The sequence below is a fragment of the Equus caballus genome, chromosome X (genome assembly GCF_041296265.1).
Source record: "Equus caballus isolate H_3958 breed thoroughbred chromosome X, TB-T2T, whole genome shotgun sequence".
Classification (NCBI taxonomy): Eukaryota; Metazoa; Chordata; class Mammalia; order Perissodactyla; family Equidae; genus Equus; species Equus caballus.
This window is the reverse complement of record NC_091715.1, coordinates 129,816,198-129,960,376: the sequence shown is the minus strand read 5'-3', so window position 1 is coordinate 129,960,376 and position 144,179 is coordinate 129,816,198. Positions and strand designations below refer to the sequence as shown.

The 144,179-nt window shown below is 42.3% G+C and overlaps 3 protein-coding genes across 4 annotated transcripts; all 3 read right to left on the bottom strand.

Annotated features, from left to right (window-relative positions):
• Positions 1-64,957: 64,957 nt before the first annotated feature.
• Positions 64,958-90,351, bottom strand: VGLL1 (vestigial like family member 1). The gene is made up of 5 exons (XM_001490312.5): positions 90,221-90,351; positions 85,378-85,596; positions 73,592-74,011; positions 71,743-71,802; positions 64,958-66,236 (listed from the first exon to the last, which is right to left on the bottom strand). The coding sequence occupies exons 2-5, from the start codon at positions 85,577-85,579 to the stop codon at positions 66,193-66,195; spliced, it is 726 nt and encodes a 241-aa protein (XP_001490362.3). The 5' UTR covers positions 85,580-85,596; positions 90,221-90,351; the 3' UTR covers positions 64,958-66,192.
• Positions 90,352-102,527: 12,176 nt separating this feature from the next.
• On the bottom strand, positions 102,528-120,087 carry HTATSF1 (HIV-1 Tat specific factor 1). Of its 2 annotated transcripts, none has more exons than XM_023634479.2 (10): positions 119,658-120,087; positions 119,300-119,540; positions 117,380-117,560; positions 116,386-116,433; positions 115,339-115,493; positions 113,209-113,372; positions 111,993-112,092; positions 106,743-106,832; positions 105,561-105,698; positions 102,528-104,807 (listed from the first exon to the last, which is right to left on the bottom strand). In XM_023634479.2, the coding sequence occupies exons 2-10, from the start codon at positions 119,483-119,485 to the stop codon at positions 103,548-103,550; spliced, it is 2,322 nt and encodes a 773-aa protein (XP_023490247.2). In that variant the 5' UTR covers positions 119,486-119,540; positions 119,658-120,087; the 3' UTR covers positions 102,528-103,547. The 2 variants fall into 2 exon arrangements, with proteins under 2 accessions (XP_023490247.2, XP_023490248.2); XM_023634480.2 differs by having other exon boundaries at positions 119,662-120,082.
• A 3,466-nt stretch (positions 120,088-123,553) lies between these two features.
• BRS3 (bombesin receptor subtype 3) lies at positions 123,554-129,734 on the bottom strand. The gene is made up of 3 exons (XM_001490134.2): positions 128,760-129,734; positions 126,828-127,179; positions 123,554-125,405 (listed from the first exon to the last, which is right to left on the bottom strand). The coding sequence occupies exons 1-3, from the start codon at positions 129,191-129,193 to the stop codon at positions 124,992-124,994; spliced, it is 1,200 nt and encodes a 399-aa protein (XP_001490184.1). The 5' UTR covers positions 129,194-129,734; the 3' UTR covers positions 123,554-124,991.
• Between the last annotated feature and the right edge of the window lie 14,445 nt (positions 129,735-144,179).

Sequence of the window (144,179 nt, the reverse complement as noted above, 5' to 3'; positions counted from 1 at the left end):
TGTATTGATGACTTGGTTGGCTTAGTGGTGCCTGATTAGCTGTGTATTTATAATGATAGAGTCATGAGTTTGCTGCTGGGATCAAGGCTATGATGGTTGGATATGGTTTGTGTCTTGCCCCTAGGGACACATGCTGAGGGGGAGAATCTGAAATCTTCAAACCAAAGATCCATGCACATTCCCAAAGGAACAGGTCCAAGTGAAAATAAAAACTAGAGAGGCACATCCTAACTGGCACTTGTAGCATAAGGGGATGAAACAGTCTCAGGGAGCTAGGTGCCAATCTTGTGCTTGTTTACCATGATCCACAGGTCAATTTCAAGATGTCTCCTATAAAAGAAAATGCAACAACTGTGCACCGTTGCATTCTATTTCCCTTCCTCCACGGAGATCTCCTACCACTCAGCTCATCTGACACAGTTTTCTCTCCCTTGGTGATCACATTTTCCTTCTCAAAATCCTTCTTAAAATTCACTGATTCCATGCTAATAACCCATAAAAAAGGTTTTTACCTAGGGGAGCATTAAAAGCTTGCTTTCTTTTCCACAGAAAGAGCAAGAGGAAATAAGCTTACATTTAAGAAAAGGGGATTTGTCTGATTACCATAGGCTTACTCCCAACATCCCCTCCGCTCTTTAATTTGATGTCACTTTTGCACTGAATAGTTAATTTCCAGTTTATTACTTGGCATGTGGCCAACCGTTGCTTCAAGATGGCAGCATCCGTTTTTTGTTTGCTTGAGTGTTTCTTTTTCCTAACAAAGTCCTTTGGGGCTTCTCACAAACCCAAGCCAGGCTTGAAACATGCAAAAAAGTTGGACAACATAAAACAAAAACCTAGAGGAGTTGTTTTTGAGTTTAAGTTAGCAAATGTGACACGTTCTCATCTGGGATGAGGTTGTGCCTGCTTTTGGTAGCACCGGTTCTCTAGGCACACAGCAGCCTTTCAGCGAGCCCTTTACACTGCTGTGTGTTCCAAAGCACTGAGAAGAGTCTAGAAGCCTTGAGCTGACTGAAGGGTGGCACTATCTAAAGATGCTAGTCTTCAACGCTGAAGAACTGCTCCCTTCACTGAACACTGAGGGATAGGCCCCTCATCTGAGGACGCCAAGAAGTCAAATCAAGGATGAAAACGGTCCCCGTTTATTGAGCATTTGCTGTATTCAAGGAACTTCACAAGGATTATCTCTTTTTATCATCACACCGCTCTGCGAGGTAGAAAATGTTATGATCATCTTCCTTTTGTAGGAAACGGAGACTCAGAGGGATTTAAAAACTCTCCCAAGCTCACCAAGCCTGCAAGTGACATAGCTGGGACTCAAACGCAGGTAGTGAGAGGCCACTGCCTATGCATTTTGCCACTGTGCTCTACCGTCCCTCAGAGGTCCCCAATGCATGAAGGTGCAACTGGAATTGGACTGTAGGTGCCATTTAACCACTACTTGGATTTCCTAGATTTTAAGATACCATTGGACATCTTAAGAGGCACCATTGGTTTAGAAATAGCTTTGGGGATGGAGCCAGCCCGGTGGTGCAGTAGTTAAGTTCACATGTTCTGCTTTGGTGGGCAGGGGTTCGCCGGTTTGAATCCTGAGTGTGGACCTATGCACTGCTTGTCAAGCCATGTTGTGGCAGATGTCCTACATATAAAGTAGAGGAAGATGGGCACGGATCTTAGCTCAGGGCCAGTCTTCCTCAGCAAAAAGAGGAGGATTGGCAGCAGGTGTTTGTGCAGGGCTAAACTTCCTCAAAAAAAAAATTGCTTTGGGGAAGAAATATAAATCCTACAATCTTGGTAATCTGTATGAAAGTGTCATGGTTAAGGTCCTGACTCTGTCCACCTCTGCCACCTATTAAGTGTGCTTGGAGAACTTACTTAACCTTTTTGTGCCTCAGTTTCCTCAACTGTCAAAGAGGGGATAATAACTACCTAATTCGTAGAGTTATAGACGAATTCATGCAGATTAAACACTTAGAATAGCACCTGACGCACATCGAGTTGTATACAAGTGTTAGGCATTTCTGTTATTATTATCATCAGCACCATCATCACAATCATACATTTTGCTTTCAGAAATAATGAAAGGTGTAAATTGTGCTTTTTAAAAGTGGAGAAATAAAGAGATTGATTCAATGACTGATGGTCTGGATTGTGCAGGTTGTCTTATAACTTCATCGTCTATATGACCTAAGCATTAGCAGCTTCTGTCACGTTGGAGGTCATTTTTTCCCTAAAATCCTGGGGAAAGAGATTTTGACCCCTCACATTTACCTCTCAGTCAGATGTTCAGTGGGCAGCCCCTTCTATGGGTTTGGATCTCTCCTGGCCCCTCTCAGTGATCCTTCCAAGTAGGCCATTGCTTACTGCCTAGCTTGTCACCTAGCTCGTCAATGGCCCCTCCCACCGTACTGCAGCTTCTCTGCCTGGGCCTCAGCTCCAAGCTGAATGTGGAGCAAGTCCTCCCTCCTTGTGGTCCTCACAAACTCCATCATGCAGAGCTCTGTAGGAGTATCGGACTTTATCAGAGGGTTAGGGGTAAGGGTAACTAGAAAGAAGTACAATGAGGGAGAGAGCATGCAAAACGGTGCACTAAAAATGGCTTTGCCCTTGAGTTACGCAACAGAAAAGCACGAAAGAATTAACCCCTACACAAGGGTCCTTTGTGGACACGTCCTGGTTCCTAGCCTTGCTCTCCCCTATAAAAGGCTGTGGTCTTCCCGTCTAAGTAAGGCCTCCATTTCCTAGGTGGGAATTACTGACGTCCGTTAGGGAGATCCCACCCCACGATAGCAAACTTTGAGCACTTACTATATGCCAGGCACTGCTCTAGGTACCTTATCAGTATTAACTACTGTATTCCACAGATTAGAAAATTTCACATTTCACATTTTAACATTTCTGAAACCAGGATGTTTCAAAATCAATGATGTATGGAGTTCAAGGGGTAATTTGCTTTTTCTTTTTTAGTGGTGCCTAATGGTCTATCCTACAACTGAGGGTGTCTTAGACTCAATGAGATATGGCAATTTAATCCTCATAACAACTCCATCATGTAGGGACTATTTTTACTAACATTTTATGGATGACCTATTTGGGGCTCAGAGGGGTTACACAGCTGGTCATCTCAAGGTTGCCCAAAGTCATACAGCTAGTAGGTGGTAAATGTGAACCTAGGCAGGCTGACTCAAGAGCCTATCCCCTTAGGAGATGATCTGACCCTCCAGGACCCACATATCACTCATGCGTCCCCATTGATTATCAAGGACAGTCCAGTCTAAGGCAAACTGAGGAAGAGAAACGTTTTCCAAAAGTTCACAAAATCTGCCCAGCTGGCCCTGCCAAGTTATATTGTTACACAAAGCAAGTGCCAGTGTTTTGTTTCTCCTTCTGCTTTCAGACAGTGTCCTGGGTGGGTGGGCGGGGGGGTGATGTGCCAGAGGCATAAAAAGTAAACCTATCACAGAGCCACCTACCCTAAGAGCTGGCAGAAGCTTTGAAATGGAAACTTTTCTCCTTTATTTTGGAGGCTGGGTCAAATTCCAGAGCAGAGATGCCTCCTCCAATCTCTGGAAAGGGTGAGGCTGGGTGAGGAGTCACTGATTCTTCTGTGCTAACAGCATCTCTGGGGTGGAGAGGTGAGGGAATGGGCAGTGGTTGTCCTTCTGGTTTCATATATTCGTGATATTATTATTCGTTGCGTCTTGTCTATTAAATGTGTATATTTCATCCACTCATTTCCTATGAGCTTCTTACAGAAAGAAGGAAGTTTGACAACAGAAGCAGAGATTTATGTCTTCAAACTGTTTCTGCGTCAAGCAAGGAGGCAAGAAGCCAGAATACTTCAAAGTGAGGATGACCCATCCCAGCCCCATTTCTAAAAATTGGAGGGAAACAGCTATAGAATATCAAATAATTCATGGGTTTTGGAGTGTCAACTCTAAGAGTTTCCCAAGGCTGCCTGATGCGCAGTTTGTGTTCTTCCTTTTGCTACACAGACCTTCGTAAAAGAGGATTTTCATATCACCAGGCAAGAAAAAGCAAGCTAAGGAATAAACTTCATACTAGACCTGCCATGGGGATCATGAAATTTCATTCCTGATATAAAGTGGGCATCGTGGGGAATTTTTTAAAAACAATCTCTCAACAGCCACTCTGAAAAACTATAGGGAGATTTCTCAAAAAATTAAAAATAGAACTATCATTTGATCCAGCTATTCCGCTACTGGGTATTTATCCAAAGAACTTGAAATCAACATTTCAAAGAGATATATGCACCCCTATGTTCATTGCAGCATTGTTCACAATAGCAAAGACGTGGAAGCAACCCAAGTGCCCATCAGCAGATGAATAGATAAAGATGATGTGGTATATATATGCAATTGAATGCTACTCAGCCAGAAAAAAGACAAAATTGTGCCATTTGCAGCAACATGGATGGACCTTGAGGGTATTACGCTAAGTGAAATAAGCCAGAGGGAGAAAGACAAACACCGTATGATTTAACTCATATGTGGAAGATAAACAAACACGTGGATAAAGAGAACAGATCAGTGGTTACCAGAGGGGAGAAGGGTAGGGGGAGGGTGAAAGGGTGGGGGAAGGTGAAAGAGGCATGTATGTATAGTGATGGATAAAAACTAGACTATTGGAGGTAGACACAATGCAGTCTATACAGAACCTGAAATATAATAATGTAAACCTGAAATTTATACAATTTTATAAGCCAATATGACCTCAAGAAAATAATTTTTTAAAATAAAAGAAAATATCTGATTTTCACTAACAAAAAAAGAACACCTCACTGTTCTCATTTTTAAATGTTTTGTGATATGTCATATTTTATACAAACATGTAAATATGTATTGCTTTGTCTTGTTAGATGTTGTACTTTTTAGTGTCAAAGTGATGTAGTTTCTCCATTTAAAAATTCTGTAATAAAGACTAAATCTGCTGTGAATCACACTTTGGTCATTTTTTTTTAGCACAAACTAATTGTGAAAACCACGTTTTGCTCCCTGCTATTTGCCTGAGCTATCTGTGAACCCGTGTTGGTATGCTAGCAATAGGTTATAATTTTTAAAATATTTAATAGTTAAATACGTTTGAAAACTTCTCACAGAGACGCTGGACTGGTTTAAAGTGAGAGCTGACGAATATAAAGGAGCCGCTGTGAAGGTCAGACGACGAAATTCACCCTATGGTTGGTTCTTTCCTACATGACACACCGCATCTGCACTGGTTAGCTCCTATATTTCTTTCACGCTATTAGTTTTAGAAACACAGCACTGCTCTGCTTACCTTTAAAAAGACTTTGAGATAATATCCTGAAGTTCTACAAATGCAGCTGTGATATGGAAAAGCACTCCTTGGTCAGTCAAAAAAAGTTGGGCCACTCTCCACTTTTCAAAATAAGCTCTGCCCTCCGGGCCACAGCCCCTCCCACACCCGAATGTAACACCTCTCACAAACAAAGCAATCATTCTGCTAAACTCTAACAACTCCTTGGCGAAGTCAAGCGCCATCATCCACGCATATATCCCCTTATGCTTCCATTCTTAAGACCAGTGTGGGATAATCGTGCCTTCTGGGATGGAATTTCACTACCACGCCTGACTATCTTTTGCTGGGATTTGTGTCTGTGTATTTCATGACTCATCTCATGACGAAGTAAAGTTAATTGGAAGTTAGAGTGTCTAATATTTTTCCTTCACTTGATCAATGTCTCTCTAGTCTGAGAAAAGGTCTTTTTGCATTTCTGCACTTTGAGTTTTTGAGAAATGCGAATCTAAGTATCTTCACAGATATGCATAACTATCACCACAGTTAATTTTAGAACATTTTCATGACCTTAAAAAGAAACTCTATACCCTTTAGCTATCACTTCCCTATCCCCTCCCCCCACCTCCTACCCCTAGCCTTAAGCAACCACTAATCTTTCTGTCTCTATAGATGTCTCTATTCTGGACTTTTATATGAATGGAGTCACACAGTACATGGCCTTTTGTGTCTGACTTCTTTTCCTTAGCATAATGTTTTCAAGATTCTTCCCTGTTGTAGCATGTATCAGTACATTATTGCTTTGTATGGCTGGATAATATTCCATTGTATGAAGAGACCACATTTTGTTTCAACAAAGGGACTTAAATAGAGGCAGTGGAGACCAGTGAGCAGGGGCTAGGACAGTTATCATTGGCCTGATGGACCTTAGTTCCTGACAACTCTGGGAGTCTCTGGGAATAGACAGGGCACGTGAATATCATGTATGATTTGCAAGTCCTTGTAGGTAGACGGAGCCCTTTGGTCTAAGTTTTCATCAGACCACAGTTTCCAGGCCTGCTGCACTAAAGTTGCTGATAATTTGCCTGGCCATTCACAAGAAATCTGCTCTGCACATTACTTCTGTGACCCTAAATGTCCATGAGACCCCACCCTTTGCAGTCTTGTCTGAATGCAGCAGGATTGGTGGGCATTTGACCCAATGAAGGCCCCTTCTTAGTCAAGTTAATGCCCTAGGTAGGACTCTTGAGGCCTGGCTTAAGAAGATAAGCTTGAGCAATCAAATTACCCTCTTGGGAATGTGGCATTGGGAAGCTGAGAGTCTGAGCCACCATCCAAGATGAGACTGAAAGCTATAAGACAGACTTGGAGCTGGGTCAAAGGTGAGGGACCATGTGTGAGCAAAAGTGAGGAGGAAACTAGTCAACAGAAAGAGGAGAATGGGGCAGATATGCAAAGAGGAGCAGAGATACCTAGAGAGATCATGGGCCTCTGGAGGGAGAACCAGAAATTGTAGCTGCCTCACTTCCTGTTCCAGGTCCCACTGTGGTGGCTGTCTTGGGAGTGCTTTGAAATCTTGGGCTCCTTACAGTAACCTCTGCCCCACCCTCTCGCCCCCTCACACACCTAGAACCAACTTGAATAGGTCTCTGCTCCTTGTATCCAAAAGAACTCTGACTGAAATACATGCAAAATGGGTACAGAGTCAGGAGCTGGGAGTGGAGATAGAGGAGTGTTGGAGCAGCAGAAGTTTGGCAGGGTGATGGACATTGGCTAGGCAGCGCTGGGGTGATCTGGCAGTATAGGATGGGCGAAGGAAGAGATGCCTGGTAACAGGGTAAATATAGAGTGGCAGAGGAGTCTCCTGAGCCTCCTGTCCAGAACTATATGTGTGTGTGCACACATTTGTGAGTATACATGTGCGCATGTCTGGGGAGGAGCACATTAACAGCAAAATCTTTTTTTTTTATTGAGTTAATGATAGGTTACAATCTTGTGAAATTTCAGTTGTACATTAATGTTTGTCAGTCATGTTGTAGGTGCACCACTTCACCCTTTGTGCCCACCCCCCACCCCACCTTTCCCCTGGTATCCACTAAACTGTTCTTAGTCCATAATTTTAAATTCCTCATATGAGTGGAGTCATACACAGATTATCCTTCTCTCGCTGGCTTATTTCACTTAACATAATTCCCTCAAGGTCCATCCATGTTATTGCAAATGGAATGATTTTGTTCTGTTTTACAGCTGGGTAGTATTCCATTGTATATATGTACCACATCTTCTTTATCCATTCGTCTGTTGCTGGGCACTTAGGTTGCTTCCATGTCTCGGCTATTGTAAATAATGCTGCAATGAACATTGGGGTGCATAGGACTTTTGGGATTGCTGACTTCAAGCTTTTTGGGTAAATACCCAGTAGTGGGATGGCTGGATCGTATGGTATTTCTATTTTTAATTTTTTGAGGAATCTCCATACTGTTTTCCATAGTGGCTGCACCAGTTTGCATTCCCACCAGCAGTGTATGAGGGTTCCTTTTTCTCCGCAACCTCTCCAACATTTGTTGCTATTAGTTTTAGATAATTTTGTCATTCTAACGGGTGTAAGGTGATATCTTAGTGTAGTTTTGATTTGCATTTCCCTGATGATCAGCGATGATGAGCATCTTTTCATGTGCCTATTGGCCATCAGTATATCTTCTTTGGAGAAATGTCTGTTCATGTCTCCAGCCCATTTTTTGATCGGGTTGTTTGATGTTTTGTTGTTGAGTTGCGAGAGTTCTTTATATATTACGGATATTAAGCCTTTGTCAGATATATGACTTGCAAATATTTTTTCCCAGTTAGTGGGTTGTTTTTTTGTTTCAATCCTGTTTTAATTTGCCTTGAAGAAGCTCTTTAGTCTGATGAAGTCCCATTTGTTTATTCTTTCTATTGTTTCCCTTCTCTGAGAAGGCATGGTGTCCGAAAAGATCCTTTTAATACTGATGTCAAAGAGTGTACTGCCTACATTTTCTTCCAGAAGCCTTATGGTTTCAAGTCTCACCCTTAGGTCTTTGATCCATTTTGAGTTTATTTTGGTGAATGGTGAAAAAGAATGGTCAATTTTCATTCTTTTACATGTGGCTTTCCAGTTTTCCCAGCACCATTTGTTGAAAAGACTTTCTTTTCTCCATTGTATGCCCTCAGCTCCTTTAACAGCAAAATCTTAACCCAAAGGTGAGATGTGCATGTGGATCCTGGAGGCCAGGTGGCACAAGGGATGATCACACTCAGCTGGCAGCATGATCACTGCCTGGCCCTTCTGCCTCCTGCCTCAGCCATGTAGAGCTGCACCTTTCATTTAGTCATTGGTTTATGTTGGCGAGGACAAGACCATTCTGCTTAGAAATGCCTCCATTGAGAGCAGCTACTATAAAGCAGAGAAAAGAAGCTTGGCGAGATGGGTAAGGGAAAGGCGTCTGATGAAAATATTTTTCTAGGTTTTCTTCTTTAAATATGTACGTACAGAGACGTCCACAGACTGTAGTTTTGAATCTATTAAAGCTTCAAAACAATAACTCCAAACTCCTCAGCTAATATCTGAGAAATTCTTAGTAAACTGAAGCAGAGGTGATTCCACGACCTACTGACGTGGATAACTTTGAATGCCTGGCTTTTATTGCCCCAGAGTTAGCTGGAGGCATTTCCGTGGGGTTCTCACGGGCAAGGCAATGCATTAGAAACCCTCCGAAACCTGCCTGCTGGTTGCGGAGGCAGGACTTGACGCTTTAAAAAATTTTTCTTTTAAAAGGTGAAATGCTTTTCTTTTCCCTATTCCACAAGTACTACATGTTCACCGTGGAGAAAAATTAAAATATACAGGAAAGTACAAAAAAAGGTTAAAAAAAAATCTATGGTAACTCCACACCCAGATATAGCCACTGGTCACATCAGGTAGTATGTTAATTAGAACTTTTTCTTAATGTACACACCACTCTTCTTGGCACTCTGCCAGTTCCAGGCCAGTATGCACACTAGCCTGGCAGAGAGAAGCAGAAGTTGAAACAATCCTGCCACCTGCTGCCCGACCCAGTCTCCTAAGCAGATTTTTGGCTCTTTAAAGCTCTTTTTTTTTAGTGCAGGGAAACAGGCAGCAAACAAATTAGCAATGAATGCATAATATGCTACGAGATGATAGGAAGAAAATAAGACAGGGGAAGAGAGCTGGGGGTTGCCCAGCAGCGTGTAGAGAAGGTTGCTATTTTACACCAAGTGGAGAAGGAAGGACTCTCAGAGAAGGTGACAGTTGGGCAGAGCCCTTAAGGAAGTGAGGGAGTAACTAATGTGGCTATCTGGGGCAAGAGCGAAGCCCTTAAGGAAGTGAGGGAGTAACTAATGTGGCTATCTGGGGCAAGAGCGAAGGCCTGAGGTGGACAGAGACTTGAGAAACATCAAGGAGGCTTGTTGGCTGGAATAGAGTGACCTGAGGGGTTGGGTGATAGGAAGCAAGGTCACGGAGATCACAGGGATGGGTTGGGGGCAGGTGACCCCTAGGCCTGAAGGGGCAAGGAGAGGAAACAGCATTACAGGAGCCCCATGAGAACTGAAACTATGGAGGGAAGACCCTGTGACAGCAGCCACTGGAGAGTTCTGAAGAGGCAAAAGTGGGGACATGACCTAATTTAAAAGTTTTAAAGGATCCCTCTGGCTGCTGTGTTGAGACTAGACACTCTACAGAAGTAGAAGCAGGGAAATGAGTAAAGGTAGAAAGCAGAGGTCTGAGGCCTGGGGCACTCCAATGTTTAAGGGTCAGAAATGTAAGGAGGAACCAGATAAAGAGACTGAGGCATGGCCGATGAAGTAGGAAAAAAAACCAAGGGCTGATGTTGATTTGGAAGCTAAGGAAAGAAAGTGTATCAAGGAGGAGGAGTGACCCACTGTATCAAATGCCTCTGATGGGTCAAGGAAAATAAGGCCTGAAAATTGACCATTGGATTTGGAAGCATGGAGATCATTGGGGAACATGGAGGACATGGAGGAAGACAATGGTCACAGAGGAACATGGAGGTCATTAGGGGAGCATGGAGGCCATTGGGCAACATGGAGTTCATGGGAAAGCATGGAGGTCATTAGAGGAACATGGAGTCATTGGGGAACATGGAAGTCATGAGGGAGTATGGAGGTCATTGGGAGAATGTGAAGGTCATTAGGGGAACGTGGAGTCATTGGGGAGCATGGAGGTCATGGGGGATCATGGAGGTCATCAGGGGAATGTGGAGGTCATTAGGGGAACATGGAGATCATTGGTGACCTTGATATGAATACATTGTGGGAGCAAAAGCCTGATTGCAGTGGGTTCAAGAGAGAATGACAGCAAAAATTGGAGACTTATGTTTGTAAATACTAGAAAAAGAGAAAGAGAATAGAACGAGGGAGAAAAAGTGTAACAAGAACTTGAGCCACAGAGCAGTTAGTTCTTCCCAAAATATAGTCCTCAAAGGGTAGGGTGTGAGGTGGGTTGGGGAACTGCTTTACAGGAGACAAAAGAGACACAACAACTAAATGCAATGCATGATTCTTGATTGGATATCAGAGTGAAAAAGCTGGAAAAGGTATTATAAGAAAATTTTGGAAATATTGATTTGGATTGTTTGTTGTTAATATTATTTCATCAATGTTAAATGTCTTGGATATGATGATAGCTTTGTGTTTACGTAGGAGAATGTCCTTGTTCTTAGGAGATACATGCTGAAGTATTTAAGGGTGAAGTGCAGTTAAAATGTCTGCAACTTACTCTCAAGTGTCCCACAATTTATACACACACACACACACACACACATATAGAGAGAGAGCAAATGTGTCAACATGTTAAAAATGTTAAATGAAATGTACATTAAAAATACATATATGGTTCTTGGAGTACCTGACTCTGAATTACCTGGGATATTTCTCAGAAATACAGATTAATGTCAATCAATGTGACGCACTACATTAACAAAATGAAGAATAAAAATCACATGATCATCTCAACAGATGCAGAGACAGCATTTGACAAGATCCGACATCCACTTGTGATAAAAACTCTCAATAAAATGGGTATAGAAGGAAAGTACCTCAACATAATAAAGGCCATGTATGATAAGCCCACAGCCAGCATCATACACAATGGGAAAAAACTGAAAGCCATCCCTCTGAGAACAGGAAGAAGACAAGGATGCCCACTCTCACCATTCTTATTCAACACAGTGCTGGAAGTTTTAGCTAGAGCAATTAGGCAAGAAAAAGAAATAAAAGGAATCCAAATTAGAAAGGAAGAAGTAAAACTGTCACTACTTACAGATGACATGATTCTCTATATAGAAAACTCTAAAGAATCCACCAAAAAACCCTTAGAAATAATCAATGAATACAGTAAAGTCAAAGGGTACAAAATCAGCATTCAAAAATCAGCTGCATTTCTATAAAATAACAATGAGTTAGCAGAAAGAGAAATCAAGAATGCAACCCCATTTACAATCACAACAAAAAGAATAAAATACCTAGGAATAAATTTAACCTAGGAGGTGAAAGACCTATACAACGAAAACTATAAGACATTATTGAAATAAATTGAAGAAGGCATAAAGAAATGGAAAAATATTCTATGCTCATGGATTGGAAGAAAAAACATAGTTAACATGTCCATATTGCCTAAAGCAATCTACAGATTCAATGCAATCCCAATCAGAATCCCAATGACGTTCTTCATGAAAATAGAACAAAGAATCTTAAAATTCATATGCGGCAACAAAAGACCCTGAATAGCTAAAGCAATCTTGAGAAAACAGAACAAATTTGGACGTATCACATTCTTTGAATTTAAAATATACTATGAATCTGTAGTAATCAAAGCAGAATGGGACTGGCAGAAAAATAGATACATAGATCAACGGAACAGAATTGAGAGCCCATAAATAAAACCACACATCTATGGACAGCTAATCTTTAACAAAGGAGCCAAGAACATATGATGGAGGAAAGAAAGTCTCTTCAATAAACAGTGTTGGGAAAACTGGACAGCCACATACAAAAGAATGAAAGTAGACCATTATCTTACACCATACACAAAAATTAACTCAAAATGGATTAAAGACTTGAATCTAAGACCTGAAACTATAAAACTCTTGGAAGAAAATATAGGCAGTACACTCTTTGACATCAGTCTTAAAAGTATCATTTTCAATACAATGTCTATACTCAGGCAAGGAAAACAAAAGAAAAAATAAACAAATGGGACTACATCAGACTAAAAAGCTTTGGCACAACAAAGGAAACTATCAACACAATGAAAAGACAACCCACCAACTGGGAGAAAATATTTGCAAACCATATATCTGATGAGGGGTCCATTTCCAAAATATATAAAGAACTCATACAACTCAACAACAACAGAAATGAACAACCTGATCAAGACCCTTTTTTTGAAGTGGGACCAGCCCAACAGCCTAGTGGTTAAATTTCTGCACATTCCACTTTAGTGCCCAGGTTCGCAGGTTCAGATCCTGGGCACAGACCTACACCACTTGTCCGCCATGCTGTGGCAGTGACCCACATACAAAATAGAGTAAGATTGGCACAGATGTTAGTTCAGGGCAAATCTTCCTCAAGCAAAAAAGAGGAAGATTGGAAGCGGATGTTAACTCAGGGTGAATCTTCCTAAGCAAAAAAAAAAAAAAAGAAAGATAGAAAAAGGGCAGAAGATATGAAGAGATATTTTTCCACAGAAGATATACAGATGGCTAATAGGCACATGAAATGATGTTCAACATCATTAATTACTAGGGAAATGCCAATCAAAACTACAATGAGATATCACCTCACACCCGTCAGAATGGCTATAATTACCAAGACAAGAAATAGCAAGTGTTGCAGAGGATGGGGAGAAAAGGGAACCCTCATGCACTGCTGCTAGGAGTGCAAACTGGTGCAGCCACTATGGAAAACAGTATGGAGATTTCTCAAAAAATTAACAATAGAAACACCATATGACCCAGCTATTCCACTACTAGATATTCATCCAAAGAACTTGAAACCAATAATTCAAGAAGATTTATGCTCCCCTATGTTCATCGCAGCATCCGCAACAATAGCCAAGACATGGAAGCAACCCAAGTGCCCATCAACGGATGATTGGATAAAGAAGATGCGGTCTGTGTGTATGTATATATATATATATATATATATACATACACACACACACACAATGGAATACTACTCAGCCATAAAAAAGACAAAATCGCCCCATTTATGATAGCATGGATGGACCTTGAGGATATTATGCTTAGTGAAATAAGTCAGGCAGAGAAAGACAAATACTGCATGATTTCACTCATATGTGGAAGATAAACAAACACACACATAGATAAGGAAAACAGATTAGTGGTTACCAGAGAAGGAGGGGAGGGCAAAAGGGGTAAAGGGGCACATATGTATTGTGACAGATAAAAGCTGGACTATTGGTGGTGAAAATGATGCAGTCTGTACAGAAACTGAAATATAGTGATGTACACCTGAAATTACACAATGTTATAAGCCAATATGACCTCAATAAAATAATTTTTAAAAAATACAGATTTCTGGAGGGGGCCTGGTGGTGTAGCATTTAAGTTCATATGCTATGCTTTGGTAGCCTGAGGTTCGTGGGTTCGGATCCCAGGTGCAGACCTAGCACTGCTTGTCAAGCCACACTGTGGCAGCATCCCACATGTAAAATAGAAGAATATTGGCACAGGTGTCAGCTCAGGGACAATCCTCCTCACATAGCACACAAAAACTATAGGTTTCTGGACCCCCTTCAACTCGTTTTCTCTTTTTTCCTCTTGCATATTATTCCAAATATATACATATATATAATTAACTCTTTAAAATACCTATTAAATTTACAAAAATAACACAGGTCACTGTAAGAAAAAAGATCTCCTCAAACATTGCAGAAGTACAAAATGAGAATTCCTCTGTCCTCTCACCCTCCTCAGAGATCATACTTACTGCCAATGGCTTCTTGTGTTTTCTTACAGACTTTACTTATTCACATATACAAATCTTTGGTTTTCTTTCCCTTTTTTCTTATTACACAAATGGGATTGTAGTATGCATATTTGCTCCGTATCCTTTTTTTCTTCACCTAATATCATATCTCAAATACCTTTCCATGTGGATACACATAGATCTATTTCCTGCTTTTTATCAGCTATCTAAGAATCCATTGAAGAATGCATCAAAATTTATTTATTGAAATGTCTATTGATAAATTAATGAAGAGGATATAGCAATTGTAATTATTTGTGCACCCAACATTGGAGCACCTAAATATATAAGGCAATATTAACAGATCTGAAGGCAGAAATAGATGGCAATACAATAGTAGTAGAGGACTTCAACGTTCCACTTTCAACAACTGGGTAGATCATTCAGACAGAAAATCAATAAGGAAGCATTGGACTTAAACTACACGTTAGATCAGTTGGATCTGACACACATACAGAACATTCCATCCAATAGCAGCAGAATACACATTCTTCTCAAGTGCACATGGAACATTCTTCAGGGTAGATCATGTTAGGCCACAAAACAAGTCTTAACAAATGTAAGAAGGTTGAAATCATATCAAGCATTTTTTTACCACAATGGTATGAAGCTAGAAATCAATTACAAGAAGAAAACTGGAAAATTCACAAATATATGGCATTAAACAACATGCTCCTGAACAGCCAATCAGTCAAAGAAGAAATAAAAAGTAAAATTAAAAGAAATCTTGAGACAAATGAAAATGGAAATACAACATACAAAAACTTATGGGATACAGCAAAAGGAGTTATAATAGGGAACTTTACAGTGATAAACGCCTACATTAAGGAAAAAAGATCTCAAATAAACAATCTAACTTTACACCTTAAGGAACTAAAAAAGAACAACCTAACTCCAAAGTTAGTAGAAAGAAGGAAATACCAAAGATTAGAGCAAAAATAAATGAAATAGAGCCTAGAAAGCCAAAGAAAAAAATGAATAAAACTAAGAGCTGATCTTTTTGAAAAGGACCAAAATTAACAAACCTCGAGCTAGACTAAGAAAAAAAGAAAGAAGACTCAAATAAAATCAGAAATGAAAGAAGAGATGCTACAATTAATAACACAAAAATACTAAGGATCATTAGAAACTACTATAAACAATTATATGTCATAAATTGGATAACCTAGAAGAAATTGATAAATTCCTAGAAACCTACAACCTACCATGAAGGTTGAATCATGAAGAAATAAAAAATCTGAACAGACTAACTACTAGTAAAACCATGAATCAGTAATGAAAAAATCTCCCAACAAAAAAAAGTTCTCCTCATACACTGTTGGTGGGAATGCAAACTGGTGCAGCCACTATGGAAAACAGTATGGAGATTCCTCAAAAAGTTAAGAAGAGAAATACCTTATGACCCAGCCATCCCACTTTGGGTATCTATCCTAAGAACCTGAAATCAGCAATTCCAAAAGTCCCAAGCACCCCTATGTTCATTGCAGCATTATTCACAATAGCCAAGTCATGGAACCAACCTAAGTGCCCAGCAACTGATGATTGGATAAAGAAGATATGGTATATATATATATATATATATATATATATACACAATGGAATACTACTCAGCCATAAAAAAGGACAAAGTCGTCCCATGCACAACAACATGGATAAACCTTGAGGGTATTAGGTTGAGTGAAATAAGCCAGACAGAGAAAGACAAACTCTGTATGACTCCACTCATAGGTGGTAGTTAACATATGGACAAAGAGAACTGATCGGTGGTTGCCAGGGGAAAGGGGGATGGGGGGAGGGCACTAGGGGTGAAGTGGTGTACCTACAACATGACTAATAATGATGAACAACTGTAATTTCACAAGGTTGTTAACTATCATAACCTTAATAACAAAATAGAGATTTAGAAAATAATGTATGCACAGATGAAAAATTGATAAGGTAGTAAAGGATATTGTTTGGTTTAGAGTCCTTAGTTGTGAATAAAGACTAAATTCAAAGAAGTGGGGGGAAAAAAAGTTCAGGAGCCAGCTCTGATGGTCTAGTGGGTAAGGTTTGGCCCTCTCACTGCTTTGGTGGCCTGGGGTTCGTTTCCCCGTCATGGAACTACACCATCTGTGTGTCAGTTGTCATGCTGTGGCAGTGGCTCACATAGAAGAACTAGAGGGACTTACAACCACGCACTGGAACTTTGGGGAGGAAAAAAAGAGGAAGATTGACAACAGATGTTAGCTCAGGGAAAATCTTTCCCTGAAATAAAACTTTAGGACCAAGATGGCGTCACTGGTGAATTCTATCAAACATTTAAAAAAGAATCAATATCAATCCTTTTCAAAGTCTTCCAAAAAATTGAACGGGAGAGAACACTTCTAAGCTCATTTTACAAGGTCAGCATTACCGTGATACCAAAGCCAGACAAGGACACTACAAGAAAAGAAAACTACAGGCCAACATCCTTGATGAATATAGATGCAAAAATCCTCAACAAAATATTAGCAAACTGAACTTGAGTATATTCAAGGATCATGCACCTTGATCAAGTAGGATTTATTCCTGGGATACAAGGATGATTCAACACATGCAAATCAATCAATGTGATATACCACATTAACAAAGTGAAGGGTAAAAATCACATGATCATCTCAAAAGATGCATTTGACAAAATTCAACATCCTTTCATGAAAAAAAAATTTTCAACGAATTAGGGATAGATGGAATGTACCTCATCATAATAAAGGCCATATATGACAAGCCCACAACTAACATTATACTAAATGTTAAAAAGCTGAAAGCTTTTCCTCTAAGATCAGGAACAAGACAAGGATGCTCTCTCTTACACTTTTATTCAACATAGTACTGGAAGTCCTAGCTGGAGCAATTAGGCAATAAAAAGAAATAAAAGACATCCAAATCAGAAAGAAAGAAGTAAAATTGTCTCTATTTGCAGATGACATGATATTATATATAGAAAACCCTAAAGACTCCATCAAAAACTGTTAGAACTAATACAGAAATTCAGTAAAGTTGCAGGACACATAATCAATATACAAAAATCACTTGCGTTTCACTTTCCTGAAAGAAATTGATGATGACATAAAGAGATGGAAAGACATTTCATGTACATGGATTGGAAGAATAAACATAGCTAAGATGTCCATTCTACCTAAAGCAATCTACAGATTCAACGCAATCCCAATCAGAATCCCAAGGACATTCTTTACAGATTAGAACAAAGAATCCTAAAATTCATACGGGGCAAGAAAGACCCCGAACTGCTAAAGCAATCGTGAGAAAAAAGAACAAAGCTGGAGGCATCACAATCCCTGACTTCAAAACATACTACAAAGCTACAGTAATCAAAACAGCATGGTACTGGTACAAAAACAGGTGCACAGATTAATGGAACAGAATTGAAAGCCCAGAAATAAAACCACACCTTTATGGACAGCTAATCTTTGACAAAGGAGTTGAGGGCATACAATGGAGAAAAGAAAGTCTCTTCAACAAATGGTGCTGGGAAAACGGGATAGCCACATTTAAAAGAATGAAAATTGACCATTCTTTTTCACCATTCACAAAAATAAACTCAAAATGGATCAAAGACCCAAAGTTTAGACCTGGAACCATAAGGCTTCTGGAAGAAAAAATAGGTAGTACACTCTTTGACATCAGGTATCAGAAGGATCTTTTCAGACACCATGTCTTCTCAGACAAGGCAATCAATAGAAAGAATAAACAAATTGGACATCATCAGACTAAAGAGCTTCTTCAAGGCAAGGGAAAACAGGATTGAAACAAAAAAAACAACCCACTAGTTGGGAAAAAATATTTACAAGTTATATATCCGACAAAGGGTTAATCTCCATAATATATAAAGAACTCACACAACTCAACAACGAAACATCATACAACCTGATCAAAAAATGGGCAGGGGACATGAACAGACATTTCTCCAAAGAAGATATATGGATGGCCAATAGGCACATGAAAAGATGTTCATCATCACTAATCATCAGGGAAATGCAAATCAAAACTACACTAAGGTATCACCTTACACCTGTTAGAATGGCAAAAAACAACCAAAACAAAAAGTGAAATGTTGGAGAGGTTGTGGAGAAAAAGGAACCCTCATACACTGTTGGTGGGAATGCAGACTTGTACTGCCACTATGGAAAACAGTATGGAGATTTCTCAAAAAATTAAAAATATAAATACCTTATGACCCCGCCATCCCACTACTGGGGGATCTATCCTAAGAAGTTGAAATCAGCAATTCCAAAAGTCCCATGCACCCCTATGTTCATTGCAGCAATATTTACAATAGCCAAGACGTGGAAGCAACCTAAGTGCCCATCAACTGATGTTTGCATAAAGAAGATATGGTATATATATACAATGGAATACTACTCAGCCATAAAAAAGGATAAAATCATCCCATTCACAACAACATGGATGGACCTTGAGAGTATTATGTTAAGTGAAATAAGACAGATAGAGAAAGACGAACTCTGTATGACTCCACTCATAGGTGGAAGTTAAACATGTAGGCAAAGAGAACTGATTGGTGGTTACTGGGAGAAAGGGGAGGTGGGGGTGGGCACAAAGCGTGAAGTAGTGCACCTACAACACGACTGACAATAATGTACAACTGAAATTTCACAAGATTGTAAATTATCATAATATTAATAAAAAGTAAAAAAATAAACAACAAAAAAATCACTTGCGTTTCAATACACCAACAATGAACTCTCAGAAAGAGAAATTAAGAACACAATCCCATTTCCAAAATCACCAAAAAGAATAAAATACTTAGGAATAAATTTAACTAAGGAAGTAAAAGATCTGTACACTGAAAACTATAAGAGATTGATGAAAGAAGTTGAAGAGGACACAAATGAATGGAAAGATACTCCATGTTCATGGACTGGAAGAATTAATATTGTTAAAATGCTCATATGGCCCAAAGTGATCTACAGATTCAATATAATCCCTATCAAAATTCCAATGGCATTTTCACAGAAACAGAAGAAACAACCCTAAAATTTGTATGGAATTGCGAAGACTTTGAATAGCCTAAGCAATTTTAAGAACAAAGCTGGAGGCATCGTACTTCTTGATTTCAAACTATATTGCAAAGCTAGAGTAATCAAAACCGTATGGTACTGGCATAAACACAGACACATAGACCGGTGGAACAGAACAGAGAGCCCAGAAATAAACTCATGTATATATGATCAATTAATTTTTGACAAAGGAGCTAAGAATATACAATGGGGAAAAGATAGTTTCTTCAATAAATGGTGCTGGGAAAACTGAATAGCCACATGCAAAAGAATGAAACTCAACCCCTATCTTACACCGTACACAGAGATCAACTAAAACATGGATTAAAGACTTGAACAGAAGACCTGAAACCATAAAGCCCCTATAAGAAAACATAGGGGGATAAGCTCCATGACATTAGTCTCGGCAATAATTTTTTTTGGATATGACACCAAAAGCAAAAATAAATAAATGGGACTACATCAAACTGAAAAGCTTCTGCACAGCAAAGGAAACCATCAATGAAATGAAAAGGCAACCCATAAAATGGGAGAAAACGTTTGCAAACCACGTATCTGATAAGGGGTTAATATCTAAAATATACAAGGAATTCATGCAACTCAATAGCGAAAATAACCCAAATAATCCAATTTAAAAATTGATCCTTTAAATCCAATTTAAAGACATTTTTTTCCAAAAAATACATACAAATGGCCAAGAAGTACATGAAAAGGTGCTCAACATCACTCATCATCAGCGAAATGCAAATTGAAACCACACTGAGATATCACCTCACACCTGTTAGAATGGCTATTATCAAAAAGAAGAGAGATAACAAATGCTGGTAAGGTTATGGAGAAAAGAGAACCCTTCTACATTGTTGGTGGGATCGTAAACTGGTGCAGCCACTATGGCAAACAGTATGGAAGTTCCTCAAAAAATTTAAAATAGAACTACCATATGATCCAGCAATTTCAGTTCTTGGTATATACCCAAAGGAAACAAAACCATTATCTAGAAGAGATATCTGCACTCGCACATTCGTTGCAGCATTAGTCACAATAGCCAAGGTGTGGAAACAACTTAAGTGTCCATCGACGAATGAAAAAAAAGAAAATGTGGTATATATCTACAACAGAATATTATTCAGCCTTAAAAAGGGATGAAATCTTGCCATTTGAAACAACATGGATGAAACTGAAGGGCATTATGCTAAGTGAAATAAGCCACACACAGAAAGACAAATACTGCATGATATCACTCATATGTAGAATCTAAAAAACAAAAGTTGAACTCATAGAAACAGAGAATAGAATGATGGCTGCCACGAGCACGGGAGTGGGAGAAATGGGGAGGGGTTGATAAAAGGGTACAAACTTTCAGTTATAAGATGAATAAGTTCTGAGAATCTAATGTATAACATGGTGACTATAGTTGATAATACTGTATTGTATAATTGAAATTTGCTAAGAGATTAGATCTTAAGTGTTCTCACCAAAAAAGGCAAATATGTGAGGCAACAGATGTGTTAATTAACTTGATTGTGGGACTCCTTTCACAATGTATACGTATACCAAATTGTTGCATTGTACACTTTAAGTATATCACAATTTTATTTGTCAATTATACCTCAATAAAGCTGGAAAAAACTAAGCAAGCAAATATATATACACACACACACAAAATAACACAAATGTCTATTGATAAACATTTGTGATAAACTTATGCTTTGTAAGAAAAAGTGTTTCATGAAGCTACATTGTCCCCATACAGCAAATGACAGGAAAGAGAATTGCCCAAGTTGAGAAAGGTAGTAAAAAAATATGCTTATTTAAAGACCAATGAAAAGGGATGGAATGAGCCACATCCCACCCCTTGACTTTCATCATTATGTTTATTACGTATGCCTGCACTTCAGGAACACTGTAGGTCAATCTGAGTGGGGCTTGGCGCTTATTTTTGAGTTCTACTAGTTGTTTCAGGGGGACAGGCTGGGTAGGGGGTGCAGAGTGAGGAGAGGATATTGAGATTTGTGTCACAGCAAAAAAGCGTCTTCTCATTCAAGGAAATAAACAATTCCAAACCATCAACAATAACAGATCTTCTGAAGGCCTTCTTGTCTCCGGTTTATTTTTGCACAACTCTTAATCCAATAATTTGTCTGGTGATGGGGGATGAAACAGATTTGAAATCTATCGGTGGAAATCTTTTCCCAGGAGTTAACTAGTAAGCTCTTTTCTTATTTGGTGAAGTGATTTATCTGGTTGGTGTGTTTGGGAAAACAAACTGGACATGCTTAGTTTAAAAAAGAATTACTTGTAAGCAATAGAATTTTGCCTCTACACCAGAACCTGAGCAAACCTAAAGATTTCAACGGTTGCTTTCATGCTGTTCAGAGCTTTCTCCCTGGGATGTGGTGAGAGGCTCTCCTAGCGATGAGGTGAACAAAACAGATATCCTGAACAGAAGGAAGAAAGCTCTCCAGATCATCTAAGGGGCCCAAATCATCATCATGAAAAAATTTTGAATTCTCATTACTCCTACTTTACCTAACACAAGGGCCTCTCCTTCTCACCAGAAACAGCAATCTTTGTTTTGAGATTTCCATTTCAAAGATAAAATCCATGTAAGGAGGCTTTGCTCCTCTGGTAGCAGAACTGTGCAGTCTTCAACACCGCAGTTGGGGAGATTCACTGTGAGTGAGGCTCTGCAACTTTCCCAACGGGTCCCTTCACCCGACCTTGGGAAATTCCCACATCACAGGTTCGGGGAGCCCTGGAATTTGTAGCCTCTTCAAAGAATCCTACATCAGCTGGTTTCTATGTGCAGGATTCAAAACGGTCCTAACCAATGGCCACGAGAGTAAGAGGCACGGAAACTGCTTGAATTGTGTCAATAATTGGTAAAGAGATCCTTCACGGTATTTGCTCCCGAGTCTTTGCCCAAGTTGATGAGATGAGCTATATTTTCCGTGAAATTACAATGATCACCTGGCTGATGTTGCTGGAAGCTGGTTGGTGTGTTAATATGTGGCTTGGCAGAAAGGCAAGGGAGGGCAACACCAAGACGTCTTGTGAATGGACTAACTGACTCCAGTAAGAATCAGAGGCCAATCATGAAAACAATCTACTAATAGGAAGCATTCAACAAATTCCCCACTTAGGTACTTTCCAGGAAACTGGGAGCTTACAAATAGCAACGAGAAGCATTCTATTCAGATTCTGCTATTGTATACGTTCCCTTCAAAACTGGAATTTTGTTTTTGTTTGTTTTGCTCTAGGAAGAAAAAGTTAAAGGAGAGTCTAGGCATCATATCAAACACCCCACCATAATTCTGCTGGTCCTAATTCTAATAAGAGGTGTACTGGATTAAATAGTATCCCCCCAAATTCATGTCCTCTCAGAGCATGACCTTATTTGGAAATAGAGTCTTTGCAGATATAATTAGTTAAATTAAGATGAAGTCATACTGGATTAGGGTGGCCCTAAATCCAATGCCTGATGTCCTTATAAGAAGGTCAGGTGAAGACACAAACACAGACAGGGAAGATGGCCATGCGACAATGGAGGCAGATGGGGGTGATGTAGACGCAAGCCAAGGAATGCCAATGGTTTCCACAACCACTAGAAGCTAAGAGAGACGCATGGACCTAATTCTCCCTCAGCACCTCCCAAACGAACCCACCCTACTGACACCTTGATTTCAGACTTCTGGCCTCTGGGAGTGTAAGGGAATCCATTTCTGTTGTTTCAAGCCACCCATGTCATGGTAATTTATTACAGCAACCCTAGGAAACTAATGCATAAGATGTGACGGTGGAGAGAATACTAACGTCTGATAAGCCACTTCAACATTACTCTGATCCCATTCCTGCGCTCATCTGATGTTTGACCTTTAATGATTCCTCCTCAGATTACCAAGCATTCATTCTCCATTGAGGAGCCTCCCATTTAGGCAAATTTATTTTGGAATTTCTATTGATCCTAGAATTGTTCAGGCTTCCGTGGATTTTCTGCTTTCAAGGCTTCCAAGTGGAGCGCTACACTCCCTTAATGTTCTGATCATCACATGTACCCAGGACAAACAGGCAGAAAAATGTTAAGAAACCCTGCATTCTATTGTAGGGGTATCTGAGTGAACAAAGATGTCTGTGCAACTGGCACTTCAGTATCCTCTTCTGCTCTTACATTCATACTGCTGGGATTAGATTCATCCCTCACGCAATTTACAACATGCTTCCTCCAAAAGTAAAGCAAAACTACAGGCTTCCTGGAGTCCGGGAGGGGCGACTCAATTGCTGTTGTGTTTCTCTTCTACTTTATCCCATTTGAAAAAGGCATCGTGAAGGCTTGCACCCAAGCAAGAAAGTGATGAGGAATAAACTTAAGAAGTAGCAATGGGGGTGTGATATTGGGTTTAAGAGATGAACTTGAGGGGAGCCCTAGCAGGCTTTGTTGATTAATTGGTTAGTGGATATTGTCAACAGATGAAGAGGGAAGAGTTAAAAAAAACGACTTTGAATTTCCTTAGCCAGAGTGCCTGAGAATATACTGATAATATCATCAGGCACAAACCACACAAGAGGAAGATCAAGTTGTTGGGAAGGACCAGGGATGCGATTAGAATATCCTGCTTTTAAAGATTTTATTTTTTCCTTTTTCTCCCCAAAGCCCCCCGGTACATAGTTGTATATTCTTTGTTGTGGGTCCTTCTAGTTGTGGCATGTGGGACGCTGCCTCAGCGTGGTTTGATGAGCAGTGTCATGTCCGCGCCCAGGATTCGAACCAACGAAACACTGGGCCGCCTGCAGCGGAGTGCGCGAACTTAACCGCTCAGCCACGGGGCCAGCCCCAGAATATCCTGCTTTTAGATTAAGCACATATTTTAAAATAGTTTTAATAGCTGCCATCATTTTATTTCAAACATTAAATGACACTATTTTCAAAATAACTTGTTAAATCTGTGAGGAATCTCACAGGAATTATTTTGACACTTCAGATCCAGGTTTTATATAATGAGTGTCTATATAATTGATTTCATCAGAACTGCCGAATCTGTGAAGTCCAGATTTCTGCTTTTAAGTGAATATATCACCAACTGACTGTATGACCTCTGGAGTGAGAAACAGTACGATAGAAAGTAACAGCCACTAACACAGGAGGCAGCATAGCATAGAGACTGAAAGCTCTGGCTCCTGTTTCAAACAGATCCAAGTTCAAAGCCCAGCTGTGCTGTGTGGGTACATTATTAACTTCTCTCACCTCATTTCCCCACATGTCAGTTGGAGATGATGTATTATTGACCTTATAGAATTGTTGTGAGAAGTTAATGTGATAACAATAGGTTGAACCTCCTGAAATTCTCATTTCTGTAGGTCAAAAAATCAAATATCAGCATTTTTTTATGCTTCAACCTATACACATAATGCACAGTGCACTTAATAAACATTAGCAATGATTATTCAAGAGATATGGTTCCAATTCCAGCTCCTCTGACAGTTGTGTGACTTTAGATAAGTTGTGTCCCTCCTCTGGGTCCAACGTTTCATCAGTCCATTGAGGAGGCTGAACTGCCGTGGAGGCCCTTTAAAGTTCTTTCATGCTTTCACATTCCATGTTTTCACTGGACGGCGTTAATTTTCCCCATCCCAGGGTGTGTATAAACTTTTTAAATGCAGAGATGTTTGCCTGTCTTGTTTGCTACTATTTTGTCAGTGCTTAGAACCGTCAGTGCCTGGCGCATAGGAGGGGCACAATTAGTCATTGTGAATGAATGAATAAATGAAGTCATAGTCAAGGCCGGATAGGGCACGCATAATAGTCCTGATAATTCGGGTACCTTTTTGCCTTTCCTCCTTCCAAGGCTGTGGAGACCAAGGTGATGTGAAGTGTGCTAGATTGACTACCAACAGTGAGGGCTAATTGGATTCACAAGACAATGACACCCTCCTCCACTTCATTTTGCTTGAGGAGAGAGCTGGAGTTGCTTCTTGCACTGAAGAGTCAGGTACTCAGTATTTTTCTGGCTCAGTAAGTATTTAAAAGGAGAAGAGGGAAGGTTGAAGCGATGATTGGATCACCACGTTGAAGAGGTAAAGATGGTGTGCCGTAAGTCTTCCGGAAAAATCGGTGGGAAAAACAGAGAACATTTCCTATAAAGATAAGAAAATAAATCTTCTACATATGGGAAAAAAGATAGTTATTAAGAATCTGAGTTACAGTTTAAATACAGTTTTCATAGCACTGCAATTTTAGAAAGGTTATGAGATGTTTTAATAAGCATTCAGTTTCTACACTTCCCTGGGGTAAGAGGCTGATGGTAAAATATTGAATGGAAAACAATAAATGAGAATTCTTGCCATGGCACAGATCCCTAAACTATTTTTGGGGGGTGTTTTAAGTTATTAAACTGTTACAAGATTAAATCTGACAGCTGCTTTTAAGGAAAATATGGCAACTGTTGGTTTTTTTAGAATAATACAAAATGTAGTAGAAAATTGTCCAATTGGAATGGACTTGAGGTCAAATATAATTCACTTAGAAATCTAACAGAAAACAAATCTGTTCTGGATCTATTATGCCACGGCAGTGGATTATTTCTACTGTATCTTATTTCTGTCTATGAGCAGCACGGCGCAGGACAACTTCCTAAACCCACATTGATTGAGATCAGATGTTAGGATGGTGGGGTAGGGGTAGGAGGGAGGCCAGGGAAGGACAAGGCCCTATCTATCCCCTCCCACCCCTAGGACCACCATCTGTAAAAGTTAGTTTAAAATGAAAGTCAAGGTCAGCTTTGATGGGGGAAAAACCTTACAAAAGACCAGTGTAATTTGAGGGATGGGGAAGGACCTTGAATTGACAGTGCGTGAGTTGATTAAGTGTATTTATACGTCTCAGGTTTTTGTTTCGTTTTGTTTTTTCTTTCAACTGCAGCTAGCGCCTTCTCCTCCATCTCACTGAGAGGTGGCCCAGAGCAGCTCACTCATCTGTTGATAAGGAAATGAAGATCTAAGTCAGACACTGTTGGGTGCCTGCTCACTGGCTTTTCCACCTCCATGTCTTCCTTCATAGCAGAAACCTGAATGTGTCAGGCCTTCAAGCCAAGAGCCCTTGATCTCAGGGAAGCTGTCCCCAGCCACTGTCACTATTGGTCCCAGCCAAGCATGATAACCTCATTTCTCTTGCCACATTTATGGGTGGCCACGTAGCCTAGTTTGGGTCAACGAGACAAAGGGCAAGTCTACTGGGGGGCTTCTGGGAGAGGTTTTCCTCTCCGATCAAAGAGAGAGGCGAATAAAGAGAAAGTCTCTTCTCTACACCCACTTCCTGCTTTTGGAAGTTGTCAGGTGATTGTGTGATGCTTGGAGCTGCTAAGTACGCACTGAGAGGGAGACACTGCTCACCCACCGAAGGTGGCAGAGTGGAAAGACAGAGAGAACTGAGGGTTTGAGCTGTGGTCCCTTCTCTGAAACTACCTATTTCCAAACTTTTTATTGTGTGAGCAAATTAAGTGTATCTATTCTTTAAACTGGCGTTGGTTACTCTTCTACTTGAAGCCAAAAGCAACCTGATGGAAGACACAAGTAAACTAAATGACATGTCCAAGAGCACTCAGTCACTGGTGTCAGTGCAAGAGCTAAATCTGCAATGAATACAAACTTTGGGATTCGATAGAGCCGTGTTTGAATCACTATTTCACTGGGAACTCTTGGACAAGTTGCTTCACTCTCTGGGCCTGTTTTCTCCTCTTTGAAATGGGGATAAAATGCAAATCCAACTCTTGGGGCTGTCTTGAGGATTACGTGAGATCATGTCATGTGTCATGCCAACAGTCAATGAATGTTACCATTCTTCTGCTCCCTCCCTGGCACTGTGTCCAGTGCGATCTTTTTTTTTTTTAATTTCAAAAGTGTGTTTATTTTAAGAATTTTAACACACGAAATTTTTTTTTGAGGAGGAAGATTAGCCCTGAGCTAACACCTGCTGCCAATCCTCCTCTTTTTGCTGAGGAAGATTGGCCCTGAGCTAACAACCGTGCCCATCTTCCTCCACTTTATATGTGGGATGCTGCCAATGCATGGCTTGAAAAGTGGTGTGTAGGTCCACACCTAGGATCCAAATTGGCAAACCTCAGGCCGCTCAAGTGGAACACATGAACTTAACTGCAACACCACGGGCCAGCCCCTAAAAATTTTAAAATTGATCTTACTTTTTCTTTTACAAAATGCATTAGAAACGGTGCAATCTCTTGTCCTTGTCTTCTCTTTCCTTTAGAACTATATAGAGTACCTAGAGGATTCATCTTATTTCATTGTAAACAGTTCTATATATTTACAACGTGCCTCTTCTCTGAAAGTCCCCCAAACAGTACAGTACTTAGTACGTTAGTATCCAGATGAGTTACTGCTGAAGATCTATCTCTTGCTCTGAAAAATAATAAGGGGACTTCTTGAAATTTGATACATCATCTTGAAAATCTTTGAGTGCTTTTTAAAAGTGCTCTTTAAATCTGTTTCTTGATAGTATTTTCAGACACCTATGACAAAAGCAGATGAAAATAGTGGTTCAGTTGTCCCTACCTGTGAATGTTGAAAAGAAAAATGTCTAAATATCAGTAATTTATAAAGTGGCCACAGTCTTTCTACGACACAGATGTGAACAAAGTTACACGTGAGCAGATGCACTGTGCTAAATTCTTTCCAGGCACCCTTTCACCGCATAGCTAGTTAAAGTGGTACGGCTGGGATTGAACGGAAATTCTGTTAGACTCGAGAGCCCATGCTCTTGATTCCTACACTGTACTGCTGCCTAAAATGCCTGCTAAACTTTCCTGAGTTACCACACTTTCGCGAACAACTGGACCCAAACATATATCAGGGGTTCATCATAATACTAGTTAGCATTTATCGAGCGCCTACTATATACTGGGTAAATGATATCATTTCATTATCAGAACAACCTTGAAGGGTAGCTATTATTGCTAGAATAAGAAAAATAACTTTATTATAATAAATATTAATGTCAATAATAATATTAATTGCTATTAATGGTAATATTCATAATTATTAATATCAATTGTTGACAATATTTATTAACAATATTAACATTAATTAATACTTTCATTGATTACTAATTGATAATGTGAAATATTAATTATTAATTCATAATACTGACATTGTTTATTGATTAATAGTATTATTAATAAATATATTGTTTACTACAATAACTTTACAGATGAGGAGAGTGAGGGGTAGTGGTGGGCTGAACCTCTGCAGGCTTACACAATTAGTCATGGGCATTCCATTCCACCACAGCCTGATTCCAGAGCCCGTGCTCTTTTTGCTCTACCACCTAGCTTCCTATTGTAACAAGAGTACATCGCCATGGGAAACTTGCTGTATATTTCAAATGGAAAACATATCTATAGTAATATATATATATGTATATATATGTTTGTGTGTGTGTGTGTGTGTGAGGAGGATTGGCCGTAGGCTAACGTCTGTTGCCAATCTTCCTCTGTTTTTTCTTGAGGAAGATTGTTGCTGAGCTAACATCTGTGCCAATCTGCCTCTATTTTGTGTGGAATGCCTCCACAGCATAGTTTGACAAGCTATGCTAGGTCCACACCCGGGATCTGAACTTACAAACCCCGGGCCGCCAAAGCAGAGCACATGAACCTAACCGCTACACCACCAGGCAGGCCCTAACAGTAATATACTTTAACTGTCTCAGGGGCCTTATATTTCTTTTGTTTCCCAAACAACTAGAACAGTGCTGGGTACCTACTAGGCACTCAATGATTGACTGATTGATCAACTGACTGATTAATAACTAGCAAAAATATCTTACCTGCAGACATTTCCTTCTGAAGAAATATTTAAAGGTCTGACAATGACGTGAATCGCAGGATGATTTCCAAAATACGTATCATATTTTCACAATGGCTGAAGGATAATTTCACATCAATGACAATTTCATCATCAGTTTGTGAAAGTCTTGAGGATACAGTTGTCAAAATGAAAACTGGTCACATCATTTTTTTAACAGCCAAATATAGCAGTTTTGCAAGGGGAACACCAAAAGGACTAGAGACCTGATTCTTCACGAGACTTCGATGTCAGAGTTAAGAATTGGATACAAATCAAAATAGTTTGTAGAACTAAAATTTTAAGTGTCGTGGCCATAACTCTCCAGCAGATATATAACTTGAAATTCTTGACATTTTACATATTCATGAACTTGAAAGGATAAAATGAATGAGGGTAGGGGTTAATGTGTATTTCATGAAGAAAATCAAGTTTGGTGCTTTAAAAAAATGCATTGCAATTTTATTTATATCGTTTTAGATTGGGGACCTGTGGAAAACTAGGGAGTTAGAAGAATCAGGACAACTGGGGTCTAGTTCTGACTACGTAGCTGACTCACTGTGTGACCTTGGGAGCGTTGTTCCTTTCCCCTCTGAAGCTCCATTGCCCCAGCTGTACCGTGAAGGTTTGACCACGTGATCTGTAAAGCCCCTTTCATGTCCAAGTCGAGTCTCTTTCCTTCTAGTCCCCAGGTCATTGCCATAACAGGAAGAGTGGACTTTCTTGACAAAAGTCCCTTTGATAGAAAACACCCTATCTCATGAACCTGGAGGACAGTAAGCTAAACGAAATAAGCCAGATAGAAAGACACATACCACGTGATACTATTTATATGAGGAATCTGAAACAGTCAAACTTACAGAAGCAGGGAGTAGAATGGTTGTTGCCAGGGTCTGGGGGGACAGGAAAATGAGGAGATATTAGTGAAATGGTGCCAAGTTTCAGTTATAAGATGAGTAAGTCCTAGAGAGCTATTGTATGGCATAGTTAACAATACCCTGTTGCATACTGAAAATTTTGCTAAGAGGGTAGATCTTATGTTTATGTTCTTATCAAAACAATAATAATAATAAAGAAGGTAGCAGAAAACTTTGGAGGTGATAGATATGTTTATGGCAAAGATTGTGATGATAGTTTCACAGGTGTGTATTTATCTCCAAACTCATCAAGTTGTATATGTTGCTATTTAACGTACAGCTTTTTGTATGTCGATCAGACCTCAAAAAAGTGGTTTGAACAAGAAAAAAGCAAACACCCTGTCTTGAGCTGAAAGTGCTTGGAGACTATAAGGCTCTTCATTAATTTCTGGAGCTAGTAGCATGCTCCGCGTGTATATTAGTCAGGATTTCTGTGGTTGCCAGTGACTTAAGCCCAGCTGGAATTTCGCTTAAGCCAAAAAGAAAGACTTATTGGTCCATGTAACCAAGCCAAGGGAAGGGTAGGGACAACCAGAACAAAAGACTCAAATAACTGACAGGATTCTTTCTCTCTCCCTTCCTCCCTCCCTTGCTTTTTCTGACTCCCATCTCTGCTTCTCTGAGTGTCAGCTTCATCTCTCAGACTAATTTCTTCCACACAGCTGGATGCATGGCAGCCGGCCAGTTCTGTACTCATATCTCCCAGAGTTGCTGCCAGACAGGAATTTCTACTTCCTATTTCTGATGCCAAGTATTAAAAGTCCCGGGAGGGGTTTTGATTGGCCTAGCTTAGATCAGGTGCCGGCATCTATACCAATCACTGTGTCCAGGCGGTAGAGTTTTCTGAAAGCATAGCAGTCATCCTTCAAACGCCAGGTTGGAGTGGAGAAAGAGCATTTCCCAGAAGCGGAGTGCTGCTCTGGGTGGACAAAACACCAGACAGCCACTGCAGTGAGGCTTCACGGTAATGACGGAAGACTGCTGAGCACGACCCACAGTAACACCAAAAGATTCTACGGCATTTTTGAAATCAGGAGGTGCTGTAGACTGAATGTGTCTCCCTGAAAATTCGTATGTTAAAATCCAAACCCCCAGCGTGATGGTATTAAGAGGTGGGAACTTTGGAAGGTGATTAGGTCAAGAGAGTGGAGCCCTCATGAACAGCATTAGTGCCCTTACAAAAGAGGCCATAGAGAGCTCCTTTGCCCCTTCAGCCATGTGAGGGCACAGCCAGAAGATGCCATCTATGAACCAGGAAGTGGGCTCTCACCAGACACTGAGTTTGCCGGTGCCTTGATCTTGGACTTCCCAGCCTCTAGAATCATGAGAAATAAATTTCTGTTGTTTATAAGCCACCCATTCTATGGTGATTTGTTATAGCAGCCCGAATGAACAAAGACAGGAGAGTCTTGGGAAAGCAAATGCATTGCTCTGTTGAATTCAAAGGACTAAGGGGTTGAATGTGTTTTATCAGTCTCTTTTCTGCAACGCAGATATGACCTGTGATTTGGCAAGAGACATTCATTTTCTATAATATCACTCAAGGAGTAAGCAACAGAAACTTCGTCCATTTTTATTATTCATAACAATACTTGATACTTACATACTATGGCATTTTCATCAAAGGATCTCAGAACATACAATTAGCAAGTATTAGTCAGTTTTCAGATGGGAAGTCAGAGGTGCTGAGAAGGCAAAGCCAGGCATCACGAGTCTGCCTGGGATGGTAAACTTCTGGAAAGTACCTTTTCTAACCCTGGCCTAGTCAGCCAGTTCAAAGGTGACATGCCCTCCCATCTAGAAGCCCCTTTCCAGTCAGAAGTAAAGAAAAGAGGAAGGCCATGCTTTCATGGAATCAGAAACTCGCAGATTTGGAAGAGGACTTGGGGGCTAGATGCAGGCCAACCTCCCACACATGCATATCCTCTTTCTAGATTATCATCCATCACGAGTGGTCATGCCATGTCTAGAGGGTAAACACTATCTAGCTCACTAAGCAACACATTTTAGTTTGGAATTAGTAGCTTATTTTTTATGTTGGGGTTCATCTTCCCCAGGGCAGGCATTCATTCTTTTTTATTCATCTTGAGGGCCTGTTCTGTGACTGACACCCATCTAGTGTAGAAATTCAGAGTTGAATTAGAATAGGTCCCTGTCCTCCAGGATCTCAGTGTCTGGTGGAGGAAACAGACATACCTGCGATGGTAGGTGCTTTAGTAAAGGTGTGAACATGAGAGCCCGGAGTGGAAATGCTTATCCCTCTCTAGAGAGGTCAGGGAAGTTTTCCTGGAGGAGCTAACCCCATAGCTGATTTTTTGAAAAGATGTGTAGGAATCTGTCAGGTGACCAAGGATGGATCCTGGATGAGGCAGAGGTGATACCAGCATATGCAAAGGCTCTCTGGTGAACAAGAGAATAACCCATGAAGGGAACCACAAGTAGTTCAGTGTGACTGGAGACAGGGTGCTTGAGTTTTAACAGGTCAGGCTGCAGAACAAGGTGGAGCCATGTGATGAAGGGCCCCTATATCATAGCAAAGGTGCAGTGCTTATCCTACAATTTAGCGGGTCTTAGCACTTGTAGGGTCACAGACTACTGAGAATCTGATAGAAGACTAGGGGCCCACATCCCAGAGAAATGCATGGATACACATGCTAATGTGCATGCATGCACACATACACACGTATCACAATATTTCTTACCATTTCACAGATGCTGTAAAGCTCATCCATGGATTCATTCACTAGTTCATTCAGTATTCATTGAGCGAATTAGAGGCCAGGAACCAAGCACAGTGTTAGGTGCTGGAGATAGAGCAGTGTTATATGTTGAATTGTGTTCCCCCCCAAAAAGATACATTGAATTTCTAACCCCGCTACCTCAGAATGTGACCTTATTTGGAATTAGGGTCTTTAAAGAGGTAATAGTTACAATGAAGTCATTGGGGTTGGTCCTAATCCAACATGACAGATGTCCTTATGAAAAGGGGAAATTTGTGCACGGGAACACGCACAACAGGGAGAACACCATGTGAAGATGGAGGCAGAGATCAAGGTGATCCATCTACAAGCCAAGAAACACAAAAGATCACCAGCAAACCATCAGAAGCTGGGGAGAGGCCTGGAGCAGATTCTCCCTCACAGCCCTCAGAAGGAACCAACCCTGCCTACACCTTGATCTTGGACTTTTAGTCTCCAGAACTGTGAGAGAATAAATTCCTGTTGTTTGAGCCACTCAGTCAATGGTGCATTGTAACAGTAGCTCTAGCAAACTTAAGACAAACAGTGAACAAAGAAAACCTAGATTCTGTCCTCATGGAATTTATATTTTAGTGAGGAAGAGAGAGAATTGAACAGATACAAAAATGTATGCTGCGTGTTGTGAGAGCAAGAGCTCAGGGGTTTATGAGAATACACAGAGGCGGTCATAATCTAATATTGGTGGTCAAAGAAGACCACCTGGAAGAAATGTGCTAAAGGATGAGCAGAAGTAAGGCACGCCACAAGGATGATAAGGTGGATAGTGGATTGCGAGAGGAGAGAATATCCATGTGCAAAAGTTCAGAAGTAAGAAAAGCATGATGATGAATTCCAGGAACAGAAGGAAGGTCACTATGTGTAGAGGGGAGAAAGGGGAGGTTGGAGACTTAGGGTCAGATATTGCAGAGCCTCGTAGGCCAACTTAAGGAGCTCAGACTATATTGTAAGAGCAATGGGGAGTTGCTGAAGAGTTTTAAGCAGGGGAATCAAGATCAGATTAATATTTTGAAAGATCACTCTGGCTGCAGGGTAGAGAATGGATTTGAGAGCGCCAAGAGCGGCAGCAAAGAGACCAAGTTGGGAAGGTTATTAAAATAGTTCAGTGAGAGAAGATGGTGGCTTGGACCAAGGTAGTAGTGGTGGTGGAGGTGAAGAGAACTAGATAGATTTGGGATATAATTTTGAGTTAGAGCCAATAGGACCTCCAGGTGGAGCTATCCTGCAAGTAGTTGGAAATATGTATGGGGATCCCCTCTCTCTCCTGCATCACCAAATTTCTCCCTTCCTATTGCATCAAGGCCGTCAACATACAAACACACTCTAATAATTCCTATATTAAAATAAATTCTCTTTTGAACCTATATGCCCCTCCAGCTGTTTCCTTTCAAAGCAAATTTTTTTTTGTCTTTTATTGAGGAAGATTAGCCCTGAGCCAACATCCATGCCAATCTTCCTCCACCTTTTCTTTTATATGTCAGTTGCTGCCACAGCATGGCTGACAAGTGGTATAGGTCCACGCCCCGGGGGATCTGAACCTGCAAACCTGGGCCAGTGAAGCGGAGCATGCCAAACGTAACCACCATGCCACAGGACCAGCTCTCTAAAGCAAAATTCTTCCAAAAAAATTTTGCACAGAATTGTCCATACTCTCTCCACTTTCTCAGTTCCCATTCGCTCTTTTTTTTTAAAAAAAAAAAAAACAGCTTTATTAAAGATAGAATTTACGTATCATACAATTCATCTATTTTAAGTGTACGAGTCAAAGGTTTTTCATCCTCAAAAAGAAACTCTGTACACTTTTACTATCATCTCCCATACTCCTCATCCTACCAAGCCCTAAGCAACCACTAATCTACTTTCTGTCTCCATAGAATTGCCTATTCTAGACATTATATATAAATGAAATTATATAATATGTGGTCTCTCGTGACTGGATTTTTCACTTAGCATAGTGTTTCAAGGTTCATCCATGTTGTAGCATGTATCAGTACTTCATTCCTTTTAAGGGCTGAATAATATTCCATTGTACAGATATGCAACATTTTGTTTATCCATTCAGCAGTTGACCCATTCACTCTTAAACTATTTCCAATTGGGTTTTCACCCCCACCACTCCACTGAAAATACATTTGTCAGGGGCTGGCCCAGTGGCTGAGTGGTTAAGTTCGCGTGCACCACTGCAGGCAGCCTAGTGTTTTGTGGGTTCGAATCCTGGGCATGGACATGGCACCACTCATCAAGCCATGCTCAGGTGGCATCCCACATGCCACAACTAGAAGAACCCACAACTAAGAATATACAACTATGTACCAGAGGGCTTTGGGGAGAAAAAGGAATAAAAAGTCAAATCTTTAAAATAAAATAAATAAATACATTTTTCAAACTTACTAATCTCCTCTACATTGCTTAATTCAATAGTCACTTCACTATTCTCACATTTTTCAGCACCTTAAGCATTCAACATGATTGAACCCATCTTCTTTCTTGAAATAATTTCTTCCTCTGATTTCAGTGATACCATATTTTTCTACTCAACTGGTTGCTTTTTTCAGTTTTGTTGCTAGTTTTCCCCCTTTTATCCCACCTCTAAATATTGAAGTGTTCTAGAGTTTGACTTTGATCTCTCTCATATGCCTCCACTCTCTAAATGATTTCATCCAGTCCCATGGCTTTATATGTTATCTGTGTGTACTGATGACTCCAAAGTCTTTTATCTTCAGTCCAGACCTCTTCTCTGAGCTCCATATTCATATAGCCTACCTTCTGCTTAACCACTTCCTTTAGATGTCTAATAGACATCTCAAATTTAACATGGCCAAAGCAGAACACTTGATTCCCTGTCTTCTACCCCATCCTCACAAACCCGATCATCTCACAGTCTATCCCATCTCAGTAAATGGCACCACAGTTCAACAGTTGCTTCAGCAAATCCTAAGAATCATTCTTGAGTCTTCACTTATTCTTCATCTGGTACATCCAAACCCTCAAAAGTTCCACTGAGCTATATCAAAAAGTATACCAAAATTTCACCACTTCTCATCACCTTCACCATTGCCCACTCCCATGGTTTAAGCATGGTTCAGAGAAACTAGTCATTCTTCCTTAGACCATTGTAATAGCATCCTCATTGCTCTCCCTGATTCTACTCTTGACCCCATCCCAATTCATTTTCTACATCACAGCCAGAGCAGTCATTCTAAAATGTAAGTCAGATCATGTCTTTCAAAATCCTTTTAAACTTCTCCAATGCCTTGCTACCTATCTCAGTGGAATCCCTTAGAAGAAAATCTAAAGTCCTGATTATGGCTGATAGGGCCCTATAGGACTGATTCCTGTCATTCTCTCTGATCTCATCTCCTATTACTTGCCTCCTCGCTCATGCTGCTGGAGCCATACTGATTTCCTTGTTGTTCCTCAAACACAGTTAGCAAGTTCCTATCTCAGAGCCTTTCCACTTCTGTTTCCTTTGCCCAGATGTTTGTTTAGCTAGATTCTCATTGTATCATCTCAGTTCAAACGTTAGCTTCTTTTGAGATGGAACTCCTTGAATACCTTATCTAAAATTGCACCCATCATTTTGTTTACAAGGAGAGCAAAGTAGTTTTTTTAAATGAGAATGGTATGGAAAAATTATATATTATTACTCTTCTTAGTCCACCAAAAAGATATTCTCTAAAATTCTTTTATTTATTTATTTATTTATTTTTATTTATGTTTTTGAGGAAGATTAGCCCTGAGCTAACATCTGCTGCCAATCCTCCTCTTTTTGCTGAGGAAGACTGGTCCCGAGCTAACATCCGTGCCCATCTTCCTCCACTTTATATGTGGGATGCCTGCCACAGCATGGCTTGCCAAGCAGTGCCATGTCGACACCCAGGATCCGAACCGGTGAACCCCAGGCTGCCGAAGCGGAGGGTGCGAACTTAACCACTGCACACCAGGCTAGCCCCTATTCTCTAAAATTCTTGGTTGAAGGTAAAATGTATTCGTTTATAATAAATATTCCAGATGAACTAGCATCATTTCATGAAGTTGATAGAGATAAAACTGTTTCAGAACAAACTGTGTAAGAAAATCTGTTAGTAAGGAAAGATACGTGCATGCTGTTTCAGAAGGTGTAATTTGCAGCATAGACCAATTTTAAGTAGAAAGGATAAAAATGTCACCATCAATCATTGTGAGAACATCCTTTTTGTCCAACATAATTTACCAAAATACTGGTGCTATAGTAGCAAAACAGTGGGTTTTGAGCTATATCTCTATGGTCTTGGAAATTTCTAGTTGAATACAAACCCTTGGGGCTTCATAGAGGCTTAGAACACTGCAATTGGCTTCCTTTAGGGGTCTCTAAAATCTTGACAGATGGCCTAAACTCAGAGCAGACACCCACAGGATAATGGCTTCCAAGGGTTCAGAAAACTACCTTTTCATTGCAACTAAAGCCTACATACGTAGGCCAGAACCTGCACACTCAACTAAGCAGGGCAATACCTGCTAAAATAGAAGATTTAAATAAAAGCAAGTGTCTTCTGACATAATAATCAAAATATACAGGATTCAATAAAAAAAATTACCTGTCATACCAAAACCCAGAATAACTCCAATCTGAATGAGAAAAAACAATCAACTGACACCAATGTTGAGGTGAATCACATGTTGGAATTATCTGACAAAGATTTTAAACCAGATGTCACAAAAATGCTTCAACAATCTATTACAAATTCTCTTCAAACAAAAGCATTCATATTATAAGAGTCCTTAAAAGGGCCGGCCCAATGGTGCAGCGGTTAAGTTCGCACATTACGCTTTGGTGGCCCAGGGTTCTCCTGTTCAGATTCCAGGTGTGGACCTACGCACTACTTGTCAAGCCATGCAGTGGCATGCATCCCACATAGAAAGTAGAAGAAGATGAGCACAGATGTTAGGTCAGATCTAGTCTTCCTCAGCAAAAAAGAGGAGGATTGGCAGCAAATGTTAGCTCAGGGCTAATCTTCCTAAAAAAAAAAAAAAGAAGAAAAAAAGAGCCCCTAAAAGAGAGGAGGGAGAAGAGGGAGAAAGTGGGCTGAAAAAATATCCAAAGTAATAATGGATGAAAACTCCCCCAAATTAACAAAAGATGTAAACGTACAGATTCAATAAGTTCAGCATATCTCAGTTAGGATAACCGCCCCCTGCCCAAATCCACACCAATACACAGCATCGTGACACTTTGAAAACGAAAGATAAAGAAAAAGTCTTGAAAGCAGGCAGAGAGAATCACAGGCTTATAGGTAATCTTACAAGGGGCCACCAATCTGAATCACAGTGGGTTCTCATATGACATCATGGAGGCCAAAAGTAAATGACACAAGATTTTCCAAGTGCTGAGAAAGCAGACCTGTCAACCACGAATTCTGTATCCAGTGTAACTATCCTTCAGGAATGAAGGAGAGATCAAGCCATTCTCAGATTAAGGATAACTAAGAGAATTTGCCACTAGCAAACCTACCCTGAAAGAATAGCTAAAAGAAGTTTCTCTAAAGTGAAAGGAAATAACAGAAGACAGAAACCTTCAGAAAGGAAAGAAGAACATGGTATAAGTAAAATAGAAGTAAACATTATAGACTATCCTTCACCTCAAGAGTTTTTCTTTTATTTTAAAGATTGGCACCAGAGCTAACAACTGTTGCCAATCTTCTTTTTTTCGATTCTTCTCCCCAAAGTCCCCCAGTACATAGTTATATATTCTAGTTGTGAGTGCCTCTGGTTGTGCTATGTGGGACACGACCTCAGCATGGCCTGACAAGCGGTGCCATATCCTCACCCAGGATCCAAACTGGTGAAACCTGGGCTGCCAAAGCAGAGTGCATGAACTTAACCACTTGGCCACGGGGCTGGCATCTCATGAGTTTCTTTAGTCATATTTTATAGCTGAAGGAAATGATATAACACTACTTGTTGTGAAGCTCAATACATGTAGAGAAAATATTTAAGACAACTATATTTGAAAATTGGGGAGGGTAAAGGGGCCTAAATGGAATTAAAGTTTCTATACTTCACTCCAAGAAGTAAAATGTCAACATTAGTAGGCTGTGATGATTTATGGATGTGTGTGGTAATACCTAGAGCAACCACTAAGAAAACTATACAAAGCAGCATACTCAAAAGCATAATAAATAAATAAAATGGAATTATAAAAATTGTTCAAGTAACCCACAGGAGGGAAAGAAAAAGAGGAACAAGAAACAGGGAACAAACATAAAACAAATATTAAAAAGACAAATCTAAGCCCTAACAACTCAATAATTACTTTAAATGTAAATGGTCTAAATTCACCAAATAAAAGAGATTGGTAGAATAGATTAAAAATATATATAACTTAACTATATGTTGTCTATAAGCAATGAGCTTAAAATATAACAATACAGTCAGTTTGCAAGTAGAAGGATGGAAAAAGATATAACATGCAAACATTAATTAAAAGAAAGAAGGAGTGGTGATATTAATATCAGATAAAATAAACTTCAGAGCAAAGAAAATTACCAGAGACAAAGAGGGTTATTATATAATGATAAAAAGATCAATCCTCTGAGAAGACCACCAAACAACAGAGCTGCAAAATATGTAAGCAAAGTCTACGGATATGAAGGGGAAATAGACAAAGCCATAATAATAGTTGGAGACCTCAATACTCCACTCTTAGCAGTCGATACAACTGCTAGACAGATAGTCAGCAAGGATATAGAAGATCTTAACACAATTAACCAACAGAATCTAATCAATATACGTAGAATATTACACCAAACCACAGCATAATATATGTTATTTTTTAAAGACTGGCACCTGAGCTAACATCTATTGCCAATCTTTTTTCTTTTTTCTTCTTCTTCTCCCCAAAGCTCCCCCCAGTACATAGTTGTATGTTCTAGTTGTAGCTCCTTCTGACTGTGCTATGTGGGACGCTGCCTCAGCATGGCCTGATGAGCAGTGTCATGTCTGCACCCAGGATCCAAACCAGTGAAACCCCAGGCCACCAAAGTGGAGCGTGTGAACTTAATCACTCGACCGTGGGATGACCCCCAGAATACACATTTGTTTTTCAAGCACTCATGAAACATTCACCAAGATAACTATATCCTAGGTCGTAAAAAAAGGCCTTAACAAATTTAAAAGAATTGAAATCATACAGAGTATATTCTTTGACCAAAATCAAACTAGAAATAAATAACAGAAAGATAAAAGGGAAATCTCTAAACATTTGGAAACTGAGCAACACGCTAATCCATGGGTCAAAAAGGCAGTGTCAAAGGAAATTTAAAAATACATAGAACTGGGGGCCGGCCCAGTGGCGCAGTGGTTAAGTGAGCATGTTCCACTTCAGTGGCCTGGGATCTGCCGGTTTGGTTGCCGGGTGTGGACGTGGAGCTGCTTGACAAGCCATGCTGTGGTAGGCGTCCTACATATAAAGTAGAGGAAGATGGGCATGGATGTTAGCTCAGGGCCAGCCTTCCTCAGCAAAAAGAGGAGGATTGGCAGCAGATGTTAGCTCAGGGCTAATCTTCCTCAAAAAAAAAAAAAAATATAGAACTGAATGAAAATGAAAATACAACATATCAACATATCAACATATATGGGACGCATCTAAAGCAGTGCTAAGAGGGAAATTTATAGCACTAAATGCTTACATTAGAAAAGGAGTGGCTGGCCCTGTGGCTGAGTGATTAGGTTTGTGTGCTCTGCTTTGGTGGCCAATCTGGAAAGAATATTGTATAAGTCCGTTTATATAACATTCTCAGAATGACAAAACTATAATGATGGAGAACAGACTTGTGGTTGCCAGGGATGGGGGGAAGGGATGGGTGTAGCTGTAAAGGGGTAACACGAGAGAGTTTTGTGGTGATAGTACAGTTGGGTGTCTTGATTGTGGTAGTGGTGATACAAATCTTCACATGTGATAAAATTCCATAGATCTACACATGAGTGCATGTATATAACTGGTAGAGTTTGAATACGTCCTGCGGATTTTACCAATATCATTTTCTTGTCTTTGATATTGTACTATAGTTGTAAGATGTCAACATTTAGGGAAGCTAAGGGAAGGCTGCTCAGGACTTCTGTGTATTTCTTTGCAATCTCCTGTGAATTTGTAATTATTTCAACACAAAACATTACAAAAAACAATTGGAGAGCAAGTGAGAGACTCCATATGTGAAGTCCTTCATCAGCTGAGAAGGGCCATATACATGCCCATTGTTAGTGCCATTATTACTCACCTACCTTCCTGATCCAAACTTTTCATCGTGTGTAGTAACAGCCCCAAACAGTATTGCCAAAGGGAGCAGCTTTGCCCATTGTGGTTACTCCAAAGAAAACCAAGATCCTTTTTCAACCTTGCTAAAGCATGCAGTCCTCCATCAGGCTGCCTCCTCCTAGTCCTTCTTCCGTGCTTCAAGACAGCAACACTTCTGCTCAGGCAATAAAATACAACTTTATTACCACAGTAAGAAGCATTTATGTAGGGGTGAGCTTCACATCTAGTCAGAACGGAAGTTAGCAGGAGCACCAGCACTCTGAACTTGAGACACGATGTATGTATACAATTATACATATAATGGGTGTGACGTTGTCGTTAATTGACAGGAATCCAGGCATAATAAGGTCACTCTGCTCCTTAGTTTTGGAAATCAGCTTATTATTAGTTCAAATATTTCCCGTCCTACCTGGCCTGGGCTAAGAACACGGGCACTAACATAAGGCAAATATGTGTCCAGGCACTTAGAGGCTGTGAGAATGTGGGTCATTTGTGTGAGTTCTCTAAGCTTCATTTCCTCGTCTGTGAGGTGGGGTCATAATCACAACTACGCTAGAGGGTTGCTGGCATGAGCCAATGAGATTTAAAAAATGCTTAGCATGACACCTCCTGGTATGTAGTAAAAGCTTAATGCACAGTGGTACTAGCAGCAATAGAAATAGTGATTATTATTATTATTATTTCACCACCCACCTCTAGTGGTAGCCAAGGCCTAGAACCCATAGATTTAGATTTCACCCCTTATTGTAAATGAGTGAGCCTAGTCTTTGTCTATCTGTACCTTCTCAAAAACTTTTGAGAAAATCTTCAAATTTCAAGTAAACCTTTGCTTCTTTGGGGTCTACACTGTGGTTTTGACTGAGTTTCACTCTGATATTTGGGTTTAGCCAAAGGTAGAGTTCAAAGTGAAATTTAAAGGGGAAGGGTTCTTTTATGCAACTATAACTGAAAAAAGTTTCTGCGAAATGGAAAATGCTGAGTTTTGCACAAATCTCAGGTCAGTTTGCTTCCTTAGGCCAAACAGTTCTGTCTACACTGGTGGAGCAAAAAGCCTAGAAGAGAGAAATGGACACGGGAAGAGAAGAGGTCCCTTCCTCTACCTAGTAGTTATCCTGGGTGTGACAGAGAGATGGGTGTAAGAAAGGTAAAAATGGGATCCTATCCATCAGCTCCATGTCTGCTGGGTTATATCAAATCACCTTTAGGTGGCTGCTCTTGATCAGAGGCAAGTTTGATGAGATCGCAGTGGGCGGAGGTCAATGTAAATAACTCCTCTCCCACTTACGTGGAAAGTAACTGCGGAAATATGATACAAGTGGCGAAAGCCCGTGATATCTGCTATGTAAAGTGTGCAACACAAGTCAACAGTGTTATCAGTTCTCCAGCACTATGAAAGTGAGCAGTCGCTGCCATAGCCCGAATGTTTGTGGCTCCTCCTCCCTCAGATTCATATGTTGAAATCTGCCCCTCAATGTGATGATATTTGGAGGTGGGGCCTTTGGGAAGTGATTAGGTCATGAGGGTGGAGCCCTCAGGAATGGGATTAGTGCCCTTAGAAAAGAGACCCCAGAGAGCTCTCTCCCACTTCAGCCATGTGAGGACACAGCAAAAGAAATGCCTTCTATGAACCAGGAAATGAGCTCTTACCAGACGCTGAATCTGCTGGCACCTTGATCTTAGACTTCTCAGCCTCCAGGACTCCAAGAAACAAATTTCTGTTGCTTAAGCCACCCTGTCTGTGGTATTAGACTATTCTGTCTTTTCTGTTATAGCGGAATACCATAGGTATTCTGAACGGGCAAAGACAGTTGTTTGTGAAGACAGAGAATTAAAACTTTAAAATTAAGTAATGTCGTGTTTAAATGCAAGCACTCCCACAACCTTTTAGTCATATCATTCCCGTGACTGAGGCCCTGCATGTACCACTGAAAATTCCTTTCTGGGGCGCCTCCTGGGTGTAGTGCTATGGAAGCACACACTTTAAAGGCCATACTAGCGGCCGGCCTGGTGGTGTAGCTGTTAAGTGAGCACATTCCACTTCTCGGCAGCCTGGGGTTCGCAGGTTCGGATCCCGGGTGCGGACATGGCACTGTTTGGCAAAAGCCATGCTGTGGTAGGTGTCCCATGTATAAAGTAGAGGAAGATGGGCACGGATGTTAGCTCAGGGCCAGTCTTCCTCAACAAAAAGGGGAGGATTGGCAGCAGTTAGCTCAGGGCTAATCTTCCTCAAAATAAATAAATAAATAAATAAATAAATAAAATAAAGGTCATACTAAACTGCGTTTTGTCAGGAGTAGCCAAGAAATAAACCCCTAGGTGAATGGAATATTCAGGAACGTAACTGAGCAGTCTGGCTGAAGGGTCCTGCAAGTATAAAATACATTTGGGGGAGTCTTTGTCAACTTTATTACTGAGTTTTAATTTTTCAATTTTCATGCAGACTTTGTAATGCATCACCTGATAAGGGAATCAGGAAGAAAAACAAAGGTATCAGATATGCGTCCCGCATCCCAACTAAAGGCATACTCCGGAGAGTTTTCAAATATCACCTCTTCAGGGAAGCCTTCTCTGGCCTTTCCTGCAGCCACACTAGGTTGGGGTCCTATGGGATCTCACAGTCTCTGATTCCTTTCCCTCACAGGGCACGTCACACTTATCATTAGATAACAAATTGTGTATGTAATTATGAGTTTAGGGCTTGTTTTGTTCTGCTAGACGGTACACTCTCTGAAGACAGGGACTGTGTCCATCTGAGTCATTGCTTATCAGGGCTTCCTAGCTCAGAACCTGACAGATGCTCAGTAAATATTTCTGAGTTAATTCAATTTTCCCACCCATCCTTTATCTGAACTAGCTTGATGGATTTCTGTTCCTTGCAAAGAAGAAATTTGAGTAGAATGCAAAGGAATAAATAAAAACTCAAAGTCTCCGAGAAAGCTTAGCCCCGGTTTCTTTCCAAGAGTTTATTTGTAAGTGGATGAATTCTGCTTGTAACATTTCCCACCAGGGTGCCTGGATCACTGGATCTGCTTCCTCTTCTCAGCTGGGGAGGAAAATGTTGCCCTACTCCTTCTTTCCTCACCTCCATTCTAGTTTCATTTTTAGGTTGCTAATCTGACCTTTAGTTGTTTTTTTTTAAAGGCACCAAATGCAAAGAGAGAGTGGGGATTTTCCCCAGGTGTTATTACCAAAGTGAGACAACATCATCTCTTAGATTCTCTGTAGTTAGGGATCCGTTCACAGCTCAAGGGCCCTGTTCCTCACACTTATGCCGGAGTGTAATCCATCTTTATCCCACGGCCAATTTTCCTTGGAAAAGTTAGGCTGTGATATTTATAAGAATGCATATTATTGAGAAGAGAATGGTGTGGTTTATGCTCTGTCCATGAAACCCGAGGGCCTAGCAGACACCAGCCTTTTGAACATAGGATTTAGTCATTACTCCTTCAAATGAGGGATTTGGTGCCATTTAGTTCAGAATTTAACAAATGCACACATTTTCCTTCTCCCCCGACTCCTACGGTATTCAGGCAAAACTCGGAAGCCCTGGGTCAGGGCTGTTATAAAGCAAAGCTCTATACCCGGTGGGAGGCTGTCCTAGAAACTAAGCCCCCACACACCCACAAGGCAGCATATCAAGGATTACATAAGCTCAAAAAAGAGTAAGGCACTTCTTGAGAATTTCTTTTAAAAGCAGTTATTACTCTTACTCTTGTGCAGAATATGTTGGTAGCATATTTTAATATACAAGAAGACATTATTTTTCTACCTTAGTTTCTAAGAGAAATGGCCGCCCTAATTATCTTTTGATCTCAGCCTAAGATGTCACATCACCTCCTCCAGGAAGCCTTCATTTACCTCCACTAATAGGATGCCCTCCTCTGTGCTTCTAAAGCAGCCCTAACAGGCCCCAGGAGGGCACTTGACCCTGTGGCTCCTTCAGCCTGTTTCTTCATTTGTCTCTCCCACCGGACTGACAGCCCCTGAAGGCAAGGAACACATGTCTTTTTTAAAAAATTATTTTACTGAGGTCATAATGGTTTATAACATTGTGTAATTTCAGGTATACATTATTATTTATCAGTTTCTGTATAACTGCATCGTGCTCACCACCAATAGTCAACTTTTTATCTGTCACCATATATATGTGCCCCTTTACCACTTTCACCCTCCCCCTGCCCCCTTCCCCTCTGGCAAGACTAATCTGTTCTCCTTTTCTATGTGCCTATTTATCTTCCGCATATGAGTGAAATCATGTGGTGTTTGTCTTTCTCTGTCTGGGTTATTTCACTTAACATAATGCCCTCAAGCTCCATCCATGTTGTTGCAAATAGGATGAGCTTGTCTTTTTCATGGCTGAGTAGTATTCCATTGCATATACATACCACATCTTCTCTATCCATTCATCCGTTGGTGGGCACTTGGGTTGCTTCCATGTCTTGGCTATTGGGAACACATTTTTGCCATTCAGTCAATTCTGCCCTTTCTTGCTGCTAGGCCTTCACTCCTAATTATCCTTCAGGGCTTTGCTTAAGCACTGCCTCCTGTGTGAAGCCTTCCTCAATACTTCCCCACACTCCCCCACCCTAGGCTAAAATCCTATAGCCATATGGCCCATTGGATTTACTGTAATCACCTACTTGCTAGTCTGTCTCCAGTGGTGTACTGGTAAGTGTTTAATAACTGGTTTTCTGAAAAAAAAATTCCTAGTTTATAGTGATTGCTGATTTCCCTAATTTGGGAATTTCCTAAATACTCCTACCATGGCCAATTTCAAACTACCAATGTGAGGTCACTCAACATCGAGTTGGGAGGAAATGCCCAGCAGCACAGCGTTATACAGTAGTTCCACCTCTATATGTAAATGGTGGATGTAGATCACCTCAAGAGCAAGAGACTAGGGGGCCGGCCCAATGGCCGAGTGGTTAAGTTCACACCCTCCACTTCAGTGGCCCAGGATTTTGCTGGTTCGGATGCTGGGGGTGGACATGGCACTGCTCATCAGGCCATGCTGAGGCAGCGTCCCACACAGAACAACCAGAGGCACTCACAGCTACGTACTGGGGGGCTTTTGGGAGAAGGAGAAGGAAAAAAAAAGAAGATTGGCAGCAGTTGTTAGCTCAGGTGCCAATCAAAAAAAAAATAGCAAGAGAATAATAAAAAGTAGAAAAACGTTACAAAATGATAAACTTTGAGCATTTATTACCTTTGTTTTCTCTTTTTTTACTGAGGAAGATTCACCTTGAGCTAACATCTGCTGCCAATCTTCTTCTTTTTGTATGTGAGTCACCACCATAGCATGGCCACTGACAGACGCATGTAAAAGTCCACACCTGAGAACCAAACCTGGGCTGCCGAAGCGGAGCATGCCGAACTTAACCACTAGGCCCTATTACTTTGGTTTTAACTATCTTTTATTTAATTGTAAGATTATATAATTTAATTTTTAATAGTGGTATGTTTAACGATCAGTTTGCAAAATTTCTGAACATTTATCAACTCTCCTGAGCCAGTAGGAGTTGGCTCCAGCACATTGCTGTCTGTCTCCCTCACTAGACTGTCAGCTCCTTGGGGCCTGAGGCTGGGACTGTCCTGTTCCTCACTGCACCTTCAGCACCCAGCACAGGGGAGACATCCGCTAATGTTCACTGGAGGCAGCTGGGCGAATCCATCCTGTCCTCCCAATAAAAGAGGTTAAGAGAGAGCTCAGTGTGTTGTTGAACCACAAAGGCCACTTAGCAAATGCTCTAGAGGAAGCCATACCGACCTCAGCTAAGAACAAGGTCAGCTATCTGTTATATATAGCACCTCATGACTGACTTCCTACACACTGAGCTAATGTGCCTGTTAGCTGTTGAGACACTGAACGAAGCTCTGCCAAATGTTTGAGCCTTTCCGTGAGGGGTCAGCACCAGCTTTCCTCTTAAGGAAGCAAGCAAAGGGTGCAGGTCTGACCTTAATGCTAAATTCACACCAAATCCCATACAGCCAAAAAGAATTGTTGCCTTTCCAAGCCTCACACACTGATCCAGTTATTTCAAGACTCGTTAGAATTCATTGAATTCCAATCCAATAGGAGAATTTAGACATTTCCCTGAGGTTTCTTGTAATGGTTTTGACTACCCCGGAGCACCAGGCCAGCCACCAGCAGGATAGAACTGCAGGAGTAGTCACAGTGTGTTTGAGGCTAAATTACAATCATAGTAAGCCTTCTTTTAGCTACTGGTGGAACCCTCTGGAAATCAAATTTTAACAATCATAGTAATAGCTACCATACAATGAGTTCTTCCTACCTCTGTGCCAAGCACCTTGTGAGGCCATCCTCACAGACTAATTAATGAGGCCTCACATAAAGTCCTCCATCAGTGGTATCCTCATTAAAATTGTCAGTATGCTGGGGCTGTTGCCAATCCAACAATATCATTCTGTGGTTGGAATCAAAAGGTTCTGCTTCATTAAGTGTCAGAATAATGCTGTGGCTCTCTAAGAAATCACAGTTGGGGGAAAAAAATCTCTCAGTGACTATATTCCTTTTTGCCAACATAGTGCCATTCAAACTGGCAGGAGATGTGGCTTTGTCAATAAGTGTGCACAAGTCACCTTGAATCACTCCATTGAGAAGCATGGCTGGAAGAGATCCCACGGGCTCAGCTTTGCCCCTCTCTGACATCCGTTCAGAGAGTTGAAATCGTTGGCTTTTCAGGGCAGTGGGTGACACTACCCACGGTCCCCTACAGATCTTCAATAGGTTGACATTTCACATCATTTGCATAAATCAAAGTGACAGAGGTGCATTAAGTTGCTGAGTTGGGGAGATGATCACAGAGAAGTGAAAAAGACATTTTCATTTTCTTGCTGATGAGCAAAATAAGTAAATTTTGAAAAGGAAGTGGGATGCTTCGTGGGAGGAAACTTCTCAGGGAGAGAGCTGCAGAGCTCCCTCTGTCTTGGCCAGTAATAAACGGGTGGGGAAATGTTGCAAAGCCATCCATCAAGTGCACCCTAAAAACCCAATATGTAGAATCCACACTCTCCCCGAAAACGAGAGCCCTAATTTGCTAAGTCCTCACCTTGAAATACAAATTCTCAATGTCATGTGGAAAACTGAATCCAGTTTCCTTTAAGTGAAACCTGAGCCTTGGTCCCCCATGGCTGGGGATCTTTATCTTTTCCTGCAGAAGGAAAAAGTAGTTTTTCTACCATTGGTGGAAACACAAACTTAGATAGGTGCTCTTCCATTTGTGTGCAGAAACAGCCTAACTCTGCGTTTAAGCTGCTTTGAGCAAAATGTGTTTCAAGGGTTTGGTGAGTGAAAAAAAAGAAGCAAGCAAACAAACAAAAAAACCCACTAATAGTCCTGCAATTTGGGTCAGAAGTTGAAAAACACAATTGTGAGGCCTCATTGAGGAAAGAAGATCTTTGTCATGCTAATCAACTACTAATTATAAAATAGGTGAGAGCAGGTACTGTGAGGAACTCAAGAGCAGAGGGTGGAGGTGGTGCTGCTTCATAATTAGTCAGCCTGGACTGGAAAGTGGGCGTTGTAAGATTTGGCACCAAACCCCAGCGAGTCACTCTATATAGTGTGAGTTTCTCTCACTTTTGGCTTTCAGTTTGGACGCAAAAACAACAAGCCAAAAATTAAAGCCAGAAGGGATGATTTGAAAAGTTTACCCTGCAGAGAAGAGTGTGTTTCTGGTTCCTTTGCAAATAGAGGTGGAATAATGGGAATAAATTCTCAAAGGCCTAAGGGGAAGGAAACTCGTGGAGGTGGTCGGCTGTTTTGCCCAAATAATGCCCTTGGAGTAGCTTCCAAGATCCTCTGCATAAGAGGAAGTCCTGGGTGGGGGCACTAAAGCCATTCTAAGATCAAGTCATAACATTGCAAATGTCAACTACCTAGAACCAAGTCAGGGGAAGCGTGTTTTGGGCCTGGGAAGCAGACCTAAGGCAAGCGCTCTCAATGTTGCCTGCATATTAGAATCACTTGGAGAGCTTCAAAAAATCTTGATGTCCAGGCTGCACTCCAAATGAATTAAATCAAAACTCTGGGGGTGAGACACAGGAATCGGCATTTTTATTTATTTATTTTTAATCAAGTAACTCTTGTTGATTGGTTGATTGATTTACTTACTCATAAGTATCAGTATTTTAAAAAAATTCCTTAGGTGATTTCAATGTGCAGCCAAGGTTGAGAACCATGAATTAAACAGCAATAAACCGTAGCTAAAATAATAAAGGATTCTAGTGTGTGTAGTCTTGTGTTTCTTCAAATGGTTCTTTCCCTTGTAGCTGTCATGCAATATGAACAGTTAGTGTTAGTGTTGGTATCTCATTTTAGTATTGAAATACATGTAAAGCAAATACCGAATCAAGGGGCCAAGTCTGGGGCCTGTCATTGAGTAGAGAGTAGGCTGGCAAGGCTGATGCCCCACTCCTCAGAGACATGGGCTTGTGAGAGCTCATGGGCTTGGCCAGTTAGTTGCTACCGGGTAATCATGGTGGATCTGAGGTATGAGAGCCAGGCTGGCAGGTAGAGGCTGGTCAGAGCAGGCAGGTGTATCTGGGATTTAAGGTGGAGACAGGGTGGAGAAGCACAAAACATGGAAGCCCCAGAGATGGATGGAGCACTGCAATGGGTTCAGGGAGGGATGGCGCTTCAATGTGCCCCACAGTAGAGTCCTTTACTTGCATGCAGGCAGTGGCTGCCCCCGTCTTTGGCAGGAGTTTTGGAGTTTTAGGGGAAGGATCTGCTAAGGGATCTGCCTTATGGTAGGTCCTAGTTTATTTCACTTTCAGTGTTTTTTGGTCAAGCGCCACCTGTCTGACTCAGCACAAAATCGCGAGACGCCTAAGATTCTCCTGGCTAGGCTAGGAGCTGTGTGCTGGTGTGGTAGGGCTGGGTACACCGGGCCATTCCTCCACGGTTGAAGGCCTCGACTACTCTGGCCCAGTTGCTTTCAGGATCTGATTGTTAGGATGGCACAAAATAAATACTGTATTGCAACTTCTTTGAGGACATTCATTCATTCACCCAACAACTCTTCATAGAGTGCATGATAAATTTCAGGTGCTGGTGAGAGATGACGGAATCAGCTAAGCTGGGGTGGGGGCGGGAGGAATCCCAATATTCTGGGGAAGAGAATTCTAATAGGGCTCAAGGACCACAGGGGACAAGAGGGACATGATATTGGAAGAGTTCCTAGAGATGCTGAATTCTAAAGAACAAGTAGGGGCGCCCTAGGCAAAGAGAGCTCAGAAGGACATGTCAGGCAGAGGAGACAGGGATAGAAAAACATGTTTCTGTTGGAGACCATGTGCAGATCAACATGGCTGGGTTTTAAGTGTGAGGTAGGGAGGGGTAAGAGACGTGGATGAAGAGGTATGCAGGGGTCAAATTAGGAAGGACTTTTGGGCCATGTTAAGGAGCTTGAACTTTATCTTATGGGCAATAGGGAGTCACTAAAGCACTAAGTGCTTCTCCTGTTTGGCTACATGTTGGAATCACCTGGGGAGCGTTAACAGTCTTGGTGCCTGGATCCCACCCCGAGAAATTCTGACTTAATAGGCCTCGGGTGCAACCTGGACATCAGGAGATTTGAATTCTGTCCAGGTGATTCTACTAAGCAGCCAGGGTTGAGAGCCACCGCATTAAAGGGTTTCAAGCAGGGCAATGATGTTGTCACATGCCTGTTTTAGAAAACTCATTCTGACAGCAAGTGGAGGAACAGACGCAAGAGGCAGTTTGGAGGCTATTGCGATAGTCCAGAGGAAAGATGATGTCAGACTGACCAATGCAGTAGTAGGAGGACTGGAGAGCAAGGGACAGTTTTGAGAAATGTTTAGGAAGTTAAATTGGCGAGGCTTGGGTGATTGATTAGCTGTGTGAACTAAGGGAGAGGGAGGAATCAAAAATGATTTCCAAAGAAATTTGACCATCATTCATTACTCTTGGGGTTGTGAAATAGCATATTCACTTTGGAAAACAGTTTGGCTGTTCCTCAAAAGCTTAAACATAGATTACCATATGACCCAGAAATTCCACTTCTTGGTATACACCCAAGAGAACTGAAAATATATGTACACACAAAAACTTGTATGTGAATTTTTTTAGCAGCATTGTTATTAATAGCCAAAAATTGGAAACAACCCAAATGTCCATCAACTGATGAATGGATAAATAAAATGTGATCTATCTATACAATGGAATATTGTTCAGCCATATAATGGCATGAAATTCTGATACATGCTACAACATGGATGAACCTGGCAAGCATCATGCTAGATGAAACAAGCTGGTTACAAAAGATCACATATTGTATGATCCCATTTATATGAAATATCCAGAATGGGCAAAATCCATAGACAGAGTAGGTTAGTTTCTAGGGGTGGGAGGAGGAGGGAATGAGGAGTGACTGCTAATGGATAAGGGGGATCTCTGGGGTTGATGAAATGTTCTGAAACGATTGTGGGGCTGGCTGCACAACTGTGACTTTACTAGAAAGTGCTGAATTGTACACTTTAAAATGGTGGATATGCGAATTATATCTCAATTTTCAAAAAAGGATGACTTCCAAGTTCGTACCTTGGCTGGCAAGGTTAATCATGGTGTTATTAAATGATGCAGAGAAAACAAGTGGTGGAACACATTTGGGAGGGACTGGTACCTTTGGGACCTCTGGGTGCCAATGTCCAGTAGTCAGGTGGATGATGATGAGTCTGGAGCTCCTGGGAGAAGTCTTGGCAAGAGACAGAGATTTCGAAGTAATCGACTTGGTCATCAACGGTCATTGATGTTATGAGAAAGGATGCAATCACTTAGGAAGAGAGTATAGCGTGAGAGGGCTGTAGGCCAAGGATAAATCCCTGGGGAACGCCAACATTTAGGGGATAATAGAGAAAGAAGAGGCTTGGGGAGATTTGAGGAAAGGAGCAAAGTGGGAGAGGAATTGTCATGATATCCCAGAGCATTGAGATAGAAAGAAGGTCTAATTTAAATACTATTATATAATTAAATCTTCGCCCACATTCCCAGTACCAGCCCATATTGAACTTGTTTTGCAGCTCTGGATAAGATGAATTTTGTCCAATGATAAATTCTGTACAATTTTTCAAAATTCTCTTTAACAAGAGAATTTTTTCAACAAGCATATTTTTAAATTCTTTTTTCCCCCTTTTGCTTCAAAATGAATTTATTTCCAGCCAGATAAAATTTTCCAACTGCATATACGAGTATGTATTATAAGGTCCTTCTTTGATAAATGTCTTGTTAACAAGAGCCATTTCTAATTATTAAAACACGTACCAAACAAACCTCTTTGCCTCTTAAAATATAACTTAATTAAACCGCTAATGTATAAGCCATAAGTCTGGTCATTGACATGAGTGGCGCATGAGTCTTCACTGATGGATCCAGAGCGGTACCAACACATCAACGCATCACCCCAGATTGCGACTGTTTTTAACCAGAACATTTTTAAATTCTCTTTTACAAGTCCTGGTCCCTCTAACAATTTTCCCCCTGCCCGTCCCCTAGAAAGGCGGAGGTCACCTCTCCAGGGCAGAATTAGCTCCTCCACCCGCTGTAACTCTGTTATTTCTGCAGGTACTCTTGGAGACAAGAGGAGGTGGTATTGTGCCCCAGAAGACTGACAAATGAGCTGTCACGGTGAACTCTTCACCCGTGGCCAAAGTTTTCTGCCTCATGTATTGACAGTAATATTAAGAACTGATGTTTATTAAGTGTTTACTACATGACTGGCATAAGCATTTACTCATTTAGTCCTCCAAATAACCTTATAAGTTAAGTACTGTTCTTCTTCCCATTCAAAAGATGGGAGAAACGAGGCAAAGAGAAGTAATTTGCCTGCTGCTATACAAGTCATGCACTGCATAACGACGTTTCGGTCAATGACGGACCACATATACGACGGTGGCCCCATAAGATGAGTATCACACAGCCTAGGTGTGTAGTAGGCTATACCATCTAGGTTTGTGTAAGTACTCTCCAAGACATTCACACAATGATGAAATTGCCTAATGACACATTTCTCAGAACATATCCCCGTTGTTAAGCAACACATGACTGTATGACTAGAGAGTGGTAGGACTCTAGGAGCACTCAGCCTTGACCATTACTCTACTGTCCTCTCAGTGAGCAGCACAAAGCAGGCTGGTGCAGGAGTAAAGGGAGGGGATTTGAAGTCAGACAGTCAAGTCCAAGCTCTATGACCTCACAGCTATCTGTCTTCCATTTGGCAATTCATGCAACCTATCTGAGCCTCAGTTTCCTAATCTATCTCATGGAGATATTAATATTTGCTCTGCATACCTCACCAGTTTGTCGTGATGATCAAATGAGATGTGGACTAAGCAGATGGCTAAAACAATAAAGCTCTGGGCACATGGAACTAGGTGGCATTATTGTTTGCCCGGAACCTCACTTGGCAGTTGACACACAGCAGGAGCTCAGGACTGCTGATTGGGGGATCACAGGAATCCTGTTCCATGCTCTCTTGCAACACTAACAGCACTTTATTGCCATTCTCATTTTGGGAATCTGTCTTCCCCACTAGACTCAGTTTTCCGAGAACAAGGATCAGAACTTGTCATCTCTGTCTCCACAGCACCTTGCTGAGTACCTGGTATTGAGAGGGCACTTGATAAATGGCACTAGTTGGTGGGAGAAATAGGGGTGCTGGCAACAGTAGGAGAAGCCCCAGCCGCAGCACTGGTTGAATGAGTAACTTTCTCGGCAACTACAGCACCAGCGTGTGGCCAGCAGAGAGCAGCAGAGACCCCCCCCAAGCACAGAACTGTCTTCATGCAAGCCCCGGTATGGGGCCAGATCTCCTTTCATCTCTAAACTTGCACAGCATTTGGCCTCTCTCCAAAGGGGTGGAAATCAAGCTCGGTTTGACTAAAATGTTTCCCCAAACCTAAGCAATTTGCAAATTTTGGCCTGAAACTAGGGCAACAGGAGCAGTTTTAGTCACCAAGGTCATTCCCAATGTTAAATAAGTCACAGCATCCATGAGGTCTGAAACTCTCCAGGGATGGCGTGTGGTGCTTACCGCTTCCTTCACACGGAGCTCAGTGCCTTTGACGCAAAGGCTGGAGTCTGGAAAGAATTTCTGGCTTTAGAAGATTAAGAACTGGGGACTTCTTTTTTTTTTTTTTAAATAGTGCTTGCAAAGGTCTGTTGGAGAGAGCTGGCTATCTACATATTATTTTGGTGTTCTACAGTTAAGTAGAGAGCCAAATGAAAGCCCCACAAGTCCGAGCTGGGAGTCATTAAAGCGGTTGAATGGATGGCAATTATTTTTGCTAGCAGTGGAAAGAGAGGCTGGCCTACTGGTAAAGTGGCCTGCCTGCTTTTACAAACTGATGGGCCAACCTTATTATGTTTTCCATTTGACACCAAAAAGCTGCTGGAACTAATGGCCTTTCAAGAGAAGGTGAAAGCTTTCTATTTATTTACTTTATTCTCTGGCTTTTACAGGGTTCCATTTTAATACCCCTTAATTACTCTACAGCAGCGGAGTGCAGGGGTTAAGAGTATGGGTTTTGGAGTCAGACAAAACCAGGCCTGAATCCCCGCTCTATGAGCTACCAGCTGCACGGGCTGGGCTACTTTCTCCACCGCTTCAAGCGTTAATTTCCTCATCTGTGAAAAATAGCCACCCTAATTCTTGCCTCCAAGTGTTATTGTGAAGACTCAATGAGATGATGCGTCTAAAGCACTTTGCCCACAGCCTGGTACACAATGAGCGCTCGATAAATTGTAGTCCTTGTTACTCAAATATTGTAAGAATTCTAAACACACACAATTACGAATTCACCTTGAGGATAGTCAACGGCAGGGATAAGATGCTCAAAACAAACCCCGATAAAGAAATTAAGCTCAGAGGGATGAGGTAATCGCTCAAAGTTGGTCAGAAAGTGCTAGAGATGGACCTTAAGCCCTATCAGTCTGAAGCCAAAGGTCTTGCTCCTAATCACTAGGACTAAGGCTCCCCTGTCAACTTGGTTCTGGAAGGGCAGTCTACTCTTCGCTCCAGCCTTAGATCGCTCAGGGCCCTCGTGTAAGGGAATGCTCTGCACCCCCTTGAAGGTCCGTCCCTGAGCCCACTACTCTGGCCTGAGGCTGGCTTGCAGGACGCCAAGTTATTTGCCTAAGGTCACACAGTTGGTGGAGCAAGGAGACCTGGAGAAACAGTGGCAAATCCAGTATTCCTTAGCCTTGACCTTGTACTTCTGGAGCATAGAGTGTGATTAATATTCCATGTGTTCAGTCATTCATAAATATGGCACTGGGAGTGCAGTGATGATGAGGGCAGACCCAGCTCACAGTCTAGTGGGGAAGACAGCCAAGGAAAGAGTCAACTGGAGTAAACATGTTGTGACCAGTGCTGCCATAGGGGAAGCCCAGAGAGCCATGAGAGCTCAGAAGAAGGCAGCTAGCCCAGCCTTGGCTTGGGGAGAGGCTGGGGTTCCAGGAAGGATCGGTACAGTTCATCTGTTCTCCTTGTGGGCCAAGTGTAATATCAATTGGTCAGTGGCACAATGCCATTTTCATTCATTTATTTATTGAACAAAAATTTACTGAATGAGTAAATTTGTGCCAGGCACTGTGGTAGGCACGAGAAAATACAGAGACGGCTCAGACATGGGTATTGCCCTTCTGAAAGCTGGCTCTTTCCTTTAGGAGGTGAGTGGCAATGATGCTTTCCAGTTTATTCAGAATTATCGACTCCATCAACATCCAGTAACAGGTAACAATAACTAATTTTGAAGAATTCATCGGTTGGATTTCTGCCTGGTTAAAGCATCCATTGATTATTTGTTTCTTTTGCACCACAAAATGTGTTGGTTCATGAACAGGAAAGTGCGCCTGAATTTCTGGAACCTCCTGGCATGGTTCTATGTCATGGCATTAGCTAATGGAGTCTTGAAGACTGACCTTCAGCTTTCGAGGATGAAATCAAACTTAATGTCAGTGATATGAGCAGCCATGTTGACACTGAGGTTTGTCTTTTCGTTTTTTGGTTTCGTTTTTAAATTCTAATTTTATTCAATTCAGGACCTTGACATTTTACACCATACATGCGTTCTGCCTATTTTTTTTGAACTGTATATAAATGGAATCCTGCTACTTTCTCTTTTGGAACTCCAAAGCATTTCTCTTTTCAGTAAAAAAGACAATATACTCTCCAGGGACCAAGTTCTTCTGACTTAGTATTGGAAATGCTTCTACTATAATTTCAATAATTCTAGAAGTTAGTGAGGTTAAGCCAGTTAAAGTGGACATGTCACCATTGCAATTAGATTTGGGAACACAAAATCCCAGCCAAAGAGTTGGGAAACTTTGCAAATATATCCCAATTTTCTTCCTAAAAGTGCCTTTTCTGTCATTAGCAAGCTAGAGGCCAACTAAAAGAAAATGGGAAGGTAAGGCTGTTTTTTCCAAACGTTATTTCAATGTACTTCACTTTCCAGCTTCACAAAGAATATATTCAGAGTATTTCAAATTAAATACTCTGCCGTTGCCATCACAACATGAGCAGAAAACTAGGTTTTTGTACCATCTAGTGGTGCGTCCAAATATAGCTGACGTGTACATGTTTTTTAAGTTAAGTTTGAAGTTGAGAGAATCTCTGAGGGCTCAGGTCACTGTGGGTTGTTTCACGCATAGATTATAGGCGCAGGGAAGGGTCAGCTCCCTCACTCTGCTGTTATTATGAGCTCTGTGCCTCGATTCCTCACCTTGTCATCATCACAATAGATTCAGGTCTGCAGTCTGAAGTTTCTAGGTCTGCACTGACTATAATTGTAAGGGCAAGCACCAAACTTACACTGTTAGAGCAAAGAACATAACACGGTCACCATTTCTCTCTCTTTTTTCTTCTTGGACATTATTTAAAAGTCCCCAGAACTCTCTAAGAGGTTTTTTATTAAACAAAAAACAAAAAACAACTTTCAAATGTGGTGAAAAGTACATAACATAAAGTTCACTATCTTAACCATTTCTAATGTAGAGTTCAATAATGTTAGGTATACATGCACTGTTGTGCAACAGAGCTCCAGAACTTTTCATCTTGCAAAACTGAAACTCTGTCCTCATCGAACAACATCTCCTTTTCTCCCTCTTCCTGCTGTAACAGGTTTTATCAAGGGATCACTCGCAGACATTCCTATATGGGTCAGTGTTTTTACCAAAAGCAGTAATTATCACAAACACAAACTGTAGTTTGCCCTGCCCACCACTTCAGGAACAAAAGAATGATTCTGAAGTAATGATGCTTTTATCTGTTGTTGACCAAATCTCGGAGCCAAGTTCATGCTTGCCACCATCCTTGCTCACAAGGGCTGGGAGCAGAGGGTTTGAGACCTTTAAATGCAGGATTCTGTACTCCGTAAAAATAAAAAATGAAAATGATTTTTTAATTGCAGGAGAATTCAAGGCTCACCAGGGAAAAAGCTGCAGAGAGATCCCAGTGGGCTAATGGAGAGAACCCTTCCCTTAGAAAGCGTAGAACTGGTTTGGAATTCTGGCTCTGCCAAGTTTCAAGCTGTGCGACTGCTATAGACTGTTTTTATCCCCTCAAATCTCTGTTTTAACCTAGCCCCTAATGTGACGATATTTGGAGGTAGGGCCTGTGGGAGGTGATTCATGAGGGTGGAGCCCTCAGGAATGAGATCAGTGCCCTTATAAAAGAGACCCCAGGGAGCTCTCGCCCCTTCCCTCACATGAGGACACAGCGAGAAGGCGGCCATCTATGAACCAGGAAGTGGGCTCTCACCAGACACCCGAATCTACGAGTGCCCTGATCCTGGACTTCCCAGCCTTCAGAACTGTGAGAAATAAATGTCTGTTGTTTAAGCCCCCCAGTCTATGGGATTCTGTAACAGCAACCTGAATGGACTAAGACAGTGGCCTCGGGGGAAATTATTGAAACTCTCACAGCCTCAGTGTCCTCATCTTCAAGATGGGAGTAACAACACCTATATGTTGTGAAAAGAAAATGCAGTCAGTTAATACTGTAACTAGCATATGGTAGGCTCTCATTAAGCATTTGTTCCCTCCCCTCTCCCCATTTTGGCAATATGTATACATCTCCCTGAGCCTCAGTTTCCTCATCTGTCTACTGCACAGCGTTACTGTGAGGTTCAACGTGACAACGCATGTGAAAGTAACTTCATAACAGACCATAAATGTTTTCAAAAATTCATTTTTATTTCTGCAGAGAGAGAACTAATCGAGAAAGAAAATAATCACTGAATACACCTAATTAGTATTTCCCAAAGAAGGTTATTAATGTTCTCCTGATAAGTAATGATTTGTCCTGGATTACTTAAATAATTTAACCATCTGAAGGCAGGGGCCTGGCTAGGTCATCTCTTGAGGCTGTGTCTGCCCCCAGGAGTGTATGATTCTCTTCCAGTGTTACAAAAGAAGCAGGTCTCAGAAAGACTAGGCCTGGGTCATCAGGGAAGCTTTGAAAGAACAGAACATATTTCGCTGCTTCACAATTACCATACCACGCAGAGATAACTGTTGTTCATTTTTCTAAAAGTTTTCTGCATAAGATATGTATTAACATTATTTTCTCGTGAAAGCAACACGTGCTTATGAAAAGTTCAAACAGCACAGCAGGGTATAACATGAAAAGTAAAATTTCCCTGATCAACACCGCCACACACACGCACACAATCTCCCCGCTCCCCAATCCCAGTCCCCAAAGGAAATCACTGTTAACAGCTTGTCCGAGATTCTCCCAGTCATTATCTGGGCTTTTCTTATGCGTGTACAAATACACATATACTGTCTGTATACACACACACACACACAAACATACATGCACGCCCTGCGTTTCAGAGAGAGCTTTAGTCACGTGGACTATCGTGTGATAGAATGCGAATGGTGCCCCCTGGAACTGTGCAAAGCAATAACCCTACACACACACACAAAACATCTTTTTCAAAAAACACAAAGAGGATAATACTAAACTGGTTATTTTGTGACTTGTCTTTCTCAGTTAACTATATATCTTAGATGTTTTTCCATGTCAGTGCGTATAAATCTATGTGATTCTTTGTACCTGCTCCAAGTGTTCGATTGTATAGGTGTATTATAATTTAGCCAATTTGCTTTTGACAGAAATTGGGGCTGCTCCTAGTTATTTTTGCTACTACTAATAACACTGTAATAAGTCATTACTCTTATTTGAAATATGTCTATTTTACAAGGAGCTTAAAATACATGTGTGTGTGCAGTGTGTGTGTATAGCTCTTTGTACTTAATAATATGCATTTTCATGAATGTAGATCTATAGCATCATTTTTAATGACTGTATACTATATTATGTTGGAAGGATGGAGCATAATTTGTTTAGCGAATGCCCTGCTGTTGGAGACACATGCTTTTCCTGATTTTTCACTATTATAAACAAGGCAATGTCGACTATCTATGTATTTAAATCTTTGTGCATTTGTCAAATTATTTCTTATTTATTTATTTTTTGCGAGGAAGATTGGCCCTGAGTTAACATCTGTGTCAATCTTCCTCTACTTTGTATGTGGGACACTGCCACATCATGGCTGATGAGTGGAGTAGGTCCACACCTGAGATCAAACCTGCAAATCCCGGGCTGGTGAAGCAGAGCACGCAGTACTTTAACTACTCAGCCACAGGGCTGGCCCCCAAATTATTTTCTTTAATACATTCCTAGAGGTGAAGTTGCCAGGTCGAAGGGTATGTGTATTTTTAAGAGTAACTACTTCATTTAAAAGAAAAACTGCCCATTCTGTCATGCAGATTTGCTAAACGGAGTTCCTCAGATATGATAGCCTAAGGGAGAAACATTTGTATGGCAAAGGGGAACTAAGGGTGCAAATGGAACGAAGGCTGCTCATTAGCTGAACTAAAAACAGAGGCAATATCTTGATCATCTGGGGCCCAATGTAATCACAAGGATCCTTAAAAATGGAAGAAGAAGGCAAAAGAAGAATCAGCGGGAGATGTGACTTTGGAAGAATGAGCAAAGAGATGCAACGTTGTTGGCTTTGAAGATGAGGCAGGAGACCAAGAGGTGAGGACTGCGGGAAGCCTCTAGAAGCTGGGAAGGGTAAGGAAACGGATTCTCTCCTAGAGCCTCGGGAAGAAACGCAGGCTCGTGGACGCCTTCATTTTAGCCCGGGGAGATCCATGTAGGAGGACTTCTATCATCACAACTGTCAGAGGACAAATTTGTGTTGTCTTAAGCCATGAAATTTGCAGTAATTTGTTAAAGCAGCAATAGGAAGCTGATACACCTGCTTACCCAGGGGACTAATGGCAGGGGATGGGGTAGTGGGATGAGAGGTTGTGTTTCTTATCCACAGAGCCCCTGATTCAGAGTCTAGGGCAGAACTGAGGAGTATGTATTTATTGTCACCAAGCTCCTCAGGTGATAATGATGCATCCAGTGGGGCTTTTGGGAATCAGTGCTATAGACCACATAGGTCTGAAGAAGTAACCGTCTGCTGTTACGTAGACAGTCATTTACTGGCCTGGAGGATGGTCCGGATAGCTGACTGAAGATGTGGCTGGGACTGACCTGGGGCAGCAGTCTGGCACCACCCTTAACTCTACCTCCCCTATGACAACATCAATCACCGTCACTAATCTGACCCCAATCTACCTTCCCAGCTTGATTTTCAACTGCTTATCAACCCAAGTGCTCCACTCCAGCCAAACTAGTCTAGTAATTATCTATTCAACAAGTCTTGAGATTTCTCTCTGTCTTTGCTCTTAAAGTATTGCTATATGTTTGACAGTTGGGTCCTCCAGGAAGCAGGCGCTGAGAGAAGGTTAGGTGGGAGAGGTTTATGCTGGCTTGGCGGGTAACATCTGTGGAAGATAAAAGGAGGAGGAAGCAGAACTGATCAGGGAGAGACTCAGACGATGACGCAGGTCTGACAAAGTCTCAGCCAACTCAACAGGAGCTCTGGAACAGATATTGCCCCTTAGAGGAATCGCACCACCTTGGGCAGAAATGACCAGGCCCTAGTACTCCTATAATGCTCAGTCATTGGCTGAGGGCTGCCCACAAAAACCACGGCTGAAGCAGATCCTAAGATGCCAATAAGTGGAGGCACTAGGCTAACTGCACTCCTGGCAGCTGAATGGCCGCCACTGTTCTTCCTTCTGTTTCTCAGTTGTCCAGACCTTGTCCTCTTCTTTGAGACCCAGTATGTCAACTGTTGATAGGTCTTGTCGTAACTACTACATTTATTTCAAAACATATAGGCTGTCAGAGCTGGAAATGACCTTAGAGATCATCCCATTTTACACATAGAGAAATTGAGACCCGGTTGGGGGGAAGGAATGACTCATTCAAAATGACACAGCTAGCTAGTGGCAGAGCCAGGACTGGAACCCAGGTCTTCTCTCAGTCCAGGTTTGCAGTAGCATTAAGAAAAGGCTGCTCATGGGGCCTGCCTGGTGGTGCAGCGCTTGAGTGTGCACATTCTGCTTCGGGGGCCCGAGGCTTGCTGGTTCAGATCCCAGGTGCGGACATGGCACCGCTTGTCAAGCCATGCTGTGGTAGGTGTTCCACATATAAAGTAGAGGAAGATGAGCATGGATGTTAGCTCAGGGCCAGTCTTCCTCAGCAAAAAGAGGAGGATTAGTAACTGTTAGCTCAAGGCTAATCTTCCTCAAAATAAAATAAAATAAAATAAAAGCCACTCTCAAATTAAGATTAAAAAAAAAGAAGAAAAGGCTGCTCAATTCCAAAAGTCCCATGCACCCCTATGTTCATTGCAGCATTATTTACAATAGCCAAGATGTGGAAGCAACCTAAGCGCCCATCAACTGATGATTGGATAAAGAAGATATGGTATATATATATATACAACGGAATACTACTCAGCCATAAAAAAGAATAAAATCATCCCATTCACAACAATATGGATGGACCTTGAGGGCATTATGTTAAGTGAAATAAGCCAGACAGAGAAGGACAATCTCTGTATGACTCCACTCATATGAGGAATTTAAAAATGCAGACAAAGAGAACAGATTAGTGGCCACCAGAGGAAAGGTGGGGTGGGGGATGGGCACAAAGGGTGAAGGGGTGCACCTACAACACGACTGACAGATAATAGTGTACAACTGAAATTTCACAAGGTTGTAAACTATCATAAACTCAATAAAAATTAACTTTAAAAAAAAAGAAAAGACTACTCACCATAAAAAAAAGATGAAATCATGCCATTTGCGACAGTACAGATGGACCTTGAGGGCATTATGCTTAGCTAAATAAGTCAGATGGAGAAAGACAATTACCGTATGACTTCACTCGTATGTGGAAGATAAACAAATACATAGATTCAGAGAACAGATTGGTGGTTACCACAGGGAAGGAGGTGGGGGGAGGGTGAAAGAGGTAAAGGGGCACATGTGTACGGTGACGGATGGAAACTAGACTTTTGGTGGTGAACATGACACGGTCTACACAGAAGTCAAAATGTAATGTACACCTGAAAAAAAAAGGCTGCTCATTTTGAAAGATTAGAGGTGGTTCGGTTTTTACCGAAGAAAATAACTGTAAGGGCTGTAAAATAAATAGACTCATTAGCTTGCTTCTAAGCGTGCAGAACCATTAAAATGAAGAAAAAAATAACCAAACTTCTCTTTGAGAAGATCTCTGAGGCTTAATTTAATCTTAATTAAATTTATAAAGAAATAGTGATAAAACTATAATCCTTATGAAAATACTGTAGCTCAGTTCATTCTTATAATCACCACTAATCTATAAAAATTCATAGTGATGTGCTGTTTTAAAATCTTACACATTAGGGGCCGGCCCAGTGGCGCAGCCGTTAGGTTCGCACATTCCACTTCTCGGCGGCCCGGGGTCCACCAGTTCGGATCCCGGGTGTGGACATGGCACCGCTTGGCAAAAGCCATGCTGTGGTAGGCGCCCCACATATAAAGTAGAGGAAGATGGGCATGGATGTTAGCCCAGGGCCAGTCTTCCTTAGCAAAAAGAGGAGGATTGGCAGTAGTTAGCTCAGGGCTAATCTTCCTAAAAAAAAAAGTAAAAAATAAAATCTTACACATTAAAGGAATTGAAATGGACATTGCATTATTACTTCACATTTTGAAAATACAAATGGCTTACAAACTTACTTTCAATTAATTATGTCAAGCTAGGGAAACAATTATGAAAAGAGCCAAGATTCTTGTTTATGTGGGAGAAAGGTAACTGTTATAGTCTAGTTAGCATTCATTGGTGGAGGGGTGACTTTATTTTCAGTGTTACACCGGAGAGTGACGTTTAGAATGGAAAAGTGCTTAAACACAAGTCTCAGTTGGATTGGCAAATAACACTGTTATCTGGAATTCTTAAAAGTCTTTGCTACCAGAAACGGAATTGTTGCCTTTTTTTTTTTTTTTTTTGCTTTTTCAGGACAGGCATCATTCAAGTATGTGAGTTTCCAGCCCATTTGAAGCAACTCCCATTCTTCCCATTTGTAAAGTTCAGGAATGGGTGTGTGTTGGGGTGGGGGAGGGAGGTAGTGGCTAGTGAGTCCTGGTCACTTGTCAATTTCTCAAAGCTGGAGAGAAAGATGTCAATGAGGTTTATGGGCTCTAGCCCTCTTGGGCCTTGCCTTTCCAGTTTCAGATCTTGATGGACCTGCTAATTCCACACACCCCCAACTAACATCTCACAAGATTATCAACTAGGAGTGTAGATGAAGCCACACAGCCAACACAAGGGGGCCGGCTACCCCACCTTTGTGTGTGAAGGGTGGCACACATCTTGTATTTTTAGTTGCAAGAGTCAAATGCCAAACTGAGTCAAAGAAATGCTTTTCAAGTTAGGCTTTGGGAAGTAAGGTGGGAAAGCTAAAAAAGGAGGAATGTAGAAAGCCAGAAATCTGTCTGGGATTAAGTAGGAGTTGATCTGGGCAGGAATTTACATGTCCATGTCAGAGAAGCAGGGGTCTCTCAGAGGCAGGAGGCCTTTTCTTCTCTCTTTATTAAAGTGGGAAAATTACTCTCTTCAGCTTTGAGAGCTTCCAGGCTGAGGGATTTGCAGGGAAATGTCAGATTACCCAGTCTACATGAGATGCCAGCCCTCTTCCAATCATTTCTTCTTTTCCCTAAATAGCATATTAAGAGTTCAATTCTGGATGGTACATGTTATCTGCCAACACAGATGAATCTTTCTAGAGTGAGCAAGATAAACACACACTTGTATAATTCTGCATCATAAGTGCTAGCATCAGCCTTCACCCTGAATTTCCCCAACAGGCACCTAAGAAAGAACATGGCTTTTGAAGGTAAATAACTTCGAGAGAAAATATACCAGCTGAGATTTTTTTTCTCCTCTTAATCTAGGAAACATATGTAACACACTGGAAAAACGTGTTCTTGAGACGGGAGAATTACTATATTACTGCCAAGGTCACTAATTCATTCATGCAAGAGCTGTGGTCTTTATTTACACAAATGATGGGAGGAAAAAGTATCTAAGAGCCATCCTGAAATTAACACTTGATAAGTATTATGGTGGAAAGAAGAGCCCTGAGGTCAGAGACCTGGGCTTCGGTGCTGGCTCTGTTACTGGCTGTGTGATCTTGGGCAGGTCATTTACCAACTCTAAGCCTCACTATCCACTGTATTACATGAACATAATAATGCCAATCCCAGGGTTGCTGGAAAGTTTGCATGAGATCATGGATGTGAAAGAATTAAGAAAAGCATAATCCAAAAAAGTAGAGTTTTATTATTCATCCTCTGAGCTGTAACACAGGAGCAAGTGGGGAACAATGACAGCAGGGGCTTCTGGGGTTGTCACGGGGTATGTACTGAGCTCACGCTGGACACAAGTCTGTCTACTAGATTGGAGAGATGAATGAGTTTGGAGAAGCTTGTCGTTTTATCTGGAATAATCTGCAGGGAGTCCTGCTGCTGTATCTTGAACCAAGCTTTGCCTTTCACCTCCAATTTATCTAAAATGCTGTGGGTATCCACATGGGTGGCCCCAACTTTGTGCTAAAAAGAAAGTTAATATTTCCCAGATGTCGCTAAAAGTGAAACAACTAAAGAAAAAGTTATGCTCTGTTTGGAAGCCAGGTGGGCCCTGTGGAAGGCTGTAAGGGCCAGAGGAACACCTGTGGGGTATCAGATTCCAGAGTCCTCACCCTCAGAGGGAGGGCAGACGGGAACTCAAGGAATCGCATGTAAGAATTGCTCTGGAGACAGAACTTACTCTAGGCCCAACTTGGGATGGGGCAGTTTGCAAACTAACTAACTTCCAATAAGTTAGTTCTCAGATTTCTCAGCGATTCCATTTGGAATCACTTCTTTAGCATTGAGGAATCAAATGTTCCAGGTGAAAGTATTTCATTTAGCAGGGCCAGCCTGAGACGTTTTTAGCTTCCTTCCAGACTTTGAGGCTCCAGGGAACGCCCGGCCTCAACCCATTCTCAAAGGGTCTTGTCTACTCCACTTTTATTTTCCTTTGGTAGAGGCAGGAGTGAAGTTAGCCACAGTCTGGTTAAGGTTAGAAAGCTTCAGGCTGTTCCCAGTATCTCTATTCAGTAGGAAAAGTCAGACAACCCCGTAGAATGCCACGCGGTCAGTCTTGGTGTGAAAGACCCTGCTGCTGGAGGGTGAGGGGGCTATGATTTCTAAGTAGGAGGGCAGTGGGTGCAGGGGGTGGTGGCAGGAGCAAGCAGGTGGATCTCTATGCTCCTCATTCCTAAACAGCAATTTTAACGATTTTATATGCTGAGGATTCACTTGAAAGCCCCTGCCAAAGGACATAGGTGCCAAGGAAGAGAAGGTGCCAAGGAAGTGTACAGAAACTTGCTCCTGACTCAGTGTTCTTTAGTGGCAGGGAGAAAAAAGGACGGTAATGTCTCCAGACCCTCTGGATTCACAGTAGAAAAATCATGAGGTTTGGAAAAAGGAATTTTCTTCTTCAAACCGATGTTCAATAAAAGAACAGATCTTTTCTTCTCTCTGGAGACTGGCTTTCTGAAAAATAGGATAAGCATAATGAGGGAGAAGCTGGCTCTGGGGTCAAATGAGCCAGGTTTGAATCCTGACCTCACCACTACCTAGCTGTGTGACCTTGGGCAAGTCACTTAGCCCATCTGAGCCCCACTTTCCTCATCTGTTAAATGGGCATACTAATGACACCAACCTTCTTAAGATTCTGGTAAGGATTAAGCGACTTAAAATGCTGTAAAGCCCTTAGAACAGTGCCTGGAACAGACATGCTTAATAAATGGTAGCTATTATTTTCTCAAAGAGGCAGCGTCTTCACACATAATAGAGTAGAATTATTGTGAACTCACACTGCAGCTCAGCTTAGTGGGTAAGACCAAGGACTTTGAAGTCAGAGAAAACTGACTCTGGCACTTACCTTGACTTTGGGAAAATGACTCAACCTCCCTAAACATCGATTTCCCATGTGTGAAGGAGGATGAAAACAGCGCCTGCATGGCCGGCAGCTACGGGTTATCATTCGGCCTCGTTCCGTGATTCTTATCATTCTCCTCATCTCTAATGACCTTTTACTTCACTCTACCTCGGCCAACCATTGCCATGGTCACATGCTAGACTTTGTCATCACCTACACAGGTGGCACTCTTGCCATCTCAATTTCAAACATCCACTCTCCAACTACCACTTCCCATGCCATTGGCTTAAGTAGTCTTATTACTGCATTTTTACATGACTTAATCCTCCAATCCATCAACCTCCACTACCCGTCACCCTCCATCCGCCTCCATTTGCTTCTTTGTGCAGCTTAGATACCATGGTCCCTGTTATAATCACTCACTTGCAAACACCCTCCACTTCTTTTCCTCTTTCTCCATCCATCACGCTCCCTTGCCAAAACCTCAGCTCTGGAGGAGCCTCACCATTTGCCTTCTCTGTGCATTACACTAACCTAATAGCACAGGTGGAAATCACACGTCGCAGCTGCTGTTTCCATTTGAAATTCATGATCTCAGACTTCAGATCAGCACTCAGAAATCCTGCTTAGGTTTGCCTATGAGCAGGCTTGCTTTCCCAATGCCCGAGAAGAGTTTTTCAAACTCTCCCACTTTCTTCAACATCCCACATTCTCACTCCCAGCTAATGATCTTGCCCCGTAGTTGACTGAGAAAATAGAAATCATTTGATTAGTACTCTTTAGAGCCCCCCCCACAAAAAAGCCTGCAAATCTATTTGCATCTGTGTCCTTATTCTCCTTTTGTATACTTTCAATGGTAGAATGTCCCCTCCTGCTAGTAAATGTCAGTGCTTCCACATGTCCCTTCTGTCTTCTCCATGACTTCGCTCATGAAGTTATCCTCATCCTCCTATATCATCGATCTCTTCATCTTTGTTGGATCATTCCAATTACCATACAAATAGGCTCCAATATTGGCCTTCTTTTTTTAAAAAAAAGATCCAGTCAACCCCAGCAGTCTCTTTAGCTACTATCTCATTTCTATTCACCCCCTCAATGCTAAACTTCTCTAAGGAGCTGCTGGTACGCACTGTCTCCACTTTCTCATCTCCCATTCACTCTTCGAGCCAGTCCAATCTAGCTTCTGTCCACATCGGACATAACGAAAACTGCTCTTAACAGGGTTATCAAATTCCCTGATGCCAAATTCAATAGAAAGTTCTCTGTCCTCTTATTTGATCTCTTGGAAGCCTTTGACATAGCTGATCACTCCCTCTCTGTTTTGAAACACTCTCCTTTTAGTTTCTATGACACCATATTCTCCTGGGTCTCCTCCCACCACTCAAACTGCACCTTCTCAGTATCTTCTGCCGGTTCCTCATGTCCCCAACCTCTAAATGTCGGCACACTCCAGAACTCTGTCCTCTGCCCTTCTTTCTTCTCTTATCTACACGCTCTGCCTAGGCGATCATTCAATGGCTTTAAATGTCATTTTCATACTGATCAATCTCAAAAGTTTACCCAGACTTCCCTTCTGACCTCCATACTCACATATACAACCGTGTAAGAGCTGTATCCACTTGGACGTCATACAAGCACCTCAGACTTCACATGGCCAAAACAGAGCTGTGTTCTATAGTCTTCCTCATTTTGATACACGTACCACTATCCACCCAGTTGCTCAAGCAGAAAACCTAAGAGCTAACCTGGATTCTTCCCTTTTTCTCACCACTCCCATCCAAACCATTAGCAAATCCTAAGAGCCAAACCTCCCAAACAGATCTCAAATACATCCACTTCTGTCTCCACTGTTGCCACCTACTCCAGGCTATTATCTTCTCATGCTTCTGGCCTCCTAAGTCGTCTCTTTGTCTTCGTTCTTGCCTTTCTCCAATCTATCCTCTCCATAAGAGCTTATGTGACTTTATTAAATGCAAATTGGATCACACTTAAAATCCTTCCATGACTCACCAAGTCACGTAGAATATAAAATCCAAACTCCCAACATGACTCATGAGACCCTGTGTCACTCGGCCCCTGCTTACCTCTCCAGCCCAGTCATGCGCCACACTCTCCTGTTCTCACTATGTTCTGGCCACCCTGATCTTTTTTCTATTCCTCACACACTTCTGGGTCTTTGCAGGGGCAGATTCCTCTACCTCCCTGCACCTCCACCCCAGCTCTTCCTAAAGCTGGCTCCTCCACTTCCTTTGGGTCCCTGCTCACACATCACTTCCTCAGAGAAGCCTCCTTTGACCACCTTATCCAAAGTTGGCCCCCATCTTTCCCTATTTCAACACTTTGTATGTTTCCTTCATAGCACTTATTATAACTTACAAATGTTTTGTGTTTTCCCCTTTTTGGGGGGAGTGGTCCGCCTTCCCCACTAGACTATTAACTCTATGAGTGCAGGGACCAATACAGTTTTGTTCACTATTATAATGTATGGCAATCTTGCCAGTTGTTAATTTTCACTGTTTGTACACTTGATACGTTTTAATTACTATTATTATATATGTAATATTATATATCTATGTATGTATTATAGCACCGTGTCTGGTAAATAGCAGTATCAATGTTATTATCTGTAGACATTGACGCAAAGCACAACCAATGTCTATTTCTACAGACCAAAAAAAAAAAAAATCAAATTCACTAGAAATTTTGGCACCAAAGTTTTTGGGGCTCTCAAGAACGGTCTCTCTGACCCCTTCTGACTGACGTTCTTCTGCTCCAGTGGTGTCTGGCTCATGAGTGCATGACAGCCCACATGAGGGGACTAGGCCAGGCAGGAGGCTCCACCTTCTTCCTTTGACAAGTATTCATCTGGGGCCTCACATAAGAAATCTTTCAGGACTACCGAAATTCCTACCGAAAATTTCATCCAGTTCACTTTGAAATCAGCTTAATATCAAATTTATAAAGGATCAAACATATAAATAGGCGACTGAGTCCCATGCTGAATCTACCGAACGAGGAGATGAGGGTGTAGATTCTGTGCATTTCACAAGTTCCCCCTGTGGTTCTCCCCATCAGGCAAGACTGGGAGACTGGCGGCGTGCTTAAGAGCATGGGGGCTTTGCTGGGTCTCCTGGTCCTTTTATTCGGAGCCCTAAGAAGTTACCCCTTTCCCAGTCCCCACGCCCTGCTGCCTCCCTCTGCCTAGAGCCACAGTGGCAAGATAGCCAACTTGGGACTGTTGGCGTAGCCAGCTACCCATTACCCACCTCCCTCAACTACCTTCTGCATTGGAAAGCTCATCTCCTTGCCCTTTCCCAAGGTAATAGTGCTCCTTTGCATGCTTTCCAAGCCTTCCTCACCCCCCCACCCCTTATTCTAGAATAGTGTCCTGGCCGCAGATAGACTGTTGAACCCATATACAGTGGAACAATCTTACCAACTGCTAATTTTCACTATTGTACTCTTGATTTAAGTTCGCATTGTTTTTGATGATTTATGTTTATTGTTATTCCTGATTTTGACGATTTTATGACACTGTGAGAGCAAAGAGCTAACACCTCTGACACTTGCTGCTGTGTGATCTTAAGTCAAGTCCTTTCACCTGTTTGAGACTCAGTCTCCTCATCTATAAAATGGGGACATGTATTCATTCATTCACTCCCTATTTACTGAATACCTATTGTGTAAGGCCCCTAGGATAGATACACTCATACACGTACATGAGGTCACTGTGGGGAGTGAGCAGGATGGTGTGTGTGATGTCTGGCCCATAGTCGCCACCCATACATGTTGTGGCTGTTATTTTTGCTGTATGGACAATTTAAAGCACCAAGTTTTCAGTAAGTCTAAGGCTTACAATTAAAAATTGTATAAACTATTAACCTAGGAGACTTTATAATCTTGACTTTCATTAATTAGAAGGCCAGCCGAACTCATTCCCTTGGGCAGAGATTTATGTGGAGGCTGACCCAGCCATGCTAAGGCTCTTGGACCAGCCCTAAATTTATCTCCTCGCTTTGGCGTGGCCAACTAATCACTGAGCGTGGTTCATGGTTTGTTTGTCTTACATGAGGGCTTCCAACAAAATAATTTGCACTATATTGGCAGGTGTATTTTTATTATTTCCCTTTTCAATATTCTTTTACTTTTTCTAGCATTCACTCACTCATTCTTTCAACAAGTATGTGTTGACCTCTGTGCCAGGCCCTCTTGCAGGCACTGGGGATGGCGTGGTACGCCTCTCAAAGTCTCGGCCCTCAAGGAGCTGACATACTAGCAAGGTCTATATATGGCCCTCACCCCACCGAACGCCGGACTGTAAAGTGCCGAGACTGGGGGCTGTGGTGGCAGCTCTTCCTTTTGCTCCTCTCAGAGACACAGCACAGAGCAGTGTGCGGCATACAGGATGCCCTCCAAAACGGCGCTTGCTGACAGCTTACTGTGTGCCACGTTTACTGTGGCTAATTTCCATGAGAATAAATTCTACGCATTTACGTACACGATTTCATTTAATCCTCACAGAAACTCTATTAGGTGGGCGCTACTTTAACCCTCACTTTACAAATGAGGCAACTGAGGGTATGGAGAGTTTAAGAAATGTGACTAAGTGCCTGAAGCTAGTAAGTAATGAGGCTGGGTTTGATCCCAGGCCATGAACATCCTGTCTTTCCACTCAGATTGTCCTCATTTGGAAGTTCCTACTGATACCACTTTCAAACTGAGTGTGGAGCTCAGAGCCCTGGGCTTTGGCCTCAGGTGGCATTTTCCCTGACTGCAGAGTCCTGGGGTGGCCCTATGTTCTAGGCTGAAAACTGAACACCTGGGACACAGCAAGCTAATCCTCATGAATTTGTTCATTTTTCTCAGTCACGCTGGTTACATCCAGCTCAGATAATGAACTCAATTGTGTTGCTTCTATAGCAAAATAAGAAAATGGTCAAGACATTTTACAAGATACCAAGTGAGTGGGCTCTTTGAGACTAAGACTATTCTAGCTATGAAAATACTAAATAATAGAAATGAAGGTCTTTTCAGTTGCTGGAGATCCTAACAAGCTTCTCCTCAGATTTGTCCTCAGGGTACAGAGGCGCGCTATCAAAGGCAGAACTAGATACTTACTCTCATATGCAAGGCTGGTACTGGTAGATCCACAATCTGAGGGCAAATACATTTTCTTACCTAGAAAACAAGAAAACATGGTTGGAAATGAAATCTCTGGGACTGGGTTAGAAACTGCCCAATAGTAGCCCCTGGCCTCAAATCACCTCCCCCTCAGCGTATGGACACCTGGCATATTTTCTCTTATCAGATGCTACAAAAACAGAGAAGCTTCTGCTTTGAAGGCCCCTTGGGCCTTGCACCCATCTTATGGGCAGTGTTCCTGATTAGGGGTCACTGACTTCCTCAACAGATCCTGGCCCATCAGTCACCAATTAATACAACTGATGTCAACATTAGTTGGAGTGTGAAGTTTGCAGCAGTCGAGACTTTAGTGATCAACAATTGAGAATGTGTCTAGAGGTTTCGGGAATGGGATAATGCCTGTATTATAGTTTTGCCATGACATGCTTGGCATATAGTAGACGCTTGCTAAATCTTTGCTGAATTGGATTTGAATTATATAGGGTTGTTATGTTTGGGAGGTGATGATTTGAGCCATCTGTGTTCTAACCAACTGTTGAGACAGGGCTCTGCTATGTGTATGCACAGGCATATACACAAACACAGTTGGCCTAATTTTCCCTCTGAATCAAGTAGGAGCAGATTTTTGCAAAAGAGTACAGGGTGGGAATTTTCATAGGTTTCCCAAATATGACATTTTTATGATTTACTCTTTTTAAGTACATTACTAATCAAGCTCTGGAAATGACGGAGTCGTATTTTAATGGGAAATTTGTTTTCAACATGAGATGGAACACAGGGCCTGACTTAGGTTGACTATGCTGAACAGGCCCTTTGTGTATTATATACTTAGTTCAGAGTAAAGGCAGCTTCTAGTAATTTCTTTCAGGCATGGAACACTAGAACCACAGATATGTATGGACTAGGGAGCTGTAAAAGAAGATTCATCCAGAGTACAGAATGCCAGAGGTTGCAGACTTGGCCACGTGAATCTATAAAATATACATATTATTACCAATATTTCATATGAAAGGCAAATCTTGTAGTAGCAGAGTGGGTTGCTCTTTTGGTGAAGGTATACTTTAGGCCAATTCTTCCCCATCCTTTTACAAAGAAGGGAGTCATTTTTTGATGGGTATACTTCATCTAGTAGGCACTAATTAAATATTTGTTGAGGGAGCAAGTGAATGAAGAAATGAATGAGCCTTAAGGGTGTTTTAGTTCAGGAGGAGGGGTGGTGGTCAGGGAGCAGGAACCCAAGGGAAACTGAGCAGGAGGAGCTCAGTGCGCAGGCGCTAGCCATAGACAGCCAGGCACCATGATGGTCTCCAGGCAGTAACAGGAGCTGCATCTACAATTGCTTTGAATTTTAATGTGTGGAGCAGATGGTTGGTATAGATTGTCCTTGTTTTTGCCCAGGAGCCTAGCAGGCATCATTGCAAGTTGCCAACCTGTTTGGAGGATGGAGTTTGAGCCTGTAGGTATGTCAGAGTTCTGTTATACAAATGGATTATTTGATGACTCACACTGAGATGAATGCAGGACCCTACGATTTTAGGCAGTAGCCCATCATTCTTCTAGGAAAGTCCAAGTCAACAGACTGAGATGAATTTTATAGGCCAAGTCCAACTGACTGGCTATCTATGTAACCTCTTAGTCACTGAACTGTGAATGTCAATGAAGCCTAGTGAAGATATATGGAACATTTAAGCAGAACATTCCATCCCTCAAAATCCCCATGTCTGGAGTGACAGCAACTGGTCTTGTTATCCCATCTCAGGCCAACTCACTCTCAACCACAACCAATCAGAGGCAATCCTCCAAGTATCTGGAGGCACTTCCTTACAGTGGGCTGAGGTGGAAGGCAGGTTGAAGAGCAAGCTCGTGCTTCCGGCTATCTGGGAAGAGTTGCAATCCTCCCACATGGCAGATTCTTGAGGATGCGGGAAGTATCTGTCTTGCTGGAGGAGACTTAGGAGGGGCTCATATTTCGCCTCAGGCTGGGGCTCTGGAACCAGCTGCCCCGTGGAGAAGGCATGAGAGTAGTCAGGCTCTGGGGAGCTGGGGCTGGCCAGGGAGGAGAACTGCCACAGCTCGCTAGGCTGAAAGGAGGAGCCCGCAGTCAGGGACAGTGGGTACTGATCCATAGCCACAGGACCAGGCTCATTCAAGCTGCAGCTGGCAGCACCATTTGCAAAAGATACTTCTGGCTCTGGCTTTGTCCACTGAGGAGAGAAACGCCACTGATTTGGAGGCATGTCACTATCTGGGAAGGAAAGATTTAGAAGACATGTTAGGAGTTTATTGTTTTCAAAATGGAAGTAGCTTATTTCTTTCTGGTTAATACATACTATATATACATTTACTTAAATATTTTTATATATATACATCTATAAGAAATACACATATGTATGTATTTTTTGGGGGGGGGTGAGGAAGATTGGCCCTGAGCTAACATCTGTGCCAATCTTCCTCTATTTTGTATGTGGGATGCCACCACAGCATGGCTTGATGAGTGGTGTGTAGGTCTGTGTGGCAAACCCTGGGCTGCCGAAGCAGAGTGCACAAACTTAACCGCTATGCCACCAGGCAGGCCCCAGTTCATACTATATTTTTTAATGTGAAGAAAAGGTAAAAAATTAAAGTTACTCTAATCATAATATCTGGAGATCACCATAGTCCACCTTTAGGTGTACTTCTTTCTAGGATTTGTTTCTATTCATGTATGCATTGTTTTCACATCACAAATTCTTTTCAAGGCTGTTTTTGCATCATTAAAATATCATGAACATCCTCATAGCAATGAATAGAGCCAATATCGGCTTTTTAAATGGTTCCACGGTATTCCATCACAAGGCAGTAACATAACTAACAAACATGGTATTTGTGGGCAGCTCAGTTATTTCCATTCTTTTCAATTATATTAACAACCTTGCAATGAGCATCTTTGTATAGTATACATCTTTGCACCCTTGTCCAATTAGCCCCTCAAAGAAACTTCTAGAAGTAGAATTGCTTGATAAGGGTGATTTGTGTTTGGCTGTTGCTGTTGTTCGGCTTTATTTTATAGCTGGTGTTTTGAATACACTGAATAGGAGGGCTCCACAGAACTTTATAAAGGGTTTAACGCTTGCCTGTGTCCATCACTCACACAAGTCTAGAGGTTGAAACTCTATTTTCAAGAGGGATCGGGGGCATAGGGATGATAAGAGACTGGACCAAGTTAGCAAAGCAGATTAGCCAAACAGAGATCTGAGCTGGAGTGATCAGTGATGGGTAGGGAAGTGGTTGCTTGGACCTCTTCCTGCAAAAGCAAAACGCTCAAGGTCAAGCGGTGACTCAGTTTCTTCTTGCAAAGTTCTTGTAGACTGGCTAATGGGGATGGAGTCTCCTTTGGTCTCATAGACACTATGCTATCTGTGCCTATAATAGCGGCTAAATCTGAGTTCCTGAAAGTCTAGGACAACTCATGACATGGATGGATATTTTCCCCATTCTCCACACCCACTCAGGCAAGAAGGGAGGAGGGTGGGAGCTCTGGCAGATGGTGCTTAAAGCCTGGAGCCTCTGGTCTATCCAAGAGAATGAAGGGGGTGTGGGAGTGGAGACAAAGGAAGACTGGAGGGCTGGGGAGGCTGTCTGGTCCCTTCCCCTCTATCCGCGCCTCTCCCAGCTCTCCTGAATGTTTAATTTGCCTGGACTTTGTACAAGAGAAAAACGTCTGAGAGGTCTGCACAGTGATACTGGAGTGCCCCCACCCACCACCACAGCCTTTTACGTAATACAGACGATAAGTGCAAAATAAGCCCTAACCTACGTAACACAGACATTCTGCCCCACACTTCACGTCATTCCCAGTAAGCGGCGGGCAATGGTTGGCCTCTTTTGATGAAACCAAGGGCAAAGAAACATGTATTAAGATTCATTCCTGGGGATGAATGCTACTTTCGAAAACTGATATCCGCAAGCCAGTAGCAATTCAGAGCACCGTGTAGCACAAACAAAGTGATTAAGCTGACTTAGTATAATCACTGTCCATGCTTCATATTGAATGAGGGTACTGCATGTCCTAAGCACATTTAGAAACAATGCGCAGCCTCTGACAACTGGGCAGTTTCCATCTGAACTGACCTTACAGATCTCATACATATGGCCTAGGCGCTGAATGCTTGAAATGTGGAAAACAAGGCCCCAGAGTGTTTTGAATGTTTCTTTTAACTGCTCCCCTTCCAGAGTTCTCTGACTCTGACTCTGAAATGTTAAGGGGAGTCGGTGGTGTGCTACAGTCCAAGGTCCCATTTGGTCACTGAGTGCGCCAGAGTAGTTTGGATGGGAGCATGTGGGGGGTCACAGAGTGTCCCAATCCAGAATTCACAACAACTCAATAATGGGCTCCGGGTGGCCTGGGGAAAGCCACCTTGCCAGAGCAGGCTTGGGTGTTGGTGTCCCGTGGAGTGGAGACCCTGAATTTTGGTGGGCTTCCAGGGCCAAGAGCTCCAGCAACCGTGCCCACTACCCTGTGAACCAGGGAAGATATCCCAAATCACAGCCCGGACTGGCTCAAGGCTGCTGCTGCTACTGCTAGAAGTGGCCCTGAAGACATCTTCTCACCCAAGTTCCTCCTCTTAGTTACCTCTGGAGATGAAAGTGCGAGCCTGAGGGAAGATTCAGCTGCCTTCTCAATCTCCTAACGACATTAATGAATGGACAGCACGCAAAGAACGCTTTGATTCTGGGACCCTTGGGGCAGGCTGGATTTTTCTTTCAGTAGCAATACAACAGGCTTCCATCCCATATACTCCAACTCTGAGCATCTGGACCCTGCCTGTTAGTCCCATCCGTGCCTCTAGAATTCCCGAAGACCCTGGTCCTAAGACCACGTCCTGTTCAGAGTGCTAGTCCCCATTTCCCACTCTGCCCTTTTAGGGTGAAACTGGCAGGCCGTTCCCCTGCCTCCTAAGCATAGGCAGAGACACAACCCACACCCAACCATTTACACTTCTGAGAGCCCCAGAATCCTCTCGAAAGCATCTCCAGGCACTGAAGAGTTTGCTTCCACCCCAGAGGACCTTCTCTCCACTCTATCCTTGCATGGTGGCCCTGCCTCCCTATTCCAGACTGGTTTCTGGACACACAAACTTAAATGTCATGCCCTCAGAAAGGCTCTCCCTGAACCTCCATCTAAAGTTCGTCATCCTGCTGCTTTCTGTGACTATACCCAGTTTATTTCCTCCATACCAGTACCCCTAAGCTGTAATTTCTTCATTCATTCAGTCAGTCAGTCACTCACTCACTATCATTTGTCTTCCCACTAGCCAGTGAGCTGTGAGAGGACTGAGATCATGTCTTCTGCTCACCATCATACCCTCAGGAACTTGCACAATGCCTGGCACATAGTAGGCCCTGACCAAATATTATTCTAATGAATGCACACACACATGCATGCGTGCCCATGTGCACACACATGCTTGTACACAAACACACGTACACGCATGTACACTCACAAACATGTACACACTCTCAAATAAATACACACTCAAACGTGCACAGACACACACCCTCCCCACTAAATCTATTTTGAGGAGAGCAGCATGCAAAGCAGCTGAGAGCACAGACTTTGAAGTCACACAGGCTTGGAGCCCAATCCCAGGTCTGCCAATTCCCAGCTGTGGGACACTGAGCACATCCACTCTCACCTCGGAGCCTCTCGGGACTGTTGTGAGACTGGATGGGACAATCTATGTAAAAGGGCTTAGCACAGTGCCTGGTATATAAAAGGCAGTCAATAAGGGACAGCTATTGCTGATCATTATTTTGGTTTATAAACCCAGTTTGGGCTGACATTCACACAGAAAAAAATGACATTCACATTTTTTTCCTGATTTGCAACCCTCCAGGTAGTCAACCTAGGAAAAAGCACAGTGGTCAAGTATGAGGCCTGAGGATCCTCCCTGCCCTCATCACCTCGCGCCAGAGGGTGGGGAGGGGAGGAAAGGACTGAGCCAAGGCCCGCAGTAGCAGCAGCACTTCAGGGCAGCTGTGGAGGATGGAGTAGATATTTCAGGAGCTTATGCTCAGTGTATGTCCCTTCCCAGGGGTAATACATCAGAGGTGGGCAGGAACAACTGTAAAGCTAGAACAGCTTTGGTTTATTGAGCACTTACTATGGGCCAGGCGCTTTGCTTAGCGCTGTGCATGCATGATCTCATGTGATCCTCACAGCAACCCAGATGAGAAAATAGACTCAGAGTGGTTAAAGTAACTTGCCTAAGGCCACACAGTTAGCAAGCGGTAGAGCTGTTCGATTCTGATTCCAAACCTCAAGCTCTTACCGGCTGTGCCTCCCCAATATTGCAAAGGCTGCGGTGAGCTGGGCACTTTCACACACTTCTGGGGTTGGAGAGGTGGCAGATGGGTGTGATATTTCTGGGGGGCAATTTGTCAGTATATATCAAAACCCTAAAATTTGTGCATACCCTTTGATCCAATCATTCCACTTATAGCAATTTATTTTAAGGATATGATCAATGATGCATGCAAAAATTTAGCTACAAGGATACTCAAAGTGATATTTATAATATGCTGAAAGATTGGCAACAACCTAAATGTCTAAGAATTTTAATTGATTTGGTACATCTATAAAAAGGATACTTGAGCCATTAAAATGATATTGTAGTAGAACATGTAATGGCATAGAGAGATATATATGACTTATTGTCAATTAAAAAAACAAGTTATAACTCATTCCGTGCAAAACGATGTTATGTTGTAAAACTTAGTATGTGTGCACAGATGCACAAGCGGGTTTGTGTTCTGAACGCTTAAGTGTGTCTTCTAAATTTTCAAAAATTAACACATTATTTTTGTGATTAGAAATAGTTTTAAAGTAAAAACTGAAGAAACCACTTGACTTGGTGAATCTGAGTCAGTTGTGAAAGACCGGTCCATAATCGCCCAATTTCCTTCCATCCATCCGTTCTTCTTTCCTTCTCTCTCCCATCTGTCTCTGCCTTTGATATAAATCCTGCTTTACCACGAGGCTCAAACTGAGAACCCTCTGAACATACAGTCCCATCTTATACCGTGAAAGTCCAAACTTTGGCCTGCCCAATCTACACACGTTGACTCTCCTCTCTCTGCCTTCTTGGCTGGTGGCACTTGTCTTTCATTCATTGACCGCAGAAACAAAGAGGATATTCTTTGTATTAGCTGAGGTCAATATAACACCAGAGACAGAGGGACAGCTTGCAGGAGACAGTCCTATTCCAGGGCACCGGGGTGGCCTGCTCAGTCCCACCTCCTCCTTCACAGCCACCTCCCTGGGGCACCTAGTCTTTTACTGACTATCCAGGTTCCTTTTCCCAACTGAAAATGGAGATGAAATACAGAACATGTGCTAGTATTTTGAAAGTGGCTAAGAGCTCAGTATCTGGAATCAAACGGATCTGGTTGTGAATAGCTGCCCTTTACTAGCTGTGAGATCTTGGATAAGTCACTTGACTCTCTGAGCCTCAGTTTCCCTACCAGGAAACTGGGAATGGTGAGAGTTAATGCATAGGTTGGCGTGAGGCCTCAATGAGATAATCCATGTGACAGCCCCTAGCAAAGGGCCTGGCAAACAGGAAGTGCTCAGTAAATGTTAGCCATTATAAACATTATTAGTGATGGTCCTTATGGGCATTAACCCTCTTGCTGGGGTGTTGTCAGGGTCCACAAAGGCAGGACAATGGGATAGTCAAGACACTGACTCTGGAGTCTGACTGACCTGGGTCTCAATCTCTGTCACTCACTGGCTGTGTGACCCGTCTCCTCCTTTGCCCTCCCTGCTGTGTCAAGTGAGGGTATTAATATCCATTGTAAAGTGCTTCTGTGGAGCACAGCACGCATGCAGGAAACTGCCCGAGTCTAAGTGTGCAGCTGGGGGACTTTTCACAACCTGGGTAATGCGCACCCAAAGAAGAGAACACGACTGCCACCCTAGAAGCCCCCCTCATGCCCCCTTCCAGCCACTAGCACCCTCAAAGGTAACCACTCTCCTGTCTTCTAACACTGTAACCAGAGTTTGCCCATCTTGGGCCTTTGTAAATCACAGTGGATCTTGAAGACTGAAGTGAATGCAGTAATTGTAGCATGGTGTCTGGCGTTCTGTGGGAGCTCACTGCATGTTGGTGCAGATTCCTCCTCCTTACCGGAAAGGAAGACACGAAGTTGTCAGTGTTCACAAGGGCCATAAACAACCAGCATGACTATATCTCATATAGATATTCACACTAAGTAAGAAACTGAGGGGCCAGCCTGGTGGCATAGCGGTTAATCTCATGTGTTCTGCTTCGGCAGCCTGGGGTTCACCAGTTCGGATCTCGGGTGTGGACCTACACCACTTATCAAGCCATGCTTTGGCAGGCATCCCACACATAAATTGGAGCAAGATGGGCATGGATGTTAGCTCAGGGCTAATCTTCCCCAGCAAAAAAGAAAAGGAAAAGAAACTGAGCATTTCTTCCCCTCCGTGGGGGATTGTGGCAGAAGGGAGAGAGAAGGAGATGGACCTGGCTGTGAAAGGCCTCTGGGTGCTCAGGTATACGCCCTCTCACCTTCTCTCAGCGGCCAGGCCTGGGGCTGGGCTCAGGGCTGGAGCAGGAAGAACATGGAGCGGGCTGTGCACCAGGACTGTGCCCCGCCCCCAGAAATGGTAACTGCTGAAGCTTCCAGTTACCCGCTCTGAAATCCCCAGTGTCCTTTAAAAGGGAGATAATTCAAAGATACTTTCAGCTTATGTTTTCTTTTCTGAAGTACAGCCAGAATAAATTCTACGTAAGTAAATAAAAAAACAACTTTGATTTGGGAGAAGCAGCCAGGAAATTCGATGGCATTTCCTAGCCACATGGGTCTCTGTGTTTGCGCTTTGCATATTTGGCTTGACAGAGCGCCCTTAGAATGTGGGCAAGTCGGAGATCGGAGCCTGTGAATGGGAGCCTGTTCTCCTGGGCAGGCCTCAGCTGGGGCTGGGCGGCCTGGGGCTGGCCCGCAGTGGCTGAGAGGATGCTAACGGGCAGTAATCAAAGGCCACTTTATGGGCTTGCCATCATCATTTTTGAAGCTACATGTATCTCATAGCACCTCCAGTAAGAGCTGCTTGGGGACTGGTCTCCTTTCCTGGGGCCCTCCCCTGCGGCAGGAGAACTGATGAGAAACTTGACTCCTAACCATGATAAGAGGGGCCTTGAGGAAGACAGGCTTTCTCCTCCATTTGCTCAATCAGCCAGACAAACGTTTGCCTGTGAGGGAGATAACATCTTCACAGCCAAGGGATCTGTGAGACTCTCACAGGGAAAATGGAACAACCAAGAAGGTAGGTGGAGAAGAAAGCCGCCTCTCTGTTTGGCTTAGGAAGGCTGACTTGGGCAAGAAACAAGGCCATGTTGAAGTTCCCTTAGTGGGCAGGGGCTCTACAGAATACAGAGTGAAGTGAGCAAGCATAGGAAACGGCACAGCTGCCACACAGCAGAAGCCCCTGGAAAACCTAAAGTCTTACAGGAGGGTGCCACTGCTCTGTGATCCTAATGTTTTGAATGCAGGCCTTCCTGTCCACTCTAGCTATTCAAAAACCCATGTTGAGGGGGCCGGCCCCGTGGCCCAGTGGTTAAGTTCGTGTGCTCCACTTCAGTGGCCCAGGGTTTTGCCAGTTCGGATCCTGGGTGCAGACATCACACCGCTCATCAGGCCATGCAGAGGCGGTGTCCCACATGCCACAACTAGAAGGACCCACAACTAAAATATACAACTATGTACTGGGGGGATTTGGGGAGAAAAAGCAATTTTAAAAAAAAAAAGAAGAGTGACAACAGTTGTTAGCTCAGGTGCCAATCTTTAAAACAAAACAAAACAAAACACATGTTGAGCTTTCACACCACCACCACAAAAATAACCAACACCTACATGGCACTTGCTATGTGCCACTCAACAAGCATCATCTCATTGACTCCTCCTATAGTTAAATGATACTCAGGTTTAGAGATGAGGAAACTGAGGCACAGAGCAATGAAGTGATGTGCCCTGAGATTGCACTGTTAATAAATGGTGGAGCTGGCCTGGCCTCAGCCTACCTGGTTCTAAAGCCACACACCACACGTACTCCCTTTCTACGTGCCTCCATCTGTGGCAGGCATCAATACCCCGTGATCCAAATCACAAGTGCATTCATTCAAGCAATATTTACTGAGCGCCTTCCATGTGTCAGGCGTTGGGCTAGATACTTGGAAAGCAACAGTTAACAGACTGAGTCCCTGCTGCCATGGAATTCAGAGTCTGGAGGGTAGGAGGAAACAGGAAAGAAACTTGTAAATATATAATATGCCCAGTGGTGACAAATGTTAAGAAGAAAATAAAATGAAGTAAGAAGACAGAGGGTGACAGGGTAGGGGCTTCTATTTTTTTAAATAGATCATTCAGAGGGGCTGGCCCCGTGGCCGAGCGGTTATGTTCGCGCGCTCCGCTGCAGGCGGCCCAGTGTTTCGTCGGTTCGAATCCTGGGCGCGGACATGGCACTGCTCGTCAGACCACACTGAGGCAGCGTCCCACATGCCACAACTAGAGGAACCCACAACGAAGAATACACAACTAGGTACCGGGGGGCTTTGGGGAGAAAAAGGAAAAAATAAAATCTTAAAAAAAAAAAAATAGATCATTCAGAGAAAGCCTGGCTGGAGAGGTAACATTCGGAGGGAGATTTGAATGAAGAAAGGGGAAGTCATGCAGTTATCTGGGGAAAGAGCATTTCAGGGAGATGGAAGAGGAGGTGCCAAGGGCCTGAGGCAGGATTGTATGTGGCATGTTCTACAAATAACAAGGAGGCTAGACTGGATTGAGTAAAGCGGGAAGTAGTAGGATATGAGATCAGAAGGATAACAGGGGCCCGGATGAGGGGGTCCCCATTAAAGACTTTGAATTTGATTCCAGGTGAGATGAGAAGCTATTGGATGGTGTTGAACGGAAGAGTGATATTATATGACTTTCATTTTAATGGTATCATTCTACCTGCTATCTTGAGAATAGCCTGAAAGGGAGCAAGGGTGGAAGCAAGAAGACCCATTAGGAGGCTACTGCAAAAATCCGGAGGAGATGATGGCTTCTCAGACCAAGGTGATGGCAGCAGAGGTGGGGAGAAGTGGTCAGATCTTGGATATATTTTGAAGGTAGAACTTACAGAATTTCCCAAAGGATTGGATGTGGGGTACGAGAGAAAAAGAAGAGTTAAATCTGACTCCAAGTAATTGGAAGGATGCAGCTGCCATTTATTGAGATGGAGGAGACTGTGCCCAGAGCAGGTTGATGGGGAGATTAAGAGCTCTGCTTGGGACCTGTTTTGATTGAGATTCCTGTTAGATTTGTGAAGTGAAGGTATCAGGTAGACAGCTGGATAGATAGGTCTGAAATCCAGTCTAGGCTGAAGATATACATTTGGAATTGATCATCATATAGATGGCATTTAAGACCAAGAGACCGGAAGAGATCCCCTAGGGAGAGCGTGTAGAGAGATCCAGACCTGAGTCCTGGGGCCCTCAAATGTTTAGAAGTTGGAGAGAGGAGGACATCCAGCAAAGGAGACCGCGAAGGAGCAGTAACCAGGGATGGAGGAGGAAAACCAAGAGAGTGCGATGCTATGGAGTCCAAGGAAAGGAGGTATCTCCGAGAGGAGGGAGCAATCAGCTGCAGCAAATGTTACTGATGGGTCAACTAAGACGAGGACAGAGAGAAGGAGCACTGGACTTGGAAAGCGGAGGTCACTGGCTGACCTTGGCAAGAGTGGTTTCAGGGAGTGATGGGGATGAAAGCCTGACTGGAGTGGATTCTAGAGGGCAGGAGAGGAGAGGAAGAGGACAGAGCACGCATGGACACCACTTTTGAGTCTTGCTGCAAAATGAAGCAGAGAAACGGGGCAATATGCTGAGAGTTGGTTTTGCCAGGCAAGCGGATAGAGGAAGTGAGGGACTATGGACTGATGGTACTTACAAGGGAGTGATCGTAATGAAGCCAAGCCAATGAAGGCAGAACTAAATCAAAGAGTCAAACAGCCAAAGTCGGCAGATTTGTCCGTGCACAAAGAGACTGGAGTTTTGACGCTTCTGGGGACCCAGTTAGATCCTCTGAACCCCTCTAACACATTTATCAGCTCTTACCACATGTAAATTCCCCGAATGACTCAAAATCACAGTCATTCCTGCTCCTGCTCTGAAATACTCAGCACGGCCTTGGACACCACCTCCCCACTCTCCACTCAGCTCCTTGTGCCCATTTTAACAACCAGTTCTACACCATTTTCTTTAGTATCTGCTGCTACCACACCCTCTTCCACATGTTTACTTAACCCACAAGAGTCTCTGAGAAAAGTCACATCTCCTGACCAGAAAAGTAACTTCTAGGAGAGAAGTAAACTCTGCAAAGGTAAGTGCATCAGACACACACCAACCCCCTTCTAGACCCAAAAGGCAAAGACGGAGCGATGGTGTCTGAAAACAGGTAAGCTCTTTCCCCACCTGGCAGAGGCCCCACTTGGCTGTTTTGCACAGGCATACGCATCCTCCGATGAGAGCAAGACTTTCAATGTGTGTGCCTGGCAACAATAAGGAACTCTAAAATCCACCAGACTCTGGTCTGTTTGCACATTTCAAAGACGCGATGAGGAGCCCTATCAATGCACGTCCAGCTGGCAGGGTGACGTCTCCATGAGGCACAGCAGGCACCAGGGCCTGATGAATATTTTTCTAGGGCCCATGAATACTTTCAGGATCCCAGGAAAATGTTTGAACTTCTTTGAAAATCAAGAAGAAAACAATGAATAATGATAATGAATACATAAAAATGAATCCAGCCTGGATTAGATTTGTTTTTATACCAATGCAGTCACAAAATGTCCTTTTTCATAAGGCACATATGGAGGAAGGTGCCTTTGAGGGCAAAGCTGTCTAGGGTCCACGAAAGTCATCCTGCCGTCCCTGCCAGCTTAATTTTTACGGCTTTCTCCAAACCTGGATATTTTGATGAGCACATTTTGACATAGCTCTCTTGAAATAACTGTTTTGAGCTGAAAGAATGCTTATTTTAACAAAATTACCAAATAGTGTGTGCAATAGACAGCCGTGATGCTGTTAAGGATGGAGAGAGGGATGTGGCGAGACCTCCACCTCCCTCCCTCTGACCCTAGCCCGCTCACCAGACCATCCACGATTAGTTGAAAGGAGGCTGGGTGTACCTACATGGGACATGCTTTCTCTTATCATGAATCCTTTGGTGCTCCTGCCCTGTCAGGCCAATAGTTGTAGTAACAGTAGTAATAATAACAATTAATAACAAGACTGATAATAGTGATAATAGCAAACAGTTGTGTTATTCTCATTGTGTACTGAGCAATGAACCCAGCCTTTAACACGATTGAGAGGTAAACTAATTTGATTAAACAGTGTCCATTTTCACATTCAACTTCTAAGAAAGGGGTGCGGCTTCCCACCAGACAGTATGACTTCCCTTCAGCAAATATACACATGTCTAAGTGCATCAAGGGCATCAGAGAACTGGTCTTTCAGTGATAGACTTGATAGAGAATTCCAGCCCCGTCCCTCCCAGCATGCTCACCATTCCTCAGGATCACATCTTCACTCTGGCTCGGGAGGCTCGGTCCCTGGGGGCTCCTGACGTTGCTCAGAGCTCTGGAGAAGTGTTCATCCACGACGCTGCTGATGTCTCCTTGGAAATAGGTGAAAAGGACACACCGGGAGTTCCACTCAGTCTTTACAGGCCTCTGCGTCTGGACAGCAGTCTTCCCCGTTTCCTCCATGGTGACACAGGTGGCAGCTGCGGATCAAACACAAAATGTTACTGGCATTATTTTTTCCCAGTGGCTTGGCTATAGGTTGGATAGCGGCATCCTTGGGGGCAAGCAGTTTACTCCTATCGAATACAGGTTCTCCCTGGTGCCCCAGGAAGCCACTGAGCTCCTGAGCAGTTGTAAGAAGCTCAACAACCACGCTGTGCTGGCCTCAGGACCAGCGGAGGAGCCTTGTCTGATGAGTGTTCAGGAAACGGGACAGAGCTCTAGGAAGCGCTGAAGGGACCCTCTCTTACAAACGAGAATTCTTCTAGAAACAAGACTAGGAGAGCATCACGAAATGAGAAAATTAAAAAAAGGACATTGAGCCCAAATAGCGGAGTAACCTACCTTCTTAGGGAAGTGCCTTCCTCCTCCCATTACTACTTATAGAATCCCCTGGACAAAGGCATGGGCCCCCTGGGGAGCCTGAGTAAAGCAATGCAGCGGGTCTTGACAATTTTGGTTTTCATAATAAGCATTGCTTTCCATCTTGACCACTTCCATGCAAGAGAATAAAACACAACAAATTCTCCCACTCCTCCTGATGCTGTAATCTACGTGTGATGGTGTCCTGCATCCACCCCCACCCCATCTTACAGACTAACAATTACAAACAACACAAGTAAGTCCTAAGGCCTCCAGACAGATTCTGAACCAAATGCATATCTGAGAAACAAAACATTTTTTACATCAATATATTGTGGCACGTGGATGAAAAGCACCTGAAAGATTTAGATCGTCAGCTCTGGTCACCACCATCGCCTCCGCACTGAGAACAGTGCCTGCAATAGAGTAGATATTCAATAGCTGTTGGCTGAATTGCCTTAAACTTGGCCCCCATCGTTGTAGCCTACCTGTGAGCTCCTCGAGGGCACAGCCTGTCCTTCTGCACCCAGGCCAGGACCTGGCATACACTGGGCACTCAATGCTATGGCCTTTCATTACTAGAGAAGTAGCCTGTTTGGATGCTTCTTTACCTTTGGCTACCCAATCTGACCAGCCATGCACTGTCTAAAGAATATCTTTAATCTATTTATCCTTGTGAATATAGTAAGAAAGATTCGAGTTTAATAGCGTGTCTCCCTCTCTAGTCTATGGGATTCTTGAGGATGGGAGCCATTTCTCATTCATTTCTTTATCCCCAGCACCTAGCACAATGTAGGTATTCAGTAAACAATGGCTGAATAATTGAATGCCATTTCACGCAGAGAAAGTACAATGCATGGAAATCACACCAATTAGGAGTCAGAGGGCCTGGGGTTTTCTCAGCTGTGACTTTGGGGAAACCACAAAGCCTCTCTGGGCTTCAGATTCCTCTTGGGTGAAATGAGGAGATTTAAGTATATGACTTCTGCAGCCTGTTCTTTCACGGTTCTGCTAGAAGTGTCAACAGATTATGATGGGGACATTAGGGAAGGAATCTGGCAGCGAGCAGGGGACCCTTTCTAAAAGTTCTCCTTTCAGAATCATTCTAGCCCCATTCACAACTGGATTAGGCTGTCTACAGACGCCTTCAATAGACCACATTAATCTGCTTCTCCTGGGTGAGAGCCATGCTAAGCATAACCAGGCGCTACCCGAAAAATGAGTCGATTGTATCTTTATCTCGAAAAACATGTGAACAACCACTTGGACAAACCATTTGGCAGTTTCTTATAAAGTTAAACATACATTTACCATATGACCTAGCAATCCCACTGCTAGGGACATATAGCCAAGAGAAACGTAAACATATATCCGCACAAAAATGAATATTCCTAGAGGCTTTATTCATAGTAGCCAAAAAGTGGAGGCGACCCAAATGTTTATCACCAGGAGAATAAATAAACTAGCTGCAACACTTTCATACAATGGAATCATATTAAGCAATAAAAGGGAGCAAACTACCAATCCACGCAACGGCACGGCTGAACCACAACAACATTATGTTGAGTGAAAAAAGCCAGACACAAAAGCCCACATGTTGTATGGTTCCGCTTACACGGAACAGGCACAAATAATCTATGGCGACAGAAGTCAGAACAGTGGTTGCGGTGGCGTGGAAACTGGGAAGCAGCATGAGGGAACTCTCAGAGGTGCTGGAAGCGTCCTACATCTTGACGAAGGTGAAGGATATTTGCGGATGGATACATTTGTCAAAACTCATCAAATTGTACACTTAAGATCTGTGCGTTTCACTGCAGGTAAATTATTCCTCAGTGAAAAAGCACATGATATATTTAGATACTCGGAGTCCTAGAAATCAAAGGTGTTATCCTTGAGCACATTATGAATAAGTCAGATAGAGAAAGACAAGCACTGTATGATATCACTTATATGTGGAACCTAAAAAAGCCAAACTTGTAAAAACAGAGTGTAAAATGAGGGTTGCCAAAGGACGGGGGTAGGGGGACAGGTCAGATGTGTAAGGGTACAAACTCACAACGAGTAGTAAATAAGCCCTAGAGGTCTAATGCACAATACTGTGACTATAAACAAAAATACTGTATTATAGTCACCAAACTTGCTAAGAGACTAGAACTTATCTGACTACTAAAAAGAAGTGATAATTATGTAACGTGATAGAGGGGCTAATTATTGCTACAGGGCAATCATATTACAATATGTAAATTTATCAAATTAACATCTTGTACACCTTAAATTTACGCAACATTATACGTCAAATATATTTCAAAAAAAGCGAAAAAAAAATAAAGCCAAGGTGGTATGAATTATAAAGTAATGGTAAACTTGGGAACGGGAACAGGGCCGGCCCGGTGGTGCAGCGGTTAAGGGCACACATTCCGCTTCTGCGGCCCAGGGTTCGCTGGTTCAGATCCCGGGTGCGGACACGGCACCGCTTGGCAAGCCATGCTGTGATAGGCGTCCCACATATAAAGTAGAGGAAGATGGGCACGATGTTAGCTCAGGGCCAGTCTTCCTCGGGAAAAAGAGGAGGACTGGCGGCAGATGTTAGCTCAGGGCTAATCTTCCTCAAAAAAAAAAAGCCAAAAGATGGAAACAGCACTTTTTCTAAAGCTATAGTTTATGGAATACCTCCTCAGTGCCAGAAACTGTATATATACTTTCTCCAACATTTACAGCCCTCAAAGTAGGTTTTATCCCCACTTGATAGATGAGCAAATTGGGACTTAGAGAAGGTGAAATAAACTGCCCACGCCACACTGCTAAGTGGTGGCAGAACTGGGATTTGAACCCAGGTTTCTCTGGCTTCAATATCTTTCCTTTTCCCACGGTCCCCTACTGTCTACCTGGGAGGACTAAGAGTCCCTTCCCTCCTATGGGTTTCAGTCTCCCCTTCTATCAAATGCGAGGTCTTGGCCCCTAATCTCTAGGGGACCTCAAGCCAGGACCCTAAGCCAGCCACCTGGTTTCCTTCAGGGAATGCAGGCACAACAGCCGCGCACTCCCTTGGGGCTTCTCCTTGAGGCCTCTGCCTGCAAGGGCCGCGTAGCACCTTTGTAGGACTCGCCCTTTTACTCTCGGAATTGCCGGTAGCCACTGCTCTAGGCTCAGGTTTGGCACAGCTTGCAGTCTGTCTTCGCTAAATCTCTCTGAAGCCACGAGCGAAGCAGCTGGCGGGACCCTGGACACCAGCGCCGGGAAGCACACTCCTACTCTCCTTGGGTGGAGACCATATAAACCACAGGCCAGCGGGCCACAGCCAGGGAAGGATAGAAATAGAGAAAGTCAGAGCAACGTCTCAGTCCCACCACCTCGGAAGGCTCAGAAATAGGCAACCGGGGATTGCGAAGAAACCACAAGCACTACCTCTGCCCCTCTCCTCCACCCTAAACACCCGGACACGCATTCAAAAGGAAAACCATGGGTTCCTTCTCTGGATCCAGCTCACAAGCAACTCTCTGGGCTGCGCTCAGACCTCAATGGAGAGGATCGGTGTTTGAGAGATATTACAATTCTGAGAACTGTTATTTGGCTCAATCCTTTGCAGAACTGCATCTCACTGAACCTCTGGAGAAACTTGAGCAGTTGCGTCGTCAAACGAGCCCTCCGTGAAGGGTCTCCTTATTCGTGTGTGAATTGGTGGCGTGGGTCTGGCTTAGGAGAAGGGGATGCTGCAAAGCTGGAAGTAAGGCGGAAAAAAGGGTGGGACTTCCCCGGAAAAGATGTTTCCGTATCAGCGCCTGGCTTGTAGTAAAAGCCTCTTGCAGACAAAACCCCAAGGCCAAGCTTTGCCAGCTGTGCAGTTAGAAGAGCATAATTACAAAAGTACACAGTAGCTTGCAATTTCCCCAATGCACAAAATATAAAGACAGCAACTGCTCCAGGCAGACCTTGAAATATTGCCCAATCTTCTGCACAAATATTTTAACACTGAATCTAATACCAGCAGTTTGGGCTCAACTCTACCACAGTCTGCCTGCACGGACACGCTTACCACCCTTCCGCAAAATGGTACCCAGCACTCCGGGGTTGGAGTGGGGAGTCACAGAGGTTGTTAGAATGATCACTTGGAAGAAAGCCCCCAAAGGTACCAGATTGTATCTCACTGTGCAAAGCATGCGATGCTCACCCACCTCCGCCCTGATTCCTTCCCAGTTGAATTTCCATCCCTGCTCCCCTCCAAAAGTCCCCAGCTTTGCCTACCTTAATTCCTGACTATCGGCTGAGGCGGAGCAAGATGCTGTGGCTGAGCAAAGATGCGTCTTGACGCCCACAGCTGCCTGGCCCGCTTTAAAGCCGCTCAGTGCTTGCGGAAGCAGGGGCTGGGGATTTTGTACCCTCCCCTCACTACTTTCTACCCCTCTAGCTGGGGCTATACAAGGCATTTCCTGCTAGCTATCTATTAAGAATGCAGAAAATGCACTCCAACAAGTCAATCGGGTTGGGCACCTGCAGGAATGAGGAAAATAGGTAGCTCTTTTTTATTTCTTTCTTTTTGCATTAAAAAAAAGCACTTAGCAATATTGTCTCTTAAAGTAGGCTGCCAATTGTTTGCCCGGAAACCACACGCAGAGTCAATAAGGTCTAAACCATCAGTTGTGGGGCTCGGATCAAGCCGATGTAACTTTCAGTCCCAGGAACTGAAAGAGCCAGCTTGGCTCATCACTACTTTCTCCCTCTGCCCGTGTGGGAAGAGAAGAGGAGCCCAGACCCCTAGGATTGTGGACTTGTCACGGGCTTCCGTGGGCCCCAGAGGGAGTGAGGACTTCTCTGAATCCGCAATAGACAAAGCAGTTTAGGGACTCCAGCTGGAGGTTCGGAGCAGGGAAGTCCCAATCCTCGTTTTGAAAAATCTTGAATATCACCTTAGGAAGTGGCGCGATCATTTGGGCCCCAAACTCTGGAGCCACTCTTCACTCCTCTCATCCTCTATTTCAACAATATTAATTTAACAAATATTTATTAAACATCTACTACGTGCTAGGTGCTATTCTGGGAGTTCTGTTCTATAGCAAAGAAAACAGACCAAATCTCTGCCTTCACGGAACAAATACACACACACGTTATGTGTTCGTGGGTACATGTACATATGGACGTTACATGTATAATGTCAGATGGCGATGAGTACTACAAAGAGAAATTAATCGGGAAAATTAAGCAGGGAAGGGGAATAGGGAGTGCAGGGGTGAGGTGCAAATTTATATAGGGTGGCCAAGAAAGGATTTTCTGATAAGGTGACATATGAGCAGAACCCTGAGGGAAAAAGCCATGTTGATACCTGCTTTCCTGATATCTCAGGGAATATCAAATGCAAAAGGTGGGATCAGGCTTGATCACAGAAGGGCGAGGAGGCCAGTGTGGCTGGAGAGGAGGGAGTGAGAGGAGACAGGGGCCAGATCACAAAGGGAGCGTTGGTCACGCTAAGGCTTTTGACTTTTTGTCTAAGTGAGAAGGAAACCCACTGGAGGGTCTGGAAGAACAAATCCTGAAGGCTCTCCCTTCAAAACCCATTTCAATCTGTCCTTTCTTACCACCTCTCCCAGGCTCCCATCATTTCTCCCTGGGACCACCCGCCGCAACCTCCTAACTGGACTCCTTACTTCTACCCTTATCCTTTTCTAATCCATTCACCCCAAGATAGCCACAGGGGTCATTTTACAACATGCATAGAATCCAGTCACTCCTTGTTTAAAGCTTCTACTGGAGTCTCTTCCAGCCTCATGGCTGCAAGGCCCTACATCGCCTAGCTGTTCCCTTGTTCTCTGTTTTGATCTCTTAGCACTCCCCACTTCGCTTCTATCCACTCCGGCCCCACTGACTTCCTGGCTGTTCCTTGAATAGGTTAAACACCCTCTAGTCTACCCTTGCTGTTTCCTCTCCCAGGATGCTCATCCCTCAGACATCCTCCTGACTTGCTCTCTCTCTCTTCGTTCAAATCTCTCCTCAGTCACTTCCTTCAAGAAGCCTTCTCTAACTATCCTGTCCAAAGTAGCAGCCTCTCAAAGTCTCTGTCCTATTACCACACTTCCTATTTTTTCTTAGCGCTTTTCACCTCTTGACATCATATTGCAAATTTGTTTACAGTTTGTCATCCCATCTAAAATAATGCGTGGTATACAGTAGGAACTCAAATATAGTAAATATTTGTTGCATGAACAAATGAATGAGCAGTGGGGGAGAGAGAAATTATTCAAGTATTCACACAAATGAACGTACAACCACAATGGTAATCAGTCAATATCTGGTAGTAGGAGAGCCTCTGATGAGGAGCCCTGACCTATCAGAGAAGACAGGGTAGTCTTCCTTGTGCAAGTAACGCTTGAGCTGAGATCTGAGAGGCTGAGAAGGAGTCCATCACGCAAAGAGGGGAGGGATGAGTGTTGCAAGCAGATGATGTGTGTGCAAAAGCCCATGTGGTAGGAGGGGCCCGGCAAATATGAGTGACAGGAAAAAAGAAAGCAGTGTGTTTGGAATGGAGACAGTGGGAGGGAGCACAGTGCAAATGAGCTGAAAAGGTGAGCAGGGGCCAGAGCAAGCAAGGCTTTGCAGGCCACATTGAGGAATTTTGTCTTTTTCCTAAGAGTAGTAAGCTATTAAAGGGTTTACAAAGATATATGTTGAGGAGTGTGGGAAAGGGGAGGGGGAGGGAAGTGACATACTCACATGTGCATTTTGAAAACATCAGTCTGGGGGCAGTGTAGAGAAAGGATTGAGAGAGTAAGGGGACATGAATAGGCCAGTAGGAAGGCTGTATGCCTCGTCTAAGGGAGGGACGAAGGCAGCTCTGTCTGGAAGTTGGAGGCCAGAGGTGGGAGTAGAGAGAAGTGGATGGATTCAAGATGTACTGAACTGGATGTAGGCAATGAGGAATATCAGGGGTAACTCCTAGGTGCAGGGGTTGCTTGATTGATGAGTGTACTTTTCACTGAGCTATGAAACACTGCAAGAGTGTCGTCTTTAGGAGAGAAAATAAAGATTTCTGTTTGAACATGTGGATTTTGAGGAGTCTTTGAGCCATCTAAGAAGAGATGACAGTAGTCGGTTAGTAGGGAGAGATCTGAGTTGGAGACATAAATTTGGGGGCTGATGATATATAGATGGCCATTGAAGCCCTGGGTTCTAAGTCACCCAGGGAGAGAAGAGAGTGAGACATAAAGAAGAACTAAGCTACTTTTAAAAATAAGGAAAAAAAGAACTAAGACAAAGCCTTGTGTAAGCGCAACATTTACTGGCCAGGTGGAAGTGATGAGCCAGCAAACATTACTGAGAAGGGAAGGGCAAGGAGGTAGAATAAAAACCAGGAGAGTGTTAGTATCCTACAGCCCATAGAAGAATGTGTTTCAAGATGGTGGAACTGACCCCTTGGGTCAAATGCTATTGAGAAGTGGGAGAATCTGATGCCTGAAAATTTTCTGTTGGATTTGGTAGCACGGAGGTCAGAAGTGACCTTAGTGAGAGTTATTTCCTGGAGTGATGAGGCCAGAGGCAGATTCAAGTGGGATTGGAGAAGAGAAAGTGCTGACAATGTGGAGATTACTTTGGAGGAGTTTGGAAGTGAAAGAGTGGAAAGATAGAGCCGCCTCTGGGAGGGGAAGCATGAGGGGGTCAAATGAGTTCATTGTTCCTTTTTGTTAAAGGGATAGCTTCTAATAGGCCAGCTATTGAACTAAACAATTTACATGTATTAAGCCATTTAAATAATTCTAAGAAGTAGGGACTATTGTTATGCAATTTTAAAAATGAATAAACAGAGCCACAAAGAAGTTAAGTAGCTTGTCCGAGCCAGGTAGTCTGATTAAAGCCCAGTAGAAAAGACCCAGTTAAGAACAAGAGCTTGAATACGCTACAAAAAGAAGGTATTAATAATACAAAATTCTGGAGAAAGCAGGATGAGAGGATGGGATCAAAGTCCAGGTGGAAGGATTGGTTTTAAACAGAAAGGATGGACTGTTCCGTTGTAAGAGGAGAGGCATAGGATGGGCACAGACATATGAAGTTTATAACCTTGGCCCCCATGGTAGATATTTCTTGACTCATTTTTAGTGGTAGGGGAATTGCACTTGAGGCAAGCCATCTTGACTCTTGTATAGGATCTTCCCCGAAATAGATTTGAAATCTTGGGAAAGTTATTCCTCATTTCTTTGCCCATTTTTAAAATGAGAGTGCTCTATTAGACGATCTCTAAGGTTTCTTATACAGAATGTCAAATTCAAAATGGTAGAAAATTGACAACCTAGAATGTTCATTTTTATTGTTTTCAAATGCAAATGCTCACTTCCAGTTCAAGGTGATGGACTGAGCCAATATATTTAATCTCATCTTCCTTCCAAAATCCCACTAAAATGCCAGAAGCAACACAAAAATAAGAAGAAAAAGCCAGAGCAGTGCTAGAGAGCAGGAAATGGTATCACCAGCAGACCAGAGGAATAGCATGGCTGATAGGCATTCGAGTGCTTTCAGCGGGCCAGCTATTGAACGCAACAATTCACATGCATTAAGCCATTTAAATAATTCTACAAAGTAGGTACTATTATTACCCAGTTTTAAAAATGAGTAAACAGAGCTACAGAGAGGTTAAGTAGCTTGTCCAAGCCAGGCAGTCTGACTCTAGAGTTTGACGCTAAACCACCGTTACGTGAACTTTCAGAAACAATAAGAAATTTCTTCAAATTCTAATGTGGAAGCCACACCCTGCTAACACAGACTAAGAGAAGGCTATTGGAGGAATGATTACAAATCTTCCAGATAGAATCCCAGAAAAGCTCAGAATTAGCAGGGGCTAGGAGCTAGAGTGAGTCATGGAGCAGAAAGCAAGAGAAGTTAGTTAAAGGTCTGCCAAAGCGGCTGGGCCATCCTCCAACTCTGTGCACAGTGTCTTGCTGTAGTGTTCACCCCTGACTATAGCCGGTGAGAACAGCTTTCTAAATAAATCACTTCTTGTGCACAGAGAGGGAGCCCAGCATGGACTTTGTGGTTGGAGAGAGAAATGAGGAGTGCCCAGGTAATTTGGGGACTACTATTAGGATATGGAGATAAAAGGCACCTTGGCACAGCTGTTACGTCCTCTAAAGCACTATACATCCAATAAGACACTTTCCCAGCCTCTGAACTCTAGCTACTCAGACTGCAACCTAGTCCCTAGCCATGCTTCAGAAACAGGAATCCTCCTATTGGCACACCCTAACCATTGACCCGCACAGCTCTGTCACATTCAGAGGGGAAGCCTGACACGTGAATAGCGACCTTCACAACGGCTGAGGACCCCAAACCAGTTACCAAAATTTAGCCATCTAGTCCTTTATATGAATGTGCAATCACCAGACAGTTAAGGAAAACCTATAGCATGATAGAGAAATACTAAGATGAACAAGCGAAACAACTGACCTCTGAGGGAAAAGTTAACGTGGAAAACATTCAAAAATTCTAATTAGAGTCTTGAGAGATGTGCCAGAGAATATCACATCCGTAGAACAAAATAAGTTTGCTATAAAAAAAGAAGTAATCAGAGAATAAGACAGAGCTTTGACAAATTGAAAACCTAATTGCTGAAATGAAACAGGTAAATAGTAATGGATGTAGCTTGAAAACTGTCTTAGTAACTTAGAAACCCAAGTCATGGAAGATCAGCGGGATAGGCTATAAAGCACAAAGAAGAATTTCGTATTTTTAAAGATTTCAAATCAGTAGGTAGGGAACAGATGGGTTAATCAATTGATGGTGTTGAGACAATTGGCTATTCATTTGGAAACATGATTAAAGGCCCATCTTAAAGCTCAGTTACCCCTTTTCTCTCCTGCTTCAATTTCTCCCTCTCTACTGGATCATTTCCATCATGGATCAAATACGCCCACGTATCTCCCATTTTTAACAACCAACCCACCTCCATTGCCATTCCTCTGCTCCCCTTCCAGCAACGCCACTTGCACTTGCTGCCCGTGGTTGGTCACTAGCTCTACTTCTCACCTTTCTTTTCACTTCTAACCCCACTCCAGTGGGGCTTCCATTTTTACCGCTCCAATGTATTTGCTCTTGGCAAAGTCACCAATCACCTCAGTGTTACTAAGTCCAATGACATCTCTCTGTCCCCATCCTACTCAACCTCTTAGAGGCATTTAGCAGGCTTGATCACTCCCTTTTATTCTTCAAACATTCCCCTCTTGGCATCCCTGGCACCACTCTCTCCTGTTTTTCTCTGACTTCACTGGTCCTTTCTTCCCAATCTCCTTTGCTCAGCCTCTAAATTTTGAATTGCCTCAGGGATTGATTAGTTCCGACCTCTCTCCTCTGATTCTATAATCTCTCCTTTGATGATCCCAGTCTCAGAGTTTTAAACATCTTCTATGTAACCACGACTCACAAATTTCCATCTCCAGGCCAGACCTCTCCTCTAATAGGCATCTCAAATTCAGTATGTCTAAAACTGAGCTCTTAATTCCCCTACCCCAATTTATCTCTCATGTTTTATGCAAAAGTCAATATTGTAAGGGTCAAAGATATGAACATAAAAATTAAACTATTAAATTATGAAAAGAATGTATAGAATCGTATATATGGAAAAATATTACAATAAGTATAATATTGAGGTGGGGAAGGTCTTTCTAAGCATGACACAAAGCTCAGGAGTCATAAAGAGAAAGATTTACCAATTGACATACAGGAAACTTCTGTGTGCCCAAAAGCAAAAAAAAAGTAAAGTTACAAGGCAGAAGGAGAGAAACTTCTTGCAGTACGCATAACAAATAGTTACTCTCTATAATGCAAAAAGAACTCTACAAATCATTAAGAAAAGACAAAGAAGCCAATAGAAAACTTGACAAAGGATACGAACAACTAAATCCCAGAGGAAGAAATGCAAAGAGCCAACAAACATTTGAACTGATGCTCAAGTCACTAGTTATTAGGGAAATACAAGTTAAAATGAGATACCATTTTCAACTATCGGATTGGCAAAAATTCAAAAGATCAGTAACACTTAGTATTAACAAAAATATGGAGAAACTGAACACTTCCACACACTGTCGTTGTGAGTGGTGGTGTGAATTCAACATTTGTGGAGGGCAATTTGGCAGAATTAATCAAAATTTAAAATATATGTAATTTATGATGCAGCAAACCTACTTTATGAACTCTAGTTTAAAGAAATACTAAAAGATATTTAAAAATATATTTGCACTTAACAAAGACAAATTTCTGATTCATAACAAGATAGCTACAAGTCAACTGTGAAGTTGCAACAGGAACACCATTTATCTGTGCAAACCTCCAGAGAGATTGATAACACTGTTGGCCTTTGCTTAATCTAAAAATAGAACAAAACTAAACCAAACTAAAGAATGTCAGTGTATAGAGAGGTACAGAAAAATTCTCTCTTCATCAGATGGGTAGAGTGGGTGACTATTAAATAAGCAAAGGTTTCTTGGGGAGGAAAAACAGTGGGTATTGAAAATATTTATTAAAAATTTATTATATTTTATGGTAGAAAATGAAACACACTTGTGTCCCTCCTCCTTTCCTTCTTTATAAATAAATTAAGATTCCCATAATCTAAATTCACAGTACAGAAAGAGCCAAGTGTTGTTCAAATCTTTTCTTTTTCCCCTAAGGAAGATTTGCCCTCAGCTAATATCTGTTGCCAATCTTCCTCTTTTTGCTTGAGGAAGATTTGCCCTGAGTTAACATCTGTGCCAATCTTCCTCTGTTTTGTATGTGAGCTGCCACAGCATGGCCACAGACAAGTGGTGTAAGTCTGCGCCCAGGAATCCAATCCGGGCCGCCAAAGCGGAGCAAGCTGAACTTAAACACCAGGCCACGGGGCCGGCCCCTCAAATCTTTTCCCAACAAAATTATTTGGTAAAACTAACACATCTATTAAGACTGCATTACCTAAAATCAGTATTTCCTTGGAATAGTCGGCAGCACGGCACATGTGTTCATTACACATCTTTACAGTTGTGTTAATGATCAGTGTTGATCATCACAGGATCAATTTAGTTTCAGCTGCTACAACCGTGAAAAATAAGTGCCTTTCTGTTTGTAACAGAAATATTGGTAAATATGTAAATGAAATATAGTCTTCTTGCCAACTGGCCTGCATCCCTACTCTCCTGCAGTGATGCCGGCATCTGCATTTGAATGTGGCTCTCATTTCTTCATTTTCATCACATATGGAGCTATTTCTAACAGTTAGTGAGAATGTGTGTAGTCAGACTGGAAGGGGCACAAAATCTTGGTAAAATTTCCATTTGTCTGCAGAGCAGATAGAAAGAATAAAATGACAGGGACGAAGAGTGTGGGGAAGTCGGAGAATTGAACCATTTTAGAAATCAAATCAAGGGGTTTCCAAAGGAAATTCTACATAGTTCATTTAAGAAAGATATTTTGTGTCTAGTAAGATTCCCAGAAATGAGGATTCCATAAGCTCCCCACTGAGAGGTCCTAATGATTAACTGTCAGAAAGCTGAACATATCTTACCAGGGCTTTTTGCTATAATTCAAATCCAGTTCCCCAAGAAGACGAAGAACAAGAATATAATAAAATTGCAATAATGTGATTTTGTATGTCCCCAAATAGAGATTAACTCTGCCCGTGAGCCTTGTGTTCTCAAAATCTTATCTCATTGGTTTTGTATTACAGATAACTGTAATATACTCTCTTTCCCTTGCCCTACTTGAAGTTCTGCACATTCCTCTAAGAATGTGGGGCTCCTCACAGAATGCAACACATTCACGATGATTATTCCCAATCCTGAAAAAATACGTGGTTATCTATTATGTGCCAGTCACTGTTGTAGGCACCGGAGAGAGAGCAGAGACCAGGAGAAGGCCCTGGCTATTTTGGAGCTTGCATGCTGCCAGGGTGGTGGTGGGGGGGGGGGGGGGTGGCAAGTAAACAAACAAGATAATCTATTGCTGTGAAGAGAGTTCAACAGTAGTAGCATCAAGGGGGAGAGAAGGGGCAGGTTACTGATGGTCAGGATTTCTAAGCAGGTGATGTGTGAGCAGTCTGACGGTTGAGAGAGATCCAGTTTTGCTGGGGAAAGAGCATCCCAGGCTGAGGCATGTGCAAAGGTCCTGACATAGGAATGAGAAACGGAGAGAATGCCAGTGTGACTGAAGAGTGATGCACTAGGGAGAATTCTCAATGAGTCTGGAGAGGCAAACAGGGCAAGAGCATTCAGAGCTTTATGGGAAGGCCACAGGCAGGAGTTTGGATTTTATTCTAAGTGCTACTGGAGCATTTTAATAGAAGGCCATCAGGGCATTTTAGGCAGCGACTATTTTAATCGCCCTGGCTGTTATGTAAGAAATTACTTGGGAGGGGAAGTTACACAAAAGTGCAAGTGAGGAGTCCAACTGGGAAGCTGAGAGCTGATGGGGTTTTTTGTTTTTTAACTTTTTATTGAGTTAATGATAGTTTACAATCTTGTGAAATTTCGGTTGTACATTATTGTTTCTCAGTCGTGTTGTAGGTGTGATGGGGGTTTGTGCTTCAGTAGTGGGAGTGGACATGGGAAGTATTTAGATTCGGGGTATATTTGGAGTTAGAGTCAACAGGGCTTGGATGTGGGGGGTGAAAGAGAGAAAGAAATCAAAGATGATTCAGAAATTTTTGGTTTGGACAGGTGGGTTGCTGAGGTGGGAAGAATTGGAGTAAAAAGGGAGCATTTAGGGGGCCGGCCCCGTGGCCGAGTGGTTAAGTTCGCGCACTCCACTTCAGCGGCCCAGGGTTTCGCCAGTTCAGATCCTGGCCGTGGACATGACACCACTCATCAAGCCATGCTGAGGTGGCATCCCACATGCCACAACTAGAAGGACCCACAACTAAAATATACAACTATGTACTGGGGATCTTTGGGGAGAAAAAGGAAAAATAAAATCTTTTTTTTTTAAAGGGATCATTTACTTTGATATTGAAATCACCAAGAATGATAAGGTAGCGGTGAAGCCACTGATCTTTTTCAAATGAATGAATGGGAGTGTGCAAGTGTATCCATAGCATACATTCATTCATTCAGCAAATATTTATTGAGGCCCTGTTATGTGCCAGGTACTGTGCTTGTCTCTAGAAATGGTATCGCTGGATCAATGCCACATTTCTTTTTGGCTGCCCTGTCTTGACATAGATTACAGCTGCCATTTGAGGGGTCCGTGCCTAATGCTACCTTTATCCTCTCTGCCCTCTCTCATCTGGTATATTATTGGTATAGCCCGATCTATACTTGCTAATTGACTGAACCAAATCATATGAAATAGACGCTACAGTGAGTGTAAATACACTAAATCAATAGTCTAACACCACTAGTATCTCATATGGTAATCAGCATATTCCTAGTAAAAGGTGATATGAAAAGCATTGAAGTGATATACAAACTTTTATTTCCCTAATCTACAATTTCTTAAGAATCACCTAAAAACAAAAGTTTATATTGTTTATTTAAAAGATAGTACAAAAATACTTTAAGAAAAAGAGGTCAAGATACCACATTTTCAAACTTTAAAGTTAGAAATAGTTGAGTCTAGCAATTTTTATGTTAAGATGTTGCAGGTTTATCATCATTATGATTTAAGTCTAATTTCTATGAAAAAGCTGGAACTGGCAAATCAAAACATGCTTTATTCTTAGAGCTTTACTTTTCTAATATTATCTTTGTCATTTGAGCAGAAACATTAAGAGGGGGTGCAAAAGTAGAATATTGGCAGCAGAAAGGCCACCTTTGTGCCACTGCTGCTGTCTTAGCTTTCTTTATCCGGTCTGAGACTACCGGTGCATCTTAATATCACGGCCTGTGCTTTCTCCAGAAAGCTGAGCTATAAACACAAGCCAAGCCGCTCATGCTTTCTATTTGAGTGTAATACTGCACCTGACATACCATCACATCAGAGTCCTCTTGGGTCCAAATGAAAAGTAAAACAAATCTGCAGGACTCTGAATACCTAGAAACAAACTTTAAACTATGAAATATTTTTCTCAAGTAATTGATCCCTGTGAAATTGGTGTCCAAGAATTTAGGCTGTTTGCAATATCAATTTGTGATTTCCGAAGGGAATAATTTTACCATTTTTTCTTACATCAGGTTAGCATTTTACTTACAGAGCGATGAACAAAGCCAGTCATGGAAATGAGGTGTGGTATGAGGGAAAAATCATTTGAGCAAACTGTGACCTGACCCCCTAAAAAAAGGCATGCAGTTTGTATCTGAGAGATACTCAATAAGGAAAAAACAATCTATAAGAATATTGACAAATATTCACGAGGGGCAACTTTATAAGCCTTCTAACTGTTCTCCAAGCCATGGCTTTGTTCAAACTAATTAAGAGGACTTCTCGGCCTGACATTGAAATGTTTGGTTCGGTTTACTTTAAAAGTCACATTATCTGAAGGTGTATTCAGAAAATTAGCTAACTCCTGTCTTAGAAGTCACCAAGTAATTTACACCAGGAACAGAGATTCCACTTTAACGAGGAAGAGGTAATGGCTTCCAAATGGACTAATCTGGCAAGAGCCAGCTTCAGAAAGAGCCCAGTTGTCGTTAGCTGAGAGGGAAAAGAGATCTTTCGAACAAATTACTCCAGCTTTGCCCTATCAGGCTCCTTTTGTAGAAAGCATTAATGATTTCAAATATTTCACTAATATCGGAAAGACCATTAATGTTTTTATCTTCTAACATGAAGTTTCAAGTTTGTTCTTATACAAGGTACACTGCTATACAAGACAGACTCAGAGGAGGACCTTGAAGCCTTTCAAAGGCATCCCTGAAGCCGCTTCTGGTTCATGCATTCAGGATTGAATACATTATTTGATATTTATGTAAACTACATAGTCTTAAGGAGCATTAACATTTAGAAACCGTCAGGTAATTGTTGAGTATTGCTGTGCTTAAAATCCACCCTCATATTTTTCTTTTGTTAACAGGGTGTATTGCTGCCTCACGATAAATTCCATTTTCAGGACCGATAAAACCTGATTACTTAGTAAACAGGTGACCATGTGCGTGTGCTTCATGACTCTTATATTTATCATCACCTCATAAATTTACCATTTTACAGCTGTTTGTGACTTTCGCTTCCAGGGTGTTTATATGAAGAGCATGAGTGTTATACATGAACAGAGAATGAGAACGTGATATCAACCAAATTAAGGAGCAAGGGAAAAGATGTTGCAATCAAAACAGCCCCCTTCTAATGGTTTTCAAGCTAATTTATGTTGCACTTATGTGTTCCAACTATCGTGCACAGAAGATCAAGCACTCTTTTCCTTTCATCTAGAAAACTAATTCTCCATAAATTTAGTGTTTAAATGCTTCTGGCTTACCTTTAAAGGGGAACACGATTCTGGTTTGCAATTTTTCTATATTTAACCTTCTCCACCTTTTACTGATTTACCCCTGGTGCAAATCCTGAAGATTTTTTAAAAGCCCAGACATCAACTAAAAAATTCTCAGAACGCTGGCTTGAAGTACAAGAACTCTTTTCTCTCTAAAGAGAGCAATGATTACACTTACAGACGGTATAATGAAAAAAAGCCAATGCAGTTTATTTTAATACTTCTAATTTATGAGAATAACTTCTTAATGCTACATCCGAAGTCAATTCATCAATACTGAATTTGGAAAGTACAATCAGAAAAGGCCCAAAATTTTATTGGGACTACACAACTTAGCACAGTACTAGGCACTGTGATTCTAGAACAAACACAAAAACAAAAAACAGAAGTATGCATGACAAAAGTAGCTCAACTCGAGGGGACCCATGAACCTCTCAAAACTGTCTACAGAAAGTTGTGCAGTGTGTGCATACATTTTTCTGGGGAGAGGTCCCATAACTTCAATTAAATTCTAAGGGGGCCCAAACGGTACACAATAGAATTATAATCTCCTCTATATTTTCAATAAGGAAAAGCCGCGGATCTCGGGAAGTTCACTTTTGCACATCTAAGAGGCAATTTTCATAGAAAGAGGGTAGAAATGAAAACAAATACAAGTAACTTGCAAGGACTTGGCAGGGAAAAGCTCCAAAGTGTCACTTGCTTCATAAGTTTACTAACATGTTCTGGTACAGAGAGGGGAAATGGGGACCTAAGTGGTAACAAAAGCTGGAGGCAAGGAGACTCCTATGGGATTTTTCACGACCCTAGAAAAACTAAACTTTAGTATGAACGAAGCAATAACTAGAATTTAATATGTAATTTAACGCAAGTCCAACTTTCAGTTTCTGCATATTAACAACTTATCTTTATTTTTGAATATCACAAACTTCAATCAGAATACTTTAAAAAATATTATTCTGCATGCATTTAACAAATCTGACAAAGGACAAGTATCCAGTTTACTTGCATTTTATACTATGAAGTTTTAATGAACAAATAACACATACTGCAAATCATTAAGTACAGCTAACAATGAAAACTTCGATGCTTTAATCTGATGGCACCCTACTACTATGCACATGTTCATGTAACACTACTAGTAATTACCCTGGAGCATAGGCAAAATGTAGCTGGAGGAATCTCCCTACAAAGCAAGTTTCACGATTAAATATCATCGTCGTCGTCATCGTCATCACTACTGAGGACGAAGCTGCTGCCTGTGGACAGGGGCCCTTCATCCTTAACATTTCCCAAACCACCCACAGTCTCTCTCTCGTCGGAATCGTCAAACAACTTCTCGCTGGAATCATCGTCAAACAACTTCTCGTTGGAATCGTCATCTTCAAACATCTTCTCATCTACGTCTTCCTTTCCATCTGCTTCTTCGTCTTCTTTTTCATCAGAATCTTCAAATACCTTTTCGTCTTCATCTTCTTCCTCCTCCTTCTCATCAGCATCTTCAAGCCCCTTCTCATCTGCATCTTCATCATCCTCTTTTTCATCAGACTCATCATCAAATACTTTTTCATATGGATCATCCTCTTCTTCCTTTTCGTCTGACTCTTCATCAAACTCTTTCTCAGAGCCTTCCTCATCAAACACTTTTTCAGAGCTGTCATCTTCAAATTCTGATTTTTCAGAGTCATTTTCTTCTACCGTTTTTTCAAGAACATTTTCATTAAATTCCTTGTCGGAGCCGTCCTCATCAAAATCTTTTTTGAAGCCATTTTCTTCAAATTCTTTTTCAAAGCTATCTTCAAACTGCTTTCCAGAGGAGTCATCTTCAGATTCTCCCTCCGAGTCGTCTTCTCCAGACTCCTCTTGGGGGCTGTCCTCCCCCTCAGACGCCACGTCAGGGCCATGCTCTTCAGTGGCCTTTTTAAGGCCATTCTCTTCACAGTCATTTTTGAGTCTCTTCTTTTTGAATTCTCTTTCAGGGCCATTCTCTTTAGACTCTTTTTTAGGACTATCCCCTTCAAGCTCCTTTTGGGAAGTGCCTTCCCCACACTCTCTCTCGGGGTAGTCTTCTTCACGCTCTCTTTTGGCGCAGCTTTCCTCAGACTCTCTTTCAAGGCAGCCTTCTTCCGATTCTTTCTGGGGGCAGCCTTCTGCAGCCTCTTTTTCGGGGCCACTTTCTTTAGCATCTTTTTCAGAAGCATCTTCTTTAAATTCTCCCCCATCTTCTGTCTTTTCAAACTTCTTTTCATCTATAGGTTCTTCAAATACCACTGCAGTTGCAGCTTCTTGAGCATTCATTTTAGATGTGCTAGGGTGCTCTGAAAAATGCCTTACTCTAGAAGGCCCTGCCCTTTCCGAAGCACAGGCAGATTCTGAACGCCGGAGGCCTCTATTGGCCTCAGGAGCATTGAGGAAAGCCTCCCATCCTCTCAGCCTTTCCTCCCTCTCTCTTGTGGTCTCCTCCACCTGTGCACAAATGGAAACTGCCATTAAAAGAAGTTTCAGGCAAAAAGAAGTACTAACATCTCTGAGCATTTCTTTTTTTGTTAAAGATTTCATTTTTCCTTTTTCTCCCCAAAGCCCCCTGGTACACAGTTGTATATTTTCGTTGTGGGTCCTTCTAGTCGTGGCATGTGGGATGCTGCCTCAGCGTGGCTTGATGAGCGGTGCCATGTCCGCGCCCAGGATCTGAACCAGTGAAACCCTGGGCCAATGAAGCAGAGCACACGAACTTAACCACTCGGCCACAGGGCCGGCCACTTTGGGCATTTCTAACATTAATCAAAGTACCCTGAGGCATCTCATTTTAGGAAATCAAAGCAATTCCCTATCTTCAGTTTTCAAAACTTCACATCTTGATTTACTAGAGATGACCTTAAGAGATCATTCAAACAAATGCCCAACAACAAAGTATTGCAGAAATGTCTCAGCAATTAAAAAGTTAATATTTGAACTCTGAACTTTACAACACAGAAAGGAAGAGAAACATTTTGGTTTAACATGTTCTTATCACTATTCTGAGCAAGCTTCAAAATTTCAGACTTATAAACGGAAAGACAAATATTGTTCTTTCTTTGCTCTAAACACAAAGTATTACTTAGAAGAAGTACTGTTACATTAAGCAGATCGAACCAATCCAAAACTTATCTGAAGGACTGCTACAGCAGGATTTGTTGGTAATGAAACCGTTTGTGTGCCCTTGACAGTTGCAGAACGTACCTGATAATCTGTAGTCCCATCCCACGCTTGGGCAGTGATTTGACGGCCACCAAACCACCTTCCATCGAGGGTCTGAATACAATAATCAGCCTCCTCTGGATCTCTAAAGGACACAGAGGCCACACCATCTGGGTGTCTCTAGAAAGACAGGAAGAAAAAGACAGAATGAATGAGAAAATTAAAAATAAAACACACACATTTGACAAAATAGCGAAGTAATAGTGTTGTCTCTGATAGTTTGAGCTAAAAGATTTTATGTATGACAACTTTCTTCCCTTTCACCTCAGCCAGGGACACGCAGCTAGCAGCTTCTTTAGCTTAATCTTGTCTAGCAAGAACCAAGTGTGATGTCCTTGGAAATGTTTCTGCTGACAACACTGTCTAATGAGAAGCAGTATAAAGACAGTATAGTTGTTAAGAGCCTGGACTCTGAAGTCAAATAGCCCTGGGACTCATCCCTGGCTCTGCCAGCTAGTAGCTGAAGGACTTTGGGCAAGGTGCTCAATCTCTAAACTTTCAGCTTCCTCATCTCTAAAATGGGTATAATAGCACCTACCTACCTCAAAGGATTGTGAAGATTAGTGAGATAACATGTAAAATGGTTTGTAGTACAGAACCAATAAACAGTGACTCTTAATTATTTTGTCGATTTTGGAAGTTAAAAAAGAGTGAGAACAGGGCTGGCCCGGTGGCATTGTGCTTAGACTAAGCGTGCTCCACTTCAGTGGCCCATGGCTTCAGATCTCATCAAGCCATGCTGGGGCGGCAATCCACATACAAAATAGAGGAAGACTGGCACAGATATTAACTCAGGACCAATCTTCCTCACATACACAGAGAAAGGGTGAGAAGGGAAACATACAGGAGAATATTCACAAAGAGGGGGAAACGTGGGCAAATAGGGAACCCTAAGGTCTTATACATTTTTCTTATACTTTCACCAGATCATATACTAGAGAGCGTTGATAAAGAAAAATAATCAAGGCATACCATGTCTATCAGAGCCTTGACTTACAATCCATGTTCATCTAATTATTGCTAACAGATTACTCCCACCAGATAGCAGACCTACTATATACAAACATTAATCTAAAATTTGGGGGCTTACCGACATCTGCTAATAACTTATTAAACCAGAAGAATGATTACTTTAGGAATCATTTGTCCAAGCCATGAACTTACATCAAAGAGAAGGAGCTTCCTAATTTGTCCAAACTTTGAACACTCTACTCGGAGGTCTTCTCTTATCTCATTCAGCACCAACGGATCATCCTGCAAAAACACTCATGATTAAAATGGGTTTCCTCCCTTCTTTAAGGACAAATTCTAAAAATCAAATTTCTTGCTTTGACAATCCAACGAATAAACGCTTTACTTAAGGTTAGTTATGTTTGTCAGTAGTCTACAAAATTTAGAAGAGTCCAAATTAAATGAAGTTAGACTACCACGGCTGCTGCTACTACTACAAGTCTGGCCCGTATGACAGAGGAAACGGATAAGTACATGAGGCTGCAATGTAAGGTGTGAAAGGTGCAGGAGCAAAGGAGAGGGGAGGGAGTAGGAACGGAAATCCCAAACAACAGGAGCTGTGAGGGCTGGAGAAGTCCTGTGGCACATTTGAAGTCAGAGACCGCTAATTCCTATGTTCTGCACGGGCCTCGTGACTACAGCAATGAGATGAGAGCCCGTAGCTTTGTGTTTTGCAAAGATTCCTACTGACAGAAATGTTGTGATGGGGAGAGATATCCCCTTCATTGACTAAGTGTTCTAAGAGTGTTCTTCGGGCTTCCGAGATTCTATTTTAACTCACAGCATAAACCTCACCTATAAGGATTACTGTTCATCTTGTCTCCTACCACATTTCAACAGAACTACACAAATAAAGAGCGGTTATTAAGCACACAATAAAACACATTCTCAGCCGTCGCTTTCGTGCAACTACGAGTCTATTAAGACCACTCAAGCACCGCGGCTTCCAGCGGGCTTAAGCTCAGGTGGACCCTCCCCATCACAACAACACAATTTAAGATTTCCCATGGGAATTCACAAACCTTTCTCCAAGTCCCAATGCACGAAAAAAGGTCAGAAAAAGTTACATTATCAACTTGCATTTCAACTACATACAAATATAAATAAGGATATCTCAACTACAAATTCTTATTGAAATAGACCCACACTTTTTAGCAACATTTAAGTTCCTCCGTCTCACAACGTCTACAAACAGTAGCTATTCCCTCCTAAATTTCTCCCAAAAAGCAAACAGAAACTACTACTAGGCAGTTACTGAAATCGAATAAAAAATATAATATCTGATAAATCTGAGGCATCTAAACCTATAGTTGGCAGGACTTGGGATTTCCCCTCACCTATAAAATGTAACTTCGGAGAGGACGTCAATTTGTTTTATATATAATTATCAGATCTGCGCGGAATGGAGCATGAGTCATTTGGTAAAGTCTTGACGTGGCTTTCAGGGATGTGGGTGGTTAGCTCCACTCAGACTGTACGCTTTCTGAAGGCAGGAATCGTGTTGGAATGAGTTTTGTATACCTCACCGAACACAGCAGTCATTTACACACAGTGAACAGTCAAGAAAAGCTTTCTCAGAGTTTGATAAACTATTCCTAATACCTCTATTTTATTCGCCAAGGGAAATCAAGATTACATTAAAAACAAAGAAAAATTGTTTCAAATACTGGACAAATTTAGGTGTGATTCCATTGTTGGGGGAGGGGAGCATCACCTTCTTTATTTCTACATCAAAGTCTCAGAGCTTTTCCTATGAGGATATCAAATCATAGCCAGTCTCCCCAGACTTCCATTTTCTGTTATACTAGTTTGAAAAAATAATTTATCTTTGCTGCTGCATACTATCTTGAAGCTTAAAGATAATAATTCCCTCCTCTAGGAAAACTCTTCAACATAGCTAAGCATGGAAATTTTTTAAAGACAACACTTTGCAAGCAATAGACTTGATACTAAAATCAGACTGATACAATGAGACCTCCTGCAGTCGACGCTCTTATTTTTTTCCCAGGGTGGTGTTTTTTTTTCCCAGGAAGAAATAAACCATACTTCTTTCCTTTCCAATCTAAACTTACACTGTCCAAGACACTAACCACACATGGCTACTGAGCACTTTAAATATGGCTAGTCCAAATTGAGGTGTGTTGCAAGTGTGAAACGAACACCGCATTGCGACGATTTAGCACCAAAGGAAAAAAAAGCAATGTAACGTAGCTCATTAATATTTTTATATTACATGTGGAAATTATATTTTGGATATATTGGGTTAAATAAAATTCATCATTAAAATAAATTTCCCCATTTCACATTATATTTTTATTGTAGCTACTAGAAGAATTTAAATTATACACGTGACTCACATTACATTTCTATAGGACAGTGCTGGTATACACAATGAGAAATCTACCTTTGCATCTGAGTTTCGATTCTTCATCTCTTGGGATTCAAATTTGCCAGGCATGCATTTTTAAATAAGGCTTTGAATTAAATACTGAAAACTCTCTAAGTTACATTAAAGATATTAGCCTTCACTGTTCACCCTGACACCAAGGAGTATTTTTAGGTATTTTGCTTCTAATACTGGTCAACCATTTGGAATAAAAATATATTACATCCCCCCTAAATCTGATTTCTTTCTGACACCCCAGGTACCCTGACAATTCAGTTTTTGTTTTCCACTACAAAGCTCAATGCTCATGTCTGTTCTTTAGATTCATATGGAATCTTCACTCAAATCAAACACTCCCTCAAAGGCGTCCAATGAAGGCAGGTTTTCCCATTGAACACCTCTATCACGAGTGATATGTCTCCACCAGCGCTGCATGATAGAACTTCCTGTGGTGACAGAAAGGACTACCTGCACTATCCAACATCGTAGCTACTAGCCACGTGTAGCCAATACAACTGAGGAATTGAATTTTTAGTTTTATTTCATTTGTATTAATTTAAACTTAAACAACCACATATGGCTAGAGTTTACCATACTGGACAGTCTACTATGTCAGACAGGCCTATACTGATATACTTTGACGATCAGGCCCACAAAAAACAAGACTGCCTGTAGTCCCTCTGATTGACAGGCTCTCATCAAGCTTGCCAGACCTCACAAGACCAGGCAGGCAGGCAAACAAGGATGGCACCAAGGGTTTCTCTGCTGAGAACTATGAAGCCCATCACTGGCCCCCTAGCCTTTGCGGAATAGGGGTCTGAAAAGAAAACTTTCCTTCATTTGCAAAGACGCTAAAGAGAAAATGTTTTATCCATTGAATGAATGAAAAGATTCTGCCTTGAGAGTAACAAGGGTTTCAATCACTCTTTCACTTTTCCTTCATATAAATATTGAGAGACTATTAATAAAATATATATTGAGGGCCTACTGTGTGCCAGGTACAATTCTAAACACTGTGAATATAACAGAAAACAAGACCGACAGAGCCCTGGCTCTAGAGCTCACATTCTAGTAGAGGAGATACAGATAATAAACGCTATGAAGGGAACACAACAGGGTAGCATAAAGGCTCTAAACTCCAAAGGAAGGGTTTTTTTAATCAATCAAGAATTTACAAGCATGGGGCCGGGCCCGTGGCCGAGTGGCTAAGTTCACACGCTCTGCTACAGCGGCCCAGGGTTCCGCCAGTTCAGATCCTGGGCGCAGACATGGCACTGCTCATCAAGCCAGGCTGAGGCAGTGTCCCACATGCCACAACTAGAAGGACCTGCAACTAAGATATACAACTATGTACCGAGGGGAATTTGGGGGAGATAAGGCAGGGGAAAAAAAAAAAAAGATTGGCAACAGTTGTTAGCTCAGGTGCCAATCTCAAAAAAAAAAAAAAGAATTTACAAGTATGAAACTTCTATCCTTAAAAATATCCACTGGAGGGAATTTGTAGGGGTCAAGGTAGAATAAAAGTGGCTTTCTGGAGGAAAGCATATGTGTTAAGCTAGGAAAAACTAAGTTTGCCCAGGGTGATAGCTAGACTCAAATGAGTGTCTCAATGAGCAAGGCAGAAGGCAGAAACAAAAATAGACGTAATTACACAACACACTTCTACTTGCAGAGTTTCCAGATAACTTGAATTAAGTTTGCATTTATATTCACATTCAAGTGTTAGGAGATGGAATGTGTGAATCAAGGACTTCAAGAGATGGACATTAATGGTTCACCTAATTAAAAAAACCACTTACTTACCAGAAGGATAAAATGTTAATAATCATACGAAATAGACTAGATACCATGACCCATCTACGCATTTCTTTCAAAGGCCCACCTGGCAAGGACAGTGTGTCAAAAAGTATCTAGTGTGCATATGTACACGTGTGGTTTTTAAACATATTTCATTAACAGTGAAAGTCTAAAGCAGCTCTGCTATATTCCAAGATTCTTCATGATTCTAGTCAGAAGAGACATCAAACATACATAGATCCCATGTATCTTCCTAGTGCCCTCAAAAGATACGCAGACCCCACAGGTGCACAGCAAACGCTATCACATCACCATTCGCTGGCATGGAGCTCAAGAGGCCATTTTGGGGCCCTCTCTAAGGGAACTAAAACAATATTGCCATTCTCACTCTGTATAAATGCACAAAAGGAACAAGAATGAGCTTTGGTAGCAACTAGATCATTTATAAACCTGGAGTTTTGCATCATGAACGTTTTTTTCTGATGTGAAATTGGTTATCGTTAATTTCAGAATCCAGGCAGAGAATAAAGAACTGTTCCATGAACGATCCTATCGGTCTGCGCCAAAGACAGAGGTTAGAACAAGAGGCAGAATGCAACACAAGGTACTCTGACGGCAACTAATATTCCTTAAACCTCTCTAGTAGCTCTTCTTCCTTTACTCACTTTTATCTGCTGTTCTTGGAATTCTACACGGACATTTAGTATTATAAAGTCCTAAGAGCCACTACAGAGTTCTGTAGAAATTAGGTTCCAAAAAACAACCTCCATTATTCAAACATCAGTGGTTCTATTTCATTAACCTAAGGTTTTCTAAGACTCAAACTTTGAGTCCCAAAGTGAAGTTTTCATTTACAAGCGTGAAGCTGCTCCTCCCCACCAAAATCAGCCCTTACTTGTTGAACTGCACTCAAAATCCACCAGCAACTCCCCAGAAACCCTTAAAGGACTATATTTTTAATGATTTCCCATACCAAGTAGGTGCTGTCTGGGGGCACAGTATGGGTATTAAACAGTCCTACCTGGTGTACAAATAAAAGAACACTGGGCTAAACATGGGAAAATCTGCAAACTTCGACTGAATTTGGGCTCCATTTTTCTATCTTGATGACGACATAAATGTGTGGGCTGGGACATGGGAAAGGTGGGGTACAGTAAGCTCTGGGCTCTTTTGAAAGAACGCGTATCAATGTTTTCATCGGTAAGAATACTGCCTCCTACCTCAAAATCCATAGGATGAAACATATTTTTAATGATGACAACTCGCTCGTGGCGCATTCGGGATGGTCCAGCTCTTCTTTCAGGTCTCCAATCCAACTGCCTAATGCAATAAAGTAGCAACAAGAAAGTGAATTTTGCTCCACACTTGTTGGAGAGAGAGAAAATGAGTCATTAATATAATCCTTTATTGAGCAATTAATAACGATAATTATTTGATTCCAAACAACATTGTGTATTTTAGTCACAGTTCCATTCAGAAAACTTTCTGAAATAAAAATAATGGGCAGGTGAAAGATGGTCCCAGTATCTGAAATCTCCAGAACATATTTTTTTCCTAGAACTGTTGTCCGGTCACAATTATTCCAATGAGACTCTGGAAAAATTGCTAATTATTTAGTATGTATGACTATCTAGGAAGATATACTTTGAGACCAAAAAATACATGAAAACTGTATTGCTTTTTAGGCATTTTATGATTATAAAGAACAAACTGCACTGAAATATTTAAAACTACTCACTCTTTGTTACGATCTTAAATTTTACTGATATTGTTTATAAAATTTGCAGGTATCTATTCTAACTATTCTTGTAAAAACTATAGGACATCACAACTAAACACTTTTATGATCATTTCATCATTAGTTCCAGCATACTGTCAGAAGTGTTTTTAGAACTCATTCTGATAAAAGTACTTATTTTGGCTAATTTCTTAAAAATAGCACATTTCAGGAAACATACTAAACGAATGAATTAATAGAAACTTGATGACATTATGTATACGCTATATACATAGTAAATACAATGATAAAACCTATCATTTCTAATTTCTAATTCCTGTTAACAAACATGTATATAAAAATTTAGCTCCTGGTATAGCTAATTTCAATCCACATCAAGAATGAACTAATAGCCCTGGTTTACAAGCCTAAACTATTTTATTTAATCTGATGTTCAACATTTTCTAAAGACATGGCTCTCATCTCATCTAAGCCCCTGATACACTACAAATGAACACCCCAGAAAATGAAAACCACCACCACTGCCAAATCATCCTATTGTACCGATTACCAAAGGTTCCTGATGAGCTAATGACATTCTTTTAAAATAATTTGTAGGCATATTTGATGGAACAAAACTAGGTGGCTATTACCAAAATATACTCTAGGATATTTATATGAAATCTATCGAAAAGGAAAGAAAAATAAAAACCACAAACTTTTGCTGCAGAGACAATTTTTTCTTGTAGTCTTTGCACTTTTTCTTCTTCTTTGAGGCATCATACTCCCCCTTTAGTTGAAACTGTGCCACCTCGACATGTAATTTATAGCCTCTAATTTCATCTTCGTCCAAAAGTTTTAATGCGAGATCCACAGATTCTCTCTTTATAAAGGTAAAACAAGATACGGTCGGTAAGTTACACACTGACATGAAATTTCGGGAGTTTTTTAGATGAATTCTGACTATACATCCAATAAAGATTTAAATATAACTACCTACTCTAGGATAAAAAACTCTAGAATGTCTATCAGGAAAGCTGCTTTCAAGATATAGCTGTCTCGAACCAGGCATGTGAACCTCGGCAAGTTATTCAAGCTCCCTGAGCCCCAGTTTCTTCATCTGTAATGGAAATAGAAATGCCTTCTTGGCAGGGTTCTTGACAAAACGAAATGAAAAAATGCACAGAAAGGATAGTGACTGGCATATAGCAGGTGCTCAATAAATCATATCATTATTGGAAAAGTAGTTTTGCCTCCTGGAGTCTCAATTTCTCATCTATACAATGAGGCAAATGGCTTTGCATGATTTTTAAGGTGCATTCCAGTTTTAAAGTTCTAAAATATTCCTACTTAAAAGACTAGATGACTCAAGGAACTTGCAATAACATAGCCAGCCTTTAATTTTTTTGTTCGCCAATTAAAATGTAGGTCTGCAATATACTGAGACGTAGAAGATGATTATCTGATGGCTTATACATTCAATACATTTGTGGATTCTGGGTCCTATACAAAGGGGGCAGCTGTCAGCCCTACACAGTCAAAGATCTGAGGACCTGAGGAGAATACAAAAGGACACCTGAACTCAGCTGCGAAATGAAATGTGGATCCTGGAACAATTAACTATATTCTTCTGGAACTCAATGTACTAGTTTGCCAGCCTTGCACTTTTACGGGTCATAAACTGTATATGTAAAAAGTTTCTCAAAACCCCATTTTTCTCTTTAAAACATTTAAAAATCCAATCAACCCCTCTAAGAATCTGTTGACAGATTTTTAACAATCCTTGAAGAACTTATAAAACTCTCAAATCTCCTTACATTTGAAAATTACGTTAACTCCCTTCCTATAACGGTCATATCCATATCCCATTGCCATCAGGGTCAAGAACCAAGTGGAACCTACCTCCTGAAGAGCTGTCAGCTCAACCCTCCCCTTCTGACTTCGTTGACATGTTGCATGCTCACAACACAGCCCTGGTGTTTATACTCTTGTTTTATCACTTTGATTTTACTTTTTAATTATTTTCAGGTTCTGTGACATATGTACATGTCATCATCATGCCCCTTTCTTTTGTCCCCTGCAAGAATGTGTAACACATGTTCCTAAGGTGGTAAGTGTTCCAGAAATGATGGCTGCCTCTCACACTGGGCTTTCCCTGTGCAATTTATGGTACCAGGAATACATAAAATTCTGCAAATGTCTGTTAATACCACTCTGTTCTCTCCCATTCAAAATACACTTCAAAGCAGTAAGCATAAGCTATCACCTCCTTTATAACCTAATTCAGGGGCCAGAAACCGTCTTTTGTAAAGGGCTGGTCAGTAAGTATTTTACACTTTGTGGGCCACATGGTCTGTGTTGCAACCACTCAACTCTGCTGTTGAAACACGAAATGTGTAAATGAACGAATGTGTTAGTGTTCCAACAAAACTTTATTTGAAAGACAGGCAGTGGGCTGGAATTTGCAGAAACCCTGGTCTAATTCATTCCACTGGGCAAATAAAACGTTACTGGCTTTCTTTTTCTTCGTGGATTTTCCAAATGTGTTCTGAACTGACTATATGCATACACTCCTACAGAGATCTCTGCAGTGAGAATTCCTTTAAGTAAAAGAAGCACTTCAGCCATCCAACTTATATAATACCTTGACCTGATAACATAGTTTTCTTAGACCAACAAGTGAGTAATCTTACCAATGTGATACGCACAGGGGCAATCTGAAATGTCAGTTTTCTTCATAGCCTGTTTTGAAAAGGTCTCAGTCTCAGTTATCATATATACATAATTATAGCTCTGGTTCCTGAGTTAAAAATGGAGATATGAGAAACTTACTTGGCCACATAACTAACCTTCAAATAACAGCAAAGCCCATCTCCTTTAAGATTTCCTTGATTATCTTTGTAAAGCTTGACCTTAAATTCTTCTGTCTGAGGATCTCTCATAATAATGCCAAACTTGGACATGAGCTGTATAAATTCATCCACTGTAATGTCTGGAGGCAAACCTGTAACATTAGGAAAAATTGTTTAAAAAGACATTTATAGGGGCTGGCCCCGTGGCATAGTGGTTAAGTTCGGTGTGCTCTGCTTCAGCATCCTGGGTTCACGGCTTTGGATCCCGGGCACGGACCTACACCAGTCATCAGCCATGCTGTGGGAGTGAGCCACATAAAAAAAGTGGAGGAAAACTGGCACAGATGGTAGCTCAGGGCTGATCTTCCCCAAGCAAAATTAAAACAAAAATTTATAAAAGCTTCTCAATAAAAATGAGGGTTACTTAGCATTCTATCAATTAGAAATCTACAACTTAGATGAGCACAATTTCGATTTTCTAAATGTATGTAAAAAATCTCAAATCTATAGAATTGAGGAAATTTCATGTTTTAACGTATTCAAATATACTCATGTGCCACATAATGATGTTTTGGTCAACAATGGACCACATATACAATGCTGATCCCATGAGTACCATATAGCCTAGGTGTGTAGTAGGCTATACCATCTAGGTTTGTGTAAGTACAATCTATGGTGTTTACACAACAACAATGTCGCCTAATGACACATTTCTCAGAACGTATTCCCATCGTAAAGCGACACATGACAGTATACATTAAATTATGCTTCACTAAGGCCTTGTATCACTGAATCTAAGAGGCAAAGTGCCATAAGTTGCCTAAATCAGACAAAAAGCATGCCATGCAAGGTTACATACACTTAATTTTTCCTAGTTTTGTAATAAATAAACATATTCCTCACTAACGTAAACAGCTAAACCAAAAATATTGACACAATGATAAAAATTAGACTTCAGAGAAACTGAAAACTAAAAATCACTTTGTGAAAAATCTGAAAATCAAATATTTCCTACTGTAAATTTGTTTAAAAAGGTATACATACCAGACACATATACATTTGTATTTCTCCCTTCTTCAACGTGAAACCACCCTAAAAATCAAAATGAAATAAATAAATGAAACACACGCAAGAAAAGGTAAGTGTCACATTATGAAATCTTAACAACGTAGCAGTTTCTCGAAACCTCCAGGAACTTTTTCTTACCTTTAGAACAGACAGACTAACTCAACTCACTGTCCGGCTTTCAAAGACACAGATCTTTTGCCAGATAATTAGTTTCAGAGCCTTGTCTGAAAAAAGACGGCTAGTGTATCTTGGTTCTTTATGATTCTGATACTACCTTAATAAAAAAACTCATCCTTGGGGCTAGCCCTATGGCATAGCGATTAAGTTCAGCACAGTCCGCTTCGGCAGCCCAGGGTCCGCAGGCTCGGATCCCAGGCACGGACCTACATGACCTTGATGAGTGGTGTGCTCATCAAGCCGGGCGGTGGCAGCATCCCACATACAAAATAGAGAAAGACTAGAACAGATGTTAGCTCAGCGGCAATCTTCCTTAAGCAAAAAGAGGAAGATTGGCAACAGATGTTAGCTCAGGGCTGATCTTCCTCAGGAAAACAAAAACAAAAACAAAAAAACTCATCCTTGCACTGACTTTAGGCCCTGGCACACATAAGTTGTTTCTGACTCCAACCTACTGTATTAGATATGGCCAAGCCGAAGCAACACTGATCTGAATTCAATTTAATTAAACATACATACACAAACAAAAATAACCTTACAATCAGAATTTCTGATAATCCCCTAATAATAGCTCTATTTTGCAAAGGAAGAAACTGAGGTAAAGAGGTGAAACAGCCTACCCAATGCTCACAAGGTAGTGTGAGAGCCAACATATGCACCCAAATAATAATTTAAAAAATCATCATCTTATGATTCCTTCAAAGCTATTATAATTCTCCAAAAAGTAGCTATCTATACACACACTCACAGTCGTAATTCTTACACTCATGTTTTGCAAGCTAAATCCACTTGCCTGAATCAGCCTTTCTCTTCTCTCCCCTCTTCTTGGGATCACTGGGTTCGGGGGTTTTTCTTTGCGGAGGTTCCTCTGCAGCCCTAGTGCTGACGTCTTGCACATTTGCAGTAGAGCTAGATGCGCCATCATTAGAAAAGCCGTAATTGGCCTGATACGTGGCAATGAAATCTTCAGTGATCTAAACGAGAAATTCAATCCATACACATACAGAAATTAAAAAATACTTTCCTCCCATGAAAAGGTTATGCTGTGTTAAATTACACCATATTCAGTTATACAACTTAATACAAAGTGCTTCCGTAGATAACAGTGATAGTAATTAAAGTGTAAACGCAAGAACAGTCACTTTATATAGAAAACTGTGTGTAAAATGATAAAAAATAAGAAATGGGTACATCAATTATCAAAACAAAATCTGAGATACTATTAAAGCGTTTTAAGTGATGTTGGCACCTTTTCTAGTTGATTCTTTTATAAATTACTACCTCTCTACAGTCTACTTGACTAAGGCTACGAGTACATGGAACAAAGGAAGTATCAGATAACAATAAAACAGAATAAAAACCAATAATCAAGTAATAATCTAACAACACAATCAATTTTTCTTTCACTATATAGATGCGCAGTCTACGCACACTAAAATTTTAAATACCTGTGTGCAGAGAACAGAGAAAACGGAACTCTGATTTGGTATATAAAGGAAAGGGCTAACAACGGTAAAATTAAATGCTTATTTAACTCTATCACTATCTAAATCACATTATCATTTAGTGTGAACAAATTAAGAACAAATCCAACTCACATCTATCAGCTTCCTGGTTTTTAGGGAAAAAAGCACAATTGCACAAGGAAAGATATGTAGTTATCTCTTCATACCGATCAATGGTAAGCATACAAAGGAATGGGGAAAATTTTAAACGCAAAGTTTGAAGAGGTACGATCTTTCATAACATAAAAAGATAGAGTCACAAATTAGTCCATCACCAGAGTACTGTTAAAACCACTCAGAAAGCTGAAGAAACCAAGTCTGCACTGGACCTGGCACCACCAGGACAGAAGTGAAAACATAAATTTAACAATTTGGAGACAACGGAATACATACGCAAAGAAAAAAGGGAAAGAAGAAAGTTGAAATAGTTTTTTGAAGAAAGTTGAAATAGTTTTTTAAACAACAGTCAAATGACACAATGGAGACACAGTTTGTATTTACTGGCTTGCAAGTCAATTAGTATGCTATTGGTATCCTTTTTTCTACCCATATGAGACTGATTAACAGGAGACTTTTACTGAAAAGTTCACAGAACCAAGTTTAACACCAGTTTATTTGACTCCCAAGCTGAAATACAATACTTAACAATTTCCAAGTACTCTAAATAAATATACACAGACCTTTTCCAACCATATTCTTTGCACCTCTAGTCATATTCCTATGGTTATAGGGTTCAAACAGTTGAGTCTAGGGACGAAATTTTATAGGAAATTAAAGAGACGTGCAAAGTTCAATTGGTAAAGGTTTATAAATGACTACTTTTCTTTTCAAATCAAGAAGCTGCATTTTGCACATAGCACAAAAGCTAAACATCTGCATTCCTAGGATAATTCTTGCATTCCTAAATTTGCTCTTGGTGTTTCTCCTCTTTGCAATAAAAAGTACTCACCAATGTAATAACCAACTGTGACCTTCACAGGCAAAACTAATAAAGCATAGAAAAGACTTAAGAGTCAAATTACATTGAAGACATCGCCCTAAAGATTTACGTTCCTTTACACATCAGTTCTGCAACAGACACAACAAAAACCACGTCACTATCCATGGGGGCTCTAACCCAGGACCTCGGCAAAGAAAACGTAAAAGGAGCGCCAAGCCAGGCTGCCCTGGCGGGCCGCTCTGCGGTGGCGCCCGTGCCACTCTCTTACCTTAGGGAACCAAGCCTTCTTGTCCAGGTCCCACTCGTAGGGGGTGTCAGCCGGCTGCTGCCCGAAAGCCTCGGTCTCCCCGCCGGGATCTTTCTGGCTGTTGTCGTCCTTGGTGTCTCCATACAATTCTTGCATTCGCAACTGCTCATCAAACTCGTCGTTGCCATCCAAGTTGCCGCCGCTCATGGTGCCGACTTAGCCCGGGGGCAGGGTCCAGGCGAGCCCAGAGGCCGAGAGGACGCTGCGGGGGCAGAGAAAGCGCGCTCGGCCCGCGCCCCGCGCCCCGCCGTCCCCGGCCCGCGCCCCGCCGCGCCCCAGCAGCCCCCCGGGAGTCGGGCCCCCGCCGCCCGCTGCCCACCTGCCTCGCTCCGCCGGGCCTCGGCGCCGCCGCTCGGTCCAGGGCGCGAACGCTGCGCGCCCGCGCGCCGCCGCCCGGGTCTGAGGCCCCCGCGGCGACGTCAGGAAATTACTTGAAAAGGGAGGCCCGCTCAGGCTGACGCAGTCGCCATTGTCGGCGCGTCGCGACGTCGCGGGTCGCGCCGACACGCCCACCGTGGCGTCAACAGGCGCCGACGCGGGCCCGAGGTGCGGGCAGGGCGGGGCGCGCTGCTGCCGCGTGCTGTTGCCCGCGCGCGGCGCGGGAGGGGCGAGGGGCGAGGGGCGCGGGGCGCGGGGCGCAGGGGTCCGTGGGTCCGTGGGGGCCGCGGCGGGCAGGGCCGAGCCGGGCCGGGCCGCCACTCCGAAGGCGTGGGAACCTTCCCACTCGGCGGGCGCCGCCATCTTGGGGGAGTGGATGGGGTGGGCAGGACAGGTTTGTCTGGCTGGAGCAAAAGAGGCGCCTCCTTCGCCCAGAGGCCCCTCCTCCGTGTGGCAAACAAGTCTTTTACTCGTTTCTTTAGGGTTTTTCTAGGATAGGCGGAGGCTCTGCTTCGTTTGGGTAGCCTAAGTTCCTATCACAGGGTTTGGTGTCTAGTGCGTACTGAATGAGTGAGTGAGTGAGTGAATGAATGAACGAACGATGGGTGGAAGAACCAAACGTCTTTTCGAAGCTTGATCCCCCTCCTTTTATTTCTCCGATGCCGCCTTCAGGCTGGAGACGGACTCTGGAAAGGGAGGGAGGGCAGCAGTTACCCCCCTCTCATACTCCATGATTCAGAGATGCTCAAGCTCCAACCCTGAGACTTAAATGTAAACATCGATGTGTAAACACCAGCTTTACGGGCCGACTTGTTTTTTTTTGTCTTTTACAAAGATACGGAATGCTTTTTCCTCTAAACAGAACTTTTCCCCCGGGAATTATACATAGTGCTGAAAATGAAGAGGTCTGTGTTTTTTAATTGGGCAGGCATTTCTTGGGTTCCTACTAAGTACCAGGCGCTGTACTAGGCTCTGGCGACCCAGCAGTCCACAAGACAGGCACAGCTCGAGGGTCACACACACAAGTTGTCTGGGAAATGAGAAGACAGAAGAAGAACTGGATGCTGGAGAACAGCGATTCTCAAACTTTTTGGTCTTGGGACCCCTTGACACTCAAAAATTATTGAAGACCTTCAAGAGCTTTTGTTTATGTGGATTATTCTTATCAATATTTGTCACACTAAAATTAAGACAGCTATTTAAAAGTATATTAATTCCTTTAAAACTAACAATAATAAATCCATTATGTGTAAACAAATTTCATAACCCAGACTTGAGGGTGGGGAAAAGCTTCCCAGAAGAAATTATTTTTGCTGTTCTAGTGACCTTTGCTTCTAAACATAGCGGTTGAGTATGGGTTCTAGAAAATCCTAACTCCCCAAATACTAGCTGTGTGAATAGAGTAACAACGATTTTTAAATAGTAGGTTGAGTTTGGGGGTTGTTTTTTTTCAGTTACATTTTGTTTGCATGAAGTTCTTGTTCTGCTGGGGACTTGGACAACTGACCTTGCGTGCGTTTTTATAATATAGATAACATCAGTTTTATTTGGTTCATTTAACCATTGCTAAATATTTCTTGTTGGTTCCAAAAATAACATACAGCTGTTTTCAGCCATGTGTTATTGGGCTCCCATTTTGTTCCTGAGTGAGTTCACAGCTTAGGTGATAATGTGCTACACAGCCCTATTGCGCACGACACTCAGAATGCCTGCTGGATCTATGGGCCCTTCTGAGCAGGTCGCCAAAAAGGTTCCCTAAGCCTAGGTCCCATGTGACCCAGCCACCCTGACCCAAAGTCTGTCCAGAGGCCTGTGAGGGGACCTGGCAGGGTAGCTGTGCATTCTAGACTAAATTGGACTAATGGAGCCAATAAGAGCCTCTCCCAGGCAGAGGAATGAGTATGGAACAGACATGGTCAGGGCAGCACAGAAGCAGGGAGGCCCACACAGGGAAGGTAATAAGTAGAACAGGCCTGCGGTGGAGGGGTGCCCCAGGGCTGAGAGGAAAAGCTGAGGCAGTGAGAGGCTCACTGAGGCGCCATCATAGTGGAGCAGTGGAATTGGGAGCTCAGCACACTCATAGCTACAATGGCCTTCTCTTTGGCCATGAGACCTGACAGGTTTGTTTTTTTTTTTTTTTTTACGATGCTATTGTCTCTATGAGGCCTGGTTCCTGTTTGTTGTTATTTCCCTGTGTATTCATAGAATTAACTCCCTAGTGACTGAGGAAATCTGGAAGCATCTCTGTCTTTGTAACCCGTGTTTTTCAAGCTTTTTTGCAAGTTACAGAAACACTCAAGGTAACAAGCGAAAAGGAGGGACCTTTATTTTTATAAAGATAGGAGTAGCTCCTGAAACTCCAGGCTAGAACGTAGATGGGCCGCACGAGGGCCACTGGACCCAGAAGGTGAACCTGTCCCAGAACCGAGACAGCCGGCTTCTCTGTGGATCTCCTCTTCATTCTTCTCTCTTTGACCTCTGTAAGGGGTGATCTGTGCTGTACTCCTGGCCTAATAGGCCGAGGCCTTCTTAGTGGATAAAAATACAGTAACCTACAAAAGCAGAGATCGCATGGCCAGAGAAGTCACCTACCTGGCCTAGGAACTCTGTCTGGAAAACTACTAAACTATACCAAACTAGATTTTTTAATTTTTAATGGCCCATTCGTGCTCACTCTGGGAATTTTCCTATCCTCACTTCCTGTAATCTCAAGACTTAGTGGAAATAAAAGTAATTCTGTTTGACAACAAGATTGATGGATCCCTGACTTAAGATGGTTATAACTGCAGAAATTCTTTAAACCTAAATTTGCTATTTTCAGTAGGTATGGCCGTGTTAAATGTTTTGTAGTGCTTTCAACTTCAATGACAAAGACTTGCCCATCAGACGTTATGGGTTGTACCTAAGTTTGTGGCTTTGTTTTCCTGCTTTGTAGCTTATTATTATGGTCCATTATTCTAAGCCTTGGGTCAGGGCAGACCCTGAGCAAAATTGAGAAGTATACAAAATTTGTTTTTCATGTGTCCCACCTCTCCAGCCATGTAGGACCTTCTCCAAAGAAATGAAACCTTGCAGAGTAACATTTCTGGCACCACAATAGACAGGGTGAAAGAAAGCGTGAATATTGGGGCCTACTTTTAAGGTTAGTGCTGACAAAGATAATCTGTTAAAAAAAGAGACTACCCCCTCCAACAAAGCCACAAATTTTAATCTTAATTCCCCAGCTCTGGATGGGAGGTTGATGCCCTGTGAAACCATTTAGGGAATTATATTATTTATGTATTTATTTATTTTTTGAGGAAGATTAGCCTTAAGATAACATCTGCCGCCAATCCTCCTCTTTTTGCTGAGGAATACTGGCCCTGAGCTAACATCTGTGCCCATCTTCCTCTACATTATATGTGGGACGCCTACCACAGCATGGCTTGCTAAGCAGTGCCACGTCCGCACCTGGGATCCGAACCGGCGAACCCCAGGCCACTGAAGCAGAAGGTGTGAACTTAACCGCTGCGCCGGCCCTAGGGAATTATTTTATATCAGATCCCTAAGTCACCTAGGGATTACGGAGCATGAAGAAAATGAAGGTTCTTTGACCTCTACTTTTATCAACTACTAAAAGGCGCTCTTGGCTTTTGTAATCTGGTACTTTTACCAAGTTATTTCTAAAATGTTATGCTTAGGAGAGTAAAGATGTAATTTTTACCCAGAGTGAGGAAAATGGTAAAATATTTTGGAGTTTGGTGACTTGAAAATCACTTAAACTTCCAGTTAAATGGGTTCTCAGTTACATTCTGTCGGAAGGATTGTTTTTAGAATATAAAATTAGTCATTTAAAACTTTATTTCACATATATTTATTTCCCCCTCTTATTACAATGTCCAACTTAAAACAATACGAATACAATACTAACACCCCCCACTTTGAGTAAACCAATTTTACAGAAATGTAAAGTCTAGTGTTAATATATATCCCCTTTTTGAGCCACATCATTAGCAAAAGTTCACAACTACACAAGCCATTTAAAGAAAGCTCAAAACTACCAAAAGCACACCCCAAAATCAAGTTTTTGAAATACAAAGTTAACTATCTATAGTGCCAAACATATGCTCTAATTTGCCTCAAGAAAACATTTTCTGAAACCACAAATCTGAATCTAACACATCTGTTGACAACAGTTGTTTGAAATAACAATTATTAACAAGCTTATAGCATCAGCAAGTACGAGCAGAGGAGAGAAAATCAGAACCTTCCATCTGATTTCCAAGGGCAGAGACTAATTAGGTCATACTCTTACGGGTTCGAGGCACCCACTGAGTTGAATGAAGTCGAGCAGGAAGAGGGTCTCGCAACAGCTGCAAGCTCAGGTGTTAGGGATTTCCTGTGGTACTTCTGCATTTTTTAGAAAGAGGGCACTGCTTACCAGAAAGAAGTGAATTTCCTTAGAGGAAGAATTTCAGACACTGGGGGCTCACGCATTTTTTGACAGGGGTCCTTCCCTGGAGCCCTCAAATGACACCATATACGTGGCCATTTATTCTGCCTGTGAATAAGGCAAGTTATTCGCCATATTTCTGAAAGATAACTTTGCCCAATTATCAATCAATGCTAGTAGTTACGTTAAGTCCGTAAGTGTTGACCCAGTAAGGCGGCAGCCTGCCCCAGATCCTCACTCAGTATTGTACTTTATCCTCGCTGACCCCAACACACTTTCATTGCAATGCACAGCTTTAGTTACAGTGGAATAGAGATTAATGGAAAAGGGCAGTCCAAAAACCTGTGAAGGTTTATTTTTTAGGATTTTATTTTTTAAGAAAATGGTAGAAGAGATGTTTTATCTCTCTTTGATCCCCTTTTCATATGCAAAGTATAATCTCTAGATCTACGTCACGTAATAAACACAAACACAGTTTTATGCAACTCTCAGGAGTATATGAGAAATTGAAAGCATCATAGATGTGATGGAAACAAATTAGGTTTTTAAGTGTCATCTTGTTTATTTTACCTTCCCTCCTATTCAACCTGCCTTACTACCCACTGACATATACAAACATGTCTTTGTACAGCGAGTGAGGCTTCACTTTATTTAGCGAGCCCAATAACGTTAATGTTTGTACGTTGAAGAAAATCTTGGTTTGTCTCTTACTTATAAGGATCCCTCACTCCTAAGATTTCAGCACAATTCACAAACAACACAAATCCTGACACCATACACCTACGCGCAGCTCAGAGTCGGATACACACGCTGGCAGGAAAAAGACCCTTTTTAATTGAAAAGCTAGACTCTGTCATCTTCCTTCTCCATACTACACCCAGTGAACCAGGTCACACTAATTTCAGACACCTGCGTGCTAGCAGCCCCCGGGACCCTTCCCATCACAGCCAGGCTGTTGAGAGTGGCATCTGCAGGAGCGGGGTCGGGCACCTCTGCCTTGCAGCAGAACAACTGAGCTTTAAAATGCTGCTGGAAGGTTTTGCTCAGCCAATAAAGAGCGAAGGGGTTTACACAAGAATTGCTGAATGCCAGGACCCGAGAGAAAATGGTGACGAGAAAATGAACGGCGGAAGGATCCATGTAGGTTTGATAAGTGAAGGAACGGTAGAGGTACAGGAGGTGATTTGGCAACCAGCAGAGAGCAAACAGAGCCACCAGCACTAACACCGTCTTGGCAATTCTCTTCCGGGATTCAATCTATAGGAGGGAAGAAACATGGCAAAAAAAAAAAAAAAAAATCGTTTAGCTGGCAGAGATTTTAAAAAGCCATTCTCTAGATTAACATAGAAATTTACAGTTAACAGGCTGGTGTCCCTTTGAACATGCGTTTGTAAGATAACTGGATGGGATGTGCAGGAAGGCAGCCTGTGGGTATAGAATGCGGTAAGTTAATTGGCGTGGTAACCCGTGATCTTGGTCTCATTAGCTCTAATTCAGAGACTCTCACCCCTGGTTCTGAGATACTCTAGGGTGTCTCCAATTATCTCAAGGAGTGTGGTGGAATTCTTGAAAATTTAATTTAATTAAAAAAAAATAGATCCTAGAGAAAACTGCTTTCACTGCCACAGCAGAGGCTGACTAGAGTAGGATATTCTTCTGGGCTTTATGAAAGTTGCCAAGTTGGTACCTAAAATTGTTTTTAACCTAGAGGAATTCTAACTATATAGTCAAAGGAATAAAGACCAACGTGCCATCCCTCATATGTGAAAATAATCCTGCTTACACCCCTTAATAAGAGAAATGAACCGGATTAAGTGAAGACATTGCCTGTGGGCACAGATAGAGCAAAGATAAGTGTTCACATGGACATTAAATATGCAGCTTTAGCCTCCTGAGCACCACGACTGAACCAACCAAGTAGACTAGGTCCCCAAAAAGGCCCTGAGCTCTCCATGTACTGGTCAAGAAGCAAATGGAATCATCGCCTCTCCCCCAAGAAAGATAGAAATCCTGTTTCATTTTGTTTTGTTAGTCAAATGGAAGAATGTGTTGGCAACATTCTTTTTATTCTGTTCCTATTTGTGAGGGGAGAGCACAGCTGGCTCTTGCAATGATCTTAATGAAGTTTCTGTGTCCCGGTGTTCCCTTGCCACTGGCACTTCATCCCTCAAGACCTCAGTTTACTCGTGTGTGTGCAAGTGGTTTGTATTGAACAATATTATGGCTTCCTGCCAGTTCTATCATCCTGTGTATTTCTCAGCCTGTTACACTTTCTAAAACAAAAGACGCTTCACTTTACAGGCTCACTTTGTGCGCTGTTCCTCACTATTCCATGGGATACATCATTTTGACTGCTCCCAAACTTCAGCATCCCCTTTCTAATGATAGTAGTCCTACTACTTATTGAATGCTTACTATGCACCAGGAAATATGCTAAGCGTTTCATCTATATCATTCCAGTCCCCATCTTCATTTTACAAATGAGGAAACTGAGGCTCAAAGAGGTTAAGTATCTTGCTCAGCTAGTGTGTGATAGAGCTGGAATTAAATCTCGGGTCTGAGAGACTCCAGAGACCATGACCATGACAAAAATATTATATTGCTGTTGCATTTAATGCTCACAGGTGCAAAAGTCGGAATTTTACCTCAAATTCACGCATGAGTCCTATGAATACGTACCTGCTTGCGAGCATGGCTTTGTTCCTCGGTCGGTATGTTCAAGGTGCTTTTGTAAAGCGTTCTCGCAATCAAGGAATAATAGACAGAGATGATAGAGAGTGGAATAAGGTAGAACACCAAGAAGCAGAGCAGAGAGTGTATCTCTTGCAGGAGCCTCTCAGAAACAGGATAAGAGGCACACGCTTCAAATGTCCTGTTTCTGTTGGGATCTTGAAAAGTATAAACATTGGAAAATATAGCCTCTGGTAGAGCAATTATCATAGACACGATCCAGACGCAGCCAGCTTTGGCACAGGTCTTCAGGATGGCATTGGAGGGCTGTCGCTCCAGGGGCTTCACAACTGCCTTGTATCTAGAAACACAGAATCATAGGCAAAGGGCAAAATAAGTATCAGAATTACAGAATCTTAGGATTACAAGTGACCTTAGTGGCATCTAGTTCTACCTCCTATCCATGTGTATATAATCAAGTCCACACGAACCAACTGGACTTGGTTATGGTTTCAAATACACGTAACACATCCCAGTATTTTTTATTTATGCTAATCACCTTTTCCCTTATTCACCAATATGACATATTCCAGATTTGCAATTTTATAATTTTATGTGTAGATCCTCTATGTAGGACTGGTAAATATTTTCCAGCATGATTTTGTGTGATTGAGAGGAATTCGTTACCTGTGTATCACCTTGTGTTCTAAAAGACTTCCTTTTTGTGTAAGTGACTGATGTTAAACCTAATTCTCCTGTCTTCATGAGTGAGCAGTCATCAACCTTCCTGGAAAAGAGTTCCGTGAGTTTATGCAGTAACGAGGAGGGGGTTAATTTCTTCCCTGTTCATAAGTGCTCATTTCTTGCCCAAGCCGATCTGTAGGTCGATTTAGGGCAAGGCAAGGGGGAAATCAGAAGCCCTGTGCCCAAGCAAAAAGACCTCCTGATTCTGACACATCCACCTGAAAATCGACATCCTCTAAGTAAATCTGCCTGCAAATACACGATAAAACCAGTTAAAGCAAAAACCCATGAAAGACCCAGGGAAAGCTTTTCCTCCTCTCGGATGCCAGAATCTGAAGAAGCTATTCCTTCTGGTAGTGCCAGGCATGGATTACTTACAGGCTTCTTGCAGGCTTTTTCAAGCATCACTTTTAACATTTGGAGCCTCAATTTTTTTATGCTTTCACAGTTATCATTCTACAATAGGAACACCAAAAAATGCAGTACAGAGACTGAGAACATCCTAAGAGAGCCTGAGCACCCTGACTGCCAGAGGTTCTCATACGCTCTGTCCATAGAGCTTCAACAGGCAGCCAGGATTAATTTATTTCTCTGGAAACGAGAATGTAAGTGAATGCCTATAGAGAAAACAGATACAATTAAGAGATGACATTATACTGAGTTACCAGGAAGCTGAAAACCTCACCGTTTTCCTGACATTAATTAATGTGATGAATTTCAAATAAATTAGATGCATATATCTTTTTACCATTCTTCCAGTCGACAGTAATGCATATGTGGTCAATTTCACACCTATGCTGATGTTTTAATGTTGACAATATTGCACCACTAGGCTGCACTAATGTATAAAGCATGAATTGTTTTTCTTTTACACCTGGAACAATTTGCCTTGCTTAATAAACTGGGGAGAGAAAACACGATTCAGTATTCTTTCAAGCAAACAATTACATTTCAAAGAGAATAAATTACCCCTAAAACATACAATTTCAACCTCTCCTCCGATTCTAACATAAGAATTTTAACGTTATTACCCCAACTTTTATTTAAAATGCCCCCCCCTTCAATTTTCAAATCTTACATCCAGGTTATAGAGTGTGAGGAAAGCAGAATAGTAGCCAGTGAATGCTAAGTACAAGCTTTCCTTTCTTTTTGCCTAATTTCACATGCTGGCAAATATAACCGAGAAAAGAAACCCACCTGTCAGCGCTGAGAATTGTTAACGTGAACACTGATACACCAACAGAAGTGAGCCGGATGAAGGAGAGCACCTTACAGCCAATTCTTCCGAACAGCCATCCTTCTGCAAGGTAGTGTGTTGCATCGACTGGCACACAAGTTAGCAGAAGTAAAAGATCTCCAAAAGCCAGGCTGGTGATGAAAATATTGGGAACTGTTTGCATGGATTTGGTCTTGAAAAAGACTTTGATGAGAATAGCATTTCCAAGGATGCCCACTGAAATGATCACAGCATAAGTGATGTAGATGGCACACAATGCTTCTATTCCTGGAGAGTTGTCTCCGGTCCGTCCTTTTTTTGTGTTATCATTAGGAACAACAGAGCTTGATGATTCTGTGTCATTTGTGATCGAAATTAAAGTCTCATTAGGTGACTGAGGCTGTCTCTGAGACATTTCTTCTGAAGATTATGCCTTTAATATTTCTTCTGCTCAGTTCAAATGGAGTTGATTGTCACGTCTAATGCCAACGTCTAGTAACGAGATGGCAGAAGAACAGAGCAGAATGGCAAGCAGATTCAAGACATCCGGATACTCCTTGCCTTCAGTTGTTCTGTGTCTCCCAGCATGCTTGGCTAAATGCTCACCGATCTGGCACTGAAGAGTGGGAGGTGGAGGAGTTTTATTGGCGTTGCTGTGACATAAGGAGGGGGTTCTGGGAAATGCTCTGCAGTTGCTTGTTCTTCCCTGTTGGGGAACCTTATGAATAACTAGATATTATAAAATAACGCCTATTGTTCCTTAGAATCACTCTGTTTCCATATCTGAGCACGAAGTTCTATACAGATGTTGTGAGTTTTCTCCCAGAACTCATTCATTTCTCTGCCATCCGGAAGACGGTCTAATGCATTTTCTTTTACATGATAAATAAGTACGTCTGTCCCCTGAAACCCAAACTTGAATCCACTCCTTTGGATTTAATATCTGAGAGCTGCTGAAGCAAGTAATCATTCCCTCTTTGGCAGGGCTGATGTCACGTCCAAGGAGGAATAATTCAGGTGACCTGGGCTTATCACCCGGCTCTGACACGTGGTAGTTCCCAGCTCTGTGCATATGCGCAGGGCCGTGCTGCACACTATCCAAGCAACCTTTAAGAGATGAAAAATCTAGGCAAGCCACCAGTTGCTGTGTCCTAAATGTCCTAATAAAACAGTTTTTTCCTGTTTGGCTGTCTGTTGTAATGCCATTTCTTTTTGTAAACGCTGTTTAGGGTCTCTCTCTTTTAAAATGGGTAAAATGAACCTGCCTTATTCCAAAACAAAATAATACAGAACACTGCTTGCAGTCCTGTCACAAAAGGACTTATAAGAATGAAAATCATTCTTTTCAAATGAGGACATACCATGGGTTACTCCAGAGATGATGGGCATGTGGATAACGTTCACATCAATTGAAGGAAGCAGAAAATTAAAACAATTACCTTAGTTCCAGCCAAAAAAAGCTCCTTGTTACAGAAAATGTAAGTATATGATTTATGTGTATGTATGTGGGGTGTGGTGTTGTTTGGGCGTGGGAGGCCAGCAGTTTGAAGGCATTTAATAATATAACCTGCTAGGAAATATTCTCTGAAAGGAGCAAACTCACAGGATAATCTCTCAGCTAGGAGAAACTTTGTGTAGTAAGGTGTCTATGAATACATCCATATCAGAGTTAGTCTGGAAAGTGAAATGAAACACAGCAAAGTATTTGGCCAGCCAATGAACAGGAGGAGCGAACAAAGATTGCTCTTTGTGCTGACAGCATAGGTGCAATAAATTCTACAGGGAAAGTGAACTGGATGAATTGAATCAATTATCTGGTTCATTTGGGCCCCCTAAACCACACCTATCCTCTACCCTTTATGAAATGATCTCCAGAGCTGGATTTACTCAGCTAAATAACTGTCTTTGGTGGGATTGGGGAGGAGGAATGTTTGGATAAGCCCAAATCCCTTAGCTTTTCAGTATATATACTTAAGTAATTTCATGCACTGGGCTGGCCCTTTAAGATCATCTCTGCAGAAAACGGCTCTGTACTGTTCATATCTTGTTCTCACAAAGCTAATGATAAAATCTCTAGGGGATCCCTGTGTATCGTTTAGCAGAGAGCAAACAGCAGGTCCCCATTCACACCTTGGCTGCTGGCCACACAGCGCTGTTTAGTAAGAAACAAAGGCTTCCGTGTGATTTCCAAAATTATCTGAATTCCAAAGATCTCAGGGACGCTTTCATCAGGCTGCAGCCACCAGGGTGCCTTTCCTCCTCCCCCTTCCATCCGATCAGAGGGGGTCAGGAGAGAGGAGTGGTGTTCTTGGATCTCTGTAATTCCAGAATCCCAGAATATCAGACATGGAAGTGACCTTAGAGATGATGAAATCAAATCCTCTGTTTCTTCAGAGGCAGAAATGAGGTTCAGAGGGGGACGGTATCTCATTGCAAGGTCACACAGGTACTTGGTAGCAGAGCTGAAATGAAACAGGTTCTCTCTGGATTCGGAACGGTTAGTAATCAGTGACAAGAGCTGGAAAACACTCAGTTCCTGACAGTGAGCCATATTTGCTCATTCGGCACTGTGGACTTAGGTTTTCTGCATGTTTTATTAACCAAAGAACAAGAAATTTCCAGGCTAACGAACAAATCTTAATAGATAATTTAAATGCATCTGCCTTTATATCTACTTCTTTTACCTTATAATTCACCCACAAAACATAACCGTGTTGAATCATTTGTAGTTAAAGTTGCAGGGCACTTAGCCTATACAAAATGATGAGATTTTTTGTTGTTGTTTTCAGTGCATAACTGGTCAATATTATCATCCAAAGTTTTCAAAATCAACTATCTGGTTATAGATTAAGCAGTTATAATACAATCCTAATGCAGACTTTTAACGCAAAGGAAGTATTGGACATCGAACAAGTAAATTACCAGTTTTCTGAAGTTGGGTTTCCTGGTTCAGTCCAATTCAGTTAGCGTTCGTAAAATCTTTCTTAAATCTCCAAGGAGCTTGGGATGTTAGGGTGTTGAAGAACTCTTCTCTGCCTCTGAGGTGGTGGGACAAGGGATTAGAAAACAGTTGCTAGAGAGAGGCTGCAAATTTGGCTCCAAGGTCCTCAGCCATCAGTTCCACAGGACAGTGGTTCCCAAATTTTGGCTTCGTCACAGTGACCAGGAAAGCTTATCAAAACATGGATTGCTGGGTCTCACTTCCGGAGTTTCTAGTTTGGCAGGTCTCCTTTAGGGCCTGCACATCTGCATTTCTAACAAGCTCCCAGGTGAATGTGGTGCTGCTGGTCAGGGACTACCCTCCGAGAACCACTTATGTAGCATGAAATAATTCAGTCTTTCCAGAGAAGCATGGCTTTTGCTGATATTGAGATCAAAGAGATATTTCTGTGGGTCTTCATTAGAGAAAATGGAATTTTGTAATGTGATGGATACTTCAACAATCCCGCTATATATCTCAGTCCCTGGTAAGCCAGATCTACTGAACTCTTGGGTACGTATACTCACATCGCCCAGGGTGCTTGGGGTGACCTTTTCAATAGGAGAAAGATGAAGTGGATAAACTTTGCCCACAACTCAAGCAAAAATTCTGTTTGTATATTTGAAAACTGAAAAGTGAATAACTAGAATTCTCAGTCTATAAGTCAGTCTCTAATTTCAGAGGTCCCTTTTTTAATACTCTCGTTCTGGGAAGCAGGATGGATTTCTTTGTTATTAATTAACTGGGTTAGATCAATTTTAAGAGGACACAATTTGACTTGTGGGTGTATTTAGATCTATGTAATACTGATTCCTCTTGTCACAGAGTCCTCTGTTCTCCCTCATAATTTCTTGCCCCAAAACTTTATTAGTACAGTTTTGTGTTTCAAGGGGAGACTACTATTCAGAATGGCTTCTGCAGAGACAGGCAGAATAAATACAAATTATGCAATGGGAGGCTCTACAAAGAGTAGAAATTCCAATAGGATCATTTAAGTAGAATTTCTTGTTAAATCAAATTCTTGTCATGATTGAACTTAATGGCTCCCTAAAAGGGGACAACCGTGCAGGCTGTTCAAATGTAGGTGCCTTGATAGATGCCCTGATCATGGTACTTGTCCACTCACACATGCCCAATATTGTATGCTGTGGCCAGTGTGAACTTCTACAATGATAATAGATTGAGGCAGTTTTGCATCAGATAAAATGTTTAGCCTTCCTGAATATTGAGGTACAAATTATGAAGTAGATGAATTCGTCTCTTAGTGCATTCTAGCTCTCTCCTCCCTTTTCCTTGAATTCCCTTATATACCCCTGACTATGTGTCCCATTCCCACAGGGTTTACGTTCAGCCTCCTATAGGTTAATCCCTGTCAGTGTTCTTCAAATCAATAAAGACCATACACTTACCATACGGCCCCATAATTCTGCTCCTAAGTATCTTCCCAAGATAAATTAAAATATATGTCCACACAAAGACTTGTATGTAAATGTACATGGAAGCATTTTTCATAGAAACAAACTGGAAATAACCTAAATGTCCATCAGTTAGCAACTGGGTAGACAAAGTGTGGCTTATCCATATAATACAATACTACTCAACAATAAAAAAGAACAAACTATTTTTTTAATCCAGTTCATTGGTTATCAATTTTACTTCTTTATGAGACATAAACCATTTTGTGGCTCTTTAGTTAGCAACATGAAATCCTTTCATGGTCTATGATTTGTAGTGGGAATTGTCCCAAATAAAAGTGGTGTCTCTTGCAAACTGGAAATTGCATATTATCAGAGACACAAATGATTAAATGCATTTTTATTATTCCCCTCTCACTTTTACTGTAGGATTGGAATAATTTGGAAGAGTTGGTTTTCCTACATATCAGCACTAAACTCTTATGAGTTCACACTTGTCACTAATCACAAATAAGAACACACTATTGATACATGTTGCAACATGGATGAATCTCAAACGTATGCAATGAAAAACACCCGATACTCTGTATGATTCCTGAATGTGAAATTTCTAGAAAGGGAAAAACTATAGTTATGAAAGGCATGTCAGTGGTTGCCTGGGTCTAGAGTTGGGGCAAGGACGACTGCTACGGAGCACAAGGGAAAACTTGGGGATGATGGAAGTGGTCTAAAACGATGTGGTGTGATGATGGTTGCACGACTGTATAAATTTATTGAAACCCAAACTGTATACTGAAAATAGGTGAATTGATGGTATGTAAATTATACCTCAAGAAAGCCCAAAATTAGGGGAAAAAAATAGTAAGCCCTGGGCTAGATGCTGTTGCAGGATAGAGATTTGTAAGACATTTCTAGTGCTAGGAATGGTGGGGTGGGGGAGTCTCACCTGTGCTGGGAACAAGTCTGCCCTCACTGGCACTGCTGCTGCTCCACCGGGCATCAGACTCTGCCCGACAGCATTCTGCCAGGACTAGGGCTCAGGCTTTTGGGAGATACTGAGATGAGTAGAACTCAGCACTCATCCCCAAAGAACTTAATGAGAGAGATAAAGTAGGGACACAAATAACCAGAAAACCTGAATTTCGCTGGCTGCTACACACACTTGCTCACACAGGATCTTCAGCTCCTTGCAAAGTCTTTCTACCTCAAGCACTTCTGGCAGCCCCTAAGGATGGTGATCTTACCTGTAGTTTGGGACTAAGGTTGTTCTACCATCAGTGGCAATTGTTTAATCCTTCAAGGTCTCTCATAGGTCTTCCCTGTGCTCATGAACAAGTATATTCCCACTGGCACTGTTGCTGCTCCACTGGGTGCCCCACACTCTGCCCTACAGTCTCCATGTCACTCTGCGCAAATCAGTCAATCCAGTCTGCTGGATTACTGGCGACTTAATCTTGCCTCTTAGAAATGGACTTCACAACTGCTAACAGCAAGGTCCCACTTGCTGCTCGCAGTTGACTGATTCAATTATCCCCACTTACATATGAGGAAGCTGTTGAACCCAGGTAGCTGGTTCCAGAGTCTGTGTTCTTAACTATCATCCCCATCAAACAGAGGTGGCCCTAATAAAGGCACCAGCTTAAGTGGTTCCAGCACAGAATGCTGACCTGACCCATCTTCATCAAGATGGTTTCTCAAGGTGTTATCTCTGTTCTGTAGACTCAGGTCAGAAGTGTCTTGAAGAAAGACTGCCTGGGCCCCTAAAGATTCTAACTTTATGGTTTAGAAGCAGCTCTTTCCTTTGAGGAGCATCCACGAGACATCCAGGATGACTGCATGTCCTAAACCAGACCCTTCCAGTGACCCGGACCCTGATTCTCAGTGTGCATCACCCATCTTCATTCTCCTTCCATGGAAAGTCTCCTCTCAGAGCACCTTCCCCTTGTTCCTTCTCTGTAATTTGGCCTTATTCAGGACCATCCCAGGCCATTAGACATCGTTTATGCCTTTGAACCTCAGTAGGCTGTGTTCAGAAGAGGGGTTCGGAATCTCATTCCCTTTGAATGCGAATAAGACTCCTCCCTGGATGCAAATAAGTCCCTGGATAGGACATGGGCATGCATCCAGGGAGGCCGGACCGGGCCAGATTAAGATAACAGCCATCATTTTGTACTCCAGCTCACCGCTTCCTAGTGAGGACTTGGGCTATGTGCCTGAGTCAGCTCTGTCACACTTTGTTATTCCTCCTCCCAGGAGGATTTATCTCCTCGGAGGCCCTCAGCTCCGCCATCGTTCCCCCAATTTACCCGACTGACTAGCATGTCTGACTCCAGCAAGGGCAACATCCTAGGCTCAAGCTAGCCTCCATGCTACAAGTGAGGTAGAAAGTAAATTCTATCACGTTTCAGAAGGAAGGGAGATCACATCTAGTTGGAAGAGAGTTGAGGGACCAGGAAAGGATTCGTGGGAGTCAATTTTTTTCAGAGAGACTCTCAAGGATTTCAGTAGATAGAGATGGAGGACAGAGAAGAAGTCATAAATAAAAATAAACAGTAAAGACACAGGGGTGGGAGTGTGTGGGGGCATGTTCAGGGAATAAACAGTCCAGTTTGGCTGAAGTGTGGGTGTGAATAGGGAAGCAAGATGAAATAAGCCTGGCGAGGTAGGTTGAGGTCAATTTGTGGAAGATATTTGAATACTGTGTGCTGAGATTGCATTTAATGCAATAGGCAATAAGATATTATTTCAGATTTTTAGTAGAAGAGTGATAGGTTCAGACCCCCCCCACACACACAATCTCAGACCAGATATCCAGGGGACATTCTCATATATTTTGGTTGGCAATTTAGAGATACAACAGCCACACTACACTTGTGGTTGGGTTGTGCCGCTGAGTAAATTAAAGTGGATATCTGGATTAGCTTGGCTCCTTTAAAAACGTACAAGGCACACCTTGTCCCTCAAGAAGTGCACTGAACCATAACTAAGGAGTACACTATGGCAGACTGGCTGCGTCCCTGGAATCATTTCTGAACATCACCTTGACCCACCCATACTTCATCTTCTCTTTGACCACATTGTCTCCAAGTCTTACTTAGTTTTAAGATCTGGTTCTGTTTTGCCTTTCCAGTTCCCATTTTCCAGGCCTTCCCAGAACAAGCAGAGCTTGTCGGAGTACAGTGAGGGGCTGAAAATGAGGAGGGGCTTCAAAAGGGGCTTCCTAGGGCCATGCCAGTAAAAAACAAGCCTATGTGCTGGAGCTGATGCTGGGGGAGAGAACCCACATGGTTGTGGAGAGAAGTATTCTAGCCAAAATAAAAATGGTTGCTAGGTTCAAATATGAAGAGCGGAATATACATTTCCTCTGTCCTCTCATTTGACCACACCCAGCCTTACATCAGGTGGACTAGGTGCCACCTCAACGGCTTGAACGGAGGTGGGATAATAGCCTCCATGCACTGAGCACCTGCTGTATGCTGGGTGATATAATGTATTCTTCATGAATGCTATCCCATTTAACCCAGAAATGGCTCTGAGAGGTAGACGGTATGTTTTTTCATTTTAGTGGTGAAGAAAGTAAAGCTCAGAAGGCAAAGAAATTTGCTTAAGGTCACACACATTTGTAAGTGGAAGAGCCAGAATTCAGATCCAGAGCTTTCTAGTACCAAGGTCTATTTTTATTCACCTACAGGGCCAAACAGGAAAGGAGGAGCATGAGGATGAGCTGGAAGCAGGACAAAAGGAGATGCAAGCAATGTAAGCTGTTAACAGTTGAGTCTGTGCTGGAGCACCCCTCTTCTGGGCAGGTCCTTGATGCACAGTTTAAGGGCAAGTGTGCCTGTTGAAAAGATCTCTGGGATCCTGGCCTGTCTGATTAGTGACCTGTATGATCTTCAACCGAGATTCCTTTAGCACTGCTTTGGGACCCCCAGCCCCTTGTGGGCAGCTCTGACTAGCTGGATCTGGCCTGGTTTCTGTAAGCCAGGCTCGTATTTGGGGGCGGGGAGTGGGGTCAACAATAAAGCCAAGTAGCTAGAGCTTCTTAACTGACTTGGGAGGAAGGAGAGGTGTGTAGATCAGAGAAGATGGGATACATGGAATGGGGAGGATGAGGACTGGTGATTCTGAGCTGTTTCAGGGATTCTTCCAGAACCTCACAGTAACACTCAAACCTATGATTCACCCACCTCCACCTCCCACCATGAAATAAGAGAACTCTCCAACTAGAGAGGAAAATGAAGAGTACTTTCTAAATTATCAAGAGAAGAACTCAGGCCCAAGTTTAGAAAAGCGTATGAAAAGGGTAGTGTTAAAGTCATCTGTATTAAATGCACAGCCAGAGCCGTGAAAGTAAGAAAGGTAGCTTGAAGCCAAGCCCAGAGTGCTGGCCTGGAACTCCTTAAATACCTCCTTGCCTCAAAGCCAAGACTGGTCTTGTGAACTGGGAGTTGGGACTGAATGCATAGGTGGGAGTCCTACAGTCCCAGGAATGGGGACAGGACGACAACATAGTCTGAGCATATGACAGGATCTGCACTGCCTCTCCCAGGCCATATAAGGTCCTTTGGAGTCTGGTGCAAGAGAAGAGTGACTTTCCTGGGAAGAGCTTACCCCCAGAATATCCCTCTCCCAGAAGAAAGACTTCCAGGCTCTAGGGACCACGCTCCTGGTGTCTCTGCTACTGAGGGTTATTTGGGTGTCTCAAACACACTTCTAGTAGAAGTGCAGAGGACCTGAATAATAAAACATCACATACTATGAGACAAACCAAATAGCAATCCTAGGAAGATAAACATGTACACGAGTTGAGATAATTATAAATAATAAAGATAGTTTGAAGCTCTGGAGATGCACATAAATAATAACAAGAAATGGACCATAAACTCCTGACAAGCAAAACAAATTGCTGTGGCATTGTGAATTGGTAATTATGTTTCAATTCACAATTTCTTTCTTTTGTTACTGCTGAGGTGCTATTCGCTCGGATTTCACGTCATCCACTTTCTTTGCAGCAGAGTGCTGTGGTAAATAGCTCTCTGCATCACCTAGTGTGTGTGAAAACAAGGGGGCCAGTCCCTTTCAGTCCCCAGGTAGAGCACGTTGCCTCGGCATGAGCAGAGGGCAGAGAGGAAGAGCTGGGACTCTGCTGGGAGTGCACCGCACAGCTGGCCTTTGCCAAGGCCAACCTCACCCAGGAGATGGCTTCCCAGGGCAGGTTGTTAGATAAACCAAAGTTTTCACTCTTTCTTCCTGTCTAGTATTCAAGTGTGCCTGACAGCCCCTCAGAGGAATTGGCCAGGCCTGCTCCTTGAAGTGGTGTGAGGCTAGGAAGGCAATTCTCTGTTCCAGGCTACTCATGAGGATGGTTGCATGGATTTAGATGCCAGTCTGCATTTCATAGCTCCTAGCTAACTAGGGGTCCATGGTGGACATGAGGTTGGGGAACGAACACTCCAAGATTAACCTGAGGTCAGTTAATAGAGGCAGGATGAGAAAAAGCCTGCCAAAGCAAGACTCCTCCCCACCTCCAATTTTCCTGTCTTAGAGGATATAACAAGTCTGCCTTAGTAATTTTTGTACAAGGGCAATGAAATGCACTGTTTTATAGATTTCTCGCACACACCTCATGTTTTAGTGCACATCAATATGCAAAGTTACTTACATAATCTCAAAGATGATCCACTGGAAGATTTTGAAAAGATTATATGATTAGAGCAATCATGAGTACGGAAGGGGAATAAGTTGGTGAGCATGGAAGAACAATTTGCCAACATAGCTACTCTAGAGTCCTTGAGAGTCGAGACTCCACTTCTCACAGACCTGGAACTCAGAGCTGTCTGCCTCACTCCATTCTTTAGCTCCCTTGTAAATAACAGCAACAGTCTTAGGGCCTTTACAGGGCTAGAGTGAGGGATTTAGGGATTATAGATAACATTTTACTCTTTCTGCTGAGTCTACTACGGACAAGGGGACACTATCACTCTTGGTTTCTAAAACGAGTAAGCCAGGACTAATCCTTGAATCTTTGGCAGCGTCTCAATGGAGTATAAAGATGAAGGATATGTGATCATGATTTTCAGGAGCATAAAAGCAGAAGCCAGAAAACAAGGATTCAGACTTTTCCTAAACTGATTGATCCTCTTTACTCAAGGATTGGGACAGTCTCCACATTGTCCTCTACTCTATTTTCTTCTCTCTGCCCTCTTAAGTCTAGCCTGCGGGCTCTCCAGACCTCTCCTCTCTCTTGGATGGATGGAGATAGGACAGCTGCATTTGTGCCTTTACAGAGGCTGGGGACTTGAAACATCACCAGCTTTTCCATTTTCCTAGAACCTAATCTATTTTCAGTGGAAGCACTTGGGCACTGATTATCACGGGGATGGATCAAGAGTCGTCCTCCCCTTGCTTGATGGGTGGAAGGCAGCCCAAAGGGAGAACTAGAGTGAGCTCCCGTCTGGAGAAAGCAAGTAGCAGTGGAGGAAATGTTGCTGCCCTGTGAGGTCTAGAACCTCATTCACAGGCCTCTGCTGTCCTGTGCCTGTGGGCTCTGCAGAACTCTCCTCTCTGACAGACTGAGATTGAACAGTTGCCTTACGACCTCTGTGGAGGCTTGGAACTGGAAATCCCATCAGCTTTTCAGTTTTTCTAGAGGCTGATCTGTTTCCAGTAGAAGCAATGGTGCAATAACAGGGATGGATCAAAAGACATCCTCCTCTTGTTGGGTGGCCGGGAGAAAGCCCAGAGGGAGACTTGGTTGGATGGCCCGGGCAAGGAGGTTTGGTATTAGTCAAGAAAATGGTGGGGACAGCAGAGTCAAATTTGCTGACCTGCCCACCTAGCTCCCCCTTCATAGGTGTTACCCTCATGGGAAGGAAGCTTAGTGTGAAGACCCAGACAGGGAGCTCTGATATTCGTCCTCTAGAGTATGGTAGAAACATTGGAGAAGACGTTTTGGCCTTGGACCAGCAGGTGTGGGAGATCCCTTTTCTGGGATCCAGCAGCTGTGTTCCTGCCTTTACAGAGGCAGGTGCCTGGAATTACTCATAGCACGTCTATTATCCTTGAGCTTTAACTATGTAGAAGGGATAAGTGTGGGTGGTGATTTGCGGTAGAAAAATGTGCATCAACAGTGATCCTTGCCTTGTGTGGTGGGCTGGAAGATAGCTTGGAGGCTGGTTTGCCGGAGGCTGGCCCTGTTTAGGGACTTCTGGATGTCTTCCATGGAACGGTAGGAACAGTAATGGAAAAGTTGTTGCCCCGTTCCTACTAGCACCTCCTTCATGGGCCTTTTCTAATGTGCCAATAGAAGCGCTTTCTCTACACCTGCCTGCTTTTCTCCTTTTACCGACGCTTCTGGGGTTTTGCCTTATGGAGGCAGGGGCCTGCAGTACCAAATGCCTTTTCCACTCTTCTGTTTTACCTCTGCTGGAGGGAAAAGTGTGTGTTGGTTCCTAAGGGAAATGGATCAGTTAGTAGATGGCTTCTTCTAGGGCTTTCAAAAGGGCCCCCGGGAGGAAAGAGCCCAGGGACAATTGATTATTTACCTCAGGACTGAATTGGCAGCAGCGGAACTGAAGTACGGAGAGGTAGAGAAAGTTTGATTGATTGATGGTGCCCAGAAGTCTTTTCAAAGTGCACCCCCAGTCAGGCAGCACAGACTACAACAGCTTCCGACGCTAGCCACGTTTCAGGGTGGCTGTGCCGCTCCTCGTCCATCCTACTTCCCTTCACTCTCACCCCTGTCCCATTGTATATTGTATGAGTCTCTAAAACTACAACCAGTCCAAAAAGTAATGAGTCAATGCTCAGAAGGAACAGATCTCTGGTTGCCAGGGCAAGCAGAGGCAAGCCTTTGGCCTAGCCTCCACTCCCCTCCCACTGCCACCCCCTCCGATGCCCAGCCCCGACCCTTTCTGCCTAGTGGCTCCCACTATTTCAGTACTTCTACTGGAAGGCGGTGTGGGCTGGGTGTATCTCAATAAAACTGAAAAAAAAGAAGAAAGTCGAGGAAGGCTGCTTCAGAGGAAATTAACTGGGACCCCCAGGAGGAAGAAGCCCACCACCACGAACAAAAGGAAATGTTCCACTGCGTTACCCCATAATCAACCGCAAAACATTGACTGAAGAGCAAAAACCAGAAGTTCCAGATGAAACCTAAGATCTGACCCTATTGGAAATTCAAATTCAATTAAGACTTACGTGCAAGTGGAAGAGGAAAAAGAGGCTTATTGGCTATCACATCTCTTCAACAATAGCTCAGAGCCAAACTTGTCCTCTTCCAAGAGCCACCAAATGGTGAGCACCTCATGTGACACATTAGTTAGCAACCTATTGTGGGCTCCTCCTGACTTCTTAAAAAGAGCCCACGGCTGGCCCCGTGGCCGAGTGGTTAAGTTCGCGCTCTCTGCTGCAGGCGGCCCAGTGTTTCATTGGTTCGAATCCTGGGCGCGGACATGACACTGCCCATCAAACCACGCTGAGGCGGCGTCCCACATACCACAACTAGAAGGACCCACAACGAAGAATATACAACTATGTACCGGGGGGGGCTTTGGGGAGAAAAAGGAAAAAATAAAATCTTTAAAAAAAAAAAAAAAAAAGAGCCCACGTTGTAGTTCCCATGGGAAGGGATCCCATGGGAAGGGACAGGCAAGGCATGTAGGCAGGCTTTGGACTGGCCAGTTTGAATAATTTCAGTGGGCTCTGGGGCATAGGGGCTGTCTCTGGCTGTCTGACACCTGGCGCTGGGGTGATTAGAGCCGGTGGATAGTGGCCCAGAGTGGAGAGTGGGAGGTGTGGTCTCTGGACTGGTTGGTTTGCATTAAAAAGCACCTCTCTGGCAAATTATTTGTAATCTCCAGAAACTGACTACCCTGAGAGGGGCAGTGCCTCCAGGGTCACCAAGGTCCCAGATGTCAAAGTGTCAGAATACAAGACATGGTTATTACAGATGGGACAACAATCCAGCAACTTAGTGTAAACTGAAGGAAAAAAAGTCTTTGTATTGTACTTGCAACTTTTTTGTAAGTTTACTTTGAAATTTAAAAAAACAAGAGAGAGAAAACAAAAAAATGGCCCATCCAGAATACAATATTTCCTGAAGAGGGACCCTATCTTTTCCTCTCCTACACTGGGTTTTCATGGCCTGACAGATAGCCCGCCCCACCCCACCACAGTGGTACTCAGTACTATCACCCTTAGTAACTAGAACTCATTAGAAGAAGGCAGGTAACTGTTGAGTGGAATTGGTATGGTCCAATAAGTCTACCATTTTGGTGAACATCTGGAAGGCAGAAACGCCCTTACCAGCCCTGAAAAGGCTCCCCTGGATGCAGATGCCTGACAGCTCTTTCTTAGGAGCGGTCCCCAAATTACAGGGCACACCTGCCACCCTTAAGTGGACAAGCGGCTGTCGTAAAAGAGGTCCTGGATGGATTAGAGTTACAGGTAGCCATGAGGCCTTCCCAATACCACAATCTCCCAAATTCAAACACAAAATAAGCCCTTTAAACAAAGGAGTGCTGAAAACGGTGTCAACAAGTGGTTCTGGGGCCAAAATTGCAAGACCCCCAGCACACTCGCTGGCCCTGGAAACAGAGAGTCAAGCTTCCCCAACCGCTACATCCCAGTGAAAATCTCAGAACGACACAACAGCTTAGAACTGGCCATACAGATAGCCTGACAGATGTGCCACCAAACTAAAATAGCTAACAATAGAACTAACACTTTATACGAGATGCCCTGAACTCCCATGGGCCCTTTCTCCAGAGTGTCCTCTGCACCCTGTGGTGACTGGCTGCGTACCTTCTGTCGGAGTCCCTCCTGCTAGCAGGCGGACTTTACATATTGAACTGGGTATGGCAAACCAGCACCACCTACATGCGAGTATACCTACAAGAGTCCTGGCAGGATGAACCAAAGGTCAGGGGTGAATTGTGGGAAAACAGAGTTGAGTGCAATAAGTTACTCCTAGCAAAATGACATCTGACCAAATCATTTACACCTGCCAGGTCAGACACTGTCAGAAGCCCCAGCTGTACTCACTATGCCCAATAAGTCCCTTACAAGACAACCTGCCTTGCTCTTTTTGGTTTCCCTCAATCCTTACCCCACACCCAGATGACTGTCCCAGCATTCTTCAAAAATCCTGTAGGTAGGCTCCTGTCCTATGTATATACATGCGTCCCAGAACCAGGCACTCACTCTCTCTCTCCTCCTCTGCCGGAACATCAGAGAGTCCTCTAACCAGTGGGTCCTCTCATCCAGGGATAGGCAACATGAGGGGAGTCCCTGAGAGAGAAAGAGAGAGGGAGAACGAGAGCGCCTTGTTTTGGGGACATGTATATAATAATAAACCTTCGAATTACTTGAGATCACTGGCTCTGGTGTGGTGTGTTTTGACATCCAATACCTTCAAACAGGAGGGAATAGCAGAGCCAGAGCGGGCTGAGTCAGACCTCAAAGACCAGAGTCCTAGGTAGAAGACCAGGCTCAGGGAAGAGGCATACATCCAGGGACTAGAAGAAGTGACAAGGAAGGCCTAGGCCTTGGGACAAGGCGTGTGCAGAGGGGTAAAGAGCATGACTTTGCAGCCTTTCCGTTCATTCAGAGCATCCATCATGTGCTAGGCACAGGTGCTGGGTATACAGTGACAACTAAGACAGAATGGTCCCAACCCTTGTGAAGTTGGTAAACAGCTTCAGCTCTACTAGCTATGTGATCTTGGGGAAATCACTTCAGTTCCCTGTGATTCAGTTTTTTCCATTGTAAAATGGAGATAATACCTACCTCACAGGATTGTTTTAAGGCAGTGGCAGCTCCTGGATTTCCATGTGAGTGACTTAGGCACAGTCTAGTTGGAGGGGACAGCCAAGAGGAGCTTTTCTTGAATATCCTAGCAAGTACACTGTTTTTTCATGACATATCCATTTATTTGGGGATGTTTTCGGGGATCTGATGGGGTAGAATGAGGAAAGCTAAAGCCCCCCCGTCCCTCAGGCCACCCT

What these genes read in the sequence shown, in the direction of transcription:
- BRS3 (XM_001490134.2), bottom strand. Translation starts at nt 129,193, where the DNA reads ATGTCTCAGAGACAGCCTCAGTCACCTAATGAGACTTTAATTTCGATC. An exon ending in ACAATTCTCAGCGCTGACAG is followed by an intron (nt 127,180 to 128,759) that starts GTGGGTTTCTTT and finishes CTGTGTTTCTAG; the next exon opens with ATACAAGGCAGTTGTGAAGC. An exon ending in AAAGCCATGCTCGCAAGCAG is followed by an intron (nt 125,406 to 126,827) that starts GTACGTATTCAT and finishes TCCCTCCTATAG; the next exon opens with ATTGAATCCCGGAAGAGAAT.
- VGLL1 (XM_001490312.5), bottom strand. Translation starts at nt 85,579, where the DNA reads ATGGAGGAAACGGGGAAGACTGCTGTCCAGACGCAGAGGCCTGTAAAG. An exon ending in AGATGTGATCCTGAGGAATG is followed by an intron (nt 74,012 to 85,377) that starts GTGAGCATGCTG and finishes TTTCCTTCCCAG; the next exon opens with ATAGTGACATGCCTCCAAAT. An exon ending in GCCTTCCACCTCAGCCCACT is followed by an intron (nt 71,803 to 73,591) that starts GTAAGGAAGTGC and finishes CTTGTTTTCTAG; the next exon opens with GTAAGAAAATGTATTTGCCC.
- HTATSF1 (XM_023634479.2), bottom strand. Translation starts at nt 119,485, where the DNA reads ATGAGCGGCGGCAACTTGGATGGCAACGACGAGTTTGATGAGCAGTTG. An exon ending in AAATTGTCTCTGCAGCAAAA is followed by an intron (nt 112,093 to 113,208) that starts GTTTGTGGTTTT and finishes TTATTGCATTAG; the next exon opens with GCAGTTGGATTGGAGACCTG. An exon ending in GGAAGCTCCTTCTCTTTGAT is followed by an intron (nt 105,699 to 106,742) that starts GTAAGTTCATGG and finishes CTGTCTTTCTAG; the next exon opens with AGACACCCAGATGGTGTGGC.